Raw genomic sequence first — 141426 nt, forward strand, 5'->3', positions numbered from 1 at the left:
TAGGCTCTGGATTTACAGTGGCAAGGTCAGTCAGGGTATTTGGGTTGGTCTGGAAAAGAGGGCCTTGGGGATGCAAGGAGAACTTAGAAGTAAAGCACAGCAATAAATTTATATAAAGGGTTTCCAGGATAGACCTAAATGATAGTATACTTTGATAAGAAACATCAATATTTTACAGGGTTAGCAAATGTCCTTGCAAAAACACATTGAGAAACATTGTGAAGTAATGACCTGTTAGGACAGTCAATTTTTGGAGTGGAATATCTGCATCCACATGGATGAAATTATATGAGGAAAGGCATTTAATTTCAACTGTTGGCATGCTCTGAGATGTAGAGGAATGTGTGTAGAAACAAATAGCTGCTGATTTTCTCAACATGATTTTGAATAAATTAATTTTCTCAGGTTTTAAGTGAATAATCAATAATGGATCAAAATATCCATAATGGATCAAAACTTTTGTATCTAGTGAGTACTTTATATGAAGATCTAGTGGACATATAGCAATAAAACCTTTGAAAAGTAAATATGAACTAGTAATTCAAGCAGCAAGATGAACATAGAATTAAAGGCTTTAGAGAAATGACTTAAATAGACATATTGGCCGATTTTGGTTTTCATCTTACAGAAGGTCAATATCTATATGCAAATTACCAGTAACACTGGGGATTTTTCTTATTTACCATAACTCCAAAATGCATCAGAACAAAGGAATTACTACTGTTGCTAATGGAAACATGTCTTCAAGTACACAGAAATGAAAAGTTGCAAATGGAGGTTTAAGTCACTCTCTGGTTAGCTGTATTAATGAATATAATCATTCACTGTAAAATAACATTTTTATTCCCGTGCTAGCTGCACAGTGGCTCTATAGACTTAATAATTTTCATTACATCTTAGTCGATCCTCAGAGAGAACAGTATATGTTTTCTTTTAGTTAATTAAAGCTAGTAATATAATATCCATGATTTCATCCACGTTTGTGCCAGCATACTGTGAAAAAAATTGTACCAAATCCAATGTAGGACTTAACTGTTTAGGTGCTTGATGCCCAAAACAAAATGCCAATGCCTGTGCTGGGTATGCAGACTTCTTCTGCAGCGTCTGAGGACGGGCTGGGAGTCTCAGGGTGGGATCTGAGAGCAATAAATCTTCCCTTATCTAGCCAGTATAATACTCTGTGTTATACTTGAAACTACTCTCTGGAACTGGCCTATGTTCATGCCTACTGTGTTTTGGATTCATACCTAGAGATGGGCATATATACTTTTTTATTTCAAGGATCTCAGTAAGGTTCTCTATTTTCATTGAAAGGGCAATTGTGGGCATTTTATAGAAAAAAGTTAGTGTTTTTAACACTTGCTATGGACAGCGGTCCTAAGATCACCCTGAGAGCTGATCCTCAGCTGTCTCTCGACAAAGCACCAAATTAGCAGTCTTCTGACTTTGTGGTGGAATGATTTCCCTTTCTGCTTCTGAACTAATGCTATTTTATAGAGAAAAGCATTTGAGATCTGTGGGCCAAAAAGAATCTCTAGAGGCTTGATTTTGTAGGATGGGGTGATGAAGTTCACCTGGGAAACAATAAACTTGAGTCATGATTTCTGCTCCTAGAACTTTATTCACGTCTTTGGTTGTGCAAGACATCCACTGGATAAAAACTCCTTAAATGTAAATTAACATCTTAAGTAGTAGGCTACTTAAGGAGCTATATAACCTTTCAGTTCTGTTTTGGTCCAATTAACATTCATTACTTTCTGTGAAGGATCTTTATCAGAAGGGACAGACAATGCTTCTGTCACTCTAAATAGCTTTCTGGCTGGAGCGCTCTGAGTGTAAGGAGGTTGTGGATTTGATGTGAGCACTGATGACAGATTTTCCATGTGCTGAGTAAGTGCTTTGACCATTCAATAAGAAACACTATGACTATCACAGCCATCTCTAAAAGGATGTGTAGAGCTCTGGTTCTGGTGGGTGCACAGTCCATGTTCTCAGTTTGTGCTCTTTGGATTGGCAACTTGGGCAATCTTTGGCAGGGATCTCCTGTTCCCATGGGCTAGCTCCGGCTCTGCAGTTCTCTGGCTGAGGAGCAGACTTCTGTTCCTTGCAGGAGCTTACAGTCAAAGAGAGAAGTGGCTGTTTAGAGACGACCATGCTGTGGTGGCAGATAGGAGGGGTTTTATTGCATCACATTTCTAGAAATATTTCATTCAATCCCACAAAACTTTTCCTTCAGGGCAAGTTTTGATTAGATATACTGTATTTATTTTTGAAAATTAGTGTCTGTTGGACATATCTGTGACAAAACTAGAGCTTGGTTTCACTTTGTTATCACACTCAAATTTGAAAGCAAAGTTTTCCAGTGTGGGAGGTCTTAGTGATTTGAAACAGGCAACATCTTTTCTACTGTTTTTCTCTTTACTTTCTTCTTGTCCTTGCTGCCCTTTTCAAGAAACTGATCACTTTGCATGTCTTAATCTTTATAACATTTTAGATGACAGATAAGCTTGTAGTTGGGCATTTTTCTCCAATAATTCATCTATATATCATGATAATGAATAAAATTTTATTTATCTAATTGCTATAAATTTGTAAGTTGTTATTAAAATTTAGTTTCCTACCAGTAACTACTCCTCAGAAATCATATTTTATTCAATCTGTAAATACATTGCACCATTTATAGTACTATTATACCTGTGACATTGTAATAGTAAGAGTGAAAATCAAATCAACATTCTGCTGACAGAACAAGAGCAGTAAATGTTAAACTAATGAATATAGAGTGGTCATATGTAAATGGCCTAGTAGAGCAGGGAAGTTCTTGGCATATCTCTCTTTAAGCATATGTCAACCTAAGTTTCACCGTATGAAGGAACCTTACACAGGTCATCTGCCCTGGCTGTAACTGCATCAGAAATTGTTGAAGAAGGGCTTCATATTCGTCCTAAAAAATAAGTAATGGTTAATAGATGTCCAGCTTGGCAAGAATAAATTAAGAACTGGGATAGCACAAAGATTGCTTTCCATTTCAGCTAGACTCAGAAAGGTGGGAACTGGAAACTTGGGGCTTTTTGGCTCTGCTCCATTTCCACAAACTACTTCCTCAGAGGGAGCTGGATGAGACTTTTCACATGGAACATTTACCCAAGGAGAGAGGGTTGATTGTGACCTGATGGGCCCTAGAAAAAATTTTGGTGACCTGACTTTGACTGTGGGTCTGTAGGCCTCACTGAGCTCTTGTTCCTTGGCAGCTTGTGCTTTGGGGGGCAGACGTGCCCTGTGGTGTGCTCCAGAGCTGAGCAGAGCAGGAGGCATGTTGGTGTATGCCCCATCTCTCTCAGTGCCCACAGACTCTGCTCCCCTTCCCATGGACACATGGAGAAATATGCACTCAAGACTTGTGGTACACACCCTGAATGTAAAAAATAATCAAATCTTCGTATGTGGCTGTCTCATTTATTGGTTTATTTTTATTCAACTGGAAATAATTTCTGCATCTTTGAGTAAATACCCTACTTAGATACATGGTATTTTTAACAAAAGAATTCAGGTAGATAGTCAACTGTAGGAGAAGGTGTTGGCTAAAGAAATAAGCATTGATACAACAGAGGAAAAAAGAAGAAAACACTTGCATAAACAAAACATAGTATGAAATATCTGAATATTATTTTCTGTGGGTGTCCCAAGATGGATGCTTTCTGTGCATTGAATAGGTCATCTGAGGCATAATATAGATGTCAAGTATGTACTCTAAAAGTTTGGTTTATCTAAAGCATGTTTGGGTTGAGACTTTGTAGAATAGTGTTTCCTAGCCTGTAAACTTTGAACTATCAGTAAAAGTTCTGAAAGTGGTCTGCAATTATGGGAAAAAACAGTTGAAGGAAAAGGACAAAACTATATAGTATTCATATATGCACCCCTGCAAGGTAACCAATAAAATAGCTGTGGATAAAATAAAGAGACAAGCATTTAAAAGTTTGTGTTTGTAAATGAAATTTATTTTGACTACACTAGTCAAAGTCTGGATTTTTTTAAAAGAAATGTTAGGTCATCCTTTTTTAATAAACAAGACTAATGTTAGAGGATTTCCTAGACAATATGCTATATGATTTCTTTAAATAGAACCAGAAGCAAATCCATATTTAGATTATGTTATTCAAGAAGTTGAACAAAATATCCTTTCTGGTCTGAGCAATCTTCTCTGGAATGAAATGCAACTAAATTTTTTGGAGTGTTTGCCTTTCTCTTAAAAGGCTTGAATAGATGAAATCAGCTTTTGCTTAGAAGCGAACAGTCTTGGCCAGCTCAGTAGGACCTGAGTGCTCTTTGTAGCAGTGCTTGTGCTGAGCAAACCAAACTGCACTTTCATCAGGAGAGGCATTAAAATTTCCCATTTCTTATTCTTTCAGTTCAGTGCAATCCAACAAGTGTAGGTAGTTTTCTTTGACATTAATTTTGATACGGTAAGGATTTTAAATGAGTCAAGCTGAAAAAAATCAGAATTTTTTTGTAGATGAGGATGTCTTACATTAATCTAAATTAAAATCACTTAAACAAATGGATTCTCTATTTTCTGTAGCATTAGTTCAAAGAAAGCACATGACAGGGATTAGTATTCAGTAGACTTCTTATTTTATTGTACAAAAGTAATTACCTTTTAAATACTATCCAAATTAACATTTTAACAGCTTTCTGGGTTTATACATTTTAAAAGCATAATATAACTCAATACCTAACACTCAAGAACCCTAGTTCCTTTTCTACTAAATTAGTTTGCTGTATAAATTTGAATCATTTTCAATGCAAGTGGCAGCAATTATTTTTTTTAAGACTCATACTGCAACCAAAGACACTCAACATTTTCAGCACAGGCCACTTATAACTTGAAGAGCTTAATTTCGTTGTATTTGTATTTCTCAGTAAACTGTTTGTGGGAAATAGTCTCTTATGTTAATCATCTTTATGTTTTACTAGATCCCATCAAGGAAAAATATATGACTTAAAATATAGAGTTCCAGCTCAATCCTCTGGTGACCTTTGCATATTAAAAGTCCTGGATGACTGAAATAATACATAAAATTCACTTTTATCTATTAAAATTATCAAGGACATCTGACTGTTTTCCCATTATATATACACATATGGTTTTTGTGCACTTATGTAACTTTTTCAACAGTGCTTCTTGTGATAATAAAAACTTTATTCTTTTATTATTTTATTTATTTTTTGCTTAGGTCTGAAGCAAATTAATCACTTTGTCATATGAATAAAACTATATAATTTAGCAAGACTTTACACTAGAATCAAGGGGGCAGCTAGGAAGTTTTAAGTTTGCAATGAACAGATCAACCTGGACAAAAAACAGATGATGAGGGGAGAACAGAAGAGATATAATAAAGGTGTTGTAGATTGGTCCACCAAATACCTCAGCTGTCTGTTGACCCTAAGAATACATACAGAGAACAAAATGGGCTGGGATGCATAGTGAAAGATCAAGGGGGTTGCAAATCTTTGGAGAAATTAATCTTATTTATTAAAATTGATAAATGCAGTGATAACTACCATAAGGCAGCCCTTTGAAAATGCAAACTGGTCACTGTTACATCCCAGAGCAGGTTTGGTGACAGAGCTAGAAAGACATCTTCTATAGATCCAGAACTGTGAGTCTGAGCTTTGTTTCTGGCATTATTCACTCTGCTAGACTTGTAGCTACAGCCCAGGGACTCGGATTATTTCAATGTAAGGCAGGTCCGTGTGCTGCTTTTGTACTACTGGCTACAAAAACTACTGACAGCTCAACTCGTTATCCCAGCAGGCCATCTACTCTCTTGACTTCTTTTGATCAGCACTGTTTTTTTTTTAATCTCCTAAAACATTGTATGCATTATTTGCTAGTCTTGAATATGTGCTTAGCCTTGAGTGACTCTTCTAGTTACTGTGTGGGTTTGTGCGTTGGTTTGAGAGAGGTGACAGACCTGACAGTTACAGTAGGAAAAAAATGAGCTTCATCTTGTATGACAAAGTGTCAGTATTCTTTAGTTTCCAATGTTCTTCATGTTGTTTATGTGTTTGAAAACACCTGGATGAAAAACTCTTTATGAAAAAATCAGCAGAACTACAACTTTATAGGTCCATGATGCCGCAACTTATTCTAAAATATAATTTCTGCAAGATTCTGGGCATTTAATATTAAAAGAAAAATATGTTTAATAAATAATAATACATTTGTTGCCTTCTTTTCATCAGGAAGTGCCATTCTAAAATAGGAGGGATGGATGTGTGTCATATATATGTATACATATTTCTATATAGAATGGTAGATCCCTAACAGCTAAAAGCTCTTTCTGACTCTCATCCTCTGGTATATTTCTCCTAAAACAGAAATTTCACTTAAGCTTAAAATAACAGCATTAAAAAAACCCATGAATTTTCACGAGGGTGTCACTGGTAGTGTTGGTTTATTTGGGCTTTTTTTAAACCATTTAAGTTATTCATATGACGTACAATTTTTCCATTTCACTTGAAGTTAATGCTTTGACACAACATCATGAACAAGGAAGTGACAGTCTAATTCATTTAAGTAAAATTGTTTCATTGCCTTTGTAAAATGAACATGCAATTGAGACCATAAAGCTTAAAAATTAGTTTCAGTGTATGACCACTGCCCTTTATTTTAAGGTTTGGGTTTTTTAAAAGATGAAACAGTCTTTTTTTTTTTTTTTTTTTTAATTGTTATATTTATGGATATATGATCTCACTTTTTCATTAGGTCCAGTTATAATATTATTTATGTATAATTTTGACTTCATCTGAGTTTCTCTGAATGTATTCTCATGTAATTCAACTGGAAAAGGTCCATTGGCCATTGACAATAACTGTTCCATTTCCTGTTAAACACTTAAGGCTAACCAAGTAAAAAACACTGCCGTGTCATTCCCTTTGGGAAATAAAGCAAATTATAAGACTCATTTTGTTTCAAATGAAGAGTTCACGGTAATTAGTTTTATCAGTGAAGTACTGAAGAGTCTTGCTGACCCAGCGCAATGAAGATACGCTACTCTGGTGCTCTCTTGTGTAACTACAGGTGTTAGCTTATGGTGTCAAAATAGTGAGCAGAACATGGGTTATGCTCTCTCCAAGGTTTTACATAGGCTTAACATGGGTTGATTTGCATTCCATATTTATCTTTTGCTGCTAAGTAATGAATTGGCCTGTGCTGGTATGCCTGGCTCCTTATTTAGATAACTATTGTGAACTTGTATATTAAACAAAGGAAATCAAAGCTGTAATGGCATGTGTAGTCAGTGGATGATTTACTAGCAGCATTTTGGTTAAACTGCAAGTAGGAGACTAAATTATCACAAGTCATACAGCTATGGAAATAAGGCAAGTGCTTATCAAGATTTCCCTTTAAAGATAGCCTTAAGGAATGGTATATCCTGATGCATTGTGGATTATATAACCACACATAGTTTAGAAACACTGAGGGGAAATAAATATAAGAAGCCTGCCCCCCAATGTTCAAAGGCATATTTAAGGAATGATCCCTTGACTCAATTTTCCTTGGGAAAAATGGTCATTAACACTTGCCTATTTAATTTTTGTCAAGTCAAAGGGGTTTATTTTAATTATAATCAAATGCTGGCAGAAATAACACTTCTTAAATGCATGTAAAAAACCCAATAAATGTTGTAATTCTCAGTCTAGTCTGGCTAGCCAGTAAGAGAAAAGCAAAGTGCTATGGGAATTCTCCAGCCTTTTATAGTTGAATTAAAATGAGAGAAAATTTTTATAAATTGGCAGATCACAAAAGTTACATTAAAGCAAAGCAATCATGTCTGTAAATTAACTGTGGTAAAATATGTATGCATTCTAATCCTGTCCCTTAACTTTTGTCAGAGTGTAACTGAAGGCAGCCTTTTTTAAAATGTTAGGGAGAACAAACCATGTGTATGTTAACAAGTAAACAGACATTTACTCAGTACAACAGAATGCTTTTACAAAAATCAGTCTTTTATTGTTGCCTTTCTCAAGCCCATTCCAGGTGCATAGCATCTCTTTAACACAAGCACCAAAAGCATCCACAGAGCCACCATTTGCTTGAAAACCTCTTTTTGTACTACAACAAAGTACATTCAATATCATTGATGATCCCTGGATATTAACAATGTTATGATCCACAAACATGGTAAATGAGTGCTCTTCTACATTGTTGAATGTGGTGGAAATCTGTACAGTGCTTTATCTTTTGAGTTTTAGTTGCATTTCTTTTTCCCCACCCTGTGTGCCAAACTCTTATTGCTGCAATGATTTGCCTTTCTCAGGCAGAAAACTATTTTCATTTGTATATAGCAGCACTTTTCTCCATAACAAACAAGATGTGACTACTTCCAATAGAAATGTATTTAATGTAATGTGTTGAGTTCATTGAGTATTTTTAGTACATTCCCATCAAAAGAAGATGAAGTACATTTCATAAATCTATCCAGTTCTTCAGAAGCCAACTCTTCATTTTTCTTCTTCCAGCTCTGGCTTGGCTTTTTCTGGCTGCTTTGATGCACATTTGGTCATGACTCTTTTTCCCTGGAGAAATCAGAACTTCTCCTGTTTTTAAAAAAGTGGATGAATTAGATGAGAAATGTCCTGAAGCAACTAAAAGTCCTGATCCAGATACCACTGAAATAAATGGAAACATTTTTAAAGAAGCAAGTAGATCATGGCTAATGAGATAATTCTCAGAGGTCCCATACAAAAGGGGAAACTAGGGGAAAGTATAGGATTCTGCTGGTTTTCAGGTCCTTTGTTCTTGTTCCATTTTGGGTTGCTGTGAGAACTGAGGAAGTTCTCAGGCCATTTTACACAATTCAGGGGCAGATGCCCGAAATTACTTCAGAATTTGTAGCTGGTTTTTCTGAGAGCCCCACATCGGGCCCAACCTTCCAGCCTCTGATGCAAACTGACACATGTCACTGTTCATGGAAGCCTAATGCAAGCAAGGAGGGAGAAAGGAGCCAGAGCGAGAATGAAGACTGCTCCCTCAATTTCATAAAATCATCTTTGCATGGAATATACATTTTAGCTGTAATGACGCTGTACTTTATCCTACCTATGACACCATCACTCTAATTATAATTAGGGCAAATTCCTTCCTCTCTTCTCAAGTTTGGTGAAGGGAAGAACCAATTCTCTACAGTAACCAGGCTGAAATGTTGTAACAGTAAATCTGAGATTACAAGAGAGTTTTCCAGAGCATCCCAAGTCCAGTTCTGCCTTGACTAGCATGCAGAAAATTACTCCTTTGTCTCTTTATAAACTTCCTGTTGAAATCACTGGAATATTCACATCAGTAAATGTATCAGGAGCAGGCATTTTTAGAGACAAACCTGCATTCTCACTCATTTCAAATATTTAATTACTTGAAAACACATGTTGGCAAAAATGGATCCAAAGTAAAGGAAGTCACGTAGGTAGGAACTTTCAAGAACTGACCAGGTAACTATATCCAAGGATATAAAGGAAAGCAAGGGGTTTTATAAAATGTTATGTTTTAGCTAACTGTAGGTGTTTTTTAAAGCTGGAATAGAATTCTGGACTTTATATAATTTTCCTTAGGAAATGTTATATTCTGTTCATGTATTACATGCATTGGGGAAGTTTAAAGGAAATATATGGGCAAAAATTATTTCATTATTATGGCTAAAAGTTTGCTTTTATAGATCTTTGTGATTCCAAACCATTTTGGTGCTGATGATCTTTGTTGTTTTATGGGCTGATGTGATTATTTTGGAAAGAGAAGATTAATCTTTAAAAAAATGCTTATTTTAGAGCATTAACTTTATCTGGCTAATTGAACATGTGGAGAGTTTTTTGTAATTGAAAGTTTGTACTGTGTTTGGCTGAGCTGGAATTGGATTTCCCCTATAGCAGCCCTCACGGTGCTGTGGTTTATGCTGGGAGCTGGCAGGGTGTTGATAGCACCCTGGTGTTGTGGCCGCTGCTGAGCAGTGCTTACACAGCACCAAGGTTCTTTCTGACATTTGCCCCAGTGGGACGGGGTGGGCAAGATCTGGGGAGGGGACACAGCCAGGACAGCTGACCCAAACTGACCAAAGGGATATTCCAGACCATGTGACGTCTGCTCAGGATAAAGCTGGGAGAAAGGAGGAAGGGGGTGTGGGTCACCCTTGGTCCTCTGAGGCAACCACCATGCATATTGGAGCCCTGCTTCCTGAGAAGGCCCGACATCGCCTCTTCGTGGGAAGCAGAGAATAAATCTGTTCTCCTTTTTTTTGCTTCCACGTGCAGACCTTTCCTTTGCTTTGCTTATGTTAAAACTGCTTTTGTTTTACCCATAGGGGTTGGTCTGTCTTATTTTCTTTCCTCTCTTTGCCCTGTTGAGAAAACAAGGGGAAGGGGGGGAAGTGATAGAATGATTTGCTGGGTACCTGGCATTTAGCTAAGGTCAAACCACAACAAAGTTAAAAGTCCTTAGCATGATTTTCACTTGCTGTATTTACTGCTTTGTTTGAAGAGAGAAACTAATCTATGGATTTGTCAAAAATATTTACTGTATACAAGCTAAGAAAAGCTACAAGTAAAGCCAGGGGGGAGAATAAGGAACAATTTCATAGTTAGTAATGAAATATCCAGAAGGTTTCAAGTTCTCTATGTTTGTTTGGTTCCCATGTTACTTATTAATTATTTCTGTTATTTCTTCTCTATCAGGATAAATATCTGGGCTTCTTTAATGCCCATAGGTTGGACAGGCAATAAGTACCTTGAATAGGTCCTTGATAGTATACCGGTAAACAGAAGGTATACATCCTCCTTACAGCAAACATGCTAATGTAAAATTATTTTACTAGACTGCAAAACCACAGCAACTTGCTCCAGCATTCCTTAGTGAAAGTCTCCACTAATTAAATATGCAAGTCTTTAAAATTGTTGGTAAGTAGCTCTTACTCAGTTTTAAAACACATATCATTAAGGTATTAATTTCTGTATTTCTATGAAGCAGCTGTAATATTTTGTCATTGTGCTGTTTAAGCGTTGAGATTACAAAAATGCCAGTATTTACTTATTGGGTGGGGTGGTTTTGCTTTTGCAGCTATTGTTGGGAAGTACATGTTCATTTAATTTGTCCAATTTTATCTTCAGCCATCTTCAGAATGGTAGATTTCACTGAAGAATCTCGGCTGTTTTACCACAGACCTGCCAAAATCCTGGTTAGATTAGCAAAAGACGCAAAGTTTTCTGAGACATTAGTGAGTCTATGCAGAAGCATTCTGCTATATTTTTCCATGATTTAAAACACAGGTTTTCCAGAAGGGCTGAACTAAGTATACTACAGTGGCTGTCTTTGTCTTCTCTCGCAGAAAGTAAAAAATACGTATACTGTAAAAACAATTTTCTGGAACTGGCAAGACCACACAACTACTGAATTAATGAAATATTGTTGGTTTTGAATGAGTAGATAGAATACTAAAAGCAAAATATTTATTCAGTCTGGTATGTTGGTTTATAAAAGTGCATTGGTATCTTCTGGAAACTTTGATACATCTGTATGCATTTTTTGTCTGAAGTAACTTGGTTAGTTCTATGCAAAATACCACAAATTACAGAAATAATTATTTCAATCAGTAAAGTCACAAGGTACAAATCATCAAAATATTATCCCCTACAGTAACCATGTATTAATGTCTTTAATTAAACACAATATCTCAGTGGGTTTTTTTTTGCTTGCAACGGAGAAAAATTAATCTGGGAATCATAACCATCTTTTGGTTTTCAGTAAGTAAAAGCCATTCTGCCCTTTCAGAAATACTACTACATGAGAAGGGGTTTGGCAATGCTGCAGGGCAGCTGAAAGGGGTATCAGAGTAGCGAATGTGGGGAATGACAGGCCTATTTAGCAAAATGTTTAGGAAGTGGTATAGAAAACAGTATTAATTCACTTCAAACTTATGCTGAATCCACTCATTAGTGGCAATAACTACTTAAAGAGATTAAAATCACTAAAGAAGGTTAAAAGTTTGTATGTTTTGTACATTGCAAAGATTGCTCTTCTTATGCAGTGTTTCTTAGGCTATTTAGTTATTTATTTACTTAAGTCCTCCTCTTAAAAAAAAAAAATCCAATCTCACCATTCCTACTTCCTCACCCTTTGCAATAAGGGGCGAGTGTCTTCTGTTCTGGGATATTAATAAGTTTGCACATTAAGACTATTCCCTATGTCTCTGAACTTTCCCTTCTCTCTTCCTGCATCTTCCTGAGAAACGTTTTAGAAGATAAGAACTGATTCATAAGCAAACTGTGAACAGGATTTGCTGATACACTGATCTTGAATATTTTCTGAAAATATTATATTTTGAATAGTTTTTCGTGAAAGATAAGAAAAATAATATGGAAAGCTAAGTTGATAGCTAGGGAAAAGCAACAGAACAAATGATATTGCTTCAAAACATCTTCCAGTTCTGTTGCTCTCTTCTGCCAGAGATCCCAAAACTTACCTCAGTAATGTTCTAATGATGCTGTGCTGACCTCAGTGTCTGTAGCAGGGGCTGCCTGGAAATCAGTTTTCCTGCTATAAAGCAGTGGGGAGGGAGTGAATGGATTTTGTCTGCATTATTTGTAGTATTAATTTGGTAAATATTTCTCTATGTTTCATTTTTGTAGATTTATTTCCCACTGTTTGACATACCTTTCTGCAGGTGGTGCTAGCTCATAAATCATCTGAACAGAGCATGAAAAACATTGCTTTTCTTCTCATGAAACTGAAGTGTGAAGCAATAGACATATAATAATGAGATATTACCATAGATTCATATGTTTTACTACTCTGATATTTCTATTGTTACCCAGTAAGACTCTTGCTAAACAGTCTGGAGTTTCATAAGTGCTAATACTATGCTCCAGTATTAAACCTACAGTCTGGTAGACTGCAGGAGCTGGGAGAAAATGTGAGGAATAAGGCTTCTACCACAGATGGTCTCCCTCAAAAAAGCAGTACTAAGTGAGCAAGGGGAGTATAGTTTTCACAATGTATTGGTACTGCAACAGAACCTTGAGTTTTATTTGAACAAGGAGGAAAGATACCATGTGGGATGAGGTTATATGTTGTTACTGCCTGGTTCTACTGCAGATTAACTGCTACTGGCAAATGGGAGAGTGTCTTACAGTCTAGCAGTGTATTTATGAGGGCAGTTATCAGCAGGAATGGCAGTGAAGAAATATGGTCATATGTGACCCTTGAGAACCTCTGAGCAAGTTACTGCTTTGACTCTGTGTAATTAAAAGAAAGAAACAGAGAGGGGAGAGTGCAGGGTGGGCAGGGAAGGCTGAAAAAACAGCCAAATTAAACTCCACAAAAACATCATCTCAAATTCCATTTCAAGGGCATTGCTTACACTGAGGAGAATTGTTCAGTCTAAGTCTATTCATCCTTACTGTAAACGGCTTTGTGCGCTGTTTATTGAGGAAAAATGACATCAATATGGTGCATCTGAGCTGGATGAGATCAGAAGAATGCAAGGAACCTCCTGGTAAAGTACAACCTGCGCACTGGCTACTCTATTACTGGCATGAGGCATGCACTGGACAGACTGTTTCAAGTAAAGGAAGCTCAACCAGGATCCCCCTCACCTGGGATCCATTTGAGAGCTAGTGTTAACTTTATGGATAAATTATAGATAGGGTATTGCAAATACCATATAATGAGCTGGGGGGGGGAATGCCCCTTTCAGAGATTTGTTCTTTGGCTTTTATTTTGGCAGCAGCTGATGTTTATCTTCAGTAGAATGTGTTTATGATACTGAAAGGTGCGGTCAGGGGAAGGATCTCTGACACAGCAACTAAAATATCTTTTAGGGAACTGCCTCAACCTGCTCTTGAGGATCTGTACATACACTTTAGAGGTGAACAAAGAGGATATAATATACAGAAGGTCTGACTGACACCTCCCTGAGATGATGTCTAGATAATTCTGGCAGCAAATGAAGATCTCAGGCTGCACCTGAAGACTGTGAATGAGTGGCTGCTTGTGCTGGATGAAGAGGTGTTTTGGATCCTGTCAGCATCTGCACATCTGCTTCCTGATTCTCTCAGCTCTGAGCACAGGCTATGGTAATCACTCTGAAATTGCTGCCTGAATACTTCCCAGTACTACCTTGTTTTTCCCAGTGTTTAGGCACAGTTCAGCTGAGTGATCATCCCCTGAGCCAGTATAGCCAGCTACATTTCCCCAGAAATGCCAATGAGAAAAGCAAAAAAAAAGCCCTAACCTGAAAATGTATTGTGGGGACTCCTCGCTGAATAAGGAGGAGTAAATTCCTACTGAAAAGCTATAGAGGAAGCAAAAAGGCTAAATAGTCTTGTGAGCTCCTGGCAAGCCAAGCCAAGTGAAATGTGCGTGAACTAAACACAACTGTTTAAAAAACTTGTCGGTCTAGTAAATGGAAGAAAAATTTCTTCCCATTTTCCTGCCACCATCACCATGAGAAATCACATAGGGACTAGAAACAGGTTGCAGAGCTACCAGCTGGTAGAAAGACGGTCTAGGATATACAGCAACATGACTAAGCTTTCTAATCAGAAATACTGCATGTGGGTACTGTAGCTAATAACAAATGCTGCATTGAGTTTCCTCAGACAAAATATCCAGCTGGGGTAAGGCCATTTCTGCACTGTAGTTAATGGGCAATCCTATTCTCTAGGATAGCTTTTTCAATGCTTTCTTGTTTTCCAGACTGCTGCCCTGTGCACCTAAGGATCAACTCCAACCTTGCCTGTCAAACACTTGAACATTGCATAAAGTGACAGTTACCTTCGTAAAAACCCTGAGATTGTCCAGTATTACAAGTCTTTCACACTCTGTAGCTAATGTGGGACTTCTCACGTATCAGACTGTGACTTAAGAATGAGATAGCTGAAATCTTCCAAACCTCCCAGGAGTGGGGTTACAGAGTTAACTGTCACCATCATCTACATCCTTCTGTGACTACTGTTTGTGGATTTAGACAACGTGTTGTTCCTTAAAAAGAAAGAGGCTTACATTTAATTGCTTTTATATCTCAACATATCTTACCTAATAATAAATCTAATTAATAAATCTTACCTAATAAGTCAAGATTCACTTTATGCCGCTATTAAATTTTTTTTTTTTTTTTAAATTAGATCTTTGTTAAATCCAGAGCAGTGCTGACCTGCAGAGCCCAGCTCCCCTTTAAGCAATGAGGTAGCATCGGTCTTTTCACTGGAATTGTACAAGCATATTTCAGAAAGATTTGTATCTTTATCCTCAAAATCTTGAATATGTCATTCAGTTAGTGTTATGCTGGCCTCCCTATGCCCTGGCTTGTTCTGGGAGTTTTTTATTACCTTTTTTTTTTTTTTTTCCACAACCCTATCTATCTGATTCACACCCTTGCCTTCTCCTAGAAACATGTGAAAGGACACAGACCAAGAGTGGTATCTCTTCTAGGATCAGTACTAGTACGTACCAGGCTGCACACATGGTGATGTAGACTTCTCATTCACCCATTAATATGTTACCCCTTTGTTAGATAAGTAGTGAATTATCTAATTAAAAAAACATACTACTGCTGCAGTTAGGTATTTTGATGAAGTTCTATTTATCTTTTAGAAAAGTAAAAAGTCCTGTCTTGAACTCAAGCAATTATTTCCTTGTGCTTCTTGCCTAAGCCTCTTTCAGTTAGAATTCTGTCTGAAAGCTTTCTCCTCTTCTCAATGTTGTTACCCATGTGTTTTGGTAATGGGACATTCTTCTAATCTTCTCAACTTCTTTACTTTTTACCTCAAATACAGCTCCATCTAACAGCAGCTTCCATTTGCCACATAGCCCTGTTTTGGCTGTATGAAGAAACTTCTTTTTCTCTTTTGTTTTTCTTTCCTTTCCAAACATATCCAGAAATGAAAGGTGGCTGTTGATCTGTGAAAACTTCAAGGATTGACACACAGCCCATAACAACTCTTGTTCTTTCCTGGGCTCTCATTACCTGAAACAGATGGTAGAAAAGAGGTGGAGTCCTGCAGGATGTCTTCCCCGAGGAAAGCAATCGCTTTTAGTGACTTGTAAGACATATATTGCATTTAAAAAAAACCCTTATTTAGAGAAAAGCACTTCTTAGACTTTCCTGCGGAATAAAAATGGCTGAAGCTTCTGCCCAGAATTCTGAAATCAGCTTCAGAGTTTTATAATCCCACTTGGAATCTTCACAGATACATTTATTTGTATATTCTCCTATATATCCTCACATAGGGAAAAAATTTTACAACAGGCCTGTGAAAACTCCTCACTTGTGCTAGGAACTTAAAAAATGCTACTCTGATAGGTAACAAAGTCAGAAACATCATTAATTTCATGTCAAATATGGAAAATATGCTTGAATTAACATGAGCTCTACTCTGTACTACAGAGCTTGTGGATATCCTGGACCAAAATATCTTCTTGTCTGTCTGTGCTGCGTAACACATGTAGAATATTTAAAAGCAATCAGACTGTTCCAAATCAATACAAAATTCCCATTGGAAACATTTGAAGCTGGGATATAGCCTATCTCTTACTATTATAAAACTGTGATTCTTCTCTAAAAATTAGGCCAAAAGGTACTTCCTACTATGTGTATCCCAGCATATAAATCCATCTAAAATGGTTTAAGCTTGTTTCAGTACACATAGCTCAGCACATTGATCCAGTTCTTGTGTATCTACAGCTTCAGAAGCTCAAGTGTTTCCAGTAATCTCTGTATGCTTTGAAAAAGGGATCTGGCACAAACTTCTCACTGTATAATCCAAATTAACATCACTGAATTCTTTTACATCATTTTGGCTTCATACTTGAGAAAGTGGGGACAAAAGTTAGCCTAAAGTGTGATTTGGTGCTGAGGCAATTTGATAATGAACATGTTGTCTCCTCATCAGTGTCCCATATCTGAAAAAGTAGATCAAGCTCTGAAAAGGTCTTCGTTCCCCCTGTGCTTCATCTGGAACATGGTGTGCAGTGCAAACTCAGTCCAGAAAAAGCATCTTGTTCTTATGAGTTATTTTAAGTTTATTATTATTTTATGTTGTTATAGTAATATATTACACAATCAGTGCATTTTATATTAATACATTACTAGTAATATATTAATATCATCAATGCATTTATTATTATCAAATTTTAAATACAAATATTGTTACAATATCTGACCCTGCTCCACTGAGAGAAGAGCTTTGTTACCAAAGTCAGGAGAAGTAGAATCACATTCTTGAAGGAGTTGCAGTGGTGGGGGAAACAAGTAGAACTAGAACCAGTAAATTATCTTGATTCATACACAAAGCAAGGCTTTAAATAATTTTAAGCTGAAGTGATGACCTAAATCAGTTTGTAAGGATAAAGTCCAGATGTCTCTGAATGTCACAAAGTATTATGTTTATTTTTTCCTTACTGACTTCAGAAAGGAAAGAAAACCCAGGAAGCTAGAAGGCTTTCAAATAGAGAATAAATTAACTACTGAGGTGGAACAAGGATGAGCCATACATCCACAGAAACAACTTGAGCACAGACAGGGTCTCCATCTAGATTAGAGAATGGCTCAACTGATAAAGCCAAGAGAATTAAAGAAAGAAAAGATGGACAAAGACCAGACAGCTCCTGAAATAAACTGTAATAGGATGTATTTGTTATGTTAGACATATAGGACAAGATCTTCACCTGGTGTAACTGGCATAGCAGCACTGCAGCTAATCACGCTGCATGACTGTATGATATTGGTCTGTGTGACTTTTCTCAGACTCTTATATTCACATTGAAAGTGTAAAGTATTCGTTCAGTGCCATAGTTGCCATGCAAAGGCAACATTAAATTTCACAAAGTATTTTATTTCTAGGCAATCCAGTAAATTAATGTTTAATGGACATATGTTTTTGTATAATAAAGAGTATTTCTAAGTAATATAAGTTCTTTCATCCAGCTTCTTCTTAAATGGTTTATTTTTATAATAACAAAGTGGAAAGCAATGAATTATACTGCACTTTTTACCATTCTCAGGTCTTTATTACAGCAAAAAATCTCTAGGATTCAAGATGCATCCAACATTCAGGACTACTAAAAGTTGTTTGGGGACAAGGGCTAAACAAATGGGCTAAACCAATTTTGCTCTTTCCTCACCAGCAATCAAAACATTCTGCACCACCTTTTACCCTCCCCGTTTCTCGTATTCCTCTTGCACCCAAATTCTTTAGATGGTGGTCTTGTTTCTCCAGGCTCAATAGGATTGGTGAGTGTAGAAGACTTAACCTTGCTACCTTCCAGTTTCTTGATGACTGCATTAACAGTGCTCAAGAAGCCTGGTTCTTCCCATAACTCTTTCAAATCTGTGGGGAAAAAAGCTGATGTAATGAAACAATAAATTATCATAGTAAAGGATGAGTGACCTTACAGAACAAGTTCTGGCTTTTCTGCAAGCTTCAGAGCCTCATGCATCCCTGCAGCTGATAGTTTCCGGTTGATATTCCTATATCTGCATTGCAGGAGATTGCGATAAGTTGTCCTCAGGTCTCGATTGAAGAAGGCATATATAAAAGGGTTAATGAGAGAGTTTGCATAACCCAACCATAGAAATGTTCTCTCAACCCACAGTGGGATACAGCTGCATGCTGTACCACAGATGAAGGGCCTGGCAGTTGAGAGGAGGAAGAAGGGCAGCCAGCAGACAGTGAAAGCCCCAACAATAATCCCAAGCGTAGTTGCAGCTTTCTGTTCTCTTTTAAAAATGGAAATGTTTTTCTTGTCGTGCTTTAGAAGTCGTGAAAAATTAGTACATTCTTCAGATTCCTTGTGCAGTTTTACAACTCCATTCATAGAAATGCCTTCCATTTCTTCTGGCCGGGGAAAACCAGCAAACTTATGTTTAGCAGCACTCCGCTTGGCAGCTTTGTAAATCTGGTAGTACATGAAAAGCATCACTGACATTGGAATATAAAATGCAACTGCTGTGGAATAAATGGTGTAGCCAAAGTCTTGACTGATCAAACAAACCTTTTCATCATTTACATTCTGGGCCCAACCAAAGAGTGGAGGTATAGTGATAGAGGCAGATAAGAGCCATACACAGAGGATCATTTTGGCCATACATTTCCCATTCTGCCTTACAGGGTACGTAAGAGGTCTCGTTATTCCCAGGTACCTAGAACAATAATGTAGAGTTACTATATAGTGCAGTGGTTAACTGATAAAAGTTATTTCACATAGTTTGCCCTAAACCAAACCATCTTTGGCCAAGATTTCTATTTTACATTTTTCAATCCTCTACTTGCATGTTATTTAGAACTTGTAAATTAATGTGTCATTCATGTTAAAATTTATAGCGGACATATTCTGTATAAAAGGTCTTTTATTCTAGCAGGAAATCTCCCATTGTCCATAACAGACTGTGATTTTAATGAATTTGTACAATCTTCATGCAGATAACTAATTTTTTGGTTTTTAAGGAAATTCAGAATCCTAAATCTTATTTGGCTAACTTATGAAATCTTGGAGTATAGATGAACACTCACTCCACAAAGCCTACCACTTCTTGTACTGAGTGCATGATTAAGTTAAAGCAAGCACATATTCATCTTTATTCTTCTTACATATTCAACAGTTATGAATATCCCTGACACTAAACTGATGAGGAGCTGTCCTTCTTACCTTCATGTTTCAGATGGGAACAACAGACTGCAAACTTATCCCAAGAGTAGATTCTTTCAGTACTAAAAATAATTATTTTTATCATCATTTAATTAGAAAGAAATTATATTTTTTCAATGTTTAAACATTTACTGAACAAAGTAACAATCTATTGCAATATCAGTTTAAGAAGACCGAAAAAACATAGCTTGACCAGAAGCTAAGTTTAGTGTGGTAAATTGTAACCAGACAAGAAAAATGTTCATAATGGTCAAGTTTTCATAGGAGGGGAAAAAAAAAAAAAAAAAAGTGTTGACAACTTCTACCTTTCCTAAGATGTGGTAGCTTCAACTGTGTATTTTTTCCTAATTAAAAAAATATCACTACAGCCCTGTATAGCTGGGCAGCAATATCCTAAGTTTGTGTTTACTCTCAGCCACAGAAAATGTCTTTGTTTCCTTTTTAAGTTATAGAAAGTTTCTCTTAGATGGAATTAGATGGGTTTTTTTACACTTAACATTTTTACTTTGAAATTTGGTTTCTGTTCAACTGGAACTTAGCTATGAATTACCATTAACTTCTCAAATTATTCTTTTTTTTCCTCTTCCCAAAATAAAGAATTTTGAGAAAATCAGTGTGATTCACTTTGTTACTTGTAAAAGAAATGGTTTCAGAACAATATTTTGGTTTCAGGAAGTGCCAGTGTTTAGTTACAGAGTGAAGGTTTTAGAGGGTTACAAACAAGAAATATAGTAACATGCTTAAAAATATTTTGGGGGAGCATTTTTTTCTCTCTCTATTCACCTAGCAAATCAAATATGAGTATTTGCCTGGCTCTGCAGAACGCTGCATTGTTGATTTTACTGCAATGCAGTAAATTATGGCCAGTGCTGCTGCTTTATACAAGCACCCAGGTATGCTACAGTCCTGGAGGTAAAAAGAATCATCATTTCATGATCTGTTCTGATGAGTAACAACAATCTTCCTCAACAGTGTCACTGATTTTATATTACTTCTATGGCAAGTGTTACACAAAGGGAAGAACTGGTTTATTGTGCCTTATTCTCAACAGCACACATAAGTATTTTGCCAGTGAAGCTCTGCCTGGTGGGCTGTGAGATAGCAGTTATTAAGATTGTCTGGGATTAGAGCAGTGTAATACACGGACCACACTTTAAAAAGGCTGTTTCTTGTGCCTCTCACCATCAGCATTACTTGATAATCAGAACCAGCTCTGGTGGCCATGGGCATACTATAGAGTTCACAGAGATTTCTGTTTTACAGCATCATGACCAAAATGTTTGCACTCCCAAGGAGCCGAGAGTTTTCCAAGGCACTCCAAGATGTAGAAGGGCAAGGTTAATGCAAGGAAGTTTCAAATTTTAACTACCTAAGGGATACATTGTACTGCTTTAAGTAATGTAACTGCAGCAAGGCTAAGTTATTAGCTGCAGCCCTTCTGGGACAAGAGTCACACACACTTAAAATTTGTCTGAGAATAGCACGATTTAGCTACAAAACAGTTAAACACATCCTTTGTGCAGAAAGATTGCTTGTCATTTACAATGTGTTGTTTTAAAAAAATCTTTAAAAAGTTGGTCGACCTTCCTGAAGTATGTATTTTTCTAGCTATTACCCAGCTGGTCATTGCACAGTTATGAGGTGAGCTTTATTGTGTAGCTAAAAAAGTTTAACTGGATTTCTATAAAAATCAGATCTGTGGGCTGCATGCTCTGGATGCCTACTGATGCATTCTCATGCATCAAAATATAACAAAAAGAATTCATTAAATTAAAAGTATACTGAAAAGAATTAAAATTCGTTAGTTTTGCCCTGGCATCACTTTTTTGGAAGCTATCTGAGCTTCAAAACTGCTATTTGAAATTAAGATACATTAATTAACATAAAAATACACCAGCATCCTTTCTGCCTTATCCATTTTGCTAAATGCAGTATGATAGGGAAAAGAAGTCAGCAGACATAAATGAAAGAACTTTATCTTTTTATCTCTATATATGAAATACATTACCCTTAAAATTTACTTGCATCTTCAAAATAATGTAAATCACTACAGTTGTCTAATACAGTAGAGTCCAAGCCTTAATAGATTCATGAACTTCAAAAGTATTGTGTCAAATTCATTGAAAAAACATGCTTTGTAATGCTCAATTTTTAATTACTACCTTCCGGAAGGGGGAAAAAAAAAAAAAAAAAAAAAAAAAAGACATAAAAAGCTTAAAGGTAAATCAACTGTACTTAATATCTCATTCAAAAATATGTAATACCTTGAGGCCTTGCTGCTGGGAAAGAATAAAGTCAAATTCCCATTTCATGTATCTCAGCTATCCCCCATAAGAAAGAAGTGTGTCAGACTTGTTATTCTAAGATTTGTTTCTTTTACATGCCACAGATGTTCATTTTGATCTTGGTGGGGGAGAAACTGCACCTCAGTTCTCACTCGTAAAAGAAGGGCAATGCTATTTCCTATTCCTCCTCTGACTATATGGTTCTGCCAGACAGGGCATCTATCTATATTACACCCAGCACAGTGAGGACTATATCTAGGTTACTCCCCAAAAGTACAGTATTTCAAATGCATGGCTCTTATTTCTTATAAACTGGTCATGGCATTTTTCATCCAGCGTTGCCTGATGCTGCATGCAGAACACCAAAGTGCAGGATGCTACAGCAAATGACTGTCAGGCAACACTCTAAGAAGCACAATGTGTACTCCAGTCATGGTCCAGCTGCCTTTCCAGGAAGAAAGGCTGCTGGATGAGTGGAGAAAAATGAGGAGAACCTGGCACTAGTATCTAGTGGTTACAACAACAACAAAAAAGATGATGAGAACTTTTTTTTTTGTACCACATCACTGAAATTTGGAAAACAGCCCCTTGCTTGAAGAGCTCAAAATAAGAGCAGATAACATAGACCAAAAAGAAGGCAAATGGTGAGGGACGGAGTAAATTTCTTATTAAATGAATGTATGTAAACACACAAGCACATACCTATTATGGGTTGGCTTCTCATGATTTTTTCAGTGTCTCCTCTTTGCCATTGGAGGCACTGATGAAACTGGCTCCTGTGCTGCAGTCCCATTCAAGCATGAGGCACACTCAGGGTGCCCAGCTCTAAGGAGAAAAAATTATCCTTTGCAATCCTCTTTCTGGAGCTCTGTTCAAACGTAGGTGGGGGTAAAGAGCTCCCTCCTTCATGGGGTGCTATCGTCAGCTATCAAATGCAATTGCCATTTGCCATATTTACCCAAAGAACACCAACAATGGAAAAAGTCAATGAGTAAGTCCTTTCTTTCCTTTTGCTTAATCTGTCTCCCTGTGATCCAGTATTATTTCCCAGTACCTCTAAATTGTTACCATTTAATGACAGGCAATCATTAGAGACAATTTAATGTAAAACCATTATAACTGTATAGGACTGCTCCTGAGATCACTCAGTTTTTTCATTCTGGCTTTTTTGATACTGATGCTTTACAACAACACAGAATAGTTTTTACTTTACAGGGCTAAAAAAGTCTCCATCATTACTTGAACTGTAGATCACACAGGCATTTCTTATTACAGTATGCTTGATATATTACATGTTACAGCAAGTGTTAAGATATAACACATATGGAAAGTAAAATGGTATATGATAGAGGGAACAGACAGCTGCAGACTCGGGTGTCTGTTTCTGGCACAACATTTTGCTCTCTATGGCTCTTTGTATTTCCTCTTCACATTTATGTTTGTTTTAGCTATTTCCTTGTTGTGACAGCTGTCATACATTACTACTTGCACAGTGATTATCAAACTGGAAATTGGACTGCTAGTGTCCCATTAGATGTTACTACACTTAAAAATATGAAAGATTCAATAAGGTTTATTTTCTTGTGAATATATTTATTTCATTGTAATCTAGGAAATTTTGAAAGGTAGTTTGCTTTATCTGCACTACCGTGAAATGAGTTCACGTAGCCATCTACTAGAAGAACTTTTTGGGAAGATCTCTCTCCTCACCTTCACGTAAATAACTCTCCATTTGTGGTTGAATTGATTAGTAATGCTATAACAGAAGAAGATACCATTTTTTTCCCTAAGAAGAAAAAACCAGCAGTGACAGGTATGGTAGCATTTCAGGTTAACCAGGCATGACTATTGGTTTTTGTGTGTGTGGTGTGAACCTGATTATTTCAGCAGTAGAAAAACTTGCTTCCTTTTCTTTGTATTTTTTCCACAGGAAGCTAAACATAGCTGTAATATTTAAGCTGTAAAAATGGTGAATTCTTCATAGCTACACTGGAAACTTTGAGATGGGTCTAGCCCTCATACCTTTTGAATTATCCAGAAAGCAAACTGAGACTTAACAGCTACATCAGCTTCAACAATTGAAAGAAAATAGTAATAGGATGGTCCAATTTGGGATCCTGTGTCCAAAATCTTTCTTTATTACCTCTGCTATATGGCTAAAAGATAAAGAAGAAAAGTAAAAGGACTTGCTTCTTACTGTGAGCAAAGTCACAGAGTAATAGAAAATCTAACAGCTAAAAGCATTAGAACTTTTGAAGCACCCTGCCCAACCCAATAATAAATTAAATGCACTGTGACATCAGCACCAATTATGCCACTTCTGAAGCACACACATGTAATTCCTTTGTCTCTGGTCTCCCTGTACTTTATAGGCAGATGGCATTCCATTCATTAGTCCAAATTAGTTTATCAGAATTCACTGACCTGATCCAAGAGATGGTGATTCCAGAATCAGATTAGCATCTTTCACTGTCTGACTTTGCTTTTATGAAGCAGACTGGATTACTATGGAATAGAACTACAAACATGGTACTGGAAATGATAGATGTGTATTGTATCTATTTCTACTAGGAATCTCAATATATTGTTCTGTTATCACTTACCATTTGACTAGGAGTTGTGTTTAACCTGAGGTTCTTTCAGTTCTTCCTATTTCTGTATTTTAAAAGAGTCATAAAACTGTTTTATTTCAAAGACACAAAAATGCTTACTTCTTTGCTTTTGTGCTCTTTCTCTCATACAACACCTTTCTGGCTTCAATACATATCTCCTTGTGTTAGTTTCTTTGCCAACCCATAGCTATAGAATCCTGTCTAATGATTCACCTGTGATACCTTATTCTGAAAAATAATGCTGACCTACTGATCTTCCTTTGGTGGCTGTGATTCTCTCATGATTTTTCATAATTTTTCTGTTGAATTCAGTGCAACTTTAAGGGACACTTCACAAGAATAGGAACACAATGCCATTCTTAAAAGCTATTGAGTGTTCAGAAATATTCTCCCTAGTATAGTGATTGATCTAGGTTTCTTTCTTATACTTTGATACACTAAAAAGTAAATTAAATGTGAATGTAACAAGTTGAAGCAATGACCAAGTCTGTTATTTCTGTTACGGCTATGTCAAACCACCTAACAGAAATTGTTCTCTTCTTTTCAAGGATACTGTGTTTACACTAAGCAAGAGATGCTGTCCCACAGGCCTGCTTTTAAATAGAATAAGGTATACAAACTAATGAAGGAAATACTATTTCCATCGCATATTTAAGTAATTGAGATGGAAGTAAAGGGATAGAAACATAAAAAGACTTAAGTGCTAAGACATGAGCATTACAGTAGTGAAAAGTAACCTTGCTGATTATTGTATGACAGTATTGACACCTGCCTTTTGCAATACAGATTGGCCTCATAATCACATCATGGTAACTGCCAGTTTATTGTCTGGGAAGAGGAGGATATTTCAGTAAAATACATTTCTCCTTCCCAGAAGTGAACAAAGTTACTAATTTCATTGCGTATGTAACAGCTTTCAGAATATGAATTAGATCACTTTAAACTCTTACATTAAATATTGTGCAATGTTAGAGTGAGACAGCATAACTAACAAAATCAAACCATTACTCAGTGGAGAAAAAAAGGCTTTGTTCAACTAGTGCTGTTCACCATCTAGTCAAAAACTGCATCTTTTCTGTGTAGTGAACTAGTACTTAGTTTATTAAAAGTCTTAGCCCAGTGGCTGGCTTCCACACGTTAACTGCATTTGCTAGGAATGGTTAAAGCTCTACTTTGTCCTTCTTAGCTGATGCTGAATGTAGTAAAATGAAAGATCTTAAATGTATGTTTTGGTATCTATTGTTTTAGATGCTTATGCTTCATGCTTCATACAATTTCAACATTATTCTCCTTATTGAAACAGTGATAGTTTATTTTTGATGCTTGGAAGAAAGAAAATGAAATATTTGTTTTGCTTTCAGTGAGGTTAACACTTTCCATTATTCCCTTTCTTTCTCTTAATTAAATGTATTTCCTTAAATTCTCTACAAGAAGAAGACATTAGTTCCCACTGCTAGAGTGGGTACATATTGAATACAGTACTATACTTTTACTGTACACAGTAAATGTTCTGAATTGATTTTTCTTTTTCTCAGAAATCATTTTTGATGGAACTCATGAAGTGTAGGCTTTCCTGGTAGTGGGGGAGGATTAAGTCAATCAAAATTAAATATCTGTTCATTCTAAAGGAATGTAATTTGCATAGTAGAAGATTATGTTCTCCTCTCTTACATTTCTTTCAGTTTCTCTGTACTTTCATGGACTTTCTTTCTCTTATATTGCATAACTTTACAGCTTCATATTTTTCTTATTTATTTTAGCTCATTTTTCATTCTTTTATTTCACTCATTCTATTTTTACTTCACTTTCTTGCCCTTCCTTATTTCTATTTCTCTCTTAGCTCTGCATTTTTCCCTCTTCATTTTTGTCTGCTGATCCATCCCATAGATGGGGGATGTATTCTGCTCTCATTCTAAGAAATACATAAAAACTGGATTGCTAGAAAGAGCTGTGTAATCTCTTTCTGTTCTATTATCCTAGTCATAATTTCTGAAACTATATTCTTCTTTTCTTTCAGAACTTGGCAAATTTTTTTTACCTGTTCTCACCCTTTGCCTTTCATTTTCCTGCTGCATGACTGTCAAAGTATTTGTCAACAGTCACTGCCTTGTTCTTAGCTTCCTGACAAAACAGTTCAGTAGCCTTTGGTTTGCCACTGCAAATAATATGTTGTTTAGAAGAAAAGGTCCCAGCATGTAGTTGCTGATGTTTATCTTGTAACACTGCCTGAATGTTAGATAATATGTATTTTCTAGCCAATACTTTGCAATTACCCAAATAAATCTTTTCTATTATAAACTAAATACTCTTATTATTTGAAGAAACAGTACATGTATATTTTCCTTTCTTCTGTCTTCACCAATGATGTAAAAGTAGAAGACATAAGAAGAGAAATGGATTTCAGCCCACTCCGTCCTTCACCAGCCTAGATCTAGATGCATTTGAAAACTGAAAAGGTTTTGGCAACAAATATTTAGAATTGAGTTGCACGCTGTAATGGAAGACTTCCTATTTTTAAATTTTTTCAAAATGTCTGAACTCCAACTATGTAGTTTTCATCATCTCTGGTTTCCTGTATATAAGTGTGGTTTGCTTACTGAGTGCAATAGGATTAATCATATACAGAGCTCAAAAGTGCTTCTCATCCCACTTCTTCATAGATAATATATAACACTTCAAAAGCTCTCTAAATCTGGGCAAGTCACACATAGGAAGAATCCATTTTTCTTTATAACGTTCTACAATGTGCAAGCTTTAGGGAAAATAAAAAATAATGTCATGCTTTTCTAAAAGAAAATATAGGGGACACACTACCCACTTCTGCCCTTTTACCTCCCCATAGATTTGCAAGTTCCCTTTATTTTACATTTAAATTTTTTTGTGGAAGTAGTCAGAAGAGAGTCAAAAGGCTCTTCCTATTTTCTTTCTTCCTTTTCAAAGTAAAAAAATGTATTAATCAAAATACAGGATAAAGTACAATTCACAACACATATTGCTAACATTTCAGGAATATTCCCTAGAGAATGGGTTTCTTGGGATTTTTAAGCAATGTCTCACTTCACTGAAAAATTCTTCATGGAATTTATCATAGTATACACACAAACTGTTTCACAAGTGCAGAAGGCCAGGCCCTTGTACACCGTTAGAGCTTTATACACTATGGTATAATTTACACTAGTTATTAAGTCATTTTATCAATCAAAAAGAAAAAGGAAAAGCAAAATATCTTCAAAAATGGCTGTTTGTTGCTATTTCAGTAAGGTGATTTACATCAGAAAACTGTTTTGTTTAAAATTCACGTTTCAGTTTATTCCACCTCTAGTGCCTTTTTATTATTCCAAAATATTTTCGATTCATAGGAACAAATGTGGTGTGTTTGCATCACATCAACTGTTGTACCTGAGTATCTAATGACACGTAGAATGATGTCTGTCTTATGTGACTGTTTTTTCTCTTTATGTGTATGATGCTGTATCTAATTTTATTAAGTTATTACAAGATGCCTGGCCTCTTTTTGAGGGGGCTAAGAAGATATTTTGGCCTTCTGATTCTATCTGAGAAGACTAAGATAGGAAAAGCTTTGTTCTAGAAAAGAAAAGAGAAATCACTTTTTTTTTTTTCTGTCTGGTTGTGTTGCAATAGGAAAAGCTTTGTTCTAGAAAAGAAAAGAGAAATCACTTTTTTTTTTTTCTGTCTGGTTGTGTTGCAATGTTTGTTTGAGACTGGGTGTGCAGTAAACAAGTTCAGGCTGGAAGAAACCTAGGAAAGAGGTTTTATCTCATATGGCCTTTTGTACCATAGAGGAGAACTTGTTAAATATGAAAAGGGAAAATGAATCTGAGGATGACAAGGAAATGATTTGCCATGACTGGAGGGACGTGGTGCTAGCAGTGAGCTTGAGGAGCAGCAGAGGAGATCTTGGGCATGAACGCATATAGTTCAAAAGCTACTGAGAAGGGATGAGGCTTGACTTGAAATATTGCTTAATGGTGTTCCATAGAACTAAAGAGAGAAAAGGAGACAAAGATGTACTGGGAGTAACTTATGTTTGTCCTCCTGTTATCAATCTAGAGAATCTGAAACAGCAAGTGAATGGATTGGATGAAGGACTGGACCACTGGATGCTGGTAAGTCACTGGAGAAGAAATGACATAGCTCTATTCCTTCTTATTTACAATAAACTGCGGAGGAATGCTTTAGCACTGGAAGTCATCTTTATGATGGCCTTAGTTCCTGAGGAGTTAATCCCATGTTCTGATCCTGACTCCCAAGCAATTCTACCTCCTGTCCTGGTAATTACATGCTGTCAGAAGACAGGTATTAACCATGATCTTTTGCTGAATGCCTGTATGTTTAGAGGACCTAAAGCCTTAGATGATTAATTTGCTCATTGGCCTGAGCCACCTGTATAACTGCAGGTAAGGTTCAAGTCCCTGAACTTAATTTGATCCTATGGGCTAACCAGTATAGAAATACATGAGAGTTGGATTTCATCAGAATAACCCAAATTGCCCAGCTGATAGGCAGAAGCACTCCATACAGTTGATATTTGCTGACAGGAAAAGGTTTATTTGATGCTTTCCCTTTAAGCAAAGATGTGGTTTCTTGAAGCACCAGCTGAGATAAAATCCCTGCTCTTTTAACAGAGGCAGTTCCTGAACAAAAGAAAACAGAAGAATGGAAAAGAATACATTTTGCAGATTAGGAACTGGAAAATCCTAATTTTCCCCTTTTGGGTTACACCCATTTTACCCCTCTTGTCCCTCACACCTGAAGTGTTCTCAAAGCCAATGAAGATTTCAATTTTTTGTCAGTCTGCAGTACCTCTAACATATTATTTTTTTTCCCCCCTTATTTTCTCCAGAGAAGGTTTTAGTTCTCAAACTCACAATTTATTAACAGACCTCAGATCTCTCACCCTTCCATATCCTGACTGGTGGTGTCCTGTGGCAAAGATGAACACTCATGATTCCAGGCCAGCCTGCTGGCTTCTGCCAGGCCAGAGGAGACGTGCCAGGAGACAACCACCAGACATGCCTCAGTCTTGGGATCATCCTGTTCTGTGCAAGCATTCAGGTAGGCTGTAATAAAAATTGCAATGTGTTTTCTTTCAGTTGTGTACTATGCCAGACATCAGCACAAATATCCCTTAGCTGAGCCATGAGGCAAGCTGATAGCCCACAGGATCTATGTCTGTATTTTGGTCAATGTATGAGTCTACCAGCTGCTTCTGCTATGTGTGCGCAGTCACATACACCCACACACACAACAGATGACCCCTTTGTATCTGGCAGCAAGGTGGATCCCAGGATGTATGTGCTACAAACAAGTTGACTTCTGGCATTCTTCCCCTGTTTCAGCATGGATCCCCTCTCATGGGAGACAGTCCTCCACAAACCAGCTCTGACATGAGTCACTCCCACAGGTGTGTGGGTCACCCCCACGCATTGCAGTCCTCCCAGCACTGAATTACAAGAGCCTGGGCTTCTTCACATGAAGTCCCGGCTTTCTTCAGGCACAGTCATCTGCTCCAGCGTGGGGTCCCCCACAGGCTGCAGGTCGGCATCTGCTCCACCAGTGACCTCCAGGAGAGGCAGGGGGGCGGCCCTGCCATCTCACCATGGCATACATGGGAGTCTCTGCTCTGGCGCACCTCCCTGCCTTCTCCTTTTCTCCACTGACCTTGGTATTTGCACAGATGTCCTCCTTGCAACCCCTCCTCACATCTCCAACTCCTCCTCCCAGATTCCCCTTCTTAAATACATTACCACAGAGGCACAGTCACTGTTGATAATTGGCTCGGCCTTGGCCACAGGCAGGTTTGACTTGGAACAGAGTGAGCTTCGAGAGGTTCTCACAGGGGCCACTGCTGTAGTCCCCTCCCCTGCTACCAAAACCCCCGCCACTCACACAAACTCACGATAATGTAGCTGAGACAGCCTAGAGAGTTTCTCAGGACAAGTGGTGGAGACTCAGATTTGTGATGGGACACCAGGCCTTTAGATGGTTCTCAGGATGAGGAGGTTGACAAAACAGTACAGGGACGTCCAGTTCAACACCACAAAAACGCAGAACTCGCAAGTCCCTGCGCCCAGCTGAGCCCTCTGGCTGTTCCCTGGGACCACACTGGCATAAGACCTGGACCTCCTGTGCTCCTTGCTTTTTGCAGGAGAAAGACTAAACACACAGGGAGCTGCAGAGAGCTCTGCTCTGGGTGATCAGGGAACCTGAGTATAAGTGTTGCCCTGAGCATACCAGGCTGTCACTTTAGATGCAGCTTAAGTGGCCTGCCCAGAACCATAAAGTAAGTCTATAGACTCTGATCACTGAGTCATCACAAGCCAAGGTTGGTGCTTTAGTTGCATAACCAGGTTTTTCATGTTGCTTAAGATAAAAGATACCTTCAGCTAAAACGTGTGGGGGTTTGGTTTCAGAGCTATGAAAAACTGTCTCTCTTAAAAAGAAAACCCTCGTCAGACTCCCATAAAGTAGAAATGGCTAAGGTGATTTTCTCCAACTTCACTACATGAGTCACACTTGGATTGACACTAAACATCAGCTTAAAAGGAATTATTTTGAAAGTTATAATGGTGTTTCAAAATGAAAGCCTCCTACAACTTTAACTAGAAAATCATGACTGATGTCTTTAGTACAATTAAATGAAGCATTTCAGAAACTTCCACAGTATAAGTGATGAATGAAATGAAAAATCACAGCCCATTGAACTGATAATACCACTGTATTAAAACAAAATATCTTCAGGGAATAGATATTTAAATGTGCTGATATTTATGTCCCCTCTCTTCCCTCCTTGAATACAAACAATTTAAACATATCTCCAGACAAAGCACTTAAGGAACAACCCCCTCTAAATTGCTTCTTCCCTACTCCCCCTTCTTTCTCTTCCACTCTCTGAAGAGACAGGAAAAATACTGGAAGGACCTTGTCCAAATTCAACTCTTTGCTTCTCCATGACAGTAATTTTGCAAGAGCACTACAGAACACCTATATAGTCATTATGAGTGAATCTCAATACAGAACTAATCTACTTGGCCATTTTTGGCTTTGTCCATAGCTGTATTGGACTGAAGGCTTATCTGAATTTGTCAAAAATCACACAACGGTTTTGCTATGTTCCACTGGTTCGGGTATGTAAAAATTGTAAATGTTCACCTCAAGTTTCACTTTTTTGCCCAAGCTCAGCAGGAAAAAAACACCACTATATCAGTAAACTCTGTTAGATACACAGGAAAATCTAAGTCTAAAGCAAGTTTAATTAGAAGTCTTATTTCTAAAACTTTGGGACATGTAAAGCATCTTGTACAGTGTCTGCATAGAGTTTGGGTTTCTCTGTAATATTACCTGTGGAAATGTCGGCCAGAGGTAGCTGCTGTTCCTAGAAAGTGGGAATTGTGGGGTTTAATTTCACTTCTGTCCTGCAAAATATTTTTAAAATAACGTCACTGTAGTTCAGCAAAAAATATACTTTTCACTAATGTAATCCTCTTACAAAGGAACTCTCAATCCAAATAGGTCTGAAAATAGGAAGAAAACCTGCTAACAGAATAAAAGTGAGAAATGGCTACTTTGGGATTGTAAATAAGGTGCTGAAGCAACCAAAGCATCTAAGTAATTGTTTCATAAAAAAGTCTGAGATGAAAAAGAACACTGTATCTTCTCAAACACCAATATATTCTGGCTGCCTAACTTAGATCAGGGATGCTTTACTTGAGAATAGCAGCAAACAATGCAAAGAATGTTTTTAAGGCTGAGTCAACTAAAAAAACCCCAAACAACCAAACTACCCAAAACAGAAGGTAGGGAGTTTGTGATAAATTTCCAGAGTACTAGCAACTGTGTACAACTCTAGTCAAAGCACTAGAAGAATAAGCTACCTCTGTTCAAAGTCACATACTGACAGATATCTAGCAGTGCTGTGTGAAGAATTAAAAAAGCCATGCTGTGCTTCTAGGAAGCTTTAAAACTGGCCTTCATTCTGAATTTTATGAAGGAAAAATCCAAAGGTTTTTTTATTCTGCATTGACTGGTTATAAACACAATGGTGCACTGAACCCTGATTTTCACATACAAGCAAATGAACTGAACAAGCTTGTTCTGAAATATCAAAAGAGGACATCACCAGAAAATAACTCTAATTGTGTTACTTTAAATACTCTCTATCAAAATCATCTCCATTTCATAAAATATTTTGATAAGAAAACATCACATTCTGATCCCCAACAATCCCAGTAGTTTTTTAAAGATGCAGACTCTGGAGCTGCTTGTCCCCTGCCGTACTAAAAGCATGTCTTGCTTCCTAACATGAATAGGTCCTCTCACAGGAATAAATTATATCCTGTATTGGAAGGGGAGGCGGTGGGTTGGAGAGAGCACAGCATGAAGGGAAGATAGCAAGGAAGGAAAGCAGGAGGTTAGATCAAATTGTGTACCCTCAATTCAAGAACATTTCATAAAACTGCTATTCACAGTCCTTTCCAACAGAAGCTTCTGGAACAGGGACTTATGAGAAGATAACGAGGTGATTCCTTCCTTGTAACTTATGCAAATAGCTATCTATTTGCCATTTCTTGATATTTTAGTTGTATATTGTCTGCTCAGTATGTGGTACAGAATGGGGTTATCATGTCTCATCTCTTCCATGTCAGTGAATGTGAGGTCTACTGTAGCTACCACATCTCTCAACTATGTCATTTATTTCCTTGGCACTCATTTTAACTAACATATTTATTTACAGTATGCTTATACACCAGATCCCAAGTTCTCCTTTCACATGTAGTTTTCCTGCCTGCTGTAATTTTCCTCAGAAAATGTCTCATTCAGTGATATTTTGTAATTTAATTTCAATAAATAAATTGGTCAGATCAAGGTCTCCTCAATAAACTGGAAATAGAAAATTTGTAGGAATTTAATATTACTTTACAAATATTTCTTCCCCTTGAAATCACTCAGAATCCTTATATACACAGCCCTAGGTGCCCTTTAACTGAAGGAGAAGCTTGAATGGGAGAAACATCTAGTGATGAAAAATAACCACGGTAAAACCCAAATTGTGCTGTGTAAAACTGTATGTTCAGCCCTTCATAACCACAGTATTTAATAGTTCATTTGTCATAATATTTATTCATTTTTATTAGACAGTCTGGGAATGAAGAAAATAATGGCCAAATGGACACTACTTCTTTCTAGCTAACCCATCCTCCACTCTAATGAACTGTGAGTCTTCTGGGTCTTGCTCAGACCTGTCAGGCTGTGGTTCCATGTAGCTGGCTCTTTCCACCTTTCTGCTTCAGTAACATTTAATCTAAATCCAGAAGTCCATACTCCCCATTTCAGATGTCACCAGGTCTACTTTTGCAAAGGCAGCTCCAAGTAAGCTTAGACATTGATAGATAGGAAACCTGAAAAAAGGAGATCAGCCAGGATAATGTCCTCTTCGTCTTGTTGAATAAGGGCCTGCCCACAAGTTTCTGCTACAATATATTCTTCAGCAACATCTTTTGTAATTTTCCTCTCTAAAATCATGCAAAATCTACAACACTAAATATACTGAAAATATAGAACAAATTTCAACACAACACAAACTGCTACCACCAACTTCACAGGCATGAAAACACAGTACATCCAATCTACAGAATAAACCTTTTGCTTTTCTCCTGTCAAGAAGGGAGCTTCTGTTCCTTTTCCCCTGGGCTTTCTGCACAGAATGACAAAATTTGAGGCCAGATTCAAGTACTGTTTATTCACAAGTGACCATTTGTCTAGCTCAGGGTTTGGGGGGTAGGTCACAACTCTTTTACAATGCCTTTTTGTGTTCCCCAGAATATACATTTCCCCCAGTTATACCTTTATGTTAAAACAGAAGTCAATACAGCTGATGACAGACCATCTCCTCCTCCAAAATCTTTAAAGACAGCAGGATTTGGATTATCAAGAATCCAAGACATCTCTTCTCTGTTCATTTTATAGATGCTATACCACACATAAAAGCAGTAAAATAAGTGGGATCAGCAGAACGAAGCCCTTCTTCTTGTCTCTCAGTGAGTATGTCTTGGCTTTTCTCAGCAGCAAGTTGGCAACTCTAAGGTTCTTCTGAGACGTGGTGGCACCAACTTTGTGTGGATAAAGACTAAAATACCTAAGGTTTATTGCTGTGCCTACAGCTTCCAATAATATCAGTTCTCATTGCCAGGCTGACAACTTCAAACATGCATTTGAATTTAGGAGCAGAACTTTGGCATCAGGGCGGGATGAATCATCACGGCTAGCCTCTATACATCTCAGGCAGCTCACTGCAAACTGCAGGTGTTTGGGATATTTGATAAGGTGCTCCCTTCATTTCAACACATAGGCAGCAGTACAGAAGCTTCGTGTTAAGCAACAGGCTTTGGAAATGTTAAGCTCCTTCTTGTGTTGTTCAATTCACAGGCAAACAGTTTACTATGTTGTTCTGCAGTTATTTCTGAAAAAAATGAAGACTGTGTTCTGCTAAGGACCAAACTCATTTAGCAAAAATAACTTTTTAATATGGGACAATACACTCTTGAGAGACTACAATTGGTATTGTTGTTAAACCTTATTCTAAGAAGTAGGTCTCTGAATGCAGACTCATAAGGTAGAAGGGAAACTGCAGTACATAACAACGCAAAAATTAAGTCTTTAGAGCCAAAGCTGTACTATTTTTAGCATCAAAACATCTTATTAGATGATTAAAGAAAAGCTTTGCATCTTGTCAGCAGCTGTTTTGGGTCATGGGTATAAATCTTTCCAAGTAATTTGTGGCCAGACAACACACTCTGACTTTGTTCAGGGATTTAGTATTTCAACTATTCATTAAATGTTGACTTCTACAGCAAACAAACAAAATTTAACAATCCACATGGAGAACTGCTTACATAAAATTATGCTGACAAATGGTACTGTGTATCTGAAATATTTCATTACAATCACAACAGAATTTCATGGTTTCTATTCATGATGACAGTTACGTTGCAAATTCTACAACAACTTTAAGTAATAGCATATATTCCTTTTATCTGTGCTAATGCCTTCCATTTCCACCTTCTAATTTTTGTGATACTGCCAGTTTTTAAAAACCTGTTACCAGAGTAAATTTTCTAGGCTACTATACTTTGATTCAAAAAATTCTACATTTTCTATTATGGGAGAAGTTCTCTAACTAGTAAACAGACACTACTGACAACAGACTTGGCTTTTTTGCCGTTACCTTTTGTGCCCCTCTCTGGACATCTGCAAGCTGTATGTTGAAATACATTGTCCCTAGTCTCTAACACATCTCTCATGAAAAGCAAATGGTTTATAATAATGTACAAAAGAAAGCTCTGTATCTGTGGCTCAATTTAACTTGCAGCAGCAATAGGCCATATTTCTGATTGCAGGTACTTGTATGGCTGATGAGAAGTGATGATTCCAATGCTGACAAGGTTACTGATCAGTATTCTTCAGTGGGAGTGACAGTGGCACAGCTGCATGCCAGATTATTGGGAGGAGACCTCATGATGTGTCTGTCTAGATCTCCAATAACGAGCTCTCCCTAAAAGGCTAGAGAGTTTTCAACTCAAAAAAGGTCAAAGTTTGTTTAAATGAAAACTAGAAATTTGATCTGTTTAAATACAGAAAACTCATCACATGGTGAGTTAGAAGTAAAAAGGTTTGTATACAGTTCTCCTACAAAAACGGTGCCCTTGCAGGCAAGCCTTTGCTTCCAGTTCTGATTTTACCCAACTCAGTGAAGATCCAACAAACTGAGATACAAACAACTCTGCCCAGTCTCCCTTTATCCCTAAGCAGTTTTTCCACTACCATTAATACGTGGCAAGCTGCTGCTTGCTCCTCAACCTGCTACACTCTGTGGGACAAATAGCTCCCAATGTGAGAAAAGTGTTACCTTTCATATGGCTCTACCTCCACTTCCCACAGTCTCCTCAAAGAAATATAAAACACTGTAAACAAAAATGGATAACCAACTTTACTTGTGGTTATATTTTTAACTTATACTTCCACAAGCTAAAAAACTTGGTTTCAAGTTTTTGACAGTACCAAAAAAACACCCATTTCCTTGATATATATCAGGAAAAAGATTTGCTGCCAGCTTTTTCATCAAGACACAATGTACCTCTAAGAATAGACTTCACCCTCGTTTCTCCTTACTTTAAAAAAAGTTATTTTTGTAATGTCCCTCCTTGTTTTTGTGATTTGGTGGGGTTTTTTTTAAAAATAATCATGACCATTTTGCAGTGAAATAGCTGTGCACAATGATGTTAACCCCCATCAGAGGTCTCTTGTGCTAGCTCACAATCTGATAGCAGAGGCCATGATAAAGACAGAAGGAATATACTCAATACTGACTTGATTTCCCTGCACATTGCAGTTCTGCATGTTATTAGAACAGCTGGTACTATGAGAAATTTCATTCTTGTCTGTACATTACCCAAAAAACTTGTTTACTGTTAGAGGTGAATCACTATATGATTTGCATACATGCTAATATGTACAGAACCGCCCATACATATCAGATAATCTAGATGTTCTATATAAAGCCTCCTGAGTAAACAGCAAGGTACAAGAAAATCAAAGCTGCTGCACTCTTTAATTTTGTTATGTCCGTTCAAATGGAATAGAAACGAATTTTCCCTGTGACATATTTAATTACTGGAGTCTTTGGACAAAACTTAACCTTTGTAGTAAGATTTTGCTCAAAAAAATTAATCTGCTTTTTCTGTCTTCAGCATATATAGATATAGATATACTGTGAATCAATCCTTTAGAAATAGATGGCTATCCAGTACAACATAAAAAACTAGAACTTCTAAGCTTTCCAGCTGAAAGAAATTATACCCACCTTACAAACAGTACTGACCATTAGGATAAAACTGCAGTGAACATTGCTTTATGATGCTTGTGCTCTGTACACTCAGAACTTGTATTTTGCTCCCCAGTCTTTCTTGTATGACAACAACACCTTGGCAGACTCAACTGTTTCTCAAGCTCTTTTATGTTCATGCAAGACCTACAATGGCCAGCTCTTTCTTCAGATTTCCTAGTCCACAGAGGTTGTGTGATATATTGAGAGAGAAAAACAAAGAGGTGTTTGTAGCTGAAAGACAGTGCCATGTATCAACTGCAGATGAAATGGGATGTTCTGTTTCAAAAGTTGCCACAAATGTTTCCGGTAAAATGTTTCAGACTCAAAAATATTAAAAGTAATACCACATTTCTTTTAAAGAAATAAGATCTTCTCTGTATATAATTTACAGGGATATGGAAAATAATTCCATAAAATTCCATAAAATTCCAAGAATATTCCTTGGTTAATTTCTGTTCCTCTAAAAGGTTGTGAGAGCATACTGCAAGTGATATAGTAATCTTGTTTCACACACGGTATAATGACTACAAGTGCTCTGATTTCATTTTATGATACTCATTCAGTTCAAGAAAAATACTCTAGGAAAATATAGTTTGATACCACTGTACACAGGTTACACTATACCATCATGTCAGTATGATATCTATTTGACTTTTTGTGGTTTATATTAGTAGATATTGCAGAAAGCTCCCTTGAAAAGCTAGGAGAAGTGTTTCTCGAATTGTATTTTTCCTGTGAATCTTGAAGCAAAAAGCTTGCTTACAGAAACTATTTTTGTGACCTTGACAGGGAAAAACATCACTTTTTAAATGTCTTTGTCTAAAGAAAGCCCTGCTTGGCAGAAATGTGAATTAATGTTCCCTTACCTCTGACTATCAGGCTCCTTTGAAATGTCTGGATGAACCCCCAAGAATTACAGACCCCAAAATCACTTCTGAAAACTTATCCAGTGTTAAATCCTGGTAGGAGCAAACAGAAGATAGTTTCAAATGTGGGGGAAAAATGCAATATCCAACTTCAAGAAAAGGCATTCACGCAAATGTGGTGTAATTGCAAATCTCTTGCTACTGCCTGAACTATAATTCCCTATTTATGCATACCCTAGAACACTACCAATTGCAGTAACCTTTTCACTGCCACCTCGAGATTACCTTGCATCTCCGTGTTTCACAACTTCCTTTCAGTAACTCTAAAACACATCCAGTATATAACAACAGTAAAATAATCACAGATTTTCTTCTATAACGTCTTCTAGCTTCCCAAACTTTGTCAGCTTCTACTATACAGCCACAAGACACACCTACCAAACTTCAGTTCTTATGCCTGTTCCCACTGCAGAAGGATGAAATTTCCACTCAGTATGGTGGTAGAAGAACCCCCTTTACTCCTGAGTTAAGTCTTCACAAAACAATCCATCTGTTTGAAAAAATATCTTTTATTTGCTACCTCCCATCTTACTTATTGTGCATCTGGCAGTCTACTCATGAAGCATAATGTCTCTGCAAAGACATAACAAAACAATTCCTATGGCCAAGACCAGGTTACAGTGTAAAAGTAACTGCCTCTCTGGCAGGCTGTCTACATGACATGTGAAAAGATCCCTGAGGATGCCACAGAAAGGTATCTAAAGAAGTGTGATCATGTTAGTACAGCAAAGTGTCCCCTGTCTTTGTTTACTCTTTTGGAGCTGGCTCTCAGTGAGAGATATACATAGCACTGCCTTATACTACTTAATGCATCCAAGTTCCAATTCAACTTCTTCATCTCTGGATTGGGGAGAAAAAAATTATGTTGTACCTCTTTTCAATGTAAATAATAAAACAGAGGTTGCAGAAGTGTTTGGCAAGAAATTCTCTGCAAAAAGAAACTACAACTTGAGGAATATTCTTTAAGTGGACTAAATTAGAAAAACTACATGGAAAGAAATAAAAACAAATCTATTTTTTTCCACTAGTGTGTTAATGCTGTCTGTATCTTTCATAAGCTAGCCAAGTTATTTACAGACTCAGAATACAGCTGTTTATCAAGGTGAAAAGTGGAAAGAAGTGGAAAGAATGGCTCTTGGGATGGTGGTGGTGGTTAGGAATTAGCTGCCATATTGTTCCCAAAACTTTCTTCTGCAATACAGACCTTAATTACAGTAACTCCATCACACACTTTTCCTATAATTCTTTTCAGGTTTTTCCTGATTCCTCAGTTATTTCTGTGTAAATATATATAATGAACAAAATCTCGGGGGGGGGGGGGGGGGGGGGCACTGCTGGTGGGTGCCTATATTTATTCTAGATTCAGAATGTATTACATACAGGATTTTTTCATATCTGTCTCCACATATATTCTATATGTGTTTTCTGAAGGAAATGAGCAGGGCTTGCAGAAGAGACTGCAGCCTTTTCCAGCTGTGGCCTGAAGGCAGAAGAGTTTCATAACAAATGGGAAGCCACTCAGCACTCTTAGGTGCCATTAGGCTTCAGAAATCACTGACAAGGTTTTCAGGTCACGAAATCAGTTCTGGATGTAGGTAGAAATTAGACCCCTGGATTCTCTTGAAAGTGCTTAAATCTTTATTTAAATTTAGTCCCAAGTTCTTCCTGTGAGGCACTCTGAGGCCCTTTCAGTTCCCAGACATGCACCAGGGATGATGGAAATGGGGGAGCTTTTAGGGACTGACACATTCTAAGCACTCATATTTACCTGGAGTATGGCAAGAGGTACCAAACACTGAGGGAGAGAGAACTGATCCTTGTAGCAGGATCAACAAAAAGGCCCACTTTGGTATCGTTTGCATACAAATTATAAATCCTCATCAATTTAATGTAAGTCTGGAATACTCATGAATTGCTGGCTAAAATACAGACTGGAAAAGTTCCCCCAAAAGTGTTTCATTACTTGTGTGGGTGTGGGGAAAGTGTTATAATTCATCAACTGTATCTGAGTAGTTATGTTACTTTATCACTTTCTAAGCCAAAGAGCTATTTTTAAATTGAATTTAAAACTGCTACCCATGCAGTTATCCAGTGGATACTCTCCAAAACAGGATTTCTGTAGCTGTCTTGGGTCAGAGGAACATGATGAATCAGCATGCAAACATCACCAGTTTAAATTCAATTAATTCCCTTTATATGTTCATTCACCCACTAAGATGTGGATTGCATCGGTCCCTCATAATTCACTCCCAGTGTTTGCACCCTTAAATATAAAAGAATCTAAATATGGTATAATTTAGTTAATTCAGAACCAGAAAAGTGGAGCCTTAGGAGAAAAAACAAACAAACAAACACACTAATAAGAAATGCTTAAAGGAGGCTACTATTCCCTGGGGCACAATTACCCTGCCAAGGTGTCTCGGTAACTTCTACCTTTCTCCAGAGCTACCCCTCATGTCATGGATGGCAAGTACAGTGAAGGTAATATTGATTATCTGGGTAGCAACCTGTCTTGCCTGTTTAATCCTTATGAAATTTGAAAAGGCAGAAATACTCTTGTCTCTCCATCACATCTGTTTTGGTTCTGACAGACCTGCCTGTAAGCAGATAGCCTTCTTCCAAAGCAGGGGCTTAAATAAGATAGATACCTCAAAAATAACATGATTATCTCAGGTCACTCTGATTAAGATCTATGAAGGTTTTCATGTTGTGAAATAAAAGGAAAGATATAATCTAAAGAAAAGCTTAATAGTCCAAATCTTGGTACCGTTAAGGACATTATCTCACAATCTCTACAAATTTAGTTCTTTGTGCATAATAAAATTATTTTTTCAGACTATCTTCTTTCTTGTGTGCCCTGTACAAAGTTAGAGATCACCATAATAGCATGCTAACATCTACTTTGCAGTCTTAACATTTATACAACTTGGAGTAGAAGCAACTTCAAAAGTATAAGCAGTGCTTGATGTGTCTGACTAGGAAAAATTGATGGGTTTTTTTCAGCAGAATGAAACCAGCCCATTTGTAGACTCCATGCTAATCTGCACCTTTCAGAGCTTTTCAGCTGAAAAATGCATCCGCCACTAAGGGCTGTGCAGCAAAATATCTGCGTGCAGTAGGCCTTCCAGCTGCTGGCATTTCAGGGCTCTCAGTGGCATGAGCTGAGTAGCACATATTTGTGCAAGGGAAACAGATCAAAAAGCCTCTTCAATCTACTCATTTTATCCTGTTTGGAAGGGCCTCAAAGCCTCTTTTTTACCAGCTGTATTTGTTTGTCTAATAAAAGATATTACCTCTCCCTACAAACCTTGCCTAGCAGTTTGTAACAAATTCTTCATTTTTTTTAAAAAAAGAGATTAATTCAATAGTAACATTCTTTCAGCTATTTACCTTCAACCGATTCTCATATCTGCTTCAGGAAGAACCTAGAGGTTTAACAATGAAAAATTTAAAATATCCAACTTATTTGCTGTCTCTGCACTGCCTGCAACAGCCTCAGCTCTCCCTTCAGGAAAGACTTTACTGAATCACAACAAAGGCTTTCTAAACTGTCCTGAAGACCCAGGTGGCAGTGCAATTCACAATTATTCTTCAAAAATGTTCCTTTTTGCCTTATCTTAACCCTTCTCCCTAAACAAGTGTCTCCTGTGTGACCCCAGGTCACCTAAGTGTGGTACAGGGCTTAAGCATATCTAAATGGCACCAAGGATAGCGGCCAAGTTGAAAGATGGTGAATTTCATTCTCTCCTTCCCTTCTTCTGGATTTCCTGGTTCATCTTGTATTTGTATTCTTTGCACTGAGATAATAAGGACTGTATCGTTGGAGATCTTCTCCACCTGACACACATGCAAGTGTTTCCATCGAACCCATTGAAAAATGTCCTTGTGAAAATGGTCTGACCCTCAATGCACTACATACACTGTGATTTGCAAGCTCCTGTACCACACACAATACTTTATCTGAGGTACTAATTTTTTCAGAGATAAATCTCCCTCACTGATCATTCAAGGCTTTCCTAACTATGTAAGTGTAAGAACAATTGCCAGTAAGATAGCACCATTAAAATCAATGCTACAGTGGCAACATTTCATCATTAACATTTAATTTTCATCATTTCTTCCTGGTTTGCGTATTTTGTACATATTAATTATTCAAAGATTAGCTAACATCCCAAGGTAATCTTTGGCCTGACTGAGCAGTGTTAAAACAGTGTAAGATTATTTAATTTTAAATAGGATTACAAATCATAGAGATTTCTTAATTCTTTACTGTCAGGTGGTAGAGACATTTTGCTAATGAATTGCTGGCTTGCGTCCTTTTATTTATATCACCTATCTTAACTATATAATGGATTTGGGTGACAGAGGTTAAAGCATCATCATTCACAGAACTTTGATTTCAAGTAGGGAGTAGACAACAGTATAATGAATTATGAAGAGATCATGTTCAATAAAGATTCAGTGATATAAGTAGGAATGCAGAGATAAGAGAATAGTTCTGGTTTAACCCAGCACTTGTTAATGAAGATCAGTCACTCATAATAGGTTATATTCTGTTCTAAATACATAGCTGTATCTTTTGTTGCCACTTTGAAGGGAGAGGGGAGTGGAGGGAGAATGAAAAGAAGACAGCATGAGATGCAATCATCACTGTGACCAGTTCACTCAAAGACCCTGTTCAGCATACAGCAGGGATCTTAAATGTTAAGCTAAGAAATGAAAAAGAGTAAAACTAAATTACTTCAGTGTCACAGTACAAAACCAGTCACACATCCTGACTTGGGTAAGAAAGCATTGGGTAAGAAAACATAATTATATGTTAAACTGTCTTCAAAAGTTTATTAGAAATGGAGGTGGAGAGCTCAGAGATGGACATAAAGAACAATCAAAGAATGGAAATACTTTAGGTGGAGAGAGTGGAAAAATGCAATCACCTATCTTAAAAACAGGTAGGATAGGAAAACCAAGAATAACACTGGGAAGGTAGATAAGCCTATTCATATTTTCTTACAATACCGGAATGAAGTTAAAAGCAAATTTCAAGTCAACAAAACCAAAAAACACCCCACCCTTTGACACTCAGTGAAAGTCCGTATGTGGATTTCATTGCTACAAGAAGCTCTGCAGCATTCAGGTAACTGCTAGCCATTCTAGAAGTCACAAAATAAAGAGCATTGAATCAGGGGATGCATATATTAAAAAAAAAGTTTTGAAATTAATATAAACCATAACGTTCCTCAGCATGAAACAACCTCCAGTTATTGTGGGAAACCCTTTTGGAAGCCTGTTTCTTTGCAGACACCTAATGCAGAGTTCTTTCCAAAAACCTTCTGAAGTAGACAGTCAAGGCTACTGTTATCAGATATTTGACTTAATAAACTACTTCTACAGTCTGGTTAGGAAGTTTTTCAATTAATATTAATTGTATTAAGTTGTAACGAAAACGGTCTTCCTCTGGATAATAAAGTTCTTGGCAAGGGATTTAGGCTGTGGAAGAGGAAAGTTACAGGCTGTAACTTACTTTAGAATGGGACCTGCATGGAATAAAGGAATCTGTTAGCCTTCCTCTGCAGAGGAGAGCTTAGACATGAGCAAATGTGAGAACTTAGTTATGGCCTTAACATCAAAAATCAATGCCTGAGATCCTCTTCTGCAGTCTGCATACACCTCCTTAATACTCCAGTGCCTGCACCTCTTGGAAGAAGCTAAATGTCAATAAGCATAGCTTGTTTTTTAAGAGGGCAGTAGAATTTCTTAAAAGCAAATTCTGGAAAGCAATTTTACCTTCAGACAAAACGTTATTTGTCCAAAATGGTTCTGTTAGTTGAAATGGAGCTCTTCTGGGATTGTCCCTAATAAGATGTAATTCCTGCGCTTTCTCTGATCTGGTAAAACTCCACTGAACTCGGTGAGGTTACGCTGTCACCAGCTTCGGAAGCATCAGCTCAAATCTAGCTGTGGTAGAAAGCAGTTTAAAGACCTATGTTGCAAATTTTAAAGCCTCTACGAATGTCCCATGACTTGTACAGAGCCACAGCCTGACTCCGGTTTTGTTCGGACCCTGGACCCTGTCAGGACAGCAGTTTCCCCGGGGATAACTCGGGACCTGGGCTGGGGGGCGGGAGGCAGCGCGCACGGCTCCGGCGGGCTCCTTCGAACAGGAGAGGCTGCTGCGAGGCTCGCCTTCGCCTCCCTCCCTGCTTTTAGCACGTCTGCAGCTCATTTCCGAGGGACCCGGAGGAGGCAAGAGACCGGCTCACGGCGGGTCCCCGCGCCGGCGGCCCCCCTCAGTCCCCCCCGGGCGCGGGGCACCTCACCTGTCGATGCTGATCACGCAGAGAGTCATGATGGAGGCCGTACAGCACATGACATCCATGGCGATGAAGACGTTGCAGAAGAGGCGCCCGAAGATCCACTCGCCGCCGATGAGGTCGGTCACGCTGACGAAGGGCATGACGGCCAGGGCCACCGAGAGGTCGGCCAGGGCCAGCGAGACGATGAGATAGTTGGAGGGCTGCCGCAGCTTCTTCACGAAGCAGACGGAGATGACCACCAGGCAGTTGCCGGCGATGGTCAGCAGGGTGATGAGGGAGAGGACGGCCCCGATGACAACTTTCTCCACGTTGCCGTAGCTGAGGATCTGCTCCCCGCACTGGGAGTCGTTGGCGGGGAGGGGGCTCGCCGTGGGCAGCGCCGACGGGGGGGGCGACGGCCCGAGCTTCGCCAGGCTGCGCGGGGGCCAGGAGCCGGCGATCATCCTGCCGCCGCTCAGCGCCCGCGGGTCCTCCAGGACCAGGGGCCGGAGGTTACCGTAGAGGTGACTGCCGTTGAGGGCGAGGACCATGCTGGCTGGCCTGAGCTGCCCATGAAGCCCCGCCGCCCGCCCGCCGGCTCTCCCCGCCGCCCGGGGTGCTCGGGCTCCTCCTCGGGCACCCGCCGCCGCCCGCCCCCTCGCCGCCGGCGGAGCGGCCCGCCGCGGGGCCCAGCCCTCAACTTCCCCCGGAGCAGCCGGGCTCGCCCACGGCGCTCCCCGGGCGGCCGGCGGGTGGGCACGGCGCCATCGCCCCCGGCCCGCGGGGAGAGGGGCGGGCGGGCGGGGGTGGCGGCCGCTCCCCGCCCACCCGCGCCCACCGCCCGCTCCCACCCGCGGCGGCTTCTCCTCCGACGGCGGCGGGGGACGGGGCGGGAGCCGCTCCGCCCCCCGCTCCCTCCTCCCGCTCTGAGCGGCAGGTGCGGGCAGCGCCCCTCCACCGCGGCCCCTCCGCGCCGCGGCCCCGGGCGCCGGTCGCTCCTCCGGCTTCTCCTCCGCGGCCGCCCCAGGGGGGGCGCTTCGGGAGCCCCCTATGCATATGTGTCTGTATCTGTAGATAGAGGTGGCACCCGAGAAGCTGCGGGCGGGTGGCCGCGCCTGGAGCAGAAGCGGCCGCGGGCCGAGCCGCCGCGGCGGGGGCCCGGTGACAGCGGCTCGGCGAGGGGAGCCCGGTGGCGGCCTCCCGGCGTGCTTGCTCCCTGCAGCCCCGCATCTCCATCGGCTGGTTCGGAGGTGTCCCTGGGTCTACTCTGGAAATGCGCACACTGAAGGCTCGGGTCCGGTCGGACCCCGGCTGCTGCTCGGAGGGTTGATAGTGGCCGACCTTGTAAGATCTACCCCCAACACCACGGCCATCTCTGAAGTATTTCTTTGTATCTTCAAGCTTACAGATTCTCCTTCCTACTAAATTAACGTCAACACCATTACCTGTATTTTCTCATTTATTAATATTTATATAGCATTTTCAATTTATTCACTGTTCCATGTGTAATCCTTTCAGTAAAGACCAACAACACAGTCCTGTTGCTTCGAATTACCTGCCTTTCCTGCAGATTCCTTGAACTCTTGGATACTAGCCCATTTCTGGGACCCACTAGCTTTCCTCGTTCTTTAAATCATATTCTTGTGTCCAAGTCAGGTGAAAGCTGTTTGAATTGTCAGTCACTCATGGGATGTCAGCAGATTACACCTCTTGGTATAGCAACATGCTAGACAGTAAGGATTAAAAACAGGAAACACCTGCTCCTGAGTTTCCCCTTATATTTCCAACAAGAAACAGAAAGAAAGGAAAAGAGGACCGTTGAACCCAGATGGATCAGTAACCATTGGTCAGTGTCAGTGATACATGAATGAGGGGAGGTCTTGCAGGTAGCAATACTACAGCAAGTATGGACCAGACAGAGGGAAGAACTGTGTGTGTGGCCTGGCAGTAAGAGAGGCTGCAGTATGAGTTCACATCATACAGACATAAAAATCTGCATTGAAGAAAGATCTAGGAAGTACCCAGCTATAGGAAAAAGCCTCATCTGACACTTACAGACACTACTCAAGCATTAATCCATCGCAGTTGAGGCTTCCATACTTGGCTCACGGAATTTCTTGGTTTTAATGAAATCTTCCGTTCTGTCAGCATCACCTCTTCTCGAAAGCAGGCTTTCCATCATACGTCACTCTGCATTGGCCCAGCTCCCCCATGAACATGCACGGGACTGAGGGCTAGGGGTCAGATGTGCCAGGCAACAGAAAATCAGAAATGCAGCAGGCAGTGAGCAGGGTTTGGGAGTTCAATTGCTTGCTTTCCCTTCCACCTCCACATCCTGATTTGACTAAGATAATAAAATAAGCATGTTTCACATGGTAAGGATGAGATCTAGTTGGGTAGCTCTTTGACCATTATCGAGCTGAAAGTGTTTTCCTACACTTTTGTTAGTTGCCTCACAATAAAGGCTTTCCCTGTTTAACCACCCAGAATGTGTTCATGAGCCTTGAGCTTCAGGTGACTTACACCTGCAAGTCCTTTGTTCCTCCTCCCAGCACGTAAATATTAGGAAGAAAAAGATACTTAGAAATGGTAAGGGTACATCCAAATAAGTTAAAGCATTAAGGCAAAATGTGGAGAAAGGAGAATATTTCCTCATGTGAATACATTTTTTAAAAAATAGTGTCTGAAGAACAACTAAGTAGATAGGACCTGGGTAAATTTTGTTCAAAATAAATTCGTATCATAAAAGCGGATCGGATTGTACAGTTCAATACTCACTGTAAAAACAATTTTTCTGTTGCTTAAAATGTCACTAAGGCAGAGCAAATTATAATCTGGTGCTTCCTGCAAATGTGTTGACACAGTTCATTAAATCAGTCATTCTTCTTGACAGCTTTTCAATACATTTCTGGAACGTGACTCTCTAAGTGTACTCAGTGGATCATACGCAGGATTATTTGCATGTTACTCTTACCCATTCCAACCTGAAAGGAGGATATAACTGCATCTTTTGTTCTGTACATGAAATTCCCATACAGTTCATTAGAAGTTAATCAGCTGATTTTTGTCCTTCTCAAAGGTCTTATTCTTTGTACTGACTCTCATAATCTTATCTTTGAAGAGACAAACCAATTTAAGTCAATTTATGTACCATATAGAAAGGGGTTTACATACTATCACAGAGAAAACTTGAGACCTTGGCAAGATGAAGCAGCTGATACCTCTGTAAAATCTTTTCCTGAAAAGCTTTTCACTAGGACACACCTAGAAAAACATGACAGTTTCCAGGACTGGGCTGAATCTGATGGGGTGCTTTCCTTGGTGGCTTTAGAGGCTTCACATCCCCAGTATCTGGGAAAGCAGAATATCCACCACTCCATGAGACTACAGCTATTCTATGTATAATATTTAAAATAGTGATTCATGAAGGTAGGAATTGATCCTTCTAAGCGTACTTTTGTCTTCAGTGACCCTATCTACAAATTCTAACAAATTCCAGACAGCATACACAAATGAAACAAGTGGCTGATTGGGTGTCAAGAATAACAAGTTGACGTTTGTTCTCCCCCCGCCCCCCTCAGATACTACCTTTTCACCTGCCATTAGGCTTCAATAAATACCATCAAATCAGTTTTCTGGCTGAGCTTAGTAACATCCTGTCCCTTGAGTAATTTAGGCTCTCTATGTGTAAAAGCCTCTTCATATTTCTGTATACCTCTGACTCTGTGCTAAGGCCCTCATCTCTCATTCTTCATGAACTTATTGAAGTTAAACTATTTTGTTCACACCTGACAATGTACTTTATTCGCATCTCATCTTTGATAGTTCATTTTTGTTATATAGAAATGTTCCAGATTTTTTTTAAAAAAGGCAACGAAACTTTTTTATTTGATTTTTTTCTTCTCTTCTAAAGTAATTCTCTGTTTGATTTTTCCTCCTCCAGAAACAGTGTTAATCATGTAACATCTTCTGCATCTGTGATTCATACTAAGTGTATAATATAACAGTGGGTATTGGTATCAATTCTTTGCCTCCGTGTTAATGAGGTGATGTCAGATAGACATCATCAGAGCTAGCTAAAGAAATACAATTTCCCCAGCACATGTTGATTTAGCGAGGCCAGACTGTATCTATCAAAGTGTTTGTGTTGAAAGAACTTGCACTGAATCCTGGACCTTCTTCCCTCTCTGGAGGACTTAATGCTTGCAGAGTCTGTTGACACAGCAGGTCTTTGCTCACTTAGAGCACCCTGACTGAAAGGGGTTAAGGAGTACAGCACAACAACTTCACCACTGGAGGACAAAGTGTTGACAGCCCAGCATGGTAACTCTTTCCCCCACGCAGCCACCTCTAGAAAATCACAGCTGTGCTCATCTTAGAATAAAAGCTTAAAGGTGCTGCTGCATTCCCCTTCTTAATTCAATTTTGCATGCATGGCAGGAAGGTAACACCAGTATGCAGCGTAGTAAGTAAACAGGTATTCCCTTTTTTGTTCTTCTTTGCCTGAGCCAGTCTAATTTAGTAAACTGTTGTTTTAATTTATCTGTTGTATTTTTTTTCTCTCCTTTTGTTTTCATCTTCTTTTCTTGGAAACCAATATAAGACTGGTGAGGACCTGCTGTTGGGAACAATAAATAAAAGTAGAGGTATATGCTTCTCCTGCCTTGGGGAAATACATTGTCAAAACGTTTAGAATATTTTACAGAGACTGGTTAGAACTTCATGGCAAATATTACACAAACCTTAATTTTTATTCCCGGCATGTACTGTTTAGCAAATAACACTCTTGTCCAACTTCTAGCAAAGATGTTGCAGCTGCAGTTTTCTTTTCTGTCTTTTCTTGTCTTTGTGAAAATAAATCATCCCCACTCTGTGGCAGTAAAACAGAGAGGTAACTCTTCTTATCTTTGGCATTTCTTATAATTGTCAAAATAAATACTCACATCTGTGAAACTTAAATGTGAAATTATGTCTTCCCTTTTTGGAACCAGCAAATACTAAAAACAGCAAGCTGTCATCTGAAAAGAAAACAAACAATTAAGGTGAAATTTATGCTAAAAATTCTGTGTCACTCAGAAAAACAGAGCTTCCATCCCTGAAACTCAATCTGCACCTTTACAAAGGAGGCTATTGAGGTCTTGAAGTTATGATAAAAGTGACCATGACATTCATGTTACTAAATTGCTGAGACAGATAGTACCAAATAATATCTTAGTTCCCTAAAAGTGCTAAATGTAGAACTAAAGCAAGAAAGTCTAATAGTTGCCACCATGGGCTGCCCATTGAAAACATATTAGAATTGTTAGGGTTTTTGCATAAAAATTTACAGAAAGGACTGCCTTGAGATCTAAGTGTATTGATAAAGAAAAGACCTGGAGAGAGGAGATCTGGCTCCACCAGGAGGATTTCAGGACACTTGTGAAAGAAAGCACATTGGAAGCTTGTGGCTTAACACTGAAAATGACAAAGATGTTTTCAGTAGATCACTGGGGCTGGCCTAAACAAAAGTAGTAAGATCTGAGTAATTAGTGTAGGAAATAAAATTGTACACTGGTCTGAGTACATGATTCATGATACCCGATGGTGAAGGTGCTTCATACTCAGATTCTTACACCATTGCAACAAATAGGGTTCTGCAGATCTTCTGCACAAAGATCTGTTTAAATGTTCTCCATTTTAAATGCCTCAAGGAAGGGTTTGTTTTGCTTGTATATTGCTAGTTGCAAAACTGCTTAATCCTGTTTGATGTCTCTGAACACTGCTGCAGTAAGGCCATTCAAAAATAATTGATACATGTTTATGGATTGCTTCTTACTTTCATTAAGACAAATTAAATCAAGTTTCACCATACACTCAGTCAAGGAAAACCTGGAATAATACCTCAAGCTCTTCTATTTTCACACACGTCAAAGAAAAGCCTTGACAATACCGTTCAGGCTACACTGCTTGTTCGAATGACTGGCAGGGAAGCAGTACTGAGTGATCTAATATAATAGGCAAGCACCTTACAGACACAGATAGGCCAAAACAGAGCTCATTTACTGAAATATCTTGACCCACTATTGTGAAGAACAGACTGCTGCCATAGATGTGGTAAGAACAAAGATGGTTTACCACCTTCTTTTTTTTTTTTTTTCAGAGTGATGTGCCTTTTCCATGCCACAGAGATGTGTCAGGCTGTTGTCTACCAGCTCTTAAAGCTGCCCTGAGCTCCTCATCCAGTCCTGCACCCCCACAAGTAGCTTCTCTTCCACCACCACCTGAGGTCTTTGTAACTCATCAGATAGCAAGGCCAGAAATTTGCCGAGAAGGCGTTATTGTATCTCAGTCATCCATTGTAAACGGTGTCATCTCTTTGGTAGAAAAAAAGTCACAAATCCCCAGGCACACCTGGCACAAGCTGCACCAGGGACAGACCCTGTAAGCAGGGATGTACCAGGAGTTGGCAGCATCAATGCCTTGGCCTTGGTTAGAGCATTTTTTCCTCATTAAGAATTCAGAGTTGCAAATACCCCACAGATTTCCCTTTGTGAACGTTTAGTCCAGTTTGAAGAAAGAGAAAGCAGAGGACTCCCAGCCCAGCAGAGGCGATGGAGTGGCACCTGAAGTTGGATGGGAATCGCAGACTTGCTGTTTTACAGCTGCTCTAAGTCCCTGGACCAAAAAAAAACCCCAAACCTAGCGGTAATTACCACCTGTAATTTACAAATTCTGTGCTATTTATCAATGGTAGAATGGCATTTGTGCTTTTTTTAACAGCTCTACACAATTAATGTATTTGGTTACCGGTCTATTACAGTTCCTCAGTCCTTCTGCATGTTAGGGGGTATCTCTGGCATGGCAGCTTGGGGCCTTATTTCACATTTTTTTAGCTAACACAGGAAGGGGAAGACCTTTCAATAACTGGAAAGGGTTTGTTTGTTTGTTTGTTTTTTCTGACAGTGTTCAGATGGAGCTCAACTAGTTTAACGGGTAGTCCTTCAGTCCAGCAAGGTTACTGCTCCACCTGGTGGGTACAAGCCGGGGCTCTGAGCAGAGCGGTGCCGCGGCCTGCTCTGCTTGGGCTGGCTAGGGTGGCAAAGAGCCAGGTTTGAGCTTCCTCGGAGCCCCGCCTGAGACCTGAGCAATTCACCACACAGCCGTTCCCCTGGCTCATCGCAGCCCTCTGGTGCAGCACCTCCGACCGGGGAGCGCCGGCGAGGATGTGAAACACCTCCTCGCCTGCTGCTGCCGTTCTGTAGATGCAGCTGCCGCGTACCGGCGGGCCCGGCCGGCCCGGCCCGGCTACGGACTACAAGCCCCAGGCTGCCGCGGGCCGCCGGGGCGGGGCGGGTGCCGTTCCCGGCTGCGGCCCGCCCCGCCGCTGCGCACAGCATGGCCGGCTTCGCCGACCTGAACCTCCCGCAGGGGCCGGACAAGAAGGCCCTGCAGAGCCTGCTGGAAGCCGCGGCGCACTGTGAGTCGGTGCCCCGGGCGCGGGGGAGTGCGGCAGGGCCGGGCCGGGCCGGGGCTCGGGCTGCGGCGCGGAGCCGGTGGGCCTGAGCTGGGAAGGGCTGGGCCCGGCCCGGCCGGGAGGGCAGCGGGACGCGAGCGGCAGCCCCGCCGGGCCGGCGTGAGTCTCCGGGCGGCGGTGGCCCTCCCTGGGGGCGAAAACTCGCCGGCGGCTTCCCCGGCAGGGAGCGTTCCCCTCGCTCCTCTCCGCCCTCCCCGCTCGACTTGCGCTTTCCTGCGAGTGGGGTGACCAGGACCGAGGTTTTCCCAGCGCTGAGTAGCAAGGAGAGCTCCTGTTGTGACTTGCGGGCTCTGCCTCTGCCCCTTTATCCCCATGTAACAAGATTTTTTTTTTACCAACATGGGCACACTTTTCCAGCTGCAGTTTCTTACGGCCTAAGTTTTCTCTGCAGAACTGCTGTAACAACCGGGTGCTGCCCGTCCAGTGTTGGGGCGTGGTTTCTCTTTGGCAAGTGCACCGTCTTCCTCTGATCCCTGCGGGACGAGACGTTTTTGTCGGCATCATTTTGAATGCTCACCTTGTCTTCTATAGCAGTATCTCCCCCAGCTCTGTGTTATCTGCTGTTTTAACAACTGTTCTGAATGTCCTTATTAACCATATTCCCTAAAGAAGGTCATCAACAGGACCAAACTAGGGCAAAGTATCTGGGGACCCCAACCCTGAGTATTCATGCTCATAAAGCTCTGCCGTAAAGTAAATGTTGTCAGATCTGGGCATATTAAAAGGCAAATGGAACTTTTTTTATTTTAAGGCACTTTTTTGGTGAACTAATCTTCAGAAAAAAATAATGTGAAAAGTAAATATGCATGTGGTTATTAATGTTGAGACGTTTAGGTGATAAGTGTTTATGAGGTTTCTGTTTGGATTTGTTTCCATTTGTTTACTGGACATGATATCCTTACTATGTGCTTACTTTTTCAGTGGGATATTCTGCAGTTGCTCTTAATCATGTCATTGATTTTAAAGAAAAGAAACAGGTAATTTTTGTTGAGGTTATTTGTTCTTAGTGTGTTTTCTCTTGTAAACCTATATGCCTTATTACATGTTCCCAGATAGCTTTATCTGCAGAATGCCCAGCTAGAGGCAAGTACAAATGTCTGCATTTGTGATGGATCTCCTGTTTTATACTTCAATATAATTGCCTCAGAGTTAACTTTTAATATGGCCTGTGTATTGTCCCTGGGAAATATTTTGTTGGCATGGCAAATGTCTTTTTAGGATTGGAAAACAGCTTTTGTTTAAAATATAAACTTAACCCATGACATTTTTTAATAACTTTGTTTTGTTCTCTTTTAAGGAAATTGTCAAGCCAGTATCTCCTTCAGAGTTGTTTCCATCTTTGCCTATTGTACAAGTATGTCTACATACAATCTATGTATTATTATTCTGAGTTATGTTTTTTAGCTTGGTGTGTTTGTATGTGATTTTGTGTTTTCTGTGTTAATCAAAAAAGAGACATTTGTCCGCTGTTTGATTGTGAAAACTCCCAGCATCAGAACAATACACTCTCATTAGAGTAGGCTCTATTCATTATTTTAGAAATTATTAAATCACTTGTGTGAATTTCAAATCTTGTAGTTGAATAATTACAGTATAAATACATGTAGTTGAATAATTAGAGGAGCAAGGCACCAATTTCTTTTTATAGCGGACAGAGTAAAAGTCACCACAATTTTTTGCTCTGGATTTAAGTCTTCTATATTACTTCTTTTTTTAGGGGACATCTAAAAGAATTAAAGTCTTAACCCGGCTAACCCTTGTTGTTTCTGATCCTTCCCACTGTAATCTATTGGTAAGTACTTTTAGTATATTAATTTTCCAATTTTTGTTTCCTTTTCTCAATGAACAAATGAAACTTGGGAAATTGTGTGGGGAGAACTTAATGGATTTTATAGGACACTCAGCAGTGATTTCTTGGGTCATATCTTTAGCAAATAACGTGATCATGAAGAGATACAGACTTACAAGACTGGATATGGCTTCTGTTAATCACTTCTCAATGTGGGACAATGGTTCTGTTCCTTTCTTTGATTTCTGGACTTCTGTGCGTAAACCAGAAGACCATGAACAAGCCAACAAACATGTTTTAGTGCCATGTGATCAAAGCAAAAGGTGTAAGTGCCTTACTAGGTGGGTGGGACAAGCCTCAAAATGAGAATGAATGACTTCCCAGTATGGCTCACAGCAGAGACACCTATGTAACTAGGTGATTATTAGCTTTGTTCTAGTACTTTAAAGTGAAAAAGGGATTTTCTTCTCATTATTTTGGTCGTAATCACTGTGTATAGCTTTGGTGTCTGTAAGAATTTAAGTTAGTAACTGTTTCCTCCTTTTGTAGAGATCAACATCTGCAAATATAAGGTTATATGACATCATAGCAGTATTTCCGAAGACTGAGAAATTGTTCCACGTAAGTATAATCATCTGATCTGTAATGCTCATTCAGCATTATTGCCTTGGGCTAGTTTGAGTACATGCTTTGTTTTGCTTTATTTTCTGGTTTTCACAGGTCTGCAGGTCATGGGGATAATTAAGCAACACAGTTTGCCTGGTCAGTTGATAGACTGAGAAGGCTGGAAGGGATTAAAGGAGGCTGCAAGGCCTTGAGGTGACTGGTTAAAGTCTGAACCATCTACCTGATGAATGGAGTTGTGTGCCCCTGCCCCTGCACTGTGGTTTCCTTTGTGGGTCTTGTACTCCACTGAGTACTTCCCTCTAGTGAGAAGAAGCAACATCTATCTTTTTTCTAATAGATATGAATATATACATACACACACTATTAGCATGTAGAAAACTTCTGTCTTGAACTTCAACTTCTCAAACTGACATCTTCCCCAAAACTCATTTGCTATGTTCTCTTAGCACTAATTGTTCCTGGTCTCTGAAATGCCAGGGAAAGTGGGAGGATTTTAAAGTAGAACTAACATGGCTCAGAGTTATCGTCTTCCTTTTAGTATTAGGTCTCTTGGAAATTTGCCCAAATTAATAGCTGATCTCTCTTTTTTTTTTTTTTTTTTTTTTCCCCTTTTTATTTCTTTACTTAAAATCAAAAGAGGAGCAAGAGCTTACAAGACAGCTAGTTCTGGTTGTCATAGCATCTTGTGAACAGATAAAGTATAACTTTGTGTGGTTTGAGCCCAGAGGTCAACTGAGCACTGTGCAGCTGCTCACTCAGCCCTTACCCGTCAGGAATGGGAAGGAGAAAATAAAGCAGAAGTCTCAGGAATTGAGATGAGGTCAGGAAGGGATGACTCGCCCATTTTGGTCATGGGCAAAAGACAGACTTAACACTGACGACAGCACCACTTACCAGACAGAGTGGGACAGTAAGAAGCATCACCATGTCTTAAAAACACCTTCTCCCACCCCTCCCATCTTCCCAGGCTCAATTTTGCTCCTGATTTCTCTACCTCCTCCCTGCCACAGCAGCGCAGGGCACAAAGAATGGAGTTACATTCAGTCCTGCTGCTCCTTCCTCCTCAGGGAGGACTCCTCACATTCTTCCCCTGCTCCAGCATGGCATCCCTCTCGTGGGAGACAGTACTCCACAAACTTTCTCTGACGTTTGTCCTTCCCAAAGGATGCATTCTTTCCAAGATGCTCCAGTGTGAGTTCCCCCCCTGCCAGGTGTTGCAGTCCTCTCGGGTCCAAACTACAGCAGCGGGGGCTGGTTCTTCCCACAAAGTCCTGTCCTTCTTCGGGTGCAGCCACCTGCTCCGGTGTGGGGTCCTCCATGGGCTGCAGGTGGGCATCTGCTCTACCAGTGACCTCCACTGGTGGCAGGGGGGTGGCCCTACTGTCTCACACAGGCAGCAGGGCGGGTCTCTGCTCTGGTGTACCTCTCCCCATTCCTACTCCTTTCTTCCACTGATTTTGGTGTCTGCATAGGTGTCCTTCTTGTAACTCCTTCTCACAACTCTTACTCCTCCTCTCAGGTTCCTCTTCTTAAATACGTTATTGCAGAGACACAGCCATCATCACTAATTGGCTCGGCCTTGCCCAGAGGTGGGTCTGGCTTGGAGCTGGGGAAGCATTGAGAAGCTTCTCACAGGGGCCACCACTGTAGCCTCCTCCCCTGCTAAAACCCAGCACAAACTTCCAAAAGTAAACATGCCTGCTTAAACATAACAGCCCTTACTCCATTGCTGGACAGAATTTCTGGTTTTGTTTTGTTTTGAGTGTTTTGGATGCTCAAGCTGAGTGAAAGAAGCTGCACTTCTGTGACTTCATGGTATGTTTGTGATTTTGCCTGCCAAGAAAACCATTGAGGCTGTAGAAAAGTAGAGCAGCCTCAGGGGAAATACTTGAAGGGCAGACAGTCATTTTCTCACTCAGATTTTATCCTGGCTGTTCAGAGCAAACTTGCAACTGAAAACTGCCTCCACAAAATTTGTGTTACTGAACAGATGCTGATGTTTGTAGCAGTGGTAGTATTCTGAGTATGCTAGTGAGAGAAAATAGTGGGTGTGAATCATTTTCAAAACCTTAGTTAGGACTAATTTGTGACCTTAGCCCAATACTGTTGTTTCTCATGTTGTTTTAGCTTAATAGAAATACAAAAACCCCAATACTTTGTCACTTCTGTGATTTTAGAAAAGCAAGGTGTTGCAACTGTGTCTGACCATGAATTGGCTTGGTCCATTTCTGTTGTTTGACTGAAGAAGACATTTATTATTTAGAGGTGATACCTACAGTGATGTGCAGTAATTCTTCAGCTATTACTAACAGCCCCAAGTATCATATTGTCTTCCAACTTTTATCCATAGCTGCTATATCTTGAATAGACCTTTTCTACCAGAAAAATTAGTTTTAGAAAAATTGTTTTAGAACACCATCCAAGGCAGTATGATCTCAGCTTGGCTTATTGGGTGATAGGTGTTAGTTATTGTGTTGGTTTAGGCCCTGCTGGGACCAGAGACCACGTTGCCGTTGCCCCTCCCCCACCCTCAGCCAGTCAGGCTGGAAGTGAGGCACAAACCCCGGGTTAAAATAAGAAGAAATTTAATACAACAGTGTGATAAACAATCTGAACAACAACAGTAGCAATGATAACAACAGTAAACAGTAATAACAGTAAACAAGACAAAAGATATACAGAGAAATGCCACAATGGTTACAGACAGCTCGCTCGCGTGCTCCCCATCACCAAAGCCACAAAGGAAAAAGTTCCCGTGCTCCTATGCCCCCGACTCAGCATGGTATGAATAACCCGGCTGGAGATCCCTTCCCCCTTCTCTGCTGGGGAAACTTAACCCTATCCTAGCTGAACCAGGACAGTTATCTCTGTCTCTCTTGTATTTTTGATTAAATTTTTCTCAAATACTTGGTAACAGTTGATGTGAGTGGTCTGATCAAGTGGAACATCTGGAAGTAAGTTTTCTTTTTGGCAGGATGTTTTTCTTACAAAATGCAAAATTGTGATGTCAGACCCGTTGCAAGCTCATAGAAATAACATTAACTCTGAGCTGGAAGGGTAGGTGAAAGCATCACATCTCTGTTAGCCGTGGTAGGCAGCAAGCGGACATGGAGTTTAAAGCAGTGTGAAGAAGGCACAGGGACACCAAAAGCAAATGTGACTGTCTTTGAAGGAATGCCAGAATTTACCTTCAAAGAGAGTTTGTCAGTATAAAACTGAGTCTGTTTGGGTTTTTTTAAAATAAGTTAAAGCTGTTTTCTAGTATTGCTGAGTACCTGTTTTGACACATTAAAATTACTTGCTTCTGTTTTGTTTTTCTAAATTATTTCTCTTCCTTTTGGAAAACTTTTCCAAGCAGAGTACAAACCAAGAGGCTGTAGAAGAAGGTGAGCTTCAAAGAATTTTTTTTAGCAGAAGATTTCCAGCATTTATTATAACAGTTGCAGCTTAATGAAGCTCATTTCTGACTGCTTTATTTCCCTTGTAAGATTTTAGGACTCTTGTGGGTGTGAGAGAGGCAAATAGTTGTAAAATACTTTTGAGGGCCACTCTCCACCTATCTCTGGCAACAATGTAAGATCTCAGTTCTCAAGTGAGGTCAATTCATTTATCATGTAAAGCCAGGTAATTAGCAGGGGCATGCTGTTGTTTTGGGGAAAAAGGGCGCTCTCTGATTTAAAGATGGGCATTTTTTTATTTTCAGGTGTTATTGTGAGTCCTGCTGCAGTTGGAAATCCATTTGTGGCAGTGTTTAAACTGGCATAAGCAGCCACTCATTTCTGCAGGTCTCTGCTCTGCTAGTGAAGCTGCTTGCTTAGCTGCATGGCAGTTTGGTTTGAGGAATACGCCTTCGGCTGAAAAGTACCCAGTTTGTGCCAAGTTATTTTGCAGGCAGGTCTCCTCTCCGCTCTGATTCAGCATTCAGCCACGCAGATAATTGTGCCAACACAAAGAGGATGGCTGTGCTCTGGACAGGCCAATGCAGACAGTGACCGTTAAAGCTGACACTCTAGCAGTTGATGGACAGTTTTTTAGGATGGAAGCAGGATTGTCAATGAGACCATCTTCATTGCTTCCATGCTGGCAGCACTTTGAGCTGGGGAGGGAACCCAAGCATGTTTCTTGCAAACAGCATGAGGTGAAAGACTATATCCTTAAGTGTTCATGTTCAGGGCAGATTTGTATGTTTGTCTTTTGTTTAAAGATTTTAGGTGTTCTAACTCTGGAGAGTTGTGTCAGTTTTGTAGATGTATCAATAGGGAGTCTGGCACAAGTGATGTTACGTGTGGAGTTTCAGCATATGCCTCTGGCTTTTACGACTTGTGGATCTTTAATTGTTAAGGATAAAGCCTTCTAGGGTGGGTCTTGCACCACAAATTAACTTTATATTTTAAAATTGGCTGTTGGTAACTCATCATTATCTCAAGAGCATCATCTTTCTTACCAACAATTTAGCACTTGGATTATTCTTCATAGAACAAGAAATACATGACCATTGGAGATGTGCTCTAATTTTAGCATGGCCCAAAACCAGTCTGTGCACTCCTGTCATGAGCCAGAGAAGCTTTTCTGTAACTGAATGTGGCAGTGATGTGTACTGAAAAATGTGCTCAGATCCTCTAAATAATTTGTCTTCAGGGGTATGAGGAAGATGTGCTTGCCAAGATAACTGTAGAGCATGCTTCTCCTTTAAGTCTCCCAAGAGGATTGTTTTGGGCCGCAGCAGGAATGCCTTCTTTGTGCCAGTAATAAGGTCTATGCCTGTTGCTTTTCAAAAATTTTGCTTTTTAAGATTCTTGACTGTTTTAACTATATTAGTTAGTTCTGCCTGCTGTTTGTAAGCAACTGGCAGATCATCAGTATCTAAAAAACACTTGCTTATATGTCTGAGGATGTAGTGCAAAGCCAAATGTCAATGTTTATTCCTAAAATGCTTGCCAAAGCTTTCTTCAGGCCATCCAAGCAGTGGCAAATTTATTTATGGCTGTTTGGAGTTTCCCAGTAGATGGGGCTCTTGCCTGCAGTGCGGCCAGGCAGGCGCTGGGCCGTGCAACTGCTGCATGTCATTTTCTGTATCAAGTTTTTGCACTTCAGATACTTTCAACAGGCAGGGTGACCTTAACTTGCCTGCGTGTGTGACTTGTCCAGGAGCCAAAGCTAGGCTGTACATTGGAGTGTTTGGAGAAATCTCCTCTCCAACTTTCCATGTAGTGCAGGAATTCTTCCTGATGGGGAAGTATGACTCTTTAATTTTGTTTTTCCTTGGTGGTGTTGTCTGAAATGTTATTGTCACTAGAATGTTGTAGATACCCTGCCATTCAGGTCACTCCCTTTCACACTGTGCTTAATTTACAAAATGGAAAAGAGTTTTCCAGTGTTTCTGAAGTTGATAGGAAGGCATGTTATCACATAGGGCAACTTGCATGTTTCTGATGTGTATTCTTGCTTTCCTTCATTTTTGCCTTTTTTCTCTTCCTGAATTTCCTATGGCCTCACTGACATCTTTTCTAGGACATGATTCAGCACTATTTGCTCTGTGGATGCTCCCATAAATCACCTCTGTCTAGATGGTAGCTTGACTCCATGTAAGAAAAGGAGTAAAACTGGCTGTAGTAGGGCTAAACTTACACATGCAAGTCTAATTCAGTGCAATAGATTCCAGCTCTGTCCTGCCTAACAGAGTTGGTAAAGGTAAGGCATGAAGATAAGTTTAGTCTGAATGGCTTGGTAGAGACATCAAAAACCTTGTGGTTTGCTGGATCTTTGAATTGCCTGCATGTGTGCTGTGGCTCACCTGTCTAGGAGGGGGTGCTATCAATAGCTAAGAAACATTTTTAAAGCTGGGCCTCTGCTCTCATATCTCTGATCCATCCAAATTTTATGTGAACAAACTAGTAGAAGACTGGTTTGCAAAGCAATAGCCTGCCCTGTGTTAGAGTAGCCCCGCCCTGGGACTCCCCACAACCCCCACTGCTTTTGTGCCAGTGCAAGGAGGGATGAATGGTTGGCACCTAGCCCAGGTGTATTTGGTGCTGTTGCTGGCAGGTTTCTGAATGCAGAGTTCCCCTATGTTAAAAGTCCTTTTAAACTTCTTCAGCCTATCTTCTTTGTTACAACACTGCTTGCAGACATTAATCTGGCCCTGTGTAATCATCTTTATGGGGTAGGCATATACAATTCTTATATACCTTGTGTGCATGATATTATATATAAATCAAGGGCTCCCTTTTATGTTCACTTGATTTTCTCTATGTTGTTGTGGAGATTCTCCACCCTTTGTTCATTCCTTCCGTCTTTTAATACAAGCTGTAAATTCTGATGTTAGTTCAAAGCTAAACTTTTAAACTATAATCTTCAGTGCTGTCTTCAGACTCCACCAGAGACATGGCTTTCAGGAAGGACCGCACATTCCCCACCCAGCCAGGGAAGCGAGGCCCTGAAGATCAGCCTCCAGTACTGGGCATGAAGCACCACCAGTTACTGTCTAACATCCTGCTTTTCTTTCAGGCTTTTCTCAGTTGCTTCTGGTAAAAATAATCCTGAAAACAGTTGCTACACTGGAATTAGAGAGTGATGGGGTAAGGGGCAGTTCCTGGGCTGTTCCAGTTGTGAACAGAGGTTGTCCTTCATTAGCTGCAAGTTCTCTTGCCAAAAGCCAGCATTGCTTCTGCATGGCCTGTGTCAGATAAAAACAAAGCAATTAGTCTTGCCTTTGGGTTGGTCATTATTTTATTGGAAAAGTAGTTCTGTAAGAGAGAGAAAGCTTGGATTTTAATCCCACAGTGCTCAAGATGTGCACCTGTAGCCCTGCTGTTTTACTGATAGGCAAGGCATAGTACCTCTTCATTTTAAAACTGAACTCACCCCAGAGAAACATTTGTTGCATTAAGAAATGAGGGAGAATATTAGTGCACCTAAAGTTGATTATGCATTTTTTGGCATATCTAATAATCTGTTCCTATTTCTTTGTTGTAGATCGCTTGCACAACTCTAGATGTGGATCTGGTATGCATAAATGTAACAGAAAAGCTGCCATTCTACTTCCGAAGGCCCCCTGTGAATATGGTAAATTTACATCTAAATTGTTTTCTTGCTGTTAAATTCTGTATTTAATGTCAGTCTGAGTTGAATTCCCTACCATTTCCCTCCCACCATTCCCATCCAAGTGGTTCTTTTATTTTCTTGCATAATGTATAGTGTTGTTTCAGATGTCCTTCACTTCAGGGCCGCCACTGCAGCATTTAATGCACAGTGATGTATTCTTTTTCTCCTTCCTGTCCTGTACTTAAGAAGGCAGAAATGGTGTTTCCAAGGAATGGAAACAGAGCCTTAAGGCCAATACTGTGATAAACAGGGAGATGTGGTGTGATTGCTGACTAAGCTGCTTCCCAAACCAGAAGTGGTACAGCTGTGTCAGAGTAATAAACAAACAGCCCTGTGATTTAAAAGACAGGAGAATGTGAATGGCAGTGTTAATTTGGGAAAAGGATGTCATACCAGCTATTTGGAGGACAACTGTATTGAATCCATACTTAGACAAAGGAATGTCTTGGTAAATGAACCAAATATGGAATTGCTAAATATCTGGGACACAAGATGACTATCAGCATGGATCAAATATTTTGCTAATACAATTCTGCCCACTGTTGGTGGTTTGCCAGAAAGCTTAATCTGAATATGCTCTTAGGTGAATTATTTTTTTCAAGGTTTATTCCACATAGGCATTCTTGGTTGATGTAGTCCTTAGTGCATAAAAATTTAAATTTAGAATTTGCTAGAAATCCTTCCTTTTCTACAGAATGTTTGTCCTAGAATAAAAATTAAAAATTAATTAGAATTAATCCTGAAACAGAACGAAAGTAATTCTTTGGAATTTACTATAGAGTTGGAATTCCAGCTTTCCATTTGGAATTACAATTTTTTATGAAGTGTTGTTTGAAAGTACCCTAGCTGCCTAAAACTTCAACAGCCTGACCCAGCTGAGGAGCTGGGTGGCTCTTGGAGCCCTGTGTTTGGAGACGTTTTCCTTACAACCTACTTCACAGCTTCCACACTCACAGCTTCAAGGCAATCTGTCAGTCAGACTGGTTTTGTGCATCCTGGGGCAGTCAGTTTTGGTTGTTGTGATGACAGACAGGCAGATTGGCAGACAGCTGAAGTGGTGGGGATGAGGTTAAAAATCTGCTTGTCTGGAAATTGATGTATTGCCGTCACCTGCTTTGGGTTTGATAAATTCAGGATTCTCTTCTTGTTTGCAAGTGTTGGACAAGTTCTGTGTAAAACATTTGATGTGTACATAGCTTTTGTTGTGCTTGCATGCAGAGGTCATGCATGGGTGGGAGCTGAATTAATTCTATCTGTATTTAGTTACTCGACTCTTTTACAGTATTAACATTGCAGCATTTTTAAATAATATGCGTATAAAGCATAGAGTGACATTTCAGGTGAACATAGTATAGGCCATGGAACAAAGAACTCCTTGCTTTGAATTGTGTCTTTATGACTAGCTCACTGTGTCCTATAGCAAGCTGCTTAACCTTTCTCTGTGTGTTTGCAAAAACAAGAATACTAGGCTTTTGGTGAGGTACTTTGACAGATAGTAAAGGATTTTAAAGGAGCTGAAAATACAACCAGTATTGTTATTTGGAACCTCTTCAGTGACTCACTGTTACTTAACATTGTCACAAATACCAGTGTGCTGTGAGACAGGAGAGAAGGGTCCTCAGTGCTGCTTTTATGCAAGAACAGGTTTCTCATCTGCAAGATGTGGGTACTGCGGGAAGTGGTGATCTTCCTTACAGCAGGCTGTGGGGCTAGGGGAGGAGAGTCCTCAAAATTTCAAGACTTGTTTCTGACCAGCAGCAGTTACCTGTCTCCTCAACTCTGTGATAATGGAAAGCTAATTATAAATAATAAGTGGCTGGTATTTGTTGAACCTTATTTATCTGTTTTCCCAAGATTCCAGTACATATATTTGGTGTACACTGAAACCTTCCCTCCCGCCCCTTTCATGCTATGCTGTGTTCTTGCTGGAAGAATTCCACCTTAATTTTTTCATATATAACACAGTTAAGCTGAGAATAAGCTACATCAATACCAGGCAGCAGTTGTTAGATTGTTGTGCTTCTCTCTGTTTGATTTTTGATCACTCTCTTTCATGTGAAGGCAATAGATCGAGGCATTTACTTTGAACTTCTTTACACGCCTGCCATCAAAGACTCTACAATGAGAAGATACACAATTTCAAATGCGATCAGCCTGATGCAGATCTGCAAAGGGAAGGTAAGCTCTCAAAGTGAAAACAGCTAATTAAGTCAGTTCAAATTCTTCTGGAGTTGTACAGACTGAGCCATTTTAAATGAGTTTGATGCTAGGGTTTCTGAAGTTGTGACAGAATCTTTGCCTAATACAAAGACACAATTATTCTAGCTCCAGATACTTCCAGCCATGCACCACTGCATGCTTTCTTCTTAAGTTGTCAAACTGTTAGATTCTTTTTTCAGAACAACCTAGCTGCTGTTATGATATGCAATACCCAAAACAAAAGGGAGAGAGGGGGTGGGGTGTGCTAGAGATCTAAGGTTTGCATTAGAACTGAAGTTCATGCATATCTTTACCCCATTTCATATTTCTGATTGACAAAAATCTCTTTTTTGATGGTATACCTTGAATATGTGGGATAGAAAATAATAAGAAAAAAGTAGAAATCTTGTTTTGTTAAATGGTTAGTAAATTCTTAGTGTACAAAACAAGCCCAACAGTTACCTGGCTATCAGCCAGGACTGCAGTCAGATCAGCTGCATTCTTCCCTGCTACTGAAACCCAAGGAAGAAGTAACACTTGTAGCTGAGACGCCTGTAATCCATTGCTTTCATACCTTACCTCCTTCCAAGCTATCAGGCTAAGCTGCCTGTCATGCTGGGTCCTCTCAGGCCATGTTTTTTTTAACAGGGGATCATATCATAATATATATCCAAGTTAAAAGAGATTGTAGCTCCCACCACCTTTATTGGAAATGGCCTTTGCCACACTTGTCCAGAGAAGCCAAAATTGACATTACCCTGCAAATCTAGTCTGAAGTGGGATATACAGCTTGGAAGGCCAATTAAAAGCAGATCTCTCTTTATCTCAGTACCCCTCAGACACGACAGACTATTTTAAAGGACAGCATAGTGGGTCAAACAGATTAATTCCCTTGGTGCTACAGAAGAAAGTGAGTATTTGCACAGCCTTTCCTGAGAAGCCCAGCTCTGGGAGTTAATTGCACAAAATACTAACTTGGAGCAGATGTGCATACACAATAACCCCCTTTCCTTTGGGATTCTGTTTTGCCAGTGCTCCCCCTTCTTCTGTGCAGTTAAAGATGTGTTTCTCATGTGGTTTTTGATCTGGAGAGCACTAGTTGAGTTGGCGTCACAAACAGTGAGACATTTGGGCACTCAGTCTGTGCACAGTGCCTTTTCTCTCTGCATCTGTCAATCTAGTGCATCGTCTGTGCCTGGAAGGTAAATCAGCTGGAGCTGGACATGACAATGATGTTGTTAGGCACTGGAAGAGCTAGGAGAGGACTGCTAGTTTGTCTCTATTTCTTGCCATTACTTTTTGCCTCCAGGCTCAGTACCTGGTGGTCTAGCAGAGATGGTTATTAGCCCTTGCTGGTAGTTCATCTCCATCAGTTATGTAAAGGCCTTTTTTCAGCGAGACATGGGATGGCTGGTCCATAGGCTGCTTGCTTGGCACCTGACACACAGTTCTCCCCTTCTGTAACCTATAGTTGCTGAACTTGTAGCAGCTTTTGGATCCTTTTGTTCCTCCTCTGTCGTAGTAGAGCAGAGAAACTTTTAGAAATTTACTGATATCCTCAGAGCTGGCGTTGAGCAGAGTCCTTAAGACGTGTTAAAATGTGCAGGGAATGATGGAGGGCCTCACCTGCCTTGCTAGATAGAAGGTGTGCGTTAGCCACAGTCCCTCACCTTCCATGTTTTGGTAACTGAGTGTGGGTACTGTGCCTGGAGCAGTGTACTGAACAGCTGCTGTCTCCTTTTACCTGGGGAGATAATGTTTTGCTTTTGGGTTCTTCCCATTAGCCCTTCCTTTGGATTTGCCTTTGCCTGTCTCTCCTTCACTTGTCAGCAGTGCTTTTCTTGTCTGCTCTTGTCTCCTCCCATCTTACCCATCCCATAACTGGAAGTCAGTTGCCTTTGAACCAGACGGAGCATATCTCCAGTGCACAGCAGTGAGCCACGATCCTGCACTGGTTCAAGATGGCTCACACAGCTGCTCTGGGAGCTTCTCCAAGCCTGGGAGACAGGCATTGGTTGCTACAGCTCAGAGCAGGAGATGAATTTTCCCAGCAAACTCTTGCAGTCAGCACCACTGAAGCTGAAAAGCCCCCTTGGGATCCATAGTGCAGTCATTTTAAAGGTGAACTATGCAGAAAAAAATATCCTAGGCTCCATCATAACGTGTGCTGTTAAGTCACTTTGATGTATTGTATGTATTGCTTCTGCTTCTGGCTTTCCTTATGCTAAGGCAGCGTTATCTGTTTCATCCTTTCCTCCTCAGCACATGAGGTAACCTTAGGCACAGTGTGAACATGCAGTCATTTCCATGCAAATAGCTCTTCTGTGTGTTGAGTTCCAGCTGCACAGAGCACTTTCTTCCAGTGTCTGCCCTGCTCTTTGTGCTGGGGAGGTGGCAGGACAAGCGAAGCAGTGTGGGAAGGGATCAAAAGCCCCACCTCATAACCGAAGGTGGTGTGATGTGTTGATGGTACTGATGTCAGAGAGGGAAAGTCTTTTGCTGCCTCAGTACAATTCTCATTCCCACCCACTCAAGCAGGAATTCCCAAAGCCTTTTTCAGTATAATGAAAGGTGCAAGGAAATTTTTGCTGCTGCAAAGTTTCCACCTGTGCAAAACAGTCGCCCCCTGGGTGAGCATCCTTGGAGGTTTAACGTCAGAATGCTGGCAGCTGAGCTGTGGTTATCTGCCAGCCCCCAAGCAGTCATGTACCTGTTATGCAGAAACCCTTTGGGAGAGAAGGGAGAAGGATGTGTCTCTGCCTGGTGATTTTCATGGGGGTGCCAGTATTACGGGAATTGAGTGTATGGCATGCATTGGCAGCCACTGCCTAGCTGCAGGCAGATTTCCAGAACCAGTGTGAGTTTAAGGCCAACACGAAGGCCAACACAAATGCTGAGGTTAGGATTGAGTTGTACTGCAACACAGAGTAGGCTGAAAATTTGGAAGCACCAAACTGTCTAAAGGCACTATCTGTAAGCTGCTTCTGGAGTAACCTGGGCTCTTAAGTCCATTTCTGTTACAGCTCAGTCTGAGTTGTCATTTGTGTGGGGTCTCTTTCAAGTCCACTATGAGAGATACGGGCTGATGGGTGCTTGCTTAATGCCATCGCTCTGACATACCACTTAGCCTATCCCTCCAAAAGATGTGGTGCTTATTCAACTCACATCTGTCTGAGAGGTTTGTAACTGTAAGGGAGCACTTGTCCCTGTGCCCCTCTCTCTGTAGGGGGTAGGGAGATGACTTGGGTTTATTCATGTCCCCAAATTAAGATCCACACACTGCTAGAGTTCGCTTCATCTGAGGACATCAGATACTCTGATGTTTAATTGGGCTTTGAGCCTGAACTTAGTTAATGCTTATGAAGTCTTTGCTGCTTGCTGATTTTTTTTTTTTTTTTTTTTTCATTTCTTGATGCTGTCTGACAGATGAACGTTTGTTCTCTTTTGTTTTCCAGAACATTGTTATATCTAGTGCAGCTGAAAGGGTAAGTCTCAGATTTTTTTTTTTTAAGTCAGAACAATTTGAAGATTTATCTGTGGCTGAAAATACAGCTTTAATTATATATTAAACATATAAAAATTGTAATTTTAAATATGATTGCCATCTCGAGAGTTTTTTAAATTAATCTGTTTTACCAAAGAATTGTATTATGGGGTTTGGGGCTTTTTTTTTGTTTGATTGGGTGGGGGTTTTTTTTGCTGCTGTGGTATTTTCCATGACAGTTTTCTCCCAAATGGGGACTCTGTTTTCCAAAATAATAGTATTTACTTGATTTCCTAGTGCATCTTCAGTAGCTTGCTATTATATAGCATTTAATCTTGCTTTCCTGATAGCCCTGTCCTGCCTGCTCACACTCTGTCAGCCTGCGAGAGAAGTGCATGCACATGTCCAACTTCTTTGTTTTGTTTTAGCCTCTAGAACTACGAGGTCCTTATGACGTGGCTAATCTGTATCCTTTTTCCAAGTCAAAGACAGCAGTTAATAGTAATATGTGAAAGTTCAAAGTGGTTTTGAGATACTTCCATCCTTTACACTCCTTGAACTTTATACGGTGATGCTTGTTGGCAACCAATTCAGTGACAGGGCTCTGAGTAGGTGCGGAAGGAGAAACAGATCTTGGTCATAGGGTGGCATGAGCAATCACTGCAAATAGTAATGCCTGTGTTCATCTACAGGTATGTTTTATTGTGGTATGCATTGATACTGTGTGGGTGTAAGCAGAGAAATTAATAAAACCCATAAAAATTCTATGGGCACTGTGAACTGAACCAGATAATATTACTTACGATCTCCAAGGTGCCACATCTTTGGTAGAAGAAGGGATAAAATTATATTAAAAAAGAAAAAGTTCCTATCTTAGTGCTGGTTACTTCTGTTCTGAATTTTCCAGTCCTTAGTTACATATCTGCTGTTAAATAAGTGGTTGTGTTTTAGAAACCAAGGAGAGTACCTTTTCTCCCCTTCTTTTAGGAATTCAGATACATTTTTACTATTGCCCCCTCCCTGCTCCACAAGCACATATCTGGACTGTCTCTTGAAGAGGAGGAGTGTGCTCAGAGTCATGAGAACTGTGTGGGAGGGTGTGTGGTCTGGAAGGATTTTATGTGTAATGTCTCCTTCCCTTTTGAAAAGAGCAGTCAGGCCCAACCCCAATTAACATACGTAATCTGGTGTCATCCCTGTCAAGGTGGCTGGGAACTTTCCAGCATAATACTTTTGTTTCAGCCAGTGTCATTTCCCTAAAACTGAAATTTTCAGTGGGGTAATTGTTTTGCTTGATTATGCTTATAAAAATGTTCCCATGTTGACAGACTTTTATTTTCAAAAGTACAGCTTCTTGCCTGGAAAAAAGCAGCATTGCCAGGAGCTTTCCAGGAGGGCTGGGAAACTGCAGCCAGGAGAATTGAGTGCCCCCAGTTCCCTGCCTCTGGGTAACCTTATGCAAAATGTCACTGTGAGTTACAACTTTGCTAATTCCCAGTTTACTTGTAAGCAAATCTAACATGCAGACAGACTTTCCTATTCTATTTGTTCCTTTCTGTGCATTTTGATCCTGAACAAAGGTGACAGAGGTTTGCTGTTTGGCCTGTCAGAAGGCGAAGCCAAGGCAGCTGTGTCTACCAACTGCAGAGCCACCATGCTTCATGGAGGTAAGTGAAAAGCACATGCAAGCTTGTCTACATAACACGTGTATTGGTTAAACTAAGTTTGTGTTAATGCATATTTTCCAAAAGGTCTGAGACCTTATAGAGCAAGTCAGTTTTGGGCTTTAGCTCCCATTGTTGCCATGTTAGCAAATGAACTGATGGTGCTGTTTGTACTGGAGTATTTGCTTAACCATATTAACAAGCCAAAAACTGTTTAGCCAAAACACAGATCTGCCCGTTGTGCTTTGTAGTGAAACAGTCCCTTGTTTCAAAAAGGGTTGAATGCTGATCTCAGTGACACCAGCAGAAACTATGTCATTGACTTCAAGAAAATCAGGATGTATGTGTTTTGTGTTTACCCTCTTGCAGCATGATTCCAGAAGGAACCTTTGCCACGTCCCTTTCTGATGCTTCGTTATGTGGTCTATTTCTGACCTGCTCTTCAGTGTGGACCATTTCAAATGATGCAAAATCAAATACCTTGAGTGCTTGCTGCTTAGAAAAATAAGTTTCATGTAGTGTACTTGAAGCATTTTGGTGAAGCAAAACTTGTTTTCTTACACTCTCAGCAGAGACAGCTTGCAGTAGCTGTCTTCTACTTGCCCATTTTTAATATTACGAAAGTGGAAATTTAACTTGTGGCCCCTTGCACTAGAAATCAAAAGCTTTCCTGTTGTATTTTTTTGTCCTGGTGTCAGTGCAGCAAAGAGATGACACTGTTTGTGTTCCAGCAATCAATTTAGACCTTTGCTTTCCACTGTAGCACCAATTTCTACATCTCTACCCTCCCTTTCACATGATTATTTATTGGTTCTTAGTGTTTCTTGATTTTTGTTATTTATTCTGATGGCAGTTTAACTTTGTGACCGAGCAGTCGCATCTAGCTCTTAATTTCTGCCTCTGTCAAGATTTGTTGGGTAGGTATGATTTTGGGACACCTCCCAACATTTTTTTTTTTTTACGTTTCAAACATGCAGTATGATTTGGTTTGCATTTCTTGTTTCAGCAGAGGTGAGGCTTGAACCTGCTGTAATTCACAGCAGGTAGCTTTGATCTCTTGGAGAGGGCATTTCTGTGAACAGGGTCCTCCTTCAGCCTGCTACTCATCTACATAGAGACAGTGTGTCGGAAGAGTTTTTGTCAAGTTTACGTGGAATTTCTCGACTGTCATCTGTCTTACTTTTGAAATTAAATAGCAGATGTCATTTCCCTGTCCTGCAAAGAATACTAGCCCAGAATAAATCAATATATTTTGGCAAAGTTCTTGCTGAGCCTCTTTGCTAACAGAGTATTTGTGTGGAATCTCTTCTACCTCAAATTTTGCAGTGAAGCCTCCCACCAGTAGTTATGAAGTTGGATTGGGCTCACTAGGTTGTTTGGCAAACATGTGAGGAGTTTGATAACATCACATGGTAGTATTTTATGGTAATGCTGAGGGTTTTGTAAATAAAATATTTTGGATACCATAAAGCCACTTCTGTGGTATGTATAGGGGAGCTTCTGCCAACATAGCTCTGCCAACATAGTCTGTTTAAGAATCCTGGGATATGTGAATACATTTTTAATATATTTAAGAACAGTATGTTTTGCTCAAAAGTGCTTTTGATAATGCTTCAAGAATGTAGCCTTCTGTGATTACGAAACTGATTAAACCTGCTTTCCTATGGTTTTGTGTGTCTGTAGCCCCTCAACCTCTGCTGACTTCAGTTTTCCTAATGTTTGCTGTAATTCTACACCCACCATCAGATTTCCCCCTTTAGTTTTCCCATTCCATAATGCAGCGTATCTCTAGCTCTTGCCCACGCAGGTTGCTTACCTGCTACATGTAATAACTGGCTGGCTGCTAAACATGTTGAACTGTGCTTTGGGGCATGGACATCTGAAATGAGTATGCATTAAATGCATTAGTGTCATTTTATTTGAGGTACTGCAGCTTCTGCTTGTATATTCCAGAAACTCGGAGGAGTGCCTGTGGGGTAGTGTACACAGTGAAGAAGCCTCGCAAGGTTGAGGAGGAAGAAACAACACTGCCAGCCTGCAAAAAAGCTAAGACTCAAGCTTGAGGACTGAACCAGTTGTCAACATGAGCCACCATCCCATCTTGACCCAGTGTTGAGTCTTCAACCATGCTCCAGCCAGCCCAGTTCCTGCCTTACTACTTTATTTAGCCTGGAGGAAAATTATTCTTCTGGTATTCAAGTGGGGAAGCTGTGGGAATGAGACTACCAAGTGGTAGTTCACTACATCTGAAAGGTCGTGCTGGGCTTCTGGACAAGGTCAGGAGACTGCCTGTCCATCCTGTCTTAGGTCTTCTGGAGTTAGTGCAAATTTAACACAATGTTTCTAACATTGGGGAAATTTTCAGTTATACAAATGCATTCCTCTTTTATTAAAAATGGTTTCAAGAACGCCTGCCTTCAAAATCTAGCTCTTACAGTTTCTCAAGTTTTAAACACATCCCTGTACTAAACCTTACAACCGCAAGCCAGTAGATGAAGCTTACCTTCAGTGGCCTGTGAAGGATAACAGTGCGGTAAAAAACCCTTCTGTTTCCCATTCTGTTTCGTCATCAATAGCTATAAAAAAGATCCCAGGATCTGTCACTTGCTAGGAGATACCTTGGATTTATGTAACAGTAGGACTGGCTGACCTGACCTGCCAGACACACATCCCAAAGGCCATCCCTGTCCTGCAGCTCTTAAAACCAAACAGTAACATGAGCTTGTTACTGCAGATGGGAAGGAAGAGCCCAAGGTTACTCTGAATGTGTGCTCAGCATGGTATGTTGCAGTTGCAGCATAACAGCTGTCTCACCTAGGCCTGAGCAGTCTCCATGTCACATCATTTTTACTGCATCATTTTCTTCTTTTATGTCCTGGTCTGGCAGTGTTGTCTATGAAAGTGTTCATTTTGCTGTCTCCTGCCTTTCCATTTGCCTTCCTGTTAATGCCTCAATAAACCTAATGTGACTGCCAAAAAAGCAATCATAACAGATCTATAATCAGCAGAGCATTTTCAGAGCTCTTTCAAATGTTAGCTGAAGTTTGGTTTTTTTGATTAAACTGATATAAAAATTATGTAAGCTAGTATATTCAAGATACTCTTGAGCCAGCTTTACTGTGGATATTCCAGTTCTCTATTTGCATCTGACAATAGGTTGAGAAGTGGAAGTTATAGCATGTGAAATATTTCAGAAATCTTGCAATGGGTCATCTCGGAGCTCTTAGTAACAGTACTGAGCAGAATAGATGAAGTTCTCAGTGGACTAACATTCTGTATAATGCTGGTGTCTCAGCAGCTTTTGCTTCATTCAACAAATAATGAAATATTTTTCCTTTATGTTATTACTTGTTGACTGTGATTTGAGTCTGGTTTAATACAGGTATTGGGATGTAATATATATATTATCTACATATAATTATACACATGGTGGTTTATAATGTATGGACTTGCCTCCAAAACAGTGCTCTAGCCAGAGAAGAAGCAAAGTGTGTTTGGTGCAATTTTCTGAATGACACATTATCTTGCCTTGGCCAGAGAATAACCTACTTCGAGCATGGCAGAAGTTGTTAAGTAACTAGCATATGGAAAGAGGCTTTTGAATCCTAGAGACCCTTCTTGCTACTTGTTTGACTTGATTTAAAAAATTTACAGTCTGCATCTTTGCCCTTTAGGTAGATACAATGCTTCAGGAACTGATTGAAAAGCTGCTTCTCCTCAAGTTTCCTGAAGCACATTGTTCTGGCCATTTTGGTACCTGAACAATTGAACTGCTTCTCAATTAGGATGACAAACAAACTGAGTTAGCCAGCACTGTCATTTCTGTTTCCTGCAAGGCATGCTCTCACTGTCCAGGTAGTTGTGCAGAAACAAGTTTTGAAGTAGTGGCTTGCAGAGAAGGGCAGTGAGCAGAGGTGTGCCATAATTTTTATGGAGAAGAATGTGTTCACAAATAAAGCCTGTGGCTGGCAAGGTGGCACTTGTGAGTTATTGTCCTTGTGTGAGAAAAAGTCTTATTTGTCTATAGCTGTTGGCATCAGTCTAGGATAGCTGGCTGCAGACAGAACAGACATTTCTTTGGCTTGCTTCTCTGTGGGATTTCTGTAAATTCGCTTAGTCTTCAGAATTGGCACTCCAATAACAACTCTTCATTGCTGCCCACTCCTGACCCCACGTCATTGCCCAGGATACTGCTTTGGCCAGACTGTAGAACCTGCTAGCTAGAAGCTAGCTGACACAGGTTGGTGGAGGTATGTGGGAGCCTTCGGTGTATTTGGCTTTGGTGTATGCAGTTTGTAATGTCCCAGTGAAATCAGACATTGATGCCCCTGCTGATGGCACTGTTGAGATTGTTCTGATTCTACTAAAGCAGAGAGAGAGGTGCCTGCCTTTCCTATGAGGATTCAGCATCTCCCTTGGCTTGGATAACTGAAGCTGTCTCATGTGATCCACATAGCTGAGATTTTAAATCAAACTCAGTAATAAAACGTTGTTTTATTTTACTTTCTTTTACTAACTACTGAAGTACTGTCCTTCTGCTTTTGTATATGTGCTTCCATTTAACAAAGTAAGAGATGGCATTTATGTAACAGTGGCAGGGAGGTAGCTCAAGAGCTGGCTGCTCTAGGCAGCTGAGACTGTTTTTGAGATTTTTAAGAATTTTACAGAGGCCAAGATGTGAACTTTCTTTAAAGAGAGACAGAATTACTCTGCATGCTCACCACTCCATAATCCACTCCAGCAAATAAAAAGAAATACCATTTATTTAATCTGAAATAGATCAGTACAAAATGTACAGAAAAAGCAGTACAAATTTACAAATGTACATAATCTGGTTTTGCATTCTTCAGTCTTCAGACTTTGTAGTAGTCTAGCTTAAAACAAAATTCACATTCCTGATACTGTCTCCTTTCACCTTCATAACATTGCCTCTGAATCCCACAGTCCAAACCATTATGTGATGTTTGGAGCTCTGTCCTTGAGCTTTTTATCAACCATGATTGCCAAACCCTGTGTAAACCCCAATTACTCAACTGCTTCTTTAAATCCACTTCACACCTCAGTACACCTGCCACTGCTCTTCCACATACACCACTCATTTAATATTTTAATAGTGAGAATTTGGCAGAGATGAGGCAACAGAAGTGCTTGCTATTTAGCCCTATTGGAAGGCTTGAGGGAAGTTGCTGATGTAGTTGGAAATACTGCCATCTAAGACAAAAGGATTTATGTTGCTGGCAAAGATTTCATTAGGATGTAAAACTCTATAAAAAAAAGCTACAATAATATTGGGAATCATTAAAAGTTACATTTTAAATAAATAAATAATAAATAGTAATAAATAAAGCCATTTAGAACCAGTGAAATTTTAACACTCAACCTGTCTTTTAAAATATTTTTTTTGCCTGTTTCGCAGTTTTCAGTGAACGTTCCTCAAATAATCCAGTACCATGAATATTTTCAGTAAAAAGACTATGTTCAGGGCTATTTTCCCCCAGAAGCGTTTATAAGCAGCAAAAAGAGAGTGATCTATTTTCTCTTTCAGAACTTGCTTAGATGGACAGTCTTATAGGAATTGTCTTTCAGGCTGTTGAATATCTCTTTGGTGCCATTCTGCCACTGAAGAACAAGATCCATAGGAGTTTTCCCTTGCTGGTTAAAAAAACAGAGGAAGCAAGATTTAATTTCAGACAGTGATTATCAAGTCCTTCATTCTTCCATAAATATTTATACAGTGCATCTGCCTGATGGGTGACTCTTCTGCACACACGGGGCCAGGCTTAGTCTCACCTCCCTGAGATCAGAGTCCTTTTGTCCTACAGATCTAGTCCCAGTCCTGGTCAGACTCATGAAATCTCCCTGGGTTTCAGAGGGTCTAAGCCATATTAGCAAATACCATGACTAGCAGAGCATGCAGGTGTTTCTTTTGAGATAGTTTAAACTGATTAGAAGTGCATTTAGATGAAACCTCAATAAGACACTCTTCTATTTAGTTGAGAATTCAGATAAGAGTTTGTACTGGTTTAATTAGGTTATGAACCACATCTCAATTAAACAGGAGCAACTTCTCTGTGCAGACAAAGCCTGAGAGTGTCTTTGGCCTTTGGGGCTGTACATTTCATTGTTTTCTTACCCTGATGAGGGAGAGTGTGGGCAGAGAGTAGGGAGTGCAAAGTGCTGCAGTGACTGGTTTCTTCTCGTCCCCTTAAGTTTTGACTGATTGCAAATCAAAAACACGACTGGCATTGGTAAAAGACACTGTCCATATCACTGCTGCTTGGTTTGGGTTTGGGAGAAAGGGTTGGTGATGTACTGTATTTTAACAAGTGGCCACAAAGCTCCAGCAATGTACCTGCTGCTGCAGTGGCTATGAGGAAAGAGTCAGGTGGGATTCTTAAACTGAGGCTCTGCTGAGCCACAGGGATTTGTTGCCCAATGGTCAGGCTAACAGCCAGTTATCCAGAGGTAGTGCTGGGGCTCACCATCAGCTGTGGGCTTAACAGCACAGAGATTCTCTGACAAGCTAACATCTTTGTTGTCTTAGTGGTGGTTGATGCCCAGGAATTGTGCAGAGAGCAAGTCTCTGTACATTGTATCTTTTCAATATACAATATGTGTAATTAAAATAAATCATAGATGTGATGTTCTAAGTCGCAGCTGACAGTTTTAGAAGAGGTACTAGTTTTTCCTCTTTTCCATGACTTCCCCCAAGTTACACTTGCCCTGTGTCATCTCTGCTTTAATTAACTCTGAAGTGATCTAATTAAGTCTGTTTGCAATAGTCTCTCTTGGTCTTGAAACCTATGAAACTGCTCTGAAGGGAAACTTAACTCTAAAGCAGTTTGAATTACCACATTTTTTTGCCATTACTTACGCAGTTCTTTATAGTTAAATCCGCTCCATACAGAATCAGAAGCCTGATCATTTTGTAGCGGTTCAGCCTCACGGCATCATGCATCGGTGTGTCTCCTTCCTAGAGGCACGAGACACAGACCACAGCATCAGTCCTACTGGTCTAATGCTGTGGTCCAGCCCAAACCGTGTAGTTGGGGATTTTTAGAGGCAAGTGGAACTATTGAGGCAGACAGCAGCTTGATGCTACCTGATAGCTGACAGGTAAGAAATTGTTGGTACTTACTCTGTCTCTGGCATTGAGATCTGCTTCACAGGCAATGAGGTGCTCACCGCAGTCGTACTGACCCGTTCTTACAGCCACGTGCAAAGGGGTGCTGAGCAGCTGAGAGGTGGGAAGAGGAAGCAGTCAGTGGCATGGAACAGGTAAAGTCTGCTTTAAGAAAAGCTGCCAAAAGTTACCTACTTGGAGTTAAGTGTCAGCCTTTCATCTCCAATTTAAACAGCTGTGGAGTCCCAGAAGTACATACCTTGTCTCTTGCATTTCTGTTTATCCCTTTGTCCAGTAAGAATTTTAGAACATCCAGGTTCCCCCCCCGGCATGCCCAGTGCAGGGCTGTAGATTCAAGCTGCAGCAGAAGAAACAAATGGAAAGTAGTTTAATTCATCATTATATTTTAAAAAAAAATTAAACCATTTTGATCAAATTTCTAAATTAATCCAAAATCATTTTCATGCAATTTAACCTCAAGCACTTCACTGTGATCACTGAGTTGTTTCTAGTAACAGCTTTTCTTATTTTGCCCTAATATCTTCAGTACTGTGAGTTTCTCACTCTTCACACTCACTGCATATTGCTCTTAAAGACAGAGATCGTGGCAATGCTGCTGTGAGAGAGAGTGTGGTTTGTCCTGTGAACGTGGAAGTTGTTCTAAAATGAGAATAAAATGAAGCTCAAGGGAAAGAATAGTTCTCTTTTAAAAAAAAAAAAATAAATAATCTAATATAGGCATCTCCACAAAGTGAATTTTGCTCTACAAGATTCAGGTTCTCTGCCCACAGCTCTGCTGTGAGGAGTGGGATGTCACTTGAAGGTCTTGCCCTGTCTTTTGTTCCTCCTGTTTCGTACACTCTTCATGAGCATTGCTGGGTTAAGTGAGGGGCAGCAAGGCTGCCCAGTTCAACTGTTTATAGAGGGACAAAGACCTAGGAGCAGAGAAGCAAAAACACAACTACAGAAGCCGTTGATACTCAGCTACCCTTGTGGCTGGCGTTCCGGAGGAGCAGGGATCTCTGCCGAGCGCAGCCTTGAAATCCCAGTGGAGAACGTACACGTTGTGCTGAGCCCTGGATACATGTGTGGGACAGCGGTATCTCCACCACCTGCTAGCAGGCTGAAGCAGGAGCCTGACCTCAGCATTCTTACCCTACACTAGGCTTTGTTTGCAGCAGTCTACTGGCCAATGTGTTCCTCCTCTTCCTGTGTTTTACAACAATGATTTTGGCAAAAGGAGGCAGACACCCCCTCCTGAAACCTCTTCTCAACAGTGTTATTTTAAGGATAAACTTACAAGACATTGTAAGCCCTTTTAATAATCCTCTTCTATAACAAGCATTTTTATAAGTGCTTCTCTTGGCACTTATAAAACAATGAGCAGTTTTTTGAAAGAAGTGTTGAGTTGATGTGCATACCATGTCTTTCTGTTCAAGCTGAGCTCCAGCTTCCACCAACTTTTTCACCACCTCTAGATGTCCTTCAGAGCATGCCCTGTGCAATGCAGTGCGTTTGTACTGGCAATTAAAACAGTGCAAAGTCAGATATTAAATACGGCACAAAGAGATAAATTAAATTTTTAAATCTTTAAATCTTTTCTCCCCCCTCCTTAGGATGATGGCAAATACATACTTTATGCTGATTCATTCTCAAGAGCTAATACTTTTGAGACCTGAAATCTGCTAAATTTTAATAGCATCCTGATAGCTGAGAGCTGCCTACCCAGCATTTTAAAGGGTGTGAAAAATATCTGCAGTATGACATTCAAATTTAAAGTGATGCCTGTTGAGTTCCCCCATCCAACATGCTACACTGCATTTTGCAAATGCAGCTTACGCATTATGGAGTATGAGGGCAGGCAGCATCCCTTTTTTTGCCATTCTGCATTTCTTACCTCTTCATCTGCAGCATTGGAAGATCACCTGTTACAGAAAATGAGGGTCTCCTGGGCACCAACAGCTTTCTTTTAAATATAAAGATTCTTCTGATATAATACTACTTTGAAGAGTCCCAGTGGCCCCTTTTATCGCTGGAAAACTTGATATACAAAACTTCCAGCATCTATTTACTTACACACCCCCCCCCTTTTTTTTTTTTTTTCTCGGGTGTGGAAGCTACAAAACCTAGTGGTAAAATTTATTTTTGCTCTGTTGCTCTGTAATAACCTCTCTTATGTAGAGACGTTAGTAAGAAGGAAGATTGTACCTCATCACAGACATTGGGATCCCCATTGTCTGACAGGTATTTTTCAATTACTGGCATCTTATTCTGCAGTGCAGCTCTGAAGAATGTGGGTATATCCACTGGTCCTGTCTGATGGAAAGAAATATACAGGGCGTAAATGTGTGTGGTGTAAAACCCTATCAATGCTTTCCCGGAAGAAGGTACTTTGAAATAACTTACAATAACTTCTGGTTCAGGTTCCTTTAAAACAGGGACTTTCACTTTCTTGCATTTTTTCTTCTTCTTCAGCTGAATAATTTTTTCAAGATCCTCCAAGTTTTCAAGTTTTGACCTCTCCTCTAACTTCTTCTTCTTCAGCTGAAACAAATCAGGGAAGCCAACAAGTTGAGCTGAGTGTGACCACCTCTCCCTTTCAGAGTGGCAGGACAGCATGTGATACTATTCAGATTAATTCAGTTAAGACTAGATCAACTTTGAAATAAGTTGTCTTTTTTTTTACTACTATGGTTAATTGACATCTAGAGTAAGTTACTAAGTGTGTGAGGAATTCTACATCTATAGCTTTTCATACACCATTGGACCTCTTCCAAAATGCTGCTTCAGCCATATGTTGTGGGCTAGATAGCATGAATTTTTGGTCCATGTTAGGCCAGGAGTCAGAGCAACACTGCAGTCCCTTCTGGCCCAACAATTTAAAGAAATCTCATGTGCAGTTTATGAGAGCTGGAAGGCTGCTGCAGTATTAGCTGACTTCCACCAAGTGTTTTTTCTTCAACCACTTTTATGAAGCAGCCCCTGATTTATTGTAACTTAATCCTCTTTGCTGAAAAATAAGTGAAGGGCAAGGTTTATACTGATCTTAGCATTTCAGTCAGCAAGTGTTACATTTTGGTAAGCTACAAAGAATGTCCTCAGTATCCTTGGAGGGGTCATTCAATAAATGTTTAAGATATTTTTTCAAGCCTGTGTGTAAAAAGCATCCCTGCATGGAGTCAGTATGGGACACTTCTAACATCAAGGGCAAATGTGTTGCCTGAACTGAGATCCTAAGTAGCATGAGGTGTCCCTGACTTCAGAAGGGGGAATTCTCAAACAAGGGGTAATTCAGGGTGAATACAGACAACAGATTCTGTCCCATGGTAGCATTAAGGGTAAATACATTGGTGGGACCCTGTCATATGGTAGACATTTTTTTCAACTGAATTCTTATTCAAGTTATTTCCACCCTTTCTTTTTATTGTTCTCTGCATTTAGGGTTTGATCTGTAGATCACTGAATTAATGGAAAATAATTATGTTGGCTGAGTGGACTGTGGATCAACTGGAAACCGAAGAAGTTCTTAGAACCCTGTTTTGAATGAACTCAAAACTCCTCTAGCAAGTAATGATCATTCTGTTGAAGGTGAAGGTGTTTATTTTAATATTTCTGAGGTTTACTTTCCCACCCTTCTTTTTTTTAGACCAAAGTCTTATGCCCCCTGCTAGATAAACTTTAGTATTCAGTTGCTTGTTTTTTAAGCGGTTTAAGATGTTACAGCTACTATATTTCTGGGGAAAAAAGCATCAGTTCTTAGGGATATAGGGAGAATTGTCATGCCCAGGAATACAAAATGGTACTTTCCTGTAGTTCGGTATCACTTTCATTTGTAATTGTTTTTCCCAAATGTGCTACTAAGCATAATACAGTATTTTCATAAAAAGAACATTTTCATGGTGGACATGGCTTCTGGCTTCAGAAATGCACTCATATCTTTCTTGGGTTAGTTATTTTTGGTGGCAGTCATTAGGTGTGCAAGCTGAAGGTGTTTTATTGGCTATGATTGCTCCTCGCCTTGCTGACAGCTGGCAGCAGGTGACTGTGGGCAGGTGGGAGCCCCCAGGGTTTCAGTCAGACATTATAGGGGGAGTTTGGGATTCTGATTCACAGTGTTGCTGCCTGCATCCATAGGCTACAAGAGTAGGCAGATCTTCATGGCCTTCAGAGGACTTTAGACCAACTTTGTTTGATGGTGATCTCCCAAGGGTTTATCTACCTCACCATGCATGTATTTCTGTCTTAGAAAGAGGCAAAACTTCAGGGGCTGCAGCAGAAAGTGCACACAGCATGATAAAAAGCCAAGCACAAAACCCAAGAGCCTACCTCTGCTTCTATTTTTTTCTCCTTCTCATAAGCCAGATCACCTCGAGTCAGTGAGTGTTCAGAGACTGTCTTTAGGTCCTCCTGCTTCTCTAATCTTACAGCAGCTTCATATTCTCCATTTTTGAAGTCCTCAGGGAGGAAGCTGCCAGTCTCTTTATCGTCGGCTTTCTTCCCAGTCACCTGTAAAAGCAAATGTGATACAATGTATGTAGCAGTTTCAGGACTGCAGTAGCCACCCCCTGGGAACATGGATTACCTAGGGGCTAATTGCATGTCATCCCTGTCCTGCTCTAGGAGTGTGTGACAGACAGAGTGCAGACCTCATTCAGCCTGTGCCTGGATTAACTGTGTCTATGAATGGCTAGAGCAATCTTGCTTGCAGGCAGATCTCCCACATCCATGCAGCAACACCCCCTTGGCATCTTCAGGGCTTGGATCAAGATCCATGAGGCCAACTCACAGTCTAACTCCCCACCTGGCCGGGGCTGAGGTGCTGCCGTACAGACAAAAGCCAGAGAGTTGGGAAGAGCATTGTTTTTACTCAGGGTTTTCTTGTTTGTTCACTCGTCAGCATGTATCAGACTCATCAGAAGGCTGTAAAATACTGTGGTGGAAGGAGCCACCCTGACCAGCCACCAGCATCCTACAGGTGTTGAGAAGGGGAACTGAGCAGGTAGAGTGGGAGGAGAGGCTTTCTCCCTTGGGACCTTACAGTTTTATTGAAACACATCCAATGCAGTTAAATCGGGTTGCTGAGTAATTTCAAAGCTAGTTTTACCCATCGCTGTTAGTACCAAAGTCCCCATTTATAGCACTCAGCAAAATAGCAGAAGGTAGTTCCTGTGCAGAAGCTATGTGATGCGGTGTGACAGCACAGCTCTCAGTAGCTTTCAGAAATATTTATGATATTCAATTAAGTATGTACAAAGAGATAACTTGTTAAACTTAGTAGAGGCTGTTGTGCATTTTGAGAGTGGTTCAGTAAATTCATGTGGCCTAGACTGCCTTTCCATTCAGTCACCTTGTAAAATTGTATTTGTTACAGAGTTTAACACTAGAGAAACTGTCAGGGCCTTGCCAAAGAATTTAAGACAGTTTTAACTAGTTAGGCTGTATGACAGTTGCATCTTAACATAGCAATCTGGGAGAAAAAGCAGTTTCTGCACAACGTTCCAGTGTTTTACTGAATCATTCCTGTTTCCCCATTTTATTGATCAAATCAGGAATTCTTAGTCTGAACCCTGAAGTGGAATGTCCCATTACTTGGGATCTGGTTTAGACTACTTTTTAAAGGCTTGTTACACCATGAACAGCAGTGAGTGTAGGAACTGTTAGTTTTATTATTAGAAAATAATTCTATTACTGAACTGTTTGTTTAGTATTAGAAAATACTTCAGTTTTCCTCCATTGGTACCTCCTCCCAGTCCCTTACTAGACGAGAAATTACTCAGCGTGATCATAAATGTCATAGATTCCAAAAAAAAATAAAAATGAAAATCAAGGTCAAAGGAAAATAGATAGCTAAATTTTGGTCAGTCTCTTCTTCCTGGTGAACCATGTTCTGATACAAAATCCAAACATCTATGTTGTTGTATGAGTGGTGAGCCCCCTCCCAAGGAAAAGTTAAAGTGAGAACATGATATGCTAACATTCACTACATACAGGGCTTGCACCTAGAGCACAGCAGCGCTGGTAACCTGCTAAATCACAATTCATAAAGGTTCTCTCTCTCTCTGCCTGGTATAATGACAGTCTAAAAAGAAAAATAATTATGAATAAATGAAAGTAGGTTGTACCTACCAGCTCTTCTACTTTCATCATCATCATCATATTTGCTGGTGTTTGAAGGTTGTACTCCTGTATGACTGAAACTCCCAAGTGCTCAGGCCAGCTCTGCAGGGACCACCACGCTAGCTTTGCTTATATATCTTTGGGAGAACTGTGCTTGAATGAGATAATCTTCCAACCTGGGAATCCAAGTACGTCCCTTGGGCTTGCCAGCTGAGAGGTAGGCTCGAGCTCATTCCAGACATGTTAACGAGCCAGATCTGGTGTCGAGGCAGGGAGGGGGGCGTCAGTTGGGCGAGGAAGGGTGAGCCTCACAGTCTAACCACACCGAGTATGCGAATCGGAATGAAATGTGAGCTCATCATTCCTTTGGCAATGACTGCATGGCTCAGCAATGTGAGTCATTCTGTGTTCCCAGTGCCCACTAGGACAGCTGTCTGTTGATACAGCATTATAACTTCATCTTCTTTTTTTTTTATTTTTTTTTTTAACTGACATTCAGATGACTGTAAGACACTGGAAAGTGTTAAGTGGCTTGCATACAATACTTGTAGTAATACCTTCCTGATAAATTGATGTGACCCCTTAAGTCTCGGAAAGCCATTCTTTTCATTGCTATTTATTCTTGGATGATAAACAGTTTTAGAGGAAAGGATTTTTCTCATCATGATGGCAGTCTTCTATATTTGTTGGAACGAATTCTCTGAAGGGATTACTAAACCAGAATGATGTCTCTGGTGCTAAAAGGGCCTATGACATGATAAGTTACAATCAGTGTAAGATCTCAAAACAGCAAGCTTTGCATTTTTCTGAGACTTTGTCAGTGATCATAAGCAGCATAATAAATTATGTCCTACTGTAAAAAAAAAGTAAAACTAATACTGTTTTCTCAGGCAATATTTTCCTTTTGGATATGAGAGAATAGGGGAATAGAGGTGATTTGTTCATTTCTGGAGATAAGATGGAATACAGACAAATATATACAGATGATGTGTGTGTTTTGGGGAAAAGGAATTACTGAGTCCTTTGGAAAAGCTTTTCTTGTGCCATGAATCAGAGTAGCCTGGAATCAGGAGAAGGAACACCAGCAGAAGGCAATTTTATAAGAGGAAGATGCTTTAATTTTTGCATTTAAAGAGTGGATAAATGTCAAGAAAAAACAGTTCTGTCATTCTGCAATGCTTGGAGCTCCTGTCTGGTGAGGTATAAGCGTGGCTGTAGGCATCCAGGTCACCTGGCTGAAATGAATACATCTGCTCAGGTGCTTCAAGTATGACATGTACATAAGTTCTTCACCAAATCAAGACCTAACTATCTTGGGTGTTGTTTATATCATTAGCATCATTAGCATGCTGCGTTCCTGACACTGACCTTTCAAGGTGTCTCTCCTCTGAACTATCTCCCAGTAATCTGAGTACATCCAGTACATCCAAACTTGTCTTGTAGTGCCCATCATACCTATGCCCTCCCTTTCCCTGAAATGAAGCTGTACATCAGGTGGTTCCTTTACTACTCAGAATATATATGACATTAGAAGATGAGCCCCAGAACTAAAATAGAGTATGTGGCAGCAAGAGAACCTTTCAGAACATTTTTTTCCAAACCTAAGTACAGCCAGGCTACCATTCCCCCCAAGTGGTATGTCCTGAATTACACTGCTGTGCATTTTTTCACAGCAGTTTTGTACTCCTGCTATATGTATCTGTGATAAGACACAGCGCAGTTTGGATTTTACTTAGAATCATAGAATCATTGAGGTTGGAAAAGACCATTAATATCATCAAGTCCAACTGTTAACCTAGCACTGCCAAGTTCACCACTAAACCACGTCCCTAAGTGCCACATCTACAGGTCTTTTAAATACCTCCAGGGATGGTGACTCAACCACTTCCCCTGAGCAGCCTGTTCCAATGTTTGACAACCCTTTTGGTGAAGAATTTTTTTCCTAATATCCAATCTAAACCTCCCCTGGTGTAACTTGAGGCCATTTCTTCTTGTTCTATCACTTGTTACTTGGGAGAAGAGACCTACACCCATCTCGCTACACCCTCCTTTCAGGTAGTTATAGAGAGTGATAAGGTCTCCCTTGAGCCTCCTTTTCTTCAGGCTAAACAACCCCGGTTTTCTCAGCTGCTCCTCATAAGACTTGTTCTACAGACCCTTCACCGTCTTCGTTGTCCTTCTTTGGACATGCTCCAGCATCTCAGTATCTTTCTTGTAGTGAGGGGCCCAAAACTGAACACAGTATTCAAGGTGCAGACTCACCAGTGCCAAGTACAGGGGGACAATCCCTTCCCTAGTCCTGCGGCCATACCATTTCTGATATGAGCCAGAATGTTATTTGCCTTCTTGGCTACCTGGGCACACTGCTGGCTCATATTTAGTGGCTGTAAACCAACACCTCCAGGTCCTTTACCACTGGGCAGCTTTCCAGCCACTCTGCCCCAAGCTTGTGAAGTTGCATGACCCAAGTGCAGGACCTGGCACTTAGCCTTGTTGAACCTCAAACAAGTGGTCTCAGCCCATCCAGTCAGCTTGTCTAGATCCCCCTACCTAGGTCCAGAGAATTCCTACCCTGAAGCAGATCAACACTCCTGCCCAACTTCATGTCATCTGCAAACTTACTGAGGGTGCAGTTGATCCCCCCATCCAGATCATTGATAAAGATATTAAATAGAACTGGCCCCAATACTGAGTCCTAGGGAACACCACTTGTGACCAGCTGTCAGTTAGTCATGAGCAGCCAGTTTCTCCAGGAGAATGCTGTGGGAAACAGTGTCAAAAGCTTTACTAAAGTCTAGGTAGACAATATCCACAGCCTTTCCCTCATCCACTAAGTGGGTCACCTTGTCATAGAAAGAGAATAGGTTAGCCAAACAGGACCTGCTTTTCATAAACCCATGCTGACTGGGCCTGATCACCTGGTTGTCATGGACTGCCATATGATGACGCTCAAGATGATCTGCTCTATAACCTTCCCTGGCTCTAGTTTCCTGATCCTCCTTCTGGCCCTTCTTGTAGATGGGCATCACATTTGCTAACCTCCAGTCAACTGGGATCTCCCCAGTTAGACAGGATTGCTGACAAATGATTGAAAGTGGCTTAGTGAGCACTTCTGCCAGCTCCCTCAGTGCCCCTGGGGGGATCCCATCTGGCCCCATAGACCTTTGTGTGTCTAAGTGGTGTAGTAGATTGCTAACCATTTCCCCTTGGATTATGGGGCTTTCATTCTGCTCCCAGTTTCTGTCTTCCAGCTCAGGGGTCTGGGTACCCTGAGAACAACTGGTTTTACTCTTAAAGACTGAGACAAAGAAGACCTTAGCCTTTTCCACAGCCTTTGTCACTATGTTTCCTCCCTCATCCAATAAAGGATGAAGATTGTCCTCAGCCCTCCTTTTGCTGCTAATGTATTTATATATATGTAAACATATATATAAAGAGAATATATACACTCTAGTTTACAAATGTGCTGTAACAGCATATCTCAGCCTATTTTGCTCTGTGATGCTTATTTGGGAAATTGTCTTGAAAACCACAGCCCTAACAGGACAACTGCAAAGACAGCTTTTGGTTTAGTAGAAACAGATCACAGCAGAGACATGTTGTGGAAGAGACATGTAGGGGTTTGGTTTAAGGCCAAAAGCTGCTTAAGAAGCTGTGAACTACCTCTGACTCCACTGTATTTGAAGTTTGCTTCTTTTTTAAAAAAACAAAACAAAACAAAACCAGCTTTTACTTCTTTTTTTCTTCCTTTTTTTTTTTTTTAACAGCCTGATATATAAAACTTACTCAGCAAAACTTATACCGGAAGGTTGAAGTGGATAGATCTTTAGCTGCAAATGATACGTAAATCCAGAGCTAGAGTAGCTTTACAGGAAACCTTGGTGCTCTGAGAGGAAACACAAACCCACTTCTCACATCATGAGTGCTACCAAAAAACCTCAGTTTATTTAGAGATGACTTAGTAATTATCTTTAAAACATCCCATCCCTGATAACTAAAAGAATAATAAAGAATAGGAAAAAAAAAATCTTTCTTGATTGTCCGGATTTTCTTTGTGAAAAGAGTGGCACAAAGAAACCCACTTTAACAAAGGCTGGAATCTAAATTAACCTAATGGTAAATGCTTTTAAGTTGAATGTCATGTAAACCAAGGTAACCATATTGGTATAGTACAAATGCAGTGATTCATATCATCTCAGATTCTTGGCCAGATGCTTATTGTTATTGCTTAATATTGGAGGGGGAAATAGTATAATTAGCTCACTACCTTGTGCTGGACTGTAACCACTTAATCACCTTTCAACAAGTGATTTCTCATTAAGGTGGTAATAGCAGATGGTCAGTGGGAGATGTGTAATGGGAAACTGAAAAACTCTTGCCATTCTGCTAAAGGATAAGGGCAGCGCAATGATCTGCAAGGTGTAAGGCAATCAGATATTGACACAAAAAAATTTCACAGAGAAAAACACAAAAGGGCAGTAGACTCAACATGACAGAGATAAAATTATATGGCACACCCTGTTCCCTGCTGTCAAAAGAGAAGTTGTCTGAATAGTGTAAAGAATTTTTGCAATTAATTTTTAAAGAGGTTAATGGTAGAGTGAAAGCATTATGTGTGATACAGATGATATTGCCACCTCCTGTCAAGAGTATTACCATCGTGTTTTCAATGCCGTCACTGCTGTACTCTGCTAACTTACATTTTCCAGCACTCTGTCCTTGGCTCTGTCCTTGCATCTGAAGATGTTGCCCTTTGGAATGCCATTGTGCCTGGCTGTCTCTGTCTGTCTCCTGCTGCTAAATAAGTAAAGGTAGGAAAAAATCAGTTGCTGGGGAGTGGTTATGCACCTAAGAGGGTATTAATCCAGCAAACTATGTTCCATGTGTGTGCAACAAGGATAAATTCACACACAAGGTACATGCAAGAAGCAGTAACCCATAGCTTACTCCCCCTGGATTAGTGATGTGTAATGGCTTGTTTGTTTCTCAGTATATGTGAGCATCCAGCACGCCTTACATATTTCCACATACAACAGAGCAGCAAGTAATAGTATATTGCAAGAACTGTATTTTTTTCCTCCTCTTTTTTAGCTGTTTGTTTTCCACAAAAGGCAGGAAACACTTTTATTTGTCTAACGTACACTTTTGTATTTATTGTCAAAAAGCGGTTTGAGTATGAGTTAACTATAATGCGCAAATTATACTACTTATGCTCCAGCTTTTTCAATGTAGTGATATATACATCTGCTTTTTCTAAAGTGATGCTGCATCATCTGTTTAAAACAACTTGGAGACTTCTTATCAATATATATTTTTGTGCATAAAACTGCTAAAGAGAAACACATTGTCTCTTAGGGAAAAAAACCCCAAAACTATTTCACCTAGGAATATAAAGTTAGTTTTAAGTATTACAAAATTATAGTATAAGAAATTATTAACTTAAAGGATGAGGCTGTAATTCCATTTCTTCAGATCAGTTACTGAAGAATCAAAGTCATAGTCTGACAGGTTGCTGGACTGGCCAAAACAGTCCTCTGGTGTCAAAACTCAAACCAGCAATGAGTCAATAGTTGCATCACTTACTGTAGGCCTTAAAAAAAACCTTCCTCAAATGACATTAGTGTTGGGGATTTCACATAATAAGAAAAAACCCCATGTTATTTCTATTTTAAAACAAGGGATTTGAATTTATCTGAAGCCCTGAGCTTTATCATGATGGCATTTGTACGACACATGAATCTGGCTAATTTATCTTAATGGGTCTCAGTAACAAGCAAGTGCAGAAAACACACCAGAAGGGTTGTTATCTGTGGTCCGATGAGTTTATCTACTGGCTACTTGGCCTTCCTAGTCAGCAATACAGGTCAAGGTCTCCTGCTGCTCCAGCACACCTTTGTCAGTGTTCACATAACCTTTGATTACATTTTTGTGTGGTCAAGGAAGTACAGTATTCCCTCAGCTGCTTCAAAAAGGCTCTCTGTATCAATGTGGACTTGTCTAAAAGGTTTCTGCCATTCAGAAACACTCCAGAACAACTCCAAGTCAGTGAGGAAAGGAAAAGTGCTTAAAGTAGAGAACTGCAGAAGAAGTTATCCTTACAGTGAGAGCATGCCTGCAAATCCTGGTCACTTGAGTCATGATCCAACAGGTACCCCTATGCTGGCCAACTGCTCTGCAATAAAGCACAGCCAGTGCTTTTGACTAGCAGCAAGTGAGAATTCAGCTTCGCTCCAAGCTGTGACTATTTTTAAATTTTATTTTTATTTTGAATTTCACATTGTCTAACTTAAAGATTCCAGTTATTCAATCTTGCTATACCTTTGCCTGAAAGCTCCTAAGTGCTCCCTCTCATCCCAGTAGTGCATGGCCTTTTTGCTGTGTAAATGTAAGGGGATGCTATAGTTTTGAGTGATACAAACATCCCTCTGAAATGCTGCATAGCATGCGCAGGTCTGTTCCTTGTTTATGCAGAAAAAATCTAGGTCCTAGCTATCCTTCTCTCCACTTAAATAGCTAAAGTAGAAGCTCAGGAGACATAGGAGGGCTCCTCTGGGCAGCAGTGCCAGTCGTCATGGGCTGTTCATGAGGGAGGAATGGTCACTTAAAACTGGCTGCTTCAATTTTGGGAATTCCACACTGCAAAGGTGGCAAGTTTTGTGTGGAGCTGCTTACCAGGAGTGGCCAAATAACATCCAATCATTGCTTTTCCCTGTCGTGTTACATTACAGCACATGTTGTTATCTAACAGGATTCCCAAATCACTCTCCAGGCAGAATTGACGAAATTACAGTCATAACATGAAATAACAAGGAGGACCTTGGGAAGTCATCTAGTCCGAGTTTCTGCTCCAAACAATTTCAAAATTGAATTCAGGTTCAGGGCTTCATCCAGTCAGAACTTGCAAACCTCCAAGGATAGAGATTTCATAACCTCCCTAGCCATCCTGATTCAATGCCTAAGTATCCTCATAGTGATTTTTTCTTTTCCTCATATACAGTTGAAACTTATCCTGTTTCAACTTATGATCATGGTCTCTCATTCTCTTCCTCTCTGTAAAGAGCCTGGCTCTGCTTTCTTTGTTAATGTACTCGTAGGCTGCTCTTAGTTTTCCTGAAACCTTGTTTTCTTCAGGCTGAACAAGTCTAGTTCACTTATCTTACATGATAAGTGCTCCAGCCCCCAACCATCTTGGGACTCATTTTACATCATTGTTTGGACACGTGATGAAAATACTAAACGATGTTGTACCAGGAACTGATCCTTGTGGGAATCTGCTGGAAATAGTTACACTCATTTCTCTCACCACTTTGTGATCTGTCAGTGAGCCAGCTTTTAGTTCTTCCAAAGTGCATCCTTTTAATTCCATATAATGCATGCTTTTTAATCATATCAACATATGCCATGAAATGAAATGCTTTGGCAAGACCCAGGTAAACTGCATTAACATGAATGCTACTGTCAACCAGACCTTTCATCCTGTGGAAAGAGACTTGTTTAAAAAGATCTGCTTTGCATTCAGCCACATGGATTGGCATTCGTTGCATGTAACATGTCCGATTCTTTCTTGATAAAGCTTTGGTTAATCCTCCCCCCTGTTTTCCTGGAACAGAGTCAGGTCAGCCTGCTTGTTATACTCCTTCATCATTTCCAGCCAGTTGAAATATCTTGGGAGCTAAGGAAAAAAAAAAAAAAAGAGCTTATCTGCTTTACTGGCACTGAGACTGGCCTGCGAGCTCTTTGAATGCAACCCAAGTGGGTGCTCTACCTCAGGGAGGCTCCTGCATCCTGTGCATAAAAGAGAGCTGAGGGAATCAAGGTGAGAAAGAATTGGATGGATTTTGCTTAAAAAATATGAGAATGTTTTCACAGAGCATTGATTTTGTAATCTCTTTACAAAACAATAGTATGTCACAACACTGGTATAATATGTGCACTCAGGCATAGCAGCCTCCCTTACTTATTGAAACTGTATCCTCTCTAATGTTAGAAACCAGTTGAGAAGATTTTGAATATTGCTATTACCTGGAAAAAACAACACTTTTATAGGGGTTTTTTTGCTTTTAACATATTGCAATTAAAATGTAAATGCATAAATCTGCTTCACATTAAATTTGCCGAAAAGGTTTTCCCCCCCCTTTCATGAGATGAGGGTTCATTGGCAGTGAGATATTACTGGATTTGCATCCAAGCTATTTTTAACAAATACCTCCTTTGATTGCCATAATACCAGTAAGGGTGGAAAAACATTGATGCAACCTTAGAATTACATTACATCATGTTATGTTGGTCATCCTCTTGGGGATAGAGGATATTTCTGTGTCTTCAAACAGATGGAAAAACTGATTTTCTCTTTTTTATCAATTTGTTACAGGTACAGTGCATAAACTAAAAAGGCAATTTGAGTTTAATCTTAGAGAAGAGAGTAATTGAAAAGCAACAGAAAACAAACAAAAAAAAACCAACCCAACTTTTCCTCTCAAGTGTCATAATCAGAGGCAAATTTATGTCAGATGATGAACTTGGAAAAAACCTTGTTCTCTTCTGTAACACACGGAAGTTTTACAGGAGTCCATTGCAATGCTTTGGCATGGTATTTCTGTATCCCGTTTTATTTCAGGAGAAAAATGTAGGGAATGCATGAAAAAGGAGGAAAGAGAGTGAATGATCTAAATTGGTTTCTCTGGGCCTGCAAACTGCAGTGTATCCATTTGCAGGCACTATTTTTAGTAAGTTGTTATTTCACAAGAGAAAATACCAAAAATCTCCCTCATAGCTATTTTCTCTCAGCAAAGGCATCTTCACACCAGAGCCAGTTGGATAAGGAAACCATGGGCTAGGCCTTTTCCCTAAAAGATCTGTTCTTAGCCAAACTAAGGAGCTAGAAAGGTGACTAGGTTGTGGCTAGCCAGTTCTTACTGAGGTTGTACTAAGCTCATACTCTGTCCATATCTAACTCATATACTTTGTAAGAAATTTTCTGAGCTTTGCTTTTTTTAAATGTCTTTTTAGACGATCTGTGTGTCAGACCTGGTGTAGGGGTAGACTGTTCTCACTATAACGTGATAGAAACACCAGGGAGAGCCTTCTTTTTCCTCCCCTCAGGGAATTGAGGGGGCAGATACAGGACAACATTAATTCAAATGAAACACTGAATTGCATGGTGAAAAAATATAAAAACAGACACATATGTTCCTTTTTCTGATGGATGCAAGAAAAAAATCAAGAAGCTGAGAGTACTGAAGGGCATTCTCATTTATCTATGCCCAACTTTTCAGATGGCCAAGGGTTCTCACTAGGCAACCGCAGAGGTGATTACATTCACTGATGTTCCCATTTGAATGGAATGAAGAGGCTGCTGCCTTCTCTGACACTCTTTTCTTGTTGTCTTTATTTCAAGTGAGTGGCCATTTGATTCAGTTGAGTAACCTTATGCTTTTGTATCACATTGCATGATGAGGAAGGGGAAAGGGCATTGCTTCCCTGCTTTGCAGTACAAGTGGGAGAACTGGTCTGGAGGAAATAAGAAATCACCAGGATCTTTGCCAAGAAACTGCAGCTGGTGAAACATAGCACAGTTTGGGTGAGTTACTTTGTTTTCTTCTTAAAGTCTCTGCAATTCTTAGTTTTGGCAGGAAGTGGAAGAGAAATATTGAAACATTGCACATCCATCTAAATTCCATGGGGCTCCACGCTTTCCTGAAGTGAGGAAGTATAGGACATCTTATGCTGACAACAACTTTTCCTGATTTCCAGCCCCAGCAGGTCTAGAAAAGCTTTTTCCTTTCTTTATCAATGTTCTTGAGCCTTATCTGTCAGAGGTCAAACTCACGGTCACAGTCAAACTCTTATGTTTGCACATGCTGGCTTAGCATGCCAGACTGCTGAGTTTGTAGCCAAGTATAGATGGATTTGTGGTCATCCTTGCAACTTCCTATTGGGGTTTCCTCTTTTAGTGTTTGATCATAGAAATCAGGAGATATTTTTCCCCTCTCTTTTGAGGGGAAAAAATAATTCACTTGAGAGGTATATGATGTTTATCACCTCCTATCAGAAATCCCTACTAGGTGACCTAGAGACCTGCACAGATGGAAGATTTGTTGCTTTAATCAAAATTTAGTCAACCAACAAATCAGTAACAAGAGAAAAAATATATTCTGAAAAAAGCCAAAATAAATCATTACCACATGCTTTGGATATCTACCCAGCAATAAGAACACTGTTGGTGTATTCTACATCCTACAGCAGTCATTTAATTTTTGAGGGCTACTGCCATGTGCAGCCTCTTTCCCAGAAGCACAAATACAGGGACTTCAAACACTGAATCTGTGAAACCATCTCTAGTAAAACTTGAAGAAATTAATCCCAAGAGTATGCATCCATGCTTCCCTCAGCTTAATGCCTTAGATTTAATGGAAAATTGTATAGCTTAGGGCTGATGAGGTTGGAAATGATGATGCTTTCGCTAGGGATTTTTAAGGGAGGAAGAGCAACACATTCTATATCAACCATAAATTGCTGATGAGAGGACGAAAGCATCTTGACATAGAAAATGAATGTTTGGAAGAATGAACTCTCAAGGCATTACAGTATCATTCACAGGCACACATATAGCAATGAAGCAGACCTCCAGGCTGTCGAACCAAATAAATTAATTCCAAATAAAATATTAGACCTGTCAGTATCAGATGACTGAGAAAGTCAAGTCAACTGCTAAATGCACTTTGCAAGTGCAGAGGACTTTCTACTTACGAATTGCACAACCAGGAACTAGTGGGAGAAAATGGTAAATTTTACCTTCAGATGAAAAATGTGCAGGTGAAGCAGTTCCTGGATATGAAATCATAAGGCTGTAGTACTAGATTTGACTTTTACTGTCTGAACATTTTTTTCAGAAATGAGGAATAGTCATGTGAAGGTGATTTTTCCAAAGACAGAAATGCTAGACAACTGCAGCATTAAAATGCTCAGATTTGAAGAAGTCCTACCCTTCCTGCTCTGAACTTAGCATCAAGCACCTGCAAATACTTCTGCAGTCCGAGAGCCACTGAAGAAAATGTGTTACATTTCCCACTTTTCTAATGCTGAAAGAAAACAGTCAGAGTCCATCTTCCCATGTTAGCTGTAAGTGTAACAAAAAAAGAAGCGATTTTTACATTTCATACAAGACGATGGAAGGATGTTCACAGTTGTAATAACTTATAACTTTACTGCTTAATTTTCACTGACCTTTCAAAGAACTACTTTTTTTACTGAGCTGAGTGAGCAATAGTGTGCATGTGTTCTAGGACAAGAAATCGTTCTAGAAAATAGATGAAAGAAAATCCAATTCTGCTTTTCTTTATTACAAGTTGGTAAATACTTAGCTAATTCAAGGAAAGCAGCAGTCTTGCTGTCTGATTATCTCTTTACCATTTTGATGCAACATGTCACCTAGTCTTTCTAAAATTGTCACCATCACCACCCCAAGGCCATGTCCTGTATCAGAACTCTTGGTCCATGCATAAAAATAATGATTGCATGTTTATTTGGTGGCTGGTTGTAACAGAATGAAGACATCAAAAAAGCTGTCTTTATTCCTAGGTACTAGAAGTCATTCATAAATAAAACTTGACAAAAACATAGTATCTTGAGTAAAGGGTTAAAATGTAATTATTTTTTTTTTTTAAATTACAATTGTACATTTGAGAATGGCACTCATTAATCTCTTATCAAAGCATTCTATTTTTCTTTGATCTGACTATAATATATTGAGAGCAGTTGCCACAGGCATTTGTAATCCTGCTTTAAATCCCTCTATGCATTCCACTCTGTTCCAGGCTGGCCTTTGTCCATCCAGCAATGGTGAATGTATTCACCCTTTTGTTTGTATGTGCATCTCTCATTTGCCTCCACTGGAGTTACAGGCAATCACATACACATGAACAATATCTTTGACTATATGTTCTCTCTATTTTGTTTCACATGTTCATTAATCAATATGATTACTTACTACTCAGGAAGATCTCAGTTGTCTATATTAATGGATCCTTCAGAATGTGGGGAAAAGATAAACATTTTCTTGCTTGTTATTGTCTAAGAATAATGACAGGGACATGTGGTAGCAGTGTTCACAGAGTGATAGTATTTCATTGACATCTATATGACAGTTTTATTAAAAAAAAAGATTAAAAGGGAAGATTTTGAACCTCAGACTGAGCTGGGAAATGGTGTAACCTCTGCCACCTGTATATGCCAAGGTAAGTGGCCTGGATGATTTTGCAGTAAAAAAGTCATTCTGTACTTGTAGTGAAGTGCTGGTCTTCCTTACACACATAAGGCATTTTGCATTGATGGACTGACTGTCTGTCCCAAAGCCATTGACTCAGCACAGAAGTACTGCTGTGAAATATACACTTCTGAAAATGGTATCTAATACATTCAAAGACTAATGTACCCATTTCTTACTGAAAATAAACACAAGCACAGTGGATTGTAGCAGTTGCTTAGCCATTAGAAATCATGAAGGACTTGGATGCCAAATTGGAAACAGAATCAGGTAACTTGCAGATTCTTGGTCTGCATCTCCACGTTCATAACAAAGTTACAGTTGGGTGGAATCAGTCCATGTGGTGTCTATAGATTTTTTTTAAAGTATAAACCTACAAATACATTACCAAACAGATGAATATTCAAGCAATTCTATGACTAAGATAAATTACTGCACCACGTTAACCTAGTCACGATGGACATAGCTATCCCTAGGACACCAGTGTCAGGCAGACCAATGTGTTAATTTGGACTGTGACCTCTCCTTGCTCCTCAGGACCCCACAGTGAATCATTGTACAAAGATGTGCACATTAACTTAGCTTAAAGAAGCATTGCCATGCAGGAGTTTTTCTTATTTCACCCTTTCCATGGTAACATAAATTATTTCCAGAGTTACAACCTACAGGTGACTGATGAAGTATACACAGCAGATTTTGAAATCCAGTGAAGTCTCCTCGCTATCCTAGTGACGGGTCAGTGTTTAGCCTTAATTTATTTAAAACTGATCATTGCAGGTGAATCAATAAAAACTTGAAAAATAGGTGGTGGTGTCCAGATGTTGTAAAAAAGTAGCATTTGAACTTCTGTTTCATCTTTAGCACTTTTATCTCACATGATTTTTGCTGTTCCTTATCAGTGTTGTAGAGTGGAGGCTTGGTCAAGGCTGGAACTTGTAACAACAGATGACTCACTTTGTTCACCTGCTTTTCACTTAGGTAGCTTCTCTGTGGAGGGCACTTACATGTGGCTTCAGATCACATTAGTAGTTTTAAGAGCCAGAGGAAAAGGTGTACTTCAGGTCTTGCAGAAAGATCACTTTTCATTTGCTTTGTATAGAGACTGTCTTTTCAGATTTAAAGGCCAAGTGCCACTCCACAATTCCAAATTATCAGCCTCATCCTGTTCTTTCAACACAGGCACTTGTTTGAGGAAGAACCAGGCCAACCAGTGAGCATGACCAGTTGACTTTTCCATACATATGAAAGCAGGCAGTATGGGAGACAACTGTCAAGAAAATAGAGCCTGAGAAAATAGAGTGAGGTAGTGGAGGAAAGATCTGACCTCAGCAGAAATAATCTTGTATTGAAAAAAAACCCCACAACCCAACAATGAATAGCCTAATGAGTACTTTCTCTTAGGCATGCCTTTTCTTTAAAGCAGTTACTTCAACGATCACAGCATTTCTTGACACAAAACTGGGGACTAATACATGCTCATGCTATGTTCTGTTGACTTTTGATCTGAAAACATGCACTGTTCACATTAAATGTTTACTTCCATGCTGAACTCAAATCTTGAGTCACGTTCTCCCCAGAATTGCTAAGGATTAAAATCTGTTTTGATAAATGCTTGGGTTTTTTAACAATCTGTGCGACAAGTTTGTTGTTTTGCCACGTGCCAGTTCTTAACTCTTTTTTAGTCTTCCTTTGCAAGCACACTTTCAGACAGACCACCACATGCCTCTCTTAGGGTTTGTTTACATGAGTTATTTATTGTGGTGGAGGGGTTCTTTTTGGTAAATTTCCCCTTCATCTATACTTGGAGCCCTGCAGTCCCTCCCTTGGTGGGGTCAGAGTCAAGTCACACACCAGGGTGCCCTGGAGAGGGGTTCACTGCCTCATGGGTCCTCCAGCAGTCACCACTCTAGCCATGCACACTGTGAGCTTAAGACAGGCAGCCTCATTACTGGTAAAGGCGTGATGTGGTCATATAGCCACAGAGCCATAACACATTGCAGCAACTTGTACCCCAGCCCTTCCCCATGCTTATTACACCAAGTGGGCAGTGTAACTGTACCCAGAGAGACCTCAAGAACACATAAGGATAGGACATACATGCTTGCCACCAGCTGAGAGAGTTAGGTAGGGGAAAACCGACTCTGCACATAGGAATTACTTTGTGTCTATGGTTATTACGAGCTTTGTGTTGCAAATCACAAGTCATGTCGATGTGCAAGAGCCAGTAACAGAGGCAGAGCAGTTCCTTTATGAGCTGATAGTTTTGACCGCCTGCTGGCAGACATTTGAAATACAGAACAATAATCACAGTGTAAGGATCTGCCAATTTCTTCTTGACAGAAATAGCCACAAGTACAAATTACATAAATTCAGTCTGTGTATAGAGTCTATAAAATGTAAATGAATTAATGGGATATAGGTTATTGAAACATAACAAGACCTAATGAACTATTCACTATGGAGAAAAATGTTATCCCAGGCATAGCCTGTGTTTTATTTTACATTATTATGCTATAGATACTGAATATCTAATGGCTGTAGACCTGCTGAAAGGAGCTATAATTCTATACTTGTCAGAGTAGTCAAAAACATCTTGTTTAAAAGTTACTTCAAACCCAGAAATTGCAAATGTATTTGATTGGACAATTCAACTTATTTTAAATGGTACTTCCAACATTTAATTCAAGCAAATCATTCATAATTTTTAGAATGAACTGGTAAGTTTTACCCATGCGTTGTCTGTATTTCAGGATATTCTCTCTATTTCTCTTTCCAGGTAGTAAGATCGTCAGTTCATAACTTATTATGAGTTGAAGGCTATGGCCTAAAATCCATAGTCTCCTGAGATGCCATAGATGAGTTTGAAGCTTCCCCCGTAATCAGCTCTTACCTTAAACTGGCTAAAAAACAGTTGGCTGAAGATAGTATGTCCAAAACAGAGATGATGTTAATAGAAGCCCTTGATCTACTCCACTGCTACCCAAGAGCACCATCAGTTAAAAAGCAGAAATCCCCAAATCATAAACTAGTCTACAATGCCTTCTGAAAACCCAGTAACCACAAAATAGGCATCACTTCAGCATCTTTGCAGAAGGTTGTGCCATAGGTATACCAGACTTGACCCTGGTTGCCCCAGTTCACTTAAGACAACAAACAGCCATTTTACCCTCCCTTTGGCCAGAACACAGCAAATTTATCTCACGTCCTGCGGGCTGTGTGCTGTCAGCCAGTGAGATGGCTCATGAAGAACTGTCACAAAAAGCAGAGCATCCATATCCATGAAATAAAATGACCACAAACACTACCATGTTGAAGTACACAGCTTGTCTCTGTGTCAAGGCTTTTCACCTCTCTTTCGGGACAATATTTGTCTAAAGTCAACAAAACACAAAAACTCAACCACTAGACTTCCCAGCTGACAGGAACAAGTTATTAATACCTGCTCACAGGAGAGAAGTGGAAACAGCTTCACTGAAAATTTCACCAAGTGCTCAAGTGCTGCTTGTTCTGAGAATAGATGAGTTTCCACAGTCATCTCTTCCCAGCTTGTAAGGATAGTTATCTGCAAGATTATTGCTAGGCTGAACTAGTGTAGTGAACTCTTCAAGCTTAGCATACTTCCTACCTCATTAAGATGGCTTGAGCATGAGGGATGAAAGGGAATAGCTGCTAATAGTATCTTTAAAAAACATGACATGAGGTATTTATTAGTCATAATAGTCCCAAGTGAGAAACAGGAGTCAAGTAACTGTTAGAAGCATCAGGCAGAAGTGGACAAACTCAGCTACTCTGAGGACCTGAACGTGGAGCTGTGAACATACTTCCCTATCAGATCAAGTGCAAAACACACCTTTGCAGCTTTTGCATCTGCATGTTCATGGAGCCACTAAGTCCAGGGAAAACATGGGGGGCCAGAAACTTGCAGAGTTTTGGCTGAGGACTAATAACCTCAGCAGCTGCTGACTCTCCCTTCTATTCTCTCTGTACAGGGAACACAAGCCCTTCACACTAGAAACTATTCGCAGCTGCAGCTGCTAGGTATTCATAACAAATGTCTAACGGCTAAAATTGTGTGCTGTGGACAGTGTCACCTTTCGTGTCACATGGGGACAATTGTGTGTTCCTCACTGCATTTGGGATACTGAGCTATCATCCTAACATCATTTGGAGCCATCCTCCTAGACCAGGAACTGCTGTTACTGAGCAGTAAGTTCTGACCGTTGCTGACACCTTCTTTGTATCAAGTTAGCGTTTTCTAACATTATAGATATACCAGAACCAGGTAGCTGCCATTGTGTCTCACTGAAAGAGAGGAAATTTAACTATAGTAGCCCTGTCTATGGCTTGCATTTAAATCAGGTTTGAATCCAAGTTACAGCAAGATAAGGGACATGCACGTCCTTGCAAGTCTGTGCTTCCCACGGCATCATGCCTTTTGTGCTGATGTTTGGTGTCATAGGGAGAAAACTCAAGGAGGATTTATTCTGTTGATGAATGAGGGGAGCTGAGCTGCTGCTGACCAAAGTGAAGTTTCTTCTGGATTGCTCTGAAATTACTTTCTTCAAGTGATCCCTAATCAGTTTTCTGGGAAGAACATGTCTTTCTGCAGATTCACAGTGTAGAACTAATCTGAAAGAGTATTTCCATGAATCAATCAATATTACAAATCCCAAAATTTTGCAAATTTACAAAAATCTGCTTTTTGTTAGAAATAGTTTTGTTAAGATACGAAATGCCACAAACAGTCTGATGAGCTGTGAAGCACACAGAGAAACTGCTACTCTGTGTAGGGATGGCAGTGCAAGCCAGCGACCAGAAAGGGCAATGTATCCCACGCGTTGGACCTGTTACGGACACACGCTGCACCAGCGCTGTGTGGGTCCCAGTGCCTTCAGATCACTTCAGTCCAAGCAGAAGTGGGTGGCACAGTTGACCTGATCATGTATCATGTTCAGACACATCCTGGATATGCTGGATTTAGTGAAAATATTTAGAACAACTCTGTTGTGCGCACAGCAACAACTTGGCTGGGATCTCCTGATGTCCAGCAGCCAAATAACTGGGAGGTTTCCTCCTGAAGTGTAGGTTGCATATTGTCAGTATCAGTAATATCAGTAGAACTGGTGTGTCTGATAATCATATATGATTGTCTATCTTTCTACAGCTCTAAATCTAGATGTGATGAATGGAGATTGGAACTCAGGGCCAAAGGCTCATACAGAAGAGAAGGAAACATCTCTTGCTTTCTTTGCTTTGTAACAGAAAAAAACCACTAGAGCCCAGTTCTGCTCCTGTGAAAGGACAGAATATGTTTCATTAAACGCTATCAACCTTTAAAAGGCTCTGCGATTATTTTTAATATTACAAGAACAACCACATGATTTCTTTCTTGTTTACAGGACAAATGCTCTCACAAAATAAATCTAGCAACAAAGGGGAGTGGTGGGGAAAGCTGAATAGCATTTGGTTTCACTAGCAGTCTTGTTAGATGAAAATATCCTTTCTATATCTGTATCTCAGGGTGTGTTGGTCAAGTGAAGCCAAGTTGCATAATGTTCAGCCAAGAGAGCACCAATTTTGATCTGATGTATCAATGATGAGATTTACTAGAGTGTATTTCTGTGTAAGAATCAGTATAAGAGGCACTGCAATCTTTGTTATCAAGAAGGGAAATGGCCTCCTGAAAATGCAGAAATCATTTGCCTGGTGCTGAGCCACTAGACTCCCGTGGGAGTTAACAGGAGCTGAGAGCTTTTGATATCTTAGGGTGCATGCACCTCATGCGGAGGGTGATGTACAGGATCCTGCTTCTCAAATGCCTGACAAGCCCTCCTTCTTCCTTGCAGTTTAATTCTAGAATTTGGCACTGGCATGTATATTTTGTGTCCCTTTTTGTCATCACACACATAAATTAAGGTTCAATTGTGCTTGAGAGATGAGAGGTAAAAGTCCTTTTGGGGTAATTTTTGCCATAGCTGAAAGAACTTTTTCTGATGCAAAGCAGGAAAATAGTGTCTGTCCCAAGGGAAAACTAAAAGTTAGCACAACTTTGAGTCAGTACTGCCTCTTCTCCTCTCTCTGATGTGCATCCTCCCTTCATGTACTAGTTTAATATATCATTTCATAATGAAGCAATCCCTGCAAAGTGTAAGGTTTCTTAACATTTGCAAGAATCTGGTCTCTGAGTTTGACCTGGGTTTTAGATTGGGTTTTTGTTGTTGAACAAATGATCTTAGAAAACTATTGAAGCCAATCTATCACTTGATTGTTCTGGATGGCTAAATTCATTTACACCTTTTACAGAACAGTATTAAATATTTTTAAGAAGTGGTTTAGCTCAAACTGACCTGCTGAACCGCATGCGAAGAAACAAGCAGTTTACATTAAATGATGCAGCTGGGAAGGAAGAAATAACCCTAATGGATTAGCAAATTCAAGAACTTGTTCAGAGTTTAAATTTATAGAGGATCTGGGGTTTTGGCTTTCATGTACTTGAGAAGAATCCTTCCCAGTCACTCTGATGATGGCATTGTGTCTGCACTTATGAATGTCATAAACAGATTGTACCAAATCCATTCACAATTACTTTTCTTAAATTTACATTCATATTATGACTCATCATGAATACCATTATACTAAAAATAAAAGAAATTATTAGTTACAATAAATACAAATGTATACATTGCTCTCTGCTATTCCTCCACTATTTCTTCACTGTTTCTTTTACATCCTTTCTAACAAGACAGTGAAAGTGAATCTCTAATCTGTAACCTCTGATCTCTGGTACTATATTCTAGCATACTAAGCTGTTCCTGAAATAAAACCCTTTCGTTTCTTATGCCATTTGTATTCTCCAACTCCCTCCCACGTTTGAAAGCTTTTGAGGCATAGTATGTGTGTTTATACCATGACACAAAAAGCATCTATCCACAGGGCTGCAGAATTGTGTGGTGTTAATTTACATATGGTAGGTACTTATAAATCACAAGATACTTCTCTATGACAGCATGATTTATCGTAATTTATTCACATTCTTACCATATCTTCTTAAAGCAATGGGAAACACTTCCATTTGCATATTATTGTATTTTCATAAAATAACATAACAATTTGTTAGAATACTAGCATGGTATTGATCAAGTCAGAACACAGTTGCTTTTAATCAGAAAGATAACAATGATATATAACAATCAGAAAGATTAAAATGCCCATTACAGCTTATGGATAGTTAGAACTACAACAAACTTCATGAAGAATCATTAACTGTATTCTTGTGTGTTAAATCCCAGCCATCCCTGCACTCTGCTAACAAGCTGTGATGAACTAGCAGGTGTTTCTAGGGTCCATTGACTGGCTGACCTCCAGGCAGGTAGCTAATAAGAGAGAAGATGAGAGCAGACTGGCCCCACATAGAAAAGCAAGCTGGAGTAGAGCAATTTTGGGTGATAGTCATCCCTTTTCTAGCCCTGAAGTAAGTGCTACCTTTATTTTGGACTACAGTTGATGGAGATCTGCTTGCTTTGTTTACAGTAATATGCTATAGTCTGTTTACTGTGTTTTGTGTTTAGTTGCCACATATAATGATGCCTCAAAGGACTTGTGCTTTGAGATTATCACCTGTGTGATCTGAGATATTTTGTAGATGTTCGGGTTTTGTTTGGGTGTTTGGAATCTGTTCTTCCCTAGAGTGACTGACCAAAAAAAAAGGCAAAAACTTCATTAACTTCTGTGACTGTAACTCCAAGCTACTTCTAAGAGTTCCTTAATGTCTAGGACAAAAGACGATTAAGAAGAGAAGATGGGTGTGATACCTGTGTTTCTTGTGGAACAGTGAAAAAGGGGGTAAGATATGAGTTGAAACCTTCAGCTTGTGTGATGGACCACTTTCCAATCTTCTGCAGGAGCAGTTCTTTCAATGGGGTGGAGGAAAAAAAAAAATCTCATCTTTGTTTTTTTTATGAATCTGCCTTTCTCTGCCACAGCCTTCTAGTTCCTCATTTGAAGAAAAAAAACAACTGAACTTTCAGATGGCCACTCTCATATTTGTCAAACACACCCACCCCTCCCCCCTTAAAAACCTATTAGAAATCTGAGTGTCTTGTACCCCTTGTTCCCTCCCTGATGCCAGTTCCCCGCCCAGGGTGCAGAAGGGATGTAGAATACTGAATCAGGAAACCAGCAAGGCATGGGAGCTGCACTGAAACATATTACTTGCTGCAGTACATCTACGAAAAGTACTACCAGGTATTCCAGGGCAGGGTGAAAGAAATGAGTGGGGAATGTTCATGTCTGCTCTGGAAGCTGAAATGTTCACATGAACTCCCACATGCAGAGAGGTGCTTGTGTCTGACTGGAGTGGGGCATGGAGGAGCTCTGCAGCTGGCCACCCACAGCCTCTGCTCTAAGGGCTTCATCTCCACCGATGGCAAAGCCTTGCTGAGTCCTGGAGGCAGCAGATTCCTCTGTTTCTGTTACACTGTGTGAGGGCAGAGGTTGTTACTGAAGAGTGCCTGCTGATACCAAGCTCTGTTTTGACTGGGAGCACTCCAATATTCACCTTGGTACTTATTCATAGGTCTCAAGGAGTGCAAAACCCATGTTTAGAAGAGTTGCCAAACATAGTGGATGCAAAGGAGTTTTTGGTTTTTTTTTTTTTTTGGTAGGTGTTCCTCCATTTTGGTCTTGTGGCTTCACGATGGCTCTCTAGACAGCCCTGTACTCTCTCTCTCTGTAGCCAACAGCAGGTCCTTGTCAAAAGCCTAATTTGACCACTGACCTTTCTGAGTAGCTACAGATCTATAGACAGGGAAGGATACTGTCTGCCTTGTTCCACGATGGTGCATTGTGACTTACTTGCCCCCTCAAATATTTGAAAAAGCCATGAATGATGCTTTGTGCCTCCTGTGCCTGAATCCTGTCACATTATGTCCAGAGCAGGTGAGCTGGATGACTAAATTGTGCTTGGCTGCAGTTCTCAGCCAGACCCTTTCTGTGACTATCTCGTATTGCTAATATACCCTGCTAACTCTCTCCAGAGCTCCTTGTTACAGGTGCTCTCATTACAGACACTAATTGTTCTCTCCCTGTCCCCCAGCAGCAGCGAGGCTGCAGAGGAATAATGCACAGCAAATAGTTTGACTCATGCACACCTTTAGCCTCTGTACTCAGCAATGAGACCTGCATTTGCACATCAGCTTACAGAGGAATGATTTCCATAGCAACAGCAAGGATATGTGGGATAGTATGAACACTGCCTCATAGAGCATATAAAGCACTTTCTTAGGAAATAACTGACTACACAGGCTCTGAAAAAACACAACTGGCTATGTGGAGAAAGTGTTGTGTAAGTTATTTTTTGGTGGCAAAAAAATATTATATTCATGTTTTGGTTTAGACAACACCACTTTTTGTAAAACAAATTTCTGTATAAAGAATGGTGGACTTGGGCTTTATATAAATTGTTAGTGAATGCAGACAGCATGGAAAGGTCTGTGGTGATTCTTCTGTAGCACAGTGAATTAACACTCCTAGTGAAGATCTAAAGGGGCGTTACCTGAGGCAAGCATCAAGGGGGAGGGGAGAATGACAGCTTAGTTGATTAAGGGGGGAGGGAAGGAGGATCAGCTGGTAGTCTCTTGAAATGACAGATTTTATGATTATTACTGGGGGGCAGGCTTTTTGCTATCAGAAGACAGGGAGATGATGCTCTAGTACTTGGGGATGCAGAGAAACAAGACAGAAAATGAAGGAATTAAAACAATTATTGTTTACATGCACATATCTGTGTTTCCCTTTGCTGTTGTTGTCCTTCTGCTTCTCTTTCTGTTTTTTCTTGTTGCCTAGCTCCATGTATACACAAAGCAGTCCAATATCTGGACACCCTCACCAGGCTTCTCTGGGGAAGACAGGCAGACAAGCATGTTGGCGTCTGTAGGTTCAAGTGTGTTACCACTTCAGAAGGGTTGGCCCCTTCTTTCTTGGTCCTTTCATGAGCTCCAGGGAGATGTGTCCCTGGGCAGGCATCTGCAGCGAGCTCTGCGGTGCCAGCAGTGGTTACCTGGATACACATGGCTGTGTCTTTCTGAATGGCATGAGAGTGGGAGGAATTGCTTCAACTCATTATAGGTGGAATGAATAAAAGTAACAATGCTGATTTCATCACTTCCTTAGTAAGGTGGTATCTAATCAACTCAGTGTGCTGCACTGCAGCACAAGTATCTTAAAAATAAGCAGTTTTAGAAGGGGAGAATTTCTTCATGTTTCAGATACTTGATTTAATGTGTTAACCTTATTAATGCTGGGGACAGCTAAAACCACTGGAAATCTTGAATTCTGTGCTTGAGCTGGATGCTACAGAACTGCTCCATATACTATGGAATTCCTGTGCCTTTCACACCCAGAAACGTGGAAGAGTTTGCACAGCCCATCTTTCTAGACCTTTTTCCCACCTTTTGATAAATGGCTACTGTTCCTGACCAGACTTATTTGCTGACTTACACGATCAGTCAATTTTTTTTAATTCTCCCCCAGTCTGAAGGTTGCATCCTGTAACTTTTATGTGTGTGTACAAAGTTAACAGTGAGAGATTTAGGAACATCCAGCATGGGGGAGTAAAAGACAACATGCCTATTTTTGTCTGTTTGGCACTTTAATAGTGAGAAGGCCAGTGTGGAGTCAGTGACAGCTGGCTGTTGGCTCTGTGCAGGTTCTGTGTGTGCTTTGTTGTGCTGCCCATAAGGCAGGAGCTGGAGGACTAGCTGGGCTCTTTTATCTGCAGATCCCCTTTAGAAATACATGTGCTTTAGCTCTGGCACTTGTGCTCTGTAAGGATCCTAGACCTGTGTCTTCATATGGGAGCAAAGATCAGGGCTGTGGAATTTCTCCAGGTGGTGAAACTGGGAATGGCAAGCCCTGCCTGCAGAGATCAATAATGGTGGGTTATCCCACAGTGTCTGCTGCTGTGGGGTTTAGATCTTGGGAATAAAGCAAGCAATTTTTAAAATTAATATAATGTACTCTATGCTCTAACAGGATTAAACAGTCTCAGCATGGCCTTGGCAGGGTTGCACATACCCTAGGGCAGGAGAGTCTAGACTCACTGTCTGCCCCAGGCATCTTCTCCCTTGATGCTGGCATGTGAGGAGCTTGGCTCTGAGGGCACCTTGGCAGCGTGGTGTGGCTGAATCCAGCCCTAACACAGGCTGCCTTAGTCTAGGATCAGGTTATTGTCCTGTAAGCCTGTATTTACCTGCTAAGTTAACTTTTAAAAAGTCAAAAGATGAGCTGAAATGTATGATGAGCATAAAACTGTATGCAACTATACAAATATTGTACTGAGGGATGTATTTCTCTCTGAAGAAATTTGGGCAAGAACCATTAGGAGTTCAATGCCATCTCCCTCTGTGGGAATCTTTCCCTCCTCCCTCTCTTGTCATCTTCCATTCTCTCTTCTGCATAGACTTGTTCACATAGAGACATGTAATGTCTAACACAGCATGATCATCTGAAGGTGTCCTTGCTCATAGGGTTGCTTATTCTGATCTGTTGCAGAGCAAAGGAGGTTGAGAGTCAGAATCAGAGTAGAATGACAGCCAAGTCTAGACTGGTGTAAGCAACAAACTTCATGCTGGGAGCAGGGGGTCTTGTGAAGTGAGACATGAATGCCTTCTCCTCATGCTTCCTTCTCTACAAAGAAAGTACAACTTTTAATTTACTCTGTCCAAGCTACATCTGTTCTGTTCATATGCCAGCTCTCCTGGCAGGTCTGGGATACAGCAGCTGAGGACCCATGTTTCAGTGCCTGCCCAGCAAACATTGCGGAGGAAGAGCACGTGCAGTTCCAGGATGGAGATCTCCTCTCGCTGGTGCGAAGGCAGCTCTGTGGAAGCAAGTTCCAATTAAAATCAATGACTTTAGAAGACCAGTGCTGGAAGCTGTTTTGATTTATCCTGTGCATCAGTTTTCTTCATGGAAATGCAATGTGTCTGTGTCAAGGCTATAAATTAAAACACCTCTTTTCCAGAAATTAATAAATTAATTTTGAATACATCAGATGGCATTGCCACATATGCTGAACAGAGAACAAAAAGGCAACGGTACCTTGTAATAAAATTCCTTTTTATTGAAGCAGTAAAGATTCACATGATCTTCCACCTACCCTTTAAGATAGTAATAAAAGTGACTCATTTTGGCAGCATTGGTAACAAGTGGTAGATGGCTTTAGAGTTGTTTTGTTTGAGTAAAAACTCACATTAAACACAGCCTTAGATTGATCAGGTATTGGATCCTGAAATAAGTTTGAAGAGGAGGATCTGCCTTTACTGTTCTAAGACTTATGCTAAACATGCATTGTGAAAAGCAAGCATCCTCTGCTGCTAACACTGACTCTGCCATTTTTCTGGGGTGGCACATGTAAAGCAGAGCTGAATGAGAACACTAAAAAAGTTCAGAGTCTTCCTAGAGGTTGCAGGGTGAGGCTGTGGCAGAAATAGGAAGATGAGGCTCTCTGGTACCTTAACTCTCACTCCTCACAGCTGTTTCTAAGTCAAAATCACTGCTTTGAGGTCTTGCAGTGGGAAAGCTCTGTAGCAGAGTGGGATATCAAACTCTGTTACATAAATTGCCTCAGGAAATGGTGAACCCCCTCATCCCATTTTCATTCAGCTACTTCTCTATCATCATTTGCAAACATGGCATATCTGTAGGAGCTTCTATAAGAATGATCTGGTGATTTGTTTACCTAAAACAATCAGGAAAAGGCCATTTACAAGGCATTGGAGTACATGGAGCAAGATGAGCAGGGGATTGAACTGGAAGCACTTATGAGATAAGCAAGGAAGTCCAGTGCTTCCATAATGGTAAGTGCAAAGGGACGGATGATGAGAGAGAAGGGAATGTGACAGGCTGCAGAACTAATGATGTAACTGGTCAGGGATTCTTGTGAGTAATGAGAGGTAAGAAATATCTTCAGGGGTGTGCTTATGCTGCAGAGGAGAAAAACAAATGCTGCTCTGGATGTTTTTCTTGTGCAGGCTGGGAGATGTTCATGTTAACTGATGTACTCTGCTCTGAGGAGATTTGACAGACCAGCATGTCCCTCTGAAATGACCCATCTTTGTCTGACTGAAGTCCTTTGGGGTCTGATTTCCTGAAGGCAAACCACTGGCCTACAAACAAATTTGCATTGTGTAGCATCTTTGGTAGCTCCCTTGGTAGGAAGATCGGCTACAGTTCTAGGGTCCTGGTGGGACTTCATCGAAGTCATGACCTGCTTTCAGGATTTGGGGGTGAAGAGATGTCAGAAACTCTTGTGGCTCCACATGAAATATAACAGGTAGTAGAGGAAAGAGAGGGAAGGCAATCTGTTTTGCTTTTACTTAAGTAAATTTGCCTAAAGGCTCTGGGGGAGGGAGCATCTGTTGGTGCAACTGGTTGTACATCTTGGAGGCTTGTAGAGAGTGAATTGGTTATCTCACTTCTGAAAAAGGGTAGCTGAGGGGTTATGGGACTGATCATTAGTGGTCTGTGTCTTGCGTAGGTACTTGCCTCTTGAGTATGCCTACTAGGGACATACTCATTTCATGGCAACATGGTGGTAGTATTCCTCTTATTTGTTTCCCTACCAGAAACTGGACTTTTATTTTTTAAACAGTCTCTGAATCCATCCTCAGCTTCGACCACTGAGCGCATAAACTTATGCTTTCATCTTTGACAGGGCCTACACAGCTTTGGCTTTAGGCCAGGAAATCCTGCAGGTCTGTACTCAAACCCGTACAGTATTGCTTGGTAGTTTAATTATCTGCCACTGTAGGTTGTGCCTGCAGACATCTAGAGTTCAGATTCAATCATCTGCAGGAAGATGCCTTAAAGGGTATCTTAAAAGAGCAGAGCTGAGCTGGTGCCCTGTGGTGCTGCTGTGTGAAGTAGAAAGACTTCATGGATGGCTTTGGGAAGGGGGAGACAGTTCAGTTTAATTTGAAAACACTTTGTCAAGTGAAAACTTTGTTATTACCTCAATGCAAGGAAAAAATGATGAAAGCTGAGTTGAGGAGGAAAGAGGATTTTAGCTGTTGTGCTGAAAATGCTCTTGTTTCTCAGTGTTGGGGAGTGGGTAAGGTCTGCTGGTGTTAGCTTCCTGGTGCAGAAAAATTGAAGTTCTGCCCCTGCTGGGTTCTGCAGAGCTTTTTCAGGAGACAAGAGTATGGGCAGGAGGGCCCTGCATCCCAACCAGCAGTGAAAGAGGAAGAGAAACTCCTGTTAATAGCCCACTGGAGAAAATGGCTCAGGCTTTCCCCAAGCAGCACTAGACTGTAACAGAGCTCAGTTAGCAATGTCTGGGGATGAGAAGTTATTAGACCTTGTCATCTTGTACAGCAACAATCTTATCAAATGGACCCCTCATGAATAAACTATCTCAATGCACTGCATAGCAAGTGAGACCTCCAACACCAGCTTGCTGAGGGTGGCAGTGATCCTCTTGCTGCACCCACATTCTACATGGTGGTGCTTCTGCAGACCCTCATTATAACATGCAAAACTCCTAGTAGTTCCTCCTCTGAGTGTTTCAGAAATTGAATAGGGGTCATGTTTTGTGATGGGAACAGATGCAGATACCCTTATCTTGTTCTCGAACGGTATGTCTGCTTCATGCAAGAGTGCACAGTTAACTCGCACACATTCAGCTATCACTGACTATGCTTTGGACTTTGTATGGGGCAGCTCTGTGCAGCATGACCATTCCCTCGACTCCAAAAGTAGTGGAGCTGTTGGAGGGCTGCAAGCAGCACACCAGCTGATCTGGGAGCTGCCCTACATGGATGCTGCTTCTGTTGTGAAGCTCAAAGCTCACCTGGCTCTGTGCATCTACACTGTCCCACAGCACCGGAGGCACCAGCAGAGCTGTCACAGCGGTAGCTCCTGTGTCATGCCACAGAGCAGCTGTGCCTGTAGCACCTTTAGCAACAGTAGCACTGGACAGGGATTTCAGTCTTGGACTCTTTCAACTAACCTGTTGCCTACTCCTACGCTGGCGTCCTGGTGAACTGTCAGTCAAGCCTCCTCTCATGGTTAGTAAGTGCACTTTCATGTGCAAGTTTGAAAAGAAGATTAATCTTTCCAGGGACAGTCTCCAAGACAGCGAAACACATTCTTCCACAAGCTAGAAATCACTGCAGTTTTCAACAAAACAAATAGCAAGAATAAGGCATGCATTCTCCAACCTATAACACAAACATACAGTATGTAAGTTCTCAGGGCAAAAAACCTACCAAAAAAACCACTCTACTGCACATGGGGGGTGGGGGTGGGTGGTGGAGATGGGAACAAACAGCATGTGACAGATCTTAGCTGTGTTTTCTAATGCCAGGCTGGAAGGTGCTCAGCTGATAAGCTGGATATAGGAATCTAGACAGAACAGTGCTGAAGAGATGAAGAGATTTCCATGGATCAATGTGCTTTCGTTACTAGGGCATTAAGCAGTCTGCTTCAGTCCTCTTAGAAATTCAGGGGGAAAAAAATAAAGAGTTGATCCAGCTCTGAAATTGTTCTTGGATGCTAAATAAGATTTCTCAGGGGTATCTTGATCTTGGGTGGACATGGAGAGGATCTGGGTTAAGGGCATCAACTGTACAAAGCACACTTCCAAATATTACCTTGGGATGAGCAATGTGGTTTCCTGTGTGGTGTTTTTTAAATGAGGCTTGAGTGTGGCAAAAGTTGAGAGGAGAACAGTTGCCTGTGAAGACTATGGTTAGCAGGTATCTAAAATGGGAGCAGTGATGAAGGAGCGCGGGCACAGTAACAGAGAAGTTAACTTGCTACTCATGATGCAAAAATTGTATTTTAGGTTCCCTTCAACCTGTTTGTAAGACCTAGTGATTCATCATCTTAAGGATGAGTCATGTGAAACAGTGAACAACTGGCTATAAAAATATTTACCTTAAAGTCTCCATCACAGATTTGGCCTGTCCCTATTTCTTTAGTCAAACAACTCATCTTGTTCTTTTCATTCTTTAACCTTGTAATATTATGGGGGTTTTGATAAGCTGGCATAGACCAGATGTGATAGGTAGGAGAAACGAATGACATAGAGGTACTTTCTGTGGATGGTAGAGATATGGTAAGAAAGTGCTGAACTTGTGCCAGCTGGGTCACAGAGGATTAGTGGGGAAATAGCAGTTATAAGGTACCTCAACATTAATTTTAAGAAAACTATAAGCAACTGCTTGCGCTGAAATTTTCCGTGCCAATATCTGTCTCGGGACAAACATTCCTGGGCATTTTTCTCATTCTCAAGGGACCGGCCTCAGAGTTTAGAGGATACAAGGATTTGTAATGTGGAAAATATTCTGGCAACTTATTATAGGAGGACATGTTTTGAAATTATTTGTCTTGTATCAGAGACATCCCATAATGAACTGAATTTGTGCATTTATACTTGCCACATACAGAACATAGGAAAAGAGATGTTCAGAGTTATGACAGAAAATACAAGTGTGATGCACAGCTACTTGGTGCTCTGAGAACTCATGTTGTCATGGTGCAATCCTTGTGGCATTGCTTTGGTCCGGATGCCTACAGTCTTTCTGTGGCTAACTGAGAACACGGTAATGGTTAGCTTAATTTTACATATGTCCCATGATGCTGGGTTATGTTTTCTCCTCCTAACAGTCAATATCCACCTGGACAAATCTTGTTGCTTTACCTTCAGCTTATGCTTTTGCAGCAGGCTGTACTGATGTGACAGTCTGACTCCTTCAATTCAGTGGTGCTGAACTGTTGCTGAGTACACAGCAGCCAACGTCAGGCTTCAAATGTGCACTACTGTGTGGCTTATGGACCCCCTCTTTGACTCCAGCAGTAATTTTTGGTGATCTTGTAACAAAGCTCCCTTGCTATTATGTGAATAAGCTATGGTATTAAAATTGCAACACTCAGAGTGATGATAAAAATTTTTATATGCTTGTCCCACATTGTTGGCCCCTGAGTAAGATGGGATAAGACTTCTTGCTGCCAACCTTTGAGGCACTGCAAGACCAATTCCAGTATTTCCCATTGCAATAAAAGCCAGTCCTGTTTGTTTTCAGTGAAAAGTATAATAATCTTTATGGTAATGACATGTCCAAGTCAAGGCGGGCAGGAGCTTGGGAACCATCATTAGTCCAAAGGAAAGAGTGAGAGGTCACGTCAGATCTTAAGATCTTCACAGAAAATGATCTGCAGGCTGCTCTTATTCTGTTTTGATGATCTTTTTTTCTTTAAGATTTCATCATTAATGTAAATGTTACTCCTTGTCTTTTCGTACTCCTTGCTTTCCTTCTTTATTTCTGTAAAATAAAAAAGAAGGTCTTCAATTTCTCTCCTCCTACTACGAATAATTTCTCATTTTCTTCTGCTCTCATTTTAAAATCCTGAGGCTAATCCTTCCCCAAAGACTCTAGTTTTCCAATTTCCAATAACTCCAAGTTCACCCAACATAAGCTTATTCTCCTCCTTGTGCCTCTATTGCTCATGCTTTAGGTTCTGCTGCTGTGCATGTGGCAATTTCACTTCAATTGCTTTCCATTTTCCCTTCTGCTTACAGTAAATTTCATATAGCAGCCACTCAGCTATTCATCCTTTTTCGATCCTTGCTCTGCCACAATTCAGTCTTAATGTTATCTTCTCTCCACCCCTGTTTCTCTGAAACCTAAATCCAAATCACAGAATCTCAAGTAACCTGAGTATATTACTTACAAATAAAGTCCTTCAGATCTTAAATATAAACTAGGATGGATTCTTATTACCTGTCTTGTTTTCATGCTGTTTTTCTGTTTAGATCTTCCTGAGACGTTTTCTTTGGCTTGCTCCTGCCACTGTCTCTAGGCTGGATCCCAAAGCTGCTTGGCCGCTTTCACAGGCACTTTCTGCAAAGCAGAGACACCCTCCTGCAGAAGGAGCTGCGCTGCCAGCCTGGGGCTGATGCAGGGTGCCTGGCAAGCAAAGCCTCCCTCTGCACACCCTGGCTCCAAAGTCCCCTAGTGTCACTGGGAGTAGAACTGATAAGGATTTTTTTGGTATATCAGCTTTCCATTCAAAAACATTGATTCACTAAAACAGACCCTTATCTTGTCATGATAACTTGCTCTTCCTTAAATTCTTGCCACTACCAGAATACAAAAGCAGAGCAGGAAATAGCTACTGATTGGGACATTTCTCTGCCAAAGAGAAACAGGTTGAAAGCTCTTGTCAGAATAGGACATGGTAACGTTGTGAACCCAGGTATGTGGTGTCTCAGGTGAGTTCCAGAGTCACTGAATTATTCCAGGACAGAAATTTTACGCCCATTTATCCAGCATTTTCCTCTGTTCCTACACTCTTCAGGGTTTTATATAACAAAACAGAGGGTTGGCTTTTTCCCCCCATAAAACTCCATTAACCTTAAACTGTGTTTCTATTTTTGATTTGTATAGTTGATTTGTCATGCATGGAGGTTTCCTTAGGGACCCCTCGGTTGGCAATCATTAAATCTGTTTGCAGATTACTAAATCCTATTGTATAAGAGCACATTCATGTAGCCAGGGGCCATACAAATACCTAGATAAATGCTCATATGGATAAATAGCTTCTAATAGCTTTGTCTTTCTGTGCAAACAACAGTTGCTTTCCTGCCAAGGAAAAGTATTGTAATAAACATAAAATACAGAATATATCAACAATTGGAAGTACTTCTATCAATTAAAAACACTTCTAAAGATATAACAAGAAATGTAAAGCATTTAATGTTATTTACATATGAGGTTTGGCATTCATTCTTTGTTTAAATGTTAATACAAGATTCCAGCAAGTACAGATAACTGAGGAAGGTGGTTTATTCCACTGATGCATGCCTGGCTATCTGCTGAGGTGATGTACTCCTAAGTGATCCCTTCTTAGGAAAGTGAGATATTCCCAGCTGGGGGTATTCCTTTCATAAACTATAACTGAAAAGACTTTTTTTCTGTTTTGAGCTGCTGTTCTTGCTCAAATGACAGAAAGATAATGTGAGGGATAAGCAGGTGTTCCACTTAGGATACTGTACAAACTTGCAAAGATAAGCAGGCAAGAACGATCACGGTGCTAAATTAAAAGAAAATGGAGACGAAGAAGAATTTGATGTAGTCCTGAAAATGAAATATTTTCCTATCATGATTGCACTATACATCTACTTCATTCCTTATTATATGTGTTAGTGGAGAAGAGGGACCGTAAGCTAAAAAACCACCTAAAAAAGCGTGCTTTGCCAAAATAATTAAATCTCTACATTTCACTGTTGTGATGATTCCCTTGACTCTGCCCTCTGCTTCCCTGTAAACACTTTTTTCTTCCTGTGTGATCTTGCAACCCTCTGCTGTACCAGTCCATTAATGCATCTATAGCTACATATAGTCCCAGCCTGTTGAATTTACTCTCACTTGAACCTGATGCACTTAATAACTATGCTTACCTTCACTAAGGAATAACACTTAGCTGACAGCTGGGTGAATCCCTCAAATAAGGCTTTGGGCACTGCAACAGGAATTCTTGGCTGAGGCTTTCAGGTACTAAAGTAATACAAATAAGTAACTACATTTTATCATGGTGATCTGCATGTTGCTTTAGCAGTCCACCCTTCCAGTAAGTCATCAACAAGTAAAGCATAAAATTATAGATGTAAACTTGTTCTAATGGATTCGTGCTCGTGATCTCTTGCTTACTGTTCTTATGTAGTTTGGCAGTGTGCAAAAGGATGAGAGGAAAGGGCTTACCATTCAGCAAGGAAAGTAACTGTCTTCCAGTGCACAAAGGACAGTCATTGCAACCATCTCAAAAGAGTAATGCAACTACCTGCAGGCAACATTGACCTCCAAGCAAGCAACGGGATTGTATTATCACTATCCCCTGAATTTTAGTTACTGGGCTACTGAGAAGGCAGAGTTCACTCTGCCTTCTACCTGTGATGGTTATAATATAAAGGCTGCCAGAAAAAAAATGCTGATTTGTGCCAGGCATTCTATCATGGCATGATAAAGGAGGGGAGTGGAGCCATATGAATGCTAGTTTGTCATGGAAGGACTATAGCTTTGCCTAGCTTCATCTGCACTGGCTGCTCTGGGAGTATGAGTACTTACCTGTTTGCAGGTCATGGCCCATGCTGACAGTAAAGATGCAGAGTTTCTCTTCCAGTTCCATGTAAGATAAAACTTCATGCATGCCATCTGTAGCTATTTGAAGGCAACAGTTCCTATACTAGCAAAAAAAATAGTTGCTGCTTTTCCAAGGCTGTCCTGACAAAAAAAGCTTAGTGTCCTCCAACAGCGTTTCCATGTTTCATTCTGTATTTTCATTCCAAGACTCTTCTCCCTGCACTAATTATGAAAGGTACGTAAACTTCTTATTGAGTAATTCAGAATAATTAGGTAGATCTCAAATTTATAAACAAATTGCAGGGCATTAAAACAGACAACAGAAGTAGGGGGTGCAAGTAGGACAGTACAGGCAGAGAACTGGAACTGAAGCTCACAGCAGCCCCTTCCCTTAAATAAAGCAACTGGTACTGCTGGAGTGGGAACTTCACTTAATACCCAACAGCGATTCCCTAAAAATATCATGGCTGTAAACTCATTCTAAAGTACATCATGGCATTGCAGGCTTGTGTTGACACCCCCTGAAACTGAAGTGTGAGGCAAGATGCAAAGCAGGCTACTGTGATCAGTCATTCACTTCTGAAACTCACTACTATGTAAATTCAGTGCTACATTGTTCTTGGTTTTGTGCAACTATCCTTGCATCTATGCTTAATGACAGGAATGGTCACCAAACAAGTGACTTTTAAATAAATATTTCAGAATCTGAGTAGAAAACAAATACTAAAACTGTAATCATGAGTAGTTTCATTGGGACAGATGATGCTCAGTGTTACTTGTTTAGTGTTACTTGTTTGTGACAGCTGGGAGTTCATCTGTTGGTAATACATAATACAAAATACAGCTTGTGTTGTCATGTGTCTTCTATTTTTTTTTTTTTAAATACCATGTTTGAACCTGAGGCAAAAAAGTGAAAGGCAGAGAAAAGAACAATACTTGAGGTGACTTCTTAAATCAATTTACAGCAGCCCAACTAACATCCCCTTCTTCCTCCTCACCCCTTAAAACCAAAGCCAAAGGCGGCAGAGGGAAAGGAAATGCATTCAAACCATGCTAACTTCAGCAAACAAGGAAGGCTGCCACCTCAAAATAACAGGTTTGCTCTCCCAAGCACCAGCTGATATAGCTGAGAGTACAATAAAAGAGCTACAGGGAACAAATGTGTGTGCAGTGAATTTGTGGTAGGAGCAGGAAGATTTAAATAGGAAACTTCAGTAATGGTCACTCTAGTTTTCTTTTAGATCTGAGCTTTGCAAGCATTTCCTCCCCCTTTTTTAATGCAAGATTTCTTCCATTTTTTCACACAATCCAGCACTAGATGCACAAGTAAAAATATTTTGAGAGGTAGAAATAGAAGCAGAAGAGCTGACTTCTCCATTCCAAAGGCTGTTTTTTCATTTGTCTAAAAATTGTCATACAGTCAGTGCACTTAGTTACTGTTGGACAATCACAGTCAAAGGTAAACTTTTTTCTTTATAGGTGCCAATTAGTTTCTCTGTTTACTGCTGGCAACAAAATCATGAAACAGGATTAGGTTCAGAAGACACAGAAGCTGCAATAAAACCACCAGTTCAACAGGTGTCTCATCTAAGTAGGATTATTGAGTTATTGTCAAATCCTTTCTAGTCTTACAAGTTGGAGTGAGAATAAGATCTGAATCAGCTGTTAAAATCATCTTGTTTTCTAAAGTCAGAATAATTACCACTCATCCCGATTTGATTTGTAGTAAAAAGCCTCAGTAATGGATGACAGCACCAGCAGCATTTCTTATCACAGTGACTGATAAATTCTCTTGCTCTTCAAACTTCTTTTTAATGTTAGGCAGCTTTTGCTATTCCAGAATTGTTAGCCTCACATTTAAATAAGTGCATGGCTTATAAAAGTAGACTTTATTAAGGTATCAGGGTAAAATTCAGACAGACCAATACATTTTGGAGTTTAATTAAATAAGCATCTTAATTCTGAAAAGATAGATTTAAGGATATAGGATTTCATACAATTTCTTGACAAATATTGTTTCTGCCAATAAAACTTGGGTTGTGGAAACAGTGATTTACCTCCCTTTTCACCTGTTACAGAAAAATAACATTTTGTGCAAGAAAGGTGTCAACCCTACTTGGAAGGCTCTTCTATTATTGATAAATGATTATTCAAACATTTAATCCTCATTCAGGTCTACAAATGTCATTGGCAGTAGAGGAATACCTGATCTCCTGAAGGCCCAGGTAGCTGAAACAGGTTCTACAGCTAGGGTGACTTAAAAGAGAACTTTAGTTTACATTTTTAATAGCACACGGAAGTGTGCTTTTTGCTTTAGCTGATGCAGTTTCTCTTACAGTGAAACATTCACTTTTGAGTATCAACAAACTCCTCCTCAGAGATTTACTTCTAGAAACAAGAGGAGTGAGTGAGTTGCAATTAGAGCTGCCTAAATAAGCAGGGGCTTTTGGATCAGTGGCTAAGCTGGAATATCCACAAAAAACTGGGTTGACTCAAAGTGAAATTCTCTTGGATTTGTTTTCTCAGTAAATTAAGGAAGACATATTACATGTGACTATTTCACTTGGCTCGAAAGCAGAAAGTTTTCTTTGTTTTAGTGTCTGTTTGGCAATTCTCAAAACAAATGTCAGCTGAGTATTAAAGTATCCTGACTTTCCCATTTTTTCTTCTTTGGTCACCATTACATGCTAAATCTGAACTGAATTCATGAAAGCTTTCTCTCTTTTTCCAACAGAGGAATTTTTCAACAAAATATTTACTGAAGTGTACTTAACTTAAACTTCAGTTGCAGAACTCCAGGCAGAAGTAGGTCTTGTGGCCTTTGAACAGGTTTGAAATCTTTGTCCCAGGTATGATGAACTCAAACAACCTTCACTGACCCCCACTTGATTAAAGATTTAGATAGCTCTTTTTCTGCACATTAAGAGTCTGGCCCATAAAAGATTTTGACTTCCCTCCGATGGGGCTGGCAATACCATTCCCAGAGCTGGTATTGTTGCCCAGGTTCCTGCTGCACCAGGCACTGCCCAAGTCCAGAGAATAAAGCTGGTCTCTGTTGCAATGAGGTGGAATTGCTTCTCCGGGCATGCAGGTGGGTGATGGTGAGGGAGATGAACAACCAGGGCCTGCAGGATGGTGGGCAGCAGCCACTGCATGGGGGGCAATGGCAGTGGCATCCAGGTGCTAAACAGCTGTCAGCTTTATGTTGCTGTGAAAGCAAGAGAGGCTTGAAGGAAGGATTCAAAGAGGGTGAGGATCTCCCTGTAAACGCTGGCAAAATCATCTCTCCTCAAGCGTGCAGGGCAGATTGGCAGGGATAGAAATGCCTGTTTGAAACTTCCAGTGGGCAATGAAGGCTGACAGTACTGTTCTGCTAAGGGCAAGATGGCTATTCTGGCTTTTTTTCCTCTGATTCTGGCTGAAGATGTGGCCCAGGTACTGGGTTCAGGTCAGATGTTGGTTCCCTGAAGTTTTTGTGCACAAGAATCCAAGCTGTAGTTTCTTCCAGTTTTCATACAGTGGTACAGTAGTGTTTGGTATCTCATGGAAGTGCACAGCCTTAGTCCCCAGCTTGCACATCTGTGCAACCCTTAAAGCAGTCTCAGCTCACTTGCTGTGTGCTTCCTAAAGCACTCTTCTCGGTGCTTTTAGGACAACAGAGAAGTGTATGTGTGAGAGAGTTCATGCGTATGTAGTTTTTAGTGGTGAAAAGGATTGTTTGCTTTAATCAGTGCTAACTTTTATTTAACAACAAGGCTTTATGCATTCATTGGTGTGGCTGTCAAATTTGTAAACCAAGTGATTCAATAATTCTTCTTGTATTCTGATAATTACTGTGAAACAAGATAATGTGAGAACACTACAGACTACTTTCAATATTGGATTGTAGGTGTGGAATATTTGACATAATAGATTCACTGAAATACTTAAATTCTAGCCTTGACAGTTCAGGAAGAAGGTTAAAATCTCAACTTGGGCTGACAGAATTTTAGTTAGGAAAACTATGAAGTATATCACATCAGAATATTTTAGCATTTATAAAAAAAAAAAAAAGGTAAAACAGAGAAAGCTTTTGAAAATATTTTCTCTTCTATAAAGCCCAAAATTATCAGCTTTGTATGAGGGTTTCCTGTTTGTTTAGATTTATCCCTTAAAGTTCTAAAATGCACTCGGTATTATATGAAAGGCCCTTCAGCAGTGCCTTACCATTGATGTTAAAGGGGGGGTGGATGCTAAGATGCCATATGGAACTATTGTAAAGCAGCATCGATAGTCAAAGAAAATAACTTCACTGTTCTGGGTAACTTAAACTCTGACTACGTCATCAGCTCTGTCCTTGGGTTACCTGCTACCTGCTCACAGTATATCTAGTTGCATGTTGAAGTGTGATCTCCTCTGCCTTCTCTGGTCTACCTGGGAGTCTGTCTTGCCTTCACAGTCTTCCTAATCCACAAAACATAGCTTCTTCCTTCAGCTTTAACTCCCTCTCCTTTGCTCATTTAGATTGAAAGCACATAAAATGTCAGTTTTCCCAAGCACTCTGGACGGTGCCAAACTGCATAAGGTCTTTTAAAATTCAGGACTCTGAGCAAGAGGCTTTGAAACCCATGGTTTAAAGTTGTAAACTCATATAATTGTAAACTTTTTTTGCTAGACCAGCCCTTAACTTCACAGCTCCCTAATTTTATGAAATAATAATCCCTGGGCTTGTCTTGTTAGAGAGTTGTGTTATAAATGATTGCCAACCAATTTATTTTCCTTTCTACTTAGCAATGGAAAACAACACTGAAGCTGCTTTGCACCTGGTGGGGACACAAAGGAGTTCCAAAGCTGAGGATGACAGAAGATGCATTCTCTGCTGTAGGCAGCAGAAACAAAATGTATATTTTCAGACTATTAATTAGTTATGACCTCAAAGAAAAATAAGAGATGCCTTGAAAGTATTAACTGTAAGGACAAGGGGAGGGTGGTCTTTTTGTTCCACTGCATATTTAAGTGAAGAAAAACCTGGCAACCACCTACTATAGTGAACTATTTATATTAGAAAAGGATGCAAGAACTACAGTCAAAGGTCAGTGAGATGTTATCAAGTTCTGTTTGTGACTACAGTAGTGTCTGGTGGTACATATCCTTCACAGGCAGGAAAGACAGATGACTAGTATGAAGATTAGCCTGATACATCACCACTATTTTCCCTCTAGGGTACTATGGAAGAAAGGTCCTTTGGAGAAAAGTCTGTTAACAGACTCCTGCAAGTGCACAAGGTCTCCTGGATGCTTGCTGCCCTGCTTAACAGAAGGGCACTTTGTTTCATGGCTCTGGCTGTGGAAGGGGAGGCGGAAATTGTGAGAGACCATGCAGAACATGTTACCCAAACTTAACCATTAATGTGCTTACATTAAATGGAAATACCATGTTAACATTTCCAACCAGCTACATCAGGTTTTACTTAATTTTTGGCCTGGTTTAGTAACACAATAATTAAAATGCCCTATCCTCATTAGAAGAAAGGAAGAGTTTGTTGTACAAAAGACTAATTAGATAACTTATACCCTCAGTGTCAAGAGCTTTTGAAATCAAACCAATAACTATGTATAATTCCTGGGGCTTGTTTTTATTCCACATGTAATTGCCAATCCAGAAAACCACCACAAAAGAAATTGTGATTTACTGTTGAGGAGCCTGTAGTTTCTCAGATGTGGATTAAGGGAATAAATTAGGCCTGATCCATTTGAAAACAACAAACAACTGAGATAGAAAGGATCGTGGGGAATCTAGACCATTCTTCCTCCACGAAGCAGGAAAGACTACATCCTTGAACCCCACTGATTATATGCTTGCTGGTGCTCACATTCTCCCTATCTTCCTCTCCTTGGAAAACCCTGGTGATGGATATCCCATCATGTCTACAGAACCTACTACAGAGCTCTACTAAACAGATGATTTCTGCCCTCTTGGGCTGTAAGTTGCTAGTTTTTCTGGGGCATTTTGAGATGCCTAAACCCCTTGCCATCTAGTATGCTCTCAGCATAGTGATCAGACACATCCTTGCCATTACCAGCACTCTGCAAACAGCCCTTGAGTGTGAGTCTATTTAGCTTAAAAAAAAAAAATCAAACCCAAAGGTAAGAATCATGCCATTGAGGTATATCTTAAAAAAAACAAAAAATCAACCCCAAACAAACAAAAAACCAAAACAACCCCAAAAAACTAAATGCCAAAGCTATTACCTTGGACTGGTTCCTGCTGAGATTGTGGAAGGTTTCCCTCCTGATTTGAATTCCATAATTATAAAATTTGTCTCAGCTATTGAGTTTTATGGCAGCTCACTCTGCCAAAACTAACAGAATGACAGAGCTCATACATCGAGTGTTCAGTGATCACAAAGTAGTAAATCACATGGAGGATGCCTATATAGTTGATAACTCCATATCAGGAGTAGATTAACTCCATATCAGGTTTTGCCTCCTGGGAATTAAATGGAGTCCTAGTGATGTGAAAAGTAACTAATCATACATTACCTGATGACCAAAAGAAGACGGAAGAAGCTCTGGGCCAGATCTAATGCAACTACAATGTCTTAAGGCAATTGATTTATGCCAGTCTATGTCAGAGGATTTAATCCTCCATATTCAAATGACATCACTTTAGAAAAGCACTTTGGGATGAAAGTGTCTTTCTCCCTCTCCTCCTGACTTGCCTTTAAACAGTAATAAGAAGGGAATGACAATGTTAGCTGTGGTTTTTTTTTCCTCCCAGAATTCAAGGTGCCTAAGAGCTGCCTTTTAACTGCATAGCTCTGGCACTTGTCCATGTCATAGCCTGGCTAGAGAATATGGTCTTATTGAAATGCTCCTGCCCAGTGTTGTAACAAATGCTCATTGGGACTGGGCTGATGCATAGTGCTGTAGCAAGGAGCTGAGGGTTTGGGGGGGGTCTTTAAGTCAGAGACAAAAATAAGACAATGAAATACTAATCTTTTCAGATAAATGCAATACGCTGTATAGCTTCCCAAATCTGACCATCTCTCTGAACACCCAGGCAGAGCCTTGCAGGCACTGGCCCTATTGTATGGGGAGACCCATACTATATGTCATGGAGGGTAACCCAGTGGTCCTCTCAGGGCCATAGAAAGAAAATTGTAGGACACTGCAGATACATAACCATGCTTGCCATTGCAATGGAGAAAAGACATGTCTGAGCATTATTAGAGATGCAATTACTGAATGGTTAAGTGTGAAGTGGCTATGTTGTTGCCCTGAACTCCTGAGGAGGAAAAAAACACTCTCCTGTTGATTTCCTCAGTGTATGTCCTAGTTATGCAGGCTGTGTGCTAGGGGGTCGGGATTTGAGCCAGTTTTTGGCAACTCCAGAAATCAAAGACTTAGCACTTCAACTCATTTGCAAGTACCGTATAATGAGCTTTGAGAATTTCTCTTTAGTCTGAGTTTGCTCTCGGAAGGAGTTCTGTAGTCCATGTATATTAGGACAGTATAAATGACAGATGAGTCAAAGCCTTTTTCAGTCTCTCTTCTTTTGAACCTGGAGAAGAATTATCTGACTTGACTGTCTATGCTCTCTTGAAATTAATTAGAGTTTATTTCCACTGCATTACATCTCAGTGAAAGTTTGTTTCCTACTTGTCATTATTACAGTGAAAAGCTTCTTAAACAATATTGATTAGAAAGTTAGGCACTTTCTGGTTTCCCCCAAAAAATTCAAAGCTGAGAGTTTGCATTCCACCCACTCCCTGCCCTGCTGCCCCCCCCCCCCCTTTTTTTTTTTTTATTTTTCCAGATTCTAGGAAGGTAACTAAAATCCTGAAGCTAGCAGAAAATTCTGTACAGAACTCTGATTCAGCCTTGTTGAGCAGAGGGGATACATCCACTACAAAACCAAGCCAGATCATAACTGAAGTATGCTTCAAGGTTCTCTGTGTGAGTCTAACTGCATAGAATAGACATTGATGTGGTTTTATTCTCATCTGACTTGTTTTGAAAACTTTTAAATTTTGAGATGCATTTCAGACACTGGTTTTGAAAAGCATCTGATATTGGCCTAATTCTTGTTTGAGTCAGCAGGAGCTTCAAGTCATGAAGTGACCATAAACCAAATTCCCAGTGTGACTAGCTGTGATGAAAAAGAAAGGAGAATGGTCCTACTGGAGAATAAGGCAACTCCCTGGGAGTTGGAAAAGCTGCTTTGGTAGCAGATTTCGAGTGTGATATCAACACATCACTTCTCTAGTCCTTCAGTTACCCTTACTCCATAGACAGGATATTTCCTTAACCAGCAGGAAGTCATCTGAGATACCTGGCAAGTAAATGGCCTTATGAACACCGACTCTTAAAACTAAGTTCACCCTTCTCTCTAGTGTAACTGTGACTACAGGTCTCTGGAGTGGTAACAACATTTTCTGGAATGACCTTGAAATCGGAGCCACAAGTGCCAGATGTGAAATCTTAGGAGTAAGAGTGTGACTGTGTGTCTGTGTACTTACAGAGAAGATCTGGCACTGTAGCTGAATTGCACCTTGATACTCCTGCAGATGGCAGTGGTACATATTCTGGACATGGGACATCTCCAAATGCTGTTTGCTTTCTGAAAAGTGGTGAGGTTACAGCTTGAAATATTTTCTTGGAGTTCTGCTTTAAGACTTGCAGCAGATTGTATGACTGCCTGCCTAACACCAGCCAAAACAGTCCCTTCCTGGAGCCCCTCCCAAAAGGAAAAGTAGGAACTCTGATATGGGCAAGGGCTGTCTGAAAGGTGAGGAGGAGTAAGAACCAAATCTGAACAAATATTTGAGAGAGTAAAATCCAGACTACTTTTTGCTATGCTGTTATTCAGGATTATCTACTGCTGAATAGAGGGGAAAGTCACGCTAGCAAGTGCCTCTTCGTGTCCAATTTCTTTAACAACTAGCAAACTAAAGACAAACAGGCTATCCAAAGCTGTGCTGTTCATCATGCGAAACACTAGATGCTTTCTTGTATTTTTGATAAGGATAGCTAAATGAGGGCAGGGGGAAGTGCAAGGCTGTCTTTAACTATCCTTGTATATGTTTATATATATATGTATTTTTTTGTTTAAATTTTTGTGTATATAATTGTATGTTTAACTTCTGGGGCTACATTTGGGCTTTAAATTGGACATACCTCTTTTATATTTGAGTTTGTTCACTGGGTGGATCTTCTCAAAGAGAGACAATCCCACTGTTAACTAAAGAGCTCATCAGTCCTGCCTGACAGTCTCAGCTTTTGGCGAGAGCCGCAGGAACTAATATTGTCATCTTACCTGCTCTGATTCTGGTTTAAAATAAAATAACGGATTGAAACATTAATTTATCACAATTAGAAATTAGGTTCTGCTGTCCCCAAATACAGCTGCATACCTGACCAGTTTTGATGATACACCCCTGCTAGTGGTCACTTAAAATGAAACAGAGGATCCAGTGCTGAAATACTTTTAAGATCTACTCCTGCAGAAATCTTGTTTTGCATGGTTGCTGTATCTCTTGCCTTACATCCTCTTAGCTCTATTACAGTAAGCAGTATAAACTATACTTTCTTCCTCATGTCTCTTAAAATGCCTCTTGTTATGAAAGCAGAATCAAGAGGAACATTTGATGCGGGTTATACCGTGAACTCTGCTGCTGTATAATGAAGGGAGAAAAATGGGTAAAGGAAGGATTTGAATCCTGACTTCTTAAGGCTGAATGGAAACAGAAAAATGTTGTGGGGTAAAAACTTTCCAGAGTGGGATCTTGAGCTAGAAATAAGCCCTTTGCACTGTGAAGTGTTCAAACTATAAACAAAGCAGCCTTTTTTAATTTTTAAAAGGTGTGTGTATTTTTATCCCCCCACCTTGGAGACCCAAGTCTCAGTTCTGAATGCTTCATTGTAGAACAATGGTAGACAACTATTTGTATGTGAACTTGATAAAACCACAAGAAAGGGGGCAAGGAGATGGGGAATGTAGCAAGTCTCTCAAGAGCATATTTTCTTCTAGCAAGAAAACAAGATGAGTCCTGAGCAGAGATATCTAATATCTCATATTAGAAAAAAAAACGGGCAAATTCTAAGCAGTGTCCACTTGAATCCCCAAAGCTGCACATGTTACAGAACTTTACTCCACTTAGAGCTCGTCAAAATCTTCTCACTTCCCACTATGAAGAATGTGATTCTGATCATCATCATCAGCCTCTATTAAATTCTGGGTTTGTGCTATCATATTTGTCACTTTACGAGCTGGTGCTTGGTGCAAAAATAGAAATATTAATATATGCTGATACTTGTATTGGATCTAGCATACAAAGGAGCAGTTCAAGAGATTAGAGGCAACTGGCAGACTGACATTAAAGATGAGAAAATAATTCAAAAGTGATAAGAAACTTACAAATACCTTGTATATGAGAGCAGTAAAATTCTTGTCTGCATTAATACATTGCTATTTATAGGTTTCTCCAAGTCCAGTGTGTGTATTTTGAAAAATGTACATGTTCAGTTGAATGAAAAAGTTTGGTTTTTCACCATAGTGTATTTGCCAGAGATGGATCAAGCACCTTGGTGGTGGGGATGGACTGAAACAAGTTCGGCTGCTCAGGTTTCAGAATTGTCTGGTTACTTTTAGGCTTCCATGTAACTGATAATGGGCAATACACAGATAATGGGCTCAGGACAAGGAGGGTAAAGGTTATTAGTAGATCAGTTCTGAATGTGCACTTATTTCTGCTCTCAGCAGTTACAGCAATCACTGCTGCTTGCTGGGGATTTTGTTTCCCTGGGAGAGGAGGCCATTGGAAAAACAAACCCACGGCAACTAGTATAGCTTGCCTGATGAAAAGACAAAGCGTGATTGTTGTGAGAAATGCTACATTTATAACAAGCACTTATGTTACTCCTGGAACTTGGCACTTCACTAGTTCTTCTCTGAACATACAAACTTCAAAATTGACTATTTACATCTACCTGGACAATTAGTGAGAAAAATTGTGCTGTTACACCCCCACACCCACCTCCCTGGAAAGAACAAGGCTCCAAATGTGTTTGTTAGAGGAGGCCTGTAATGCTTTTAAGGTAAAATGTGTTCTATTAAACAGAAAAAATACTAAAGCCTTGACTTAGTTTGATCCTTGCACTATATGCTGGTTAAATTCAAGAGAATTAAAAATTAGTACTGAGACTGCAGCTAATTCAGAAGCAAGGCAAGAATAATGTAATTTGATCCTTTGAGTGACAACACAGATCACTTAACCTTTGGGTTTATAGTCCCTTCTCTCAGTATCAATTCTAATCTACCTATCAACTTAAGTATTCACAAATGTAATGCCTCCTGTTTATCAAGCTGCACTAGTGCTTAGCATAGTCTCCCTAAACCGAGCCACTCAAGCAGTGCTGCACCCAGGTGAATGATGCCTGTGCAGTGCAGGCAGTCATGTCAGCACCTGCAGTGACAAAAGCTGTAAAAGTTGTCAGGGATGGGTTCCACAGCTGAAGACTTGTTTACCTTGAGCATCACCCACCTAAGCTCACTTCAGTGGAAACAACAGTGAGATTTTCTCAGTCTATGCAAAATCCTGGGTGTCATTCTTTCTGCAGATGCGCAAGAGCTCACATCACACAGCACAGCACTCTTCCAGCGTGGGGATGGCAGAGCATCTGCACCAGCTGCTGGGCAGTTTGAACAAGCTCAGCCAGTGTCTGAGATGTCATTCCACTCCACAGTGGTGGCTGAGGAGGTGAAGAAGGGGGGGGGGGACGACGACACACGACACCAAGCAAGAACTACAGCTAGGAGAAAATATAAAAGGATGGGAGGTGTGTGTAAAGCTGGGAGAGGACTACAAGTGTTGCTGCCATGCCATAATTAGCATCATAGATCTTAATTTAGGGAAAACATACCCTCCTAGTGCTGTACAACTCTGCCCTCTATCACCTGTGTAAATATTCCTAGAACAACACAAAGTGATCTTGCGGAGGAGATGCCCATTTAGAGTTTTTATCAGAAATATACATCTGTTTAAAAATGTGATCAAATTCTCGGTTCAAGATAAGTTGCATCCATATACCCTGGGTGCTATGATTCCTGTGTTAGTCATATGATGAAGCTATATGGACAGAACCTCATCTGTGACTTGTTTCTGCTCCATTGCAGAGCTAATAACCTCCAGGTTTGGTAACCTGTTATGACTAACAACTTGTTGGAAATACTGTGGAAATACTGAAAATATCTCATGGGGAGGGAAAAGGGAGGGAATCCAAGGAGGCAATTTTCCAAGATAGCTTCTGCAGAACCAAGGTGGTGTTTTCTATAAGTTTGCTTTGATCCTGTTTCTAGTGAGATATACTGTGTAAAACAAAACTCTATGGCTTACAAGAATTAAAAAAAAAAATAAATCTTTAAAGAGATTGAATCTTCATTCTCCTATTTATCTGAACAGAAATACTTGTACTTGACTTAGTCCTCTCTGAAAAAACCTTCGGAATTAAGAAGGACATCTACTGATGTATTTTTGCTTCTACATGTCCTTTGGTAGCTCAGTAAAGCTCAGTTGTGTTTACTGTATGAAAAAGTGAAACTACTGTGATAAATAAGAGCCACTAAGATGTTTTTAATATATGAGCAGTATTTGCCTCAAATTTGTTCATGTGTGTAGATTTGCTGTGGATAGGAGCAGGGGGTGCTTTTTAGCTCTTGTCTATATTGTTTAAAATGCTCTTTTCTTTCTCTAACTTCTGTTTTGTAGATCTGAGAATTCTTTGTCTGTTTTTCTAAGGAAACAAGGCTTATGCAATCATGCAGTCATGCATCTGTCCTGCTGTGGCAGCTTTTTAACCCACTAGCAAATTCTATCCAAATTAGAAAGCAGCAGCAGTCTCCAAGCAATTTATATTCTTATAAAATCATGAAAATCAACAGCCTGTTACAGACTGGAGAGAGAGGCTTTAAGAGTGCCCCTAACATGGGAAAGCCCCTCTACTGAGGACTCAGATGTTACAGGATGCAAGAGAACCTGTTATGAGTATCCAAAATTCAGGAAAAACTTTACTTAAAATTCATACCCAGTTTGCTACCAGTGAACTCTGCTTGCAGATAAAATCCATAGCAAACCAGGCTCAGTTAGCTCCTCTGCTCACAGAACTATTTGCTTTGTGTATGTGACCTTGGTCAAGGGGAAGCTAGATCCAAATGCTGCCTGTGCATTGCTAATACCCTGTGTATTTAGAAATATCTGGATTAGGCATGAAGAAATAATAATGAAAATGCTGCATTTTATGATTCATTAAGCTTTCAGTTGACATTTCATGACATAACAAATAGAAGTGCACAAAAAGCATTTTTAGGGCCCTTTATTAATTGCTGCTTCTGGGAAATCTGGAAAGTGGCCTGTTAGTGACTCCTCCTCTCCCTTGCAATGGCATTCAGCTCTTTCACCTCTAATGAAGTTTAATCAACGCAAAAAAAAAGCAGTAGGTGTTCCAGGTCACAGGCGTTGTGATGACTCAAATCTTTAAGTGAGTGCTTTTGACAGACTAGAATGCACTCTGCAAGTCTTCCCTTGTTGTTCTTGGATGAACAGAGGTAGAAATACAGACTCCTTGCTGCACTCTATGCTTTGGTTTTGTGTTGATGGGGGTAATTTGTTGCTTCACTTTTGCATAAATGAAACTGTGAATGAAATCACATATTTTGGTACCTTATTACTGCTTGCATTCTCATTCTGTTGTTCAGCACTTCAATAGTTCTGAAGAAAACTAACCACAGTGATCCACCAGTTATTTTATGTTGAGCTAGCGGGTTTTATTTTCATGAGACGTTAAATATATTTTCATGATATAAGTCAAAAAGAGATTATATTTCTTATAAAACATTGTTTAATGTTTAATGTCTTATAGTGTTATAGAGCTGATAATTGTGAAGTTTTCCTATTTTCTCTATGTAAAATTAGTGTTTCTACTATTACTTTGTTGAGGAAAAGCCTTAAAAGGGAAAACTGAGAACATATTTAGTTTTATACTTATTTTATACCTAAAAAACCCTGCTGTTCTCACCTGCTGCTGTAAGAAAGCTCGCACACAGACAACATTTTCCTTTCATGTTACTCTCCTCCCTGTTACTGATGGGAGGGAAGAACATTCAGCTAGCAGTCAGGTGGTGACTCTTTAAGGATCTGTCACCTATCTCTTGCTTCACTTAAATCTCTGGGCATGGATAAAAGTTGAGCTGAGACTTTTTGTTCTCTACATAGTTACTTCGTGTTCACAAAGGACGGGATATGTTACAATATGTGTCTCTTCAACAGTACTGCTGGTGTGCCAAGAAGTAAATGGAGGTGAACCGCTCAAGCAGGCCACTTCTCGGAGGTGCACTATTAGCTTTGCAACCAGCTGCAGGTGACAATCAGGATTCAATGGCAAGTTACAATCTGAAGGCTTCTTGACTGTGTTGCAATAGGATTACTTCATCAGTGTTGTATTATGTCCACCCCCTTCCATGAGGACAGGTTTCTATTTTTTGCTATTAGGGAAACCACACTGCCTGGAAAGATGTCTATATTGAGATGACATTTTATATGCTGTTGGGAAATAGATTTGCATCTGATTGGCTTATTCTTAGAAGATTAGAGACTAACCATATACAAAAGTATTTCTTCAAACGTCACTTCTTATGTTTAATGTTCAACTTGAAAAGGAAGGCTCTGCTAAGAGCTGTCTTCAAAGATGCTTAAAATCTTTCGCAGGACTTGAATACAGGCAGGGAAGGATGCCTGACCCCCAAATGCTCTTATAAAACTAAGAACTATGTGTAAAAGGATGCTCTTGGCTTCTGTAGCTCTTTACCTTCTGTTCTGTTTATAAGAATGTCTCCTGGCTGGGCTCAGAAGAGCTGGCTGCCAATGGGAATATTAGTGCAACAGGAGGGAGAACAACTGGAAAGACCGTGTATGTTCTCCTGCAATCCCAGGGATGCTCTTTAAGAAGTGAGAGGGGCCTGCATTCTGCAGCCTTCAGCATAGTCTGCTGGGAAAACAGCTATCCTGTGGTAGACACAAAAAAAAAAAAAAAAAAAAAATCTATGAAGGCCTTTTAAGAGAAAGGGATAGGAATAGGTTTGCACTGCCATCTTCAGCCCCAGGAAAAAATGGAGGTCTTTCATGTAGGAGGCAGAGCATGTAGCTATATGGGCTATATCCCACAGCCTGCTTACAGCAGCCAGGGCAGGAACTCGGGCATGGGGATGCCAAAGATCCTCATAGCAAAGGTGCTTCTACTCCCCTCCATACAACACTGAACCACTCACCAGTCACACAGGGAGAGACGGAGTGATATCCTCCATGCAGCCAGTACGGGTGCTATGGAAGGAAAACATGTAAGCCCTCCAAGGCAGACAAGACAACAGAAATATAGGAGTGTAACTGACAGTAAAGGAAGACCTGCGTTGGGAAGAGAGAAATCTGAAAAAAGAGGGCTGCTTAGAGTCCTGAAAGGGAAAGTGAACAAAGCACGGAGGGAGAGGCTGGGAAGACAAGGAAACTTGGGACAACACATCTCCAAGTCAGCATCTGAAGTTTGAAAAGCTGGATGTGGTTTTCCCCTCTAATACAAACACCCCTTAATGCAGCAACACAGCTTCACTAGTGGTCAGAAGATACATGGTCTGGTAATGAAGTGCTTAAACAGCACTTAAGATTTTTCCATTAGGTAGAAATACATATCCACCAGAGAAATGTATCATTATTATTGATTTAAATTGCTGTGGTTTTTTGAATCTTCAAAAATCTGTTAGTGACTTCTTGGAAAACATGGAGCAAGAAGTACTCTGAGGTTCGTGGGATATTTGCATTGTTAACCCTTCCTGTTCCAATATCTGGAACAAACTTCTTAGTAGTTTACAAAGGACTCTAAGACATTTTTGGATTTCCAGTAAAAATACAGTAATATTGATTTACATAAAGCCACACATCTCTGGAAATTGAGCTGTGGAATGAACCATCACATTACTGTAAAGCTGAATAGCTTTAAATACAAAATGCTGAATTTTCAAAAGCTGCTATCAGTAGCCTTTCTGTTTTATGCACTATTAAACTGGTGTGCAACAGGCTGTCACTGAACATTTGTTCCACATTGTGCTGAATGAAGAATGAATGCAAGGCAACTAAGGTACCTTTCCTGAAGAGAGTAAAGATGAACAAATCAGGAGCTGCTGCAGGGATTGAAAATGAGAGGTTAGCAGCAGCGTGTGCTGTGGCAACGCTTATTTGGGGTTTGTGGGAGAAGGAAGCAATGCTGGAGCTTATTGAAACTGCCAGAGGTATTATATAAGCCATTAAAAAACTCCAAAACAACAAAAAATCCAACTCTAAACTGTCAACTATGTGAACTATACTGCTAGTAGGAAAAAAGTCCTCATTTGGTGTCTCTTACAACTGAGAATAGTTTGACAGTGGATGGATGTTATCAGAAGACCGATCAGTAATGGCTATCAGCCTTAAGAGTCTGGCTAAGCATAAAGCATGTACGAACAGCATCACTGAATCACACTAGTCCTTTAACTGAATATCAAGTGGGACATGCATCAAATCTGTTGGATAAAGGAATCTGACCTCTTTTGCTAACAATCCAGCAGCCTTCACACCCCGAGGTCTACTTACCTAGGAAGTGGTAAAAGCTGTTGAAGAAAGATGGGTGAAATTTTCTGAAAAGAACGATGGCATTAAAGTAGGCATGCTGTCAAGAAGGATTAAACTTGGGCTGATGAAATGTGACTAAAATCTGTTCTGGAGACAGAAGTCTTCTATCTACCAGACAGGCTTAGCATAGCTAATGCCAGCGTTAAGTGTATCCTGTCACATCAGTATGCCTCTTTCTTCACCTCACTGAGTGAGGCAGCTATGATACTGCAGTAAGGACACACCTAGCTCCAGTTGTCACTCTTAAGTGGCTTTGCAGTCCAGAAAACCTCCTGAGTCAAAGTGATAATAAAGAGAAGATTGTACTTTTTTTTTTTTTTTTTAATAAGAAAGGTGTATTTTGCATTTGAAGTCTTCCAGGTTCTCCTAGTCCCTTGGCATGGTGCATCATCAGGGGCCACATTGGCGGTGTCTTTACCTCACTGAGGTGCTCATCTGGGCAGAGAGGAGAAGAGGGCCTCCATCTAATGGTTTAAGAACCCCTGTTCCAAATGAAAAAAAAAAAAAAAAAAGAAGATAGGGGCCTCAGGACAGCCTTGCTCAGGTTTCTGAGGCTTTGGAGATGTTGAAACATCAAATGATAAGCAGCCAGGTTTTGCTAAAGACTACCACTGGTCAGGGTGTGTTTTCATTTAGACAGCCATCCTATTTCATTATTTATTTCACCAAATACTGTGACTCATTTCTGAGCCTGGTACTTGACAACTGAAAGAATTCATCTTGAATAAAAACTAAAATTTGGTTGTATCATACAGGATTTTCATTTTGAATGAGCATCCAACTAGTTAGGTCTGGGCTTTTGAGACCTGAAGTCCAAAGTGCTGCAGTCACAGCAAAATTAAATTTACTCATCTCCATCTGTCTAAGAAAATCTTAAAATATTAGTTAAACTATTTGAAACTGAAAATATTGACATTAAAAATATATTGATGTCTTTGTATATATGTTTAAACAAATCTGACTCTTGTGTATATTTCTGCATATAGATATAGTTAATGAAGCTTCACCTGTATGTCAGTTACTAAACTAAGCTTATTTTGTGTGGTGTGAACAGGATTATGAAAATTATTCCAAGTAGGAAATAAAATCGGTCAGGAACCAGATATTTCCTTTCTCAGCTCTAATGTATGATGGCTTTTTTAATAGGTTTCCAAGGTATGTGATAACCTCACTTCTATTTTAGGAAAATATATAGACATAACATAGTGTTTTAAAGGAAGAAAGCCTTTTGCAAAACATGGATTTATACTTAACTGGTGGCCTTTCTTCTTGCCTTTCCAAAACGCCTCCTTGAATTACAGCACCACAGTAGGGGTGTAAGGCTGTAAATAAAGGATATCATCCTAGGTAGACAGAACCTACCCACTTCTTACTGTAGTTCACCAGCTGGTTTGCGCATCCATGTTTTTATTTACTCTTCCATCAATGTCTATAAGCAATTATGAAGGCTTCTCTTTCCCTCTGGTTGGTCTACATGATTCTCTATAATGCACTTAATTAGTGCACTTAAAATTAGTAACTTCTATCAGTAACTAAGGATATCTGGGGCTGGACAGAATGTAGCAGAGAAAATATAAGTTAAACACAGAGGAAAGGAGGAGGAAATTGCAGTAATTACAGTCATCTAGCCCGGTGAGCTGTTTAGCATCATTGGCAGATTTAATTCACATGATCCTCTGGGCAACCAGATGGAAAAAGTGGCACTGATTATCTTGACTTCCCCCTTCAGAGCTTGTGAATGAAATCCCCTAACAGCATAAAAAAAGCCTACTGCTGCCACTGTACCTGCAGCTAGCTCTGCAACGGGCAGAGGGGCTGCCAATGCAGCTGAGAACTTAAATTATATAGGCACCTGACATGTATCCTCTTCTTTTTCTAGTCTTTGTTTCCTCACACGCTGCTGCTCTTTCTCATTCCATCTCTCCAACTATGAATCTGTCTTTATTGAACATGCTATATACCAGTGAAGAAGTAACACCTTAAATTCAAAATTCAAATTAATTCCACAGCAGTGCATATGGATCCTGAATTTGGCAGGAATTTAGATGAGATCTTGAAAGTTGCATTACATAAAATTTGGGGGTGTAAAGTTTTTCAGTTTCACCAATTCATCCTGTAGATTCTTCCTATTTACAGTTTTGGCTGTGTGAAAATAGATTCAGTGTTAAGTTTAGATGTCCACCTGCTTCTACTGATTTATCACTAAGGATGTCTGTAAATTTGGTTGCTTAAACCTCTTTCTCAAAACTCTGAATTTCAATTAAAACTACAAATATGTTTATCATAAGGCTACTGAAAACATAGTTTTGGGCTTTTAACCAGCACTATGGGAAATAGGTTGGTATTAAGAGAACTTCCAAAGGCTGGATCTAACTGGAGTTCAGCTGGGTGTTTGAAGTAAGACCTACAGTCCTACAGTTTGTCTGTCTGCTGGCTTCCCTTCCCTAATGATGTTTGAATTTATTGACAAGTTCCAGCTGCATTTGACAGATAGAGAGACTTTGAGAACATGAAGCTCCATGAAAACCAGCAACTGGTCAGAGGAAGACAACGCAGATGAATGCCACCCCAATTAATGGCAGCTAATCCCTGACACGTGCTTAGCTCAAAGGTGGAGAGCTGTAAGGGATGCAGAAGGGCAGTGAAAGATGCTTTGTGTGCAGTGGTTGGGAAGAGAAACAGGTATCTGGGAGCACTGGGGAAAAAGGGCAGAGTTAGTCTATAGGACAAAAATGGGTAGAGAACAGGGCCACAGTCCTGCTGCTCAGAAAACAATTTATTGGATTACAAAGAAAGTAATATTATAAAACAGTAGGAAGGGGGTGGGGGTGGGTATGTGAAGAACAAGTACTTTTGCATGGCCTTTCTCCTCTAGTCTTTACAGACTAATTATCGGAGGTTATCTCAGGCACGCTCCTCTGCGGAGAAACTTACTTTCATTAATCTGAAGGACAGAGTGTTTCTGCAATTCTGTGGCCTCTTTCTGACTACCTCAGAGGCAACTGCAGTTTTTTGAGGGATGTTAGGGTGTCCCCATGTTTCCCAGCAGCCATACTTATGCCAGCTTTTCATATGCAAAATATAAAATTAATTGAAAGGACAGGACGTTTAAGGCTTTCTATAAAGTATTCAGTATAGCAGTCCAAGGTGTTGATGTGTCTGCTTTAACAAATAAAAGCCACCTGTGATAACTTTCATTGCCTACCATGAAGCTGTAGCCCTAAGCAGAGTGAAGCTAGGAGAAATAAAAATTGGACATGTGACTAAAACATTTTCAATTTGCTATAAACTCATCTGTAAATAGTAAAACTTAAGAGATCATGCACCTCATTAAATAAAATGAGAAATAATTCTCAGTATACCATTATGGAACTATGCAGTACCTGGTTTTGAATATGACAAATTATGAAAGCACTGTTTTTTCTGTATGGATTTGCAGCTATAGACTCTTCATGTTTTATGAGTGGAAATTTTCACATAGTGGGAGAATTTTTGTGCATTTGATAAACCAGAATATCCTGGTAACCATTCTGATTACAAGTATAAAGAGCAGTCTGTCAAATTTTCCTTCCTTATCTCTTGGTTGAAAATCTTTTCTATGTTTGCCAAGAAAACATACTAGTATACTATCACTTGACAAGTAAATCTTTCACTGACTCGCTTTCAAAATATATATATTGCCTAATAATAATTTGAGCTCTCAACAGTAACTGTTTGGACTGCTCACATATGTTTTCATAATAGTTTTAAAAATAATTCAGGATTAAAAACTGCTTGATCCCTGCTGTCTGGGAGCAAGTTTGTAAGGAATGTCACTGTGTTCCAAGTGATGGTGCCATCAGAGACATGCAGAGAGGATAAAAAAAAATGTATAAAACATGTTCATGCTAAAGGGCAGAAGAAATGCAGTTTTATATTCTGCATTTTAGTATGTGCTAAAAAATAGATTTTTTTTTAATACAATATAGTGTGCTGTGTCATACTAAGTATTTGTTAGGGAACAGGTTGAGCCTTAATAATTAGGAAAGCTCCTTCTCATACAGGAACCTTTCAATCCATCTGTGCTCTATCCTGTGGGAAGAGCTCTTAGCAGCTGCTTCTTTTTAAAGAAATTCAAGGAAGATCTCTGATCTGTGGGATGGATTTGACACACAAATCCTCCTTTTTCCTTTTCTCCTTGTACTGTTGCATCCCACTGTAAAAGAAATCTCCAGTATCGACTGCTCTGGATATCTACACGGAGACCTCAACTGCTCCACCCTAAATATATAAACCCCTTACAACTTGCTTGTTTTCAACAAAGTCAACAGACTGGACTTCATAAGAAGAACCTTTTTCTCTACCTTTTAAAAACTCTCTATTCCTACATTCTAGATGACATACAAATAAAACTTAAAAATATATCTGCCCTTTTAGTACTAACATGTTCAGGTGCCCCAATGAGGACTGTGACAAAGCATATCAGATAAAACGCTTGTGACGTTAAGAATTTTGAATTCTAATTTAGAACTACCTGAACTTGACTGGCTGTGATTTATCTTGCTGTTCATGTTTCCTGCAAGACCCACTGGAGGTGTTATAGTAGCAAATTTTAGAAATTTAAAAAACTGATTTCTAGGGATCTTAAAAAAAAAAAAAAAAAAAAAAAAATCCTACTTTATTTCATTTCAGCATTGGCTCAAATTAAAAGAAAGACTCAATGCAGGAAATATTTTTCTTTAGGATAATCCAAAAATATTTATATGGTAGGGTATGTGTATGATCTGAATTTAGGTAACTACCTTCTCCTCCTCCTGAGCCTCAATTAACTTGTGAACTGTTTTGCACACCACAGGCTACAGAAGGGAAGTGCAGGAGACCAGTTATGTCCCCTCTTCCCTGAAGAAGAAAAGTGTTCCTGGTGGCTTTGCTCTGCCATCCTCCTTTCCTTCATTCCATTTGGCAGTGTAAAAGTGACTGTCTAGTGTGGTCTCTGGGCTGCTAAAGGATTGACTCTATTCAGTAATTATGCTCTGAATCTCTTGATAAGGGATTGTCTCCCCATTGACAGGAGGAAGACTTTCTCAGAAACAGCTGCTGTGATTATTGAGCACAGGTATCAGTCTTGTCCTGCCAACCCACTCAAACAGAACATTAATAGTTTAGTCTATTAAAATCTGCTCTCAATTCTCTGAGCAAACTTCCCAGTGTGAAACAATACAGCTCATTAATAGGAGACAACCTGTCTATACCATTCTCCATTTTGGAGGGAGATTGTCCACAGTCATTCAGAAGTATTTTATCCCTCCCACAAAATGATATGTTGTAATAGTCTCTTATATAATGTAATTATACCTTAGTTCATATTGCGTAAAATGATGAAATGCAAACTACTGCTAGGAAACACCTTTCTCTGTCATTAAAGCTAAAATGCTTCACAATATTACTAAGCTATAGACCATGAGTTTAAAAAAAAAAAAAAAAAAAAGTAGCAAAATGGAAGGAAGTAGAGAAAGTTCCTGGAACACAAGTTCCTTGAATACAAGTTGCCTCAAAGCACTACAGCAGGTCTCTGGAGACTCCTACTGCCTTTGCAGGAGTGCAGAATGCCCTGTTGAGGGTCTATCCCTGATGTTGTTGTATCTGTGCTTATGATATGCTCCAGCACTGGAGATGTTTGTCTTTAGTACCAAATGCTGGCTGGTAGCTAGAGGATGTGTTATTTATTTACATATTTACAATGCACTGATAAATGATATTAAACATGCCATTTACCCACTGATCTTAACAGCTTTGTCCTGAGGAGAAAGTAAAGTCTTACATTTTCATGTGGTAGGCTCTGTACCAACTTTGTAATCAGGCAGCTATTCCAGCTGACAGAAGATAGAGAGATCATTTGGCAACTCCTCCTCCTGCTGGAGCTGAAGCCAGGCTGAGCAGGTGTTTTACACATCTTTCTTCCCCTCTGCAACTGAGTAAAAACTTTCTCAGTCTAGTCCAAAGGCAAGAGAGCACTTGTTTTCTGCCATGTAATTCATATCTCAGTGTATTTCAGTATTTAAACAACAGAAATAAAACAATGCTCAAGTCAAAAGTATCCACCAAAAGAGCAGAATTCACAATTTAGTCTCACTGTTGGTATGAGATCCTCTGGAATCAAACTATCACTATTTTACTGAGCTGAGCTCAGTAAAACTAAAACCCAAGCGTGCTTATAGCTGACCAGTAAACAATTGATAACCTTGCTTGGAGAGTCTATTGCACAGTACACTGACACAGTAATGTATACAACAAATGAAATTGAAATGCCTGAAATGCAAAATCATAGAGTAAAATAGTATTTAAAATAGCATAATCGTTCTAAATAGGGAGTTAGGAGTGGTGATGCTCTCTTTTCAAATGGAAGTAGTCATGGAGTGCCCTAGTACTCTGCTAAACAAGATAGCTTAGTAGTCAAATTCCAGATGAAAGAGAAGGAGGGATTCATTGCTCACTCCAGCAAAAAGCCCTAGCATGTAAGAAAGCTGCATAATTAATGCTAGATATTTTGAAGCTGTGAATTGCAATTCCTATGTAAGCTTTGGAAATGGAAAAATGTACCCTGGAAATATTTCTGAGGAGGTAGGGAGGGCACCTACTGAGACTCATGTATATTAAGAGAGAAATTGAGAGCCAGGGATCTGAAAGATAAATATATACCAAAAGGTTATGGCTTGCCCTTCAGTGGAAATTATGTGGGCTTATTTGACAGGCAGAATCTGCTAATGACTTCAAAGTTAACTCACAAGTTAATGTAGCAACTGCTGAGAATCAAGTTAAACACTTCAATTTTGCCTATTTTAAAAAAATTTCCCAAACACACATTTTACAGTTGAGAACCACATTCATGCTAGTTCCTCCAAAGATGCATTACCAGAACAGGAGGTCCAGATGTGGCTGTTGCTCTAATCATTGTTAACTGACAGCTTATAAAAGCTATCATCTTAAGGAAACATGTTAAAAGGCATGGGACCAAGAAGAGAGCCCCAGGAAGTAGTTTAAGGCTCCTCACTCTACTACAAATAAAATCAGCAGAGGAAGTGAAAGAAATATAATTAGAAAGCTGAGTCTTGAACTATACAAACCCTTTTCTCCTGTATGCAAAGTCTACTGTGAAGCTGTAAAAGCTGTTTACACTAAAAATTCAGTATCACCGAAGATACATAATAAAACTGGAACCTGTAAGTTGAAGTTTTCACAGCCACTTAATTGATTTGGACCTTTATGTCTTACATAACAACAAATAGAGTGGGTGGTACCAATTCTTGAGCTTTGATTATTAGTCTTGATATTTGGTGTCTCCTAGGAGCCAAGAAAACACATGAGAAGATAAGCTCTCATCTAAATTCACAGTTATATATGTATTTACTTGTATTTAAATCTGTGGCACTCTGAGCTGTGAAGAAAACCTTGAAAGGGGAAACATACATCCATCATCAGGTAGACAGAGGTGAGGTAACTTAGTATGAATTGTGTTTTATGTTGGTTTTATTGTATGCCTTTCTTGCTGTCTTGGAAAAGATTTCTAATCTGCTCTAAGCATGTCTAGACCATCACTGGTAGCTATATTTACTACTTGTAACAATACCTTGAATGTCTTTATCTTCTGGTATGGTTTCTTTTATGACTCCGGTGTAGGTCTCAGTTCCTCACTGACAGCCTTCTGTACCTTCTGTACACAATTTGGTACTGTCATGCCTCAGAAGCAAGGGACCCCTCAGAAGTTTTAATGCATGATTAGTTTTCCATTAAAATCACTGAGTGCTCAAGTACCTTCATGTACAGGAAGGACTTGGAATAAATTTGTTCTCTTTTTGCCCTTTTTTCAGATGAACATTGAGAACTACTGTCTCTCTGGAACTGCTCTTTCATGAATCAGAATCTCTCTGTTTTTTGCAAATGAAAGCTTATAGTCAGAAGTTACCAATCCCCTACAAATCCCCAGACATCACCACCCGCTCCACCCCAACCCCCCAGCCCAAATTTTAAAGGTAGGACCAGGCAAAACAATTCAGATATGTTCAAGTTTTCAGTGAGCCTGATGCAATAGCTTAAAGCAGACATCCCAGGGTTTTTTTTTTTAATCTCTAAAAACACTTTGTGCATTGTGTGACCCCCATTGAGTATAAACTCAAAGGAGTTGAATGCAGTGCTCTGATATCACAAATCTGGCTGATTATCACAAACCCAATTATAACCAACAGCTGACGTGACAGTCAAGATCAACACTAGTCTGACCAGCAAAGCCTCAGAATATCCACTTACTGACAGTGCACGTTGATGTTTAAACAAATGTGATGCTGCAACCTGGTCAGATGACACTAAAGCATCTTAAACTCAGATATCCCCGTACGTGCTCCCAGGATGTCTTGAAGTGGCTAAAAGGGGAAAGGTGTAAGTAGGCACAAGAGAACTCTTCCCTAGATAATATTTTTTAATGCAATGTTACTTCGAAAGCATCATGGATAGATTAAAGTGAACCCTTCAAAACCACTTTCAATCTAAGAATAAAATGTGAACTTGTGAGAAGTGTTAACTTGCAGGTGAATGCTCAGCTCCAAGTTAGCAGCAGTGGTCCTGACAGCTGGCCAGCTGCTCTGGCCTGAAGGAAAATGGTTCTAGCGAGGGGTTTCTACCCCAAACTTCATGCAAGAGGCAACATGAAACAGGTTACAGGGAATATTCTGTTATCAGTGTGAGGAAGTAGAGTGCTTTAGTATTGAATCTCAGGAAAACTTAAGTGAGAAGTTTGCTCATCTGAAAATGAGTCAGGGTAATTCCTGTGGTGCCTACTGAGAGTGCAAAATGGGGATTTCCTATTGCAAAGAGCTCTCATGGCATATATTTTGATATTACATTTATTGCCATTGTTGACTGTGGGATGGGAGTAAAAGGAACGGTGAGGAGTTGCTTAATTAGAATTAACACGATTGTATTACATTACTCAGGAATTTATTATGTTCTCATTAATTTCTTGGTTAAAATTATTTCCTCCCCTGGAAATTACCAAGGATGAGTCACATCAGTACAGCAGAAATAAACTACGAAGAAAATACCCGTTTCTACAATGGCCTTTTGCCTACACAAACAGGAATAATAACGGTATTTCTGTGCAGCAGTGGTTCACAGAACAATAAACCTTGCTGCTTGAAGATGCACGCTCCGCACCCGATACGCTGTGCCCGCGTACCGCCCGAACTTTGAAGTTTTCCTGATCCCATGCGCTAAGAGCGTGAGAAGTAAGGGTGCTGTTCCTCACCGATGAGTGATGTGGGTGCTCTTGTCACGAACCGAACCCGCAGGACGCGGATGCACCTGCCCGGGGCGGGAAAGCGGCGGCGGCACTCCCCGGCTGCTCCCCTTCGATGGCGGGGGTCGGTCCCGGGGAGGAGCCGGAGGGAGCAAATCCACCTCCCCTGTAGGGAAACGCACCCACATCAACAGCGAGGGGCGCAGCCCCGCGGGGACGCCCCCTCTCCCCGCGCGGTACTGCTGACAGAAGCGCCGGCACTGGCAAGGGCGCCCGCCTTCACCCTCCTAAGGACGCGCACAGACGCGGCGGCCCCCGAGCCCTCAGCGCGGGGCCGCGGAGAAACCATCGGTTACGTAACGCCCCGCGGGGAAGCGCGGGGCCGCGGACAACTCCACCGGCCCCACTCGGTCACGTCTCCCCCCACGGGGGAGGGGGGCGGGCGGAGGAGCTCTCGCGGCCCCTCCGGCTGCCGAGCCGGCCCTCTCGAAACTAACCGGCCGCTCGCCCCGTCCGCCCCCGGCGGGAAGGAAGGGCAGGGAACAGCGCCCCGCCGCCGGCCCCGCCGCCTCAGGGCGCATGCGCCGCCGCGGGGGGCGCATGCGCCTCGCAGGCCCCCGGCAGAGCGCCGAGCGTGCGCAGACGCGGCGGCCGGGCAGCGTCTGAGGGCGGGCGGTTGGCGGCGGCGGGCGCTGGCGGAGCCCGCGGGGCCGGGAGCGGGCGGGC

The 141426-nt window shown here is 40.2% G+C and overlaps 3 protein-coding genes across 6 annotated transcripts; 1 reads left to right on the forward strand and 2 right to left on the reverse strand.

Annotated features, from left to right (window-relative positions):
• Positions 1 to 8567: 8567 nt before the first annotated feature.
• HTR7 (5-hydroxytryptamine receptor 7) lies at positions 8568 to 45400 on the reverse strand. Of its 2 annotated transcripts, XM_074908379.1 has the most exons (3): positions 44738 to 45400; positions 18441 to 19187; positions 8568 to 8604 (listed from the first exon to the last, which is right to left on the reverse strand). In XM_074908379.1, exons 1-3 carry the CDS (start codon positions 45262 to 45264, stop codon positions 8568 to 8570), a joined length of 1311 nt encoding a protein of 436 aa, XP_074764480.1. In that variant the 5' UTR covers positions 45265 to 45400. The 2 variants fall into 2 exon arrangements, with proteins under 2 accessions (XP_074764480.1, XP_074764481.1); XM_074908380.1 differs by lacking the exon at positions 8568 to 8604 and having other exon boundaries at positions 17975 to 19187.
• Positions 45401 to 52070: 6670 nt separating this feature from the next.
• RPP30 (ribonuclease P/MRP subunit p30) lies at positions 52071 to 73565 on the forward strand. 2 transcript variants are annotated; one of them, XM_074907423.1, is made up of 11 exons: positions 52071 to 52169; positions 53148 to 53203; positions 53524 to 53580; positions 53944 to 54018; positions 54565 to 54636; positions 61618 to 61707; positions 63808 to 63924; positions 67401 to 67430; positions 67858 to 67895; positions 69017 to 69096; positions 71047 to 73565. In XM_074907423.1, the coding sequence occupies exons 1-11, from the start codon at positions 52088 to 52090 to the stop codon at positions 71154 to 71156; spliced, it is 807 nt and encodes a 268-aa protein (XP_074763524.1). In that variant the 5' UTR covers positions 52071 to 52087; the 3' UTR covers positions 71157 to 73565. The 2 variants fall into 2 exon arrangements, with proteins under 2 accessions (XP_074763524.1, XP_074763525.1); XM_074907424.1 differs by lacking the exons at positions 69017 to 69096; positions 71047 to 73565 and having other exon boundaries at positions 67780 to 67884.
• Positions 73566 to 74598: 1033 nt separating this feature from the next.
• On the reverse strand, positions 74599 to 83065 carry ANKRD1 (ankyrin repeat domain 1). 2 transcript variants are annotated; one of them, XM_074907422.1, is made up of 9 exons: positions 82343 to 83065; positions 80543 to 80722; positions 78623 to 78760; positions 78425 to 78532; positions 77638 to 77736; positions 76476 to 76574; positions 76232 to 76330; positions 75968 to 76066; positions 74599 to 74745 (listed from the first exon to the last, which is right to left on the reverse strand). In XM_074907422.1, exons 1-9 carry the CDS (start codon positions 82370 to 82372, stop codon positions 74635 to 74637), a joined length of 963 nt encoding a protein of 320 aa, XP_074763523.1. In that variant the 5' UTR covers positions 82373 to 83065; the 3' UTR covers positions 74599 to 74634. The 2 variants fall into 2 exon arrangements, with proteins under 2 accessions (XP_074763523.1, XP_074763522.1); XM_074907421.1 differs by lacking the exon at positions 82343 to 83065 and having other exon boundaries at positions 80543 to 81006.
• Between the last annotated feature and the right edge of the window lie 58361 nt (positions 83066 to 141426).

Source organism: Athene noctua, chromosome 5 (assembly GCF_965140245.1).
Source record: "Athene noctua chromosome 5, bAthNoc1.hap1.1, whole genome shotgun sequence".
NCBI classification, from domain to species: domain Eukaryota; kingdom Metazoa; phylum Chordata; class Aves; order Strigiformes; family Strigidae; genus Athene; species Athene noctua.

What these genes read in the sequence shown, in the direction of transcription:
- ANKRD1 (XM_074907421.1), bottom strand. Translation starts at nt 80,791, where the DNA reads ATGTTCCCAGGGGGTGGCTACTGCAGTCCTGAAACTGCTACATACATT. An exon ending in AACCTGAACCAGAAGTTATT is followed by an intron (nt 78,533 to 78,622) that starts GTAAGTTATTTC and finishes TCTTTCCATCAG; the next exon opens with ACAGGACCAGTGGATATACC. An exon ending in ATTTAACTATAAAGAACTGC is followed by an intron (nt 74,746 to 75,967) that starts GTAAGTAATGGC and finishes TTTTTTAACCAG; the next exon opens with CAAGGGAAAACTCCTATGGA.
- HTR7 (XM_074908379.1), bottom strand. Translation starts at nt 45,264, where the DNA reads ATGGTCCTCGCCCTCAACGGCAGTCACCTCTACGGTAACCTCCGGCCC. An exon ending in TGCGTGATCAGCATCGACAG is followed by an intron (nt 19,188 to 44,737) that starts GTGAGGTGCCCC and finishes TTATTGTTCTAG; the next exon opens with GTACCTGGGAATAACGAGAC. An exon ending in GAAAAGCCAGAACTTGTTCT is followed by an intron (nt 8,605 to 18,440) that starts GTAAGGTCACTC and finishes TTTTAAAAACAG; the next exon opens with GAGAAGTTCTGATTTCTCCA.
- RPP30 (XM_074907423.1), top strand. Translation starts at nt 52,088, where the DNA reads ATGGCCGGCTTCGCCGACCTGAACCTCCCGCAGGGGCCGGACAAGAAG. An exon ending in AGACTGAGAAATTGTTCCAC is followed by an intron (nt 54,637 to 61,617) that starts GTAAGTATAATC and finishes TCTTTGTTGTAG; the next exon opens with ATCGCTTGCACAACTCTAGA. An exon ending in TATCTAGTGCAGCTGAAAGG is followed by an intron (nt 67,431 to 67,857) that starts GTAAGTCTCAGA and finishes GTTTTGTTTTAG; the next exon opens with CCTCTAGAACTACGAGGTCC.